Here is a 104,649-nt window from a genome sequence, read left to right as displayed (position 1 = left end):
GCACTTTACATTAGAGCAATTACATAGAGCACTAAAACAAATAAATTATGTAAAACTACGTAAAAAATTAATGTTAAAACCTAAACTTTCTTCAAAGTTAAACTCTCTATGATCAGCATAAAGGTTTGTGTACATAATTTAAATCTGTGGTTCACCGTGTTGCTTTATTTGACAACAAACTTGTTTACTTTGTCATCCCTTGAGATGCTGAGAAAGATTCCGCAACCAAATAAGATTATTATAAATTAGTTTTTCCTTTATCGACTTTGTTCCAAAATCTAGTTATAATGTAAGAAACACGCGACTAATAACTCACTTTTTATTTGTTCACAAAGTTGCTAAATTTACACGGACTTTGAGTGCTTAAAACATGCTTAAAATGCCGCTATTGATAATTTTGGCTGCACACAATTGTCAAAAAGCTGCTACACGTATTGTCTACCAAGTTAGGCCCACTGACGGCATAAAACCGTTGTGCAATCGAAGGCCATAATAGCGACTGATGCATTGTGATGAATATGGAAACACAAAACATGAGAAGATAAATCCTCATATACTAGAAAAAGACAACCTCAATTGTTTAGCCACCTACCTGCTCAACATTGCCTTGAATACCATTGGAATTGACATCGGAAGGGGAGGCGCAAGATGTTGGTGACTGGACACAATGATTCGGAGTGTCAGGACTTCGTGTTGGTGCAGGTATGTCACTAAATACTGTGTCAACCAAGCCAGTTTCAGTGAGGAATTCATCCAAATCCATATATTCCAGATCAAAATCATCTTGCCCATGATTTTGCCAGGGATTGTCCAGTAGTTGCAAACTGGCTGCTCCTGGGTTTATGATAGGTGCTACACTGCCTGAAAATTAACCACAGGCAGTTTTTCAATCACAGACTATTAGAGCTATGTTAACCAAAAATGAAGTTGTATCTTTGAACATTACACAAAAAGTTTGTAATAAAGCTGGACACATAAGCAGTTGCCAGAATACAAAACACGGTGAGCAATGTAACCATAAGAATTTTTTTTGCTCGCTAGTTATTGTCAAATAATGTACATTAAAAACAGAAAAAGCTAGCTAGCGCTTGTATTATATATTAAGATCAACTAAAACCGATTGGTAGATAGTAAAACAAGTTTTACCCTCGAACTATCAAAGACTAATTGCTAAAATTTCGAAAACAAAAAAGTGTTGCCAAATAGCATGAGTTAGCGCTATTATAATAGTAACTAGGATTTTATCCAATTGATATTACCAATGTGGACGTTTAAAAAGAAGCCCAAAAAGAAATTGAACGTTTTATATCATAAAACAGACTGCTGACAGAACAGGCTCAAAAACACTGAGTGGCAAGCGTAACTGTCCAAATACAAACGGAATCTTACCGTGTGAGTTTTTGGGTTGATCACCACATAAAGCTTTGCCGTCAATATCACAGTTATTATTTCCAGCAAAGTTTGCAAGTGTCGAATATAATTTTTCGTTTTCAAGTAAAGCACGAAGATTGTATCCAGAAGACATATTCCAACAGAGAGGCAGGCACTTGTCACGTTGTAACTACAAGCTATTCTAAACTAATATAAGGAACTTAAATTTTCAAGTCAGTAAACATGCTAATTTTCCGTAAGATATAGTACAACGGTCAATTATCTTCGTTTAGAGCTGCACTTTTGCTATAAGGTCGGATAGCGTGTCTACTTGCGAATAATGATTAAGTTGAACTTAAGAACGCTAAAAGTGAGAGAAAAAATACGCCAGCCGCTTCTTTGACTTTCACGACTATCATTCAGCATCCACAACGCGCTAGGCTGCAGCGAGTATTGCAAGTATTACCAGGGTGAGAATGGCAAAATGGAAACTTCCGGTCGCATGACTAACGCAGCTTTAACGCACGAATTGACTCGTCCAGTAACAAGTTAGGTCACGGTAAAAAAAGTGAAGACAACTTCGTTTCTTAACAAAAGCTCAGATTTTATTGCATACCGGTATACGGTATGGTACGTACATAGTAGATCTGCATGTAAAACATAAAAATAAGTGTATAACAAAACACTCTGTTAAAAATTGTAACTCATAATGTATAAAAAATTACTACATCATTCTTTATAAACAGATAGTCATTATCAAAGCGAAGTAATAATGAATAAATAGTATAAATTCAGTAAATGCATTATGTACAAGGATATGTGAATTTACCACAATATGATGCCTTGTCTGTGTTACTGCTTATGAAGACTGGTTCAAAGGAAAATAACTATGAAATTTATAGGATTGTGGAAAATAACAGTACTTATATTTTCTAACATGGGCCTAGCTATCTTATGTGTTTGGCAAACTTCTGCAAGCAGCAGTCAGAGAGTTCTCTCGGGCTTCCAACTAAGTTTGTTACATTAAACTTTGTTGCTAAACACACAGAATCACAGGCTAATTCAAACGGCTTAACTAGCAAAAAGAGCAAAACACATTCATGTCTACCACACTGTAACTCCAGCAATAACCAGTGATATTTTGATCACTTCTAATTTTTGACCAACTCAATGCTACAGGAGATACACAAAGAATGTGCGTAAGAACATTCTTTGTGTATCTCCTGTAGCTTGGATGGCATCTCGTGTCCAGCTTTACGGTTGTAACAAGCATTCTTTCACACTAATGACAGCTAATAAAGTGAGATTTTTAGAAGTTGTGAATAACCAGGGAAAACACGATTCCCATACAGCATTGTTCTAATTTAAAATCGTGAATCTGAAGAATGGTGTCATATGCTACTATGTGGAGTTGGTCGCTAGGCTGCAACAGCCATGTTCTATCAATTATTTTTTATTTTCCTAATTTGATCATTGCCAATTTTATAATAACTCAATTTGTCGTTAACCTCTGCTGTTTCGCCATACTTTCTCGCTGGCATTTTCTTCAAGACCCTTTTATAATCCCAATATCAAATTTATGGAGAAACAACTATGTTAACTGTAAACCTCAGGCTAAATAATCTTAGAGTACAAACAAAATCTGAGTCAAGTTTGAAAACCAGGCCTTAAATGTCGTCGTACAAAGAACTATAAGTCTGTTATGAACATGGAGCCTGTTTTACTAAAACAACCTTCAATATGGACGCTATGATTATACACTTGCCGAGTAACCTCAACATTCAGTTAGTTCTCCCTGGCACTTACAGTCCATTCCTATGACACGGTCCGTGTAACTAAAGTGTTTGTGTAACTAATGCATCTGTGCAACTAATGTGTCTATGTAACTAATATGACTGTGTAACTAATATGATTGTGTAACTAATATGACTATGTAACTAATATGACTGTGTAACTAATGCATCTGTGTAATTTTTGTGTTTGTGTAATTAACTCGTGAGTTTTCATAACTGATTACATTAAACTAGAAGTTTTACATGTTTGTCATCCTTGAACATTTAAAACAACTTGCTACAAATGAAGCATTATGTTACCTCTGCTGTTAACCTTAGTTACCTCTGCTGTTAACCTTAGTTACTTATGCTGGGAGATAGGGTGCATATCTTCTCATATTTTCTCATACATGTATAATGTAAGAAGAAGGCTTACAGGCTAATAGGTTACGTTGCGGATCCAAAATGCAAAACCGCTTTTAATCAGTTTTAATATGGTGAGCTCATTACGAATGTTTTAATAAAATGTTTAATAAACATACAGCATAAAATAAAACTATAGATTCCTCATTGATATAAACCATCAAAATTCGAGCTAAAGTAGGTCAATTGATATCTTTATAGAGCAGTTTATGTTTAAAATCAATGAATCAGAGTACAATCTATAAACGTGCCAGTTCAATATATACATTATTGATTAGCTACAGCTCTACAAAAACCCAGTGAACGCAGTATCAGCAGCAGGCGAAGTGGGACGCGCAGAAAAGCCAAGAGGAGGGCAGGAGCCGAGCCTGCTTCAAGCACAGGTTTCACTCGAGGCATTACCAAGCATCACTATCCTCGAGAAGAGTTTATGAAGGTCAATATGGCCATAAGCACTGCTGGCAAGTTTGGAGTCTATGAATTTTGTCAGATCACTGTACAAGTCTAGCATGCTTGAGGCCCAAGGTTGATCTACGAAGAAAAAGGAGATAGTAATTTTACCTCCATATAATACTTCATAACGAGCGTAAAAACACAGGTACTAATGCAAAGCTTATGAAAACCTTTATTTATTGTCTGCAATGTTTAAGATTTCGGTACATGTAGCACAGGAGCCCCTAATAAGGTACATGTAGCGCAGGAGCCCTTAACAAGGTACATACAGCGTAGGAGCCCCTAACAAGGTATATATAGCGTAGGAGCCCCCAACAAGGTATATATAGCACAGGAGCCCCTAACAAGGTATATATAGCACAGGAGCCCCTAACAAGGTATATATAGCACAGGAGCCCCTAATAAGGTATATATAGCACAGGAGCCCCTAACAAGGTATATATAGCACAGGAGCCCCTAACAAGGTATATATAGCGTAGGAGCCCCCAACAAGGTATATATAGCACAGGAGCCCCTAACAAGGTATATATAGCACAGGAGCCCCTAACAAGGTATATATAGCACAGGAGCCCCTAATAAGGTATATATAGCACAGGAGCCCCTAACAAGGTATATATAGCACAGGAGCCCCCAACAAGGTATATATAGCGTAGGAGCCCCTAACAAGGTATATATAGCACAGGAGCCCCTAATAAGGTATATATAGCACAGGAGCCACTAACAAGGTATATATAGCACAGGAGCCCCTAACAAGGTATATATAGCACAGGAGCCACTAACAAGGTATATATAGCACAGGAGCCCCTAACAAGGTATATATAGCACAGCAGCCACTAACAAGGTATATATAGCACAGGAGCCCCTAATAAGGTATATATAGCGTAGGAGCCCCTAACAAGGTATATATAGCACAGGAGCCACTAACAAGGTATATATAGCACAGGAGCCACTAACAAGGTATATATAGCGTAGGAGCCCCTAACAAGGTATATATAGCACAGGAGCCCCTAACAAGATATATATAGCACAGGAGCCCCTAATAAGGTATATATAGCACAGGAGCCCCTAATAAGGTATATATATATAGCACAGGAGCCCCTAACAAGGCATATATAGCGTAGGAGCCCCTAACAAGGCATATATAGCGCAGGAGCCCCTAACAAGGTACATGTAGCGCAGGAGCCCCTAACAAGGTATATATAGCGCAGGAGCCCCTAATAAGGTATATATAGCACAGGAGCCCCTAATAAGGTATATATAGCACAGGAGTCCCTAACAAGGTATATATAGCACAGGAGCCCCTAACAAGGTATATATAGCGTAGGAGCCCCTAACAAGGTATATATAGCGTAGGAGCCCCTAACAAGGCATATATAGCGTAGGAGCCCCTAACAAGGCATATATAGCGCAGGAGCCCCTAACAAGGTACATGTAGCGCAGGAGCCCCTAACAAGGTATATATGTAGCGTAGGAGCCCCTAATAAGGTACATGTAGCACAGGAGCCCCTAACAAGGTATATGTAGCGCAGGAGCCCCTAACAAGGTATATGTAGCATAGGAGCCCCTAACAAGGTATATATAGCGTAGGAGCCCCTAACAAGGCATATATAGCACAGGAGCCCCTAACAAGCAAAAACAACATTTAAAGATCTGAATAATACTAGAAATTCCCCTGTCATACAGCCCACGACCTGATAATGGAATAAGTCATAACGGAAAAAAGAAATGGCCGCGCTGGTTGTTGAAAAAGTAGTTGTCAGCAGGAATTGGCAGAGTATAGTGTAAATGAAAGTTGTTCGAGATGACATGAAATAAAATTTGAAGGAGCACGACTTCAAAAAGGTGCAAATAACAATTTCAACAAATATAGAAAAGTTAGATAAGTTCATTGTTCTGTTAAAGGTCACACAATCTAGTCTCCTCGCTTTTACGTTGTAGGATTTGGTCATTGATAGCTATTCAAGTGATGCGCTCCCTAGCGAAGTTGTTAACTTCTAGATTAAATTGTTAATTAAAGCTGTAGGCCTGACCTACTGTAATGTATGTAATTTAACAAGAACAATAAGGAAATATGTTTATTATAACTCTGAAATGCAAAGTTAGAAATAAAATGGCAAGCTACTGTGTACTATACACAGTTTGAAAGTTGGTTGTGTTGAATGTAGAATGGTTTTGATAGCGATTTTTAACAGAAAGCAAGTATGAGCGTTCACACGTCTGGAAGTTTTCTGCAAACTGTAGCAAAATAAAAAAATCTTCTCGTCATAAAGGGGCATTGTAGTTCGACCCTAGCTTGTACATAAGTTGTAAAGAATTTCGGCTAACGTTTTAAATAATTTAATGAAACCTTTGGTGATTGGACAAAAAACATAGGCTGATAAACTGTGTGCCACAATTTCGTACCTGTAAATCGGTCTACGCCTCAAACGGTCTACGTTTATTACAGAAACCTTCGAATAAATTTGATCACAAGTAAACAATGCCATAGACTGGTGAAATGAGCACGGTTTTCTCGTGAAATGCGCACTGCTAAATAGTTCTACTATCTGTCGCACGGCTTTATTGGCGTATCGTAGGCCGGTCTTAACTTTTATTAAACCAAGCTTTTCAAGCGTATAGTTCTGATAATAATTCTATTTCCCTATCACCCTCCCCTGCAAGGCTGCAGATGAAACTGCTGGAGATCACCAACAAAAGGAGAAGTCAACCAAGCATAGAGAAAGCTTTCATCTGTTTTAAAGTAATGATATATAACTAGATCTTATTGTGAAAAATGGAGATACAAGCAGAATTAATAAAATAAGTAAACAAATGTGAATATTACAAAATTGAAAATCACAAAAATATAGGAATTACTAATAGACTGGTATAGCCATGATAAAACTACACACACAATTAGCAATATAGCAATGGCTAATAGACTGGTATAGCTAGGATAAAACTATAATTAGCAAAAAAACACAATTAGCAAAGTGAAACTACACAATTAGCAAAGTGAAACTACACAATTAGCAAACTGAAACTACACAATTAGCAAAGTGAAACACTATCTAGAATCACATGTTTTCATGGTGAGGTAAATCTGCAAGTTTGCATCATCGGCAAGATAGAAATGACAAAAACACACTAGTCATGCGAGTTTTTCAAATTGGAAAATTTTTATCAAATATTTCATGTTTGCGAACGATGGGAACAGTATTTTTAGATGACGCACAAAAGAATACAGCGGTAGTTATTACATTTTAAACATTTTTCACACTTAAATCGTTCTTGTTTCGATTTGAGCCGTTCCGAATGTGCTGCTATGACTTCTGACTCTGGAGTCCTTTTTTTAACAAAAAGTCCACTTTAATCCGAATCATGCAAATGTCCTTTGAAACAAATCCCCATCATCTGCCCAATGAAAACATAGTGCAGCATTCTCTCATGTTTCATCTCTGTTTACTCCAACCAAACATTACACAAGCCCCGCTAAACCAGAGCGTAACATTTGTATAAATTGTAAATAAAATTAAACATTTAATGGTTAAAACTTACAAGAAAAATCTGTTACAATTATATTATTACTAGCTGTGCCTCCCGGTGTTGCCCGGGTGTTAAAAATCAGATTATAAACTAAATAAGCTTACTAATTCTAAGCTAGTAAGCTAGTAATTCCAGTAAGGTAGTTAATAGGCGCTAGGTTTCTAATGGTGGTAGGCCATGACGATGTCAGCATTGTTGTCCAGCTACAGCAATTATAATAATAGCTATAGCCGGAATGACAGACAGACAACAGACAGACTTTGAGAAATACATAGATACTAGCTGTGCTACCCGGCGTTGCCCGGGTAATAAAGTCTGGACAAAAAATTGATTTGTATTTAACATATAACAACATTTGCCATTTTAACTTTCAAACAACGTATCATGAGAAAAGTGTTTTGTCTTATAAACAATGAGAAATAGTGAGAGTTGCTCGCTATTAGCCAGTACGTCTAATAATGTGAGCGAACAGCTTTCGTAACGTTATGCTATGTAGTCTAGGAGCAGAGATAAGCCGTGGTCACACGGGCACCGAACCGAACTAAATGACGCAACACGACGTCGTTTTCAGCTCTAAAAAGTTCGGCTGAGGACATTTCTGGCCGAAGCGAACTATTTCGGTACTGCTCGAAATTTCGTGCCGAACCCTTGCTCTTATTGGCTGGTTAAGATTCTAGAATTCTAGCGAGCACGCGTCTCATTTTTTCTTACGTGCGTGTGAGTAAAGTTAAAAAGAAATGGGACGATACTTTTATTTCGTTAAATAAACAACATGAAGCAATTTACGACAAGGTTCACCCGGACTTGTGATTGGGTTGCATAAATGTAAGATGTTGCACTTAGGTTTTGCATAAATGTAGGGGAATGGTTGTGATTTTCCTTCGTGTAGAATATAAGTAATGTGTCATATTCATCCTGATGAACTATCGTTGACTGATTTATTTATGTAAAACCACAGTACTATGATAAAGACTGTTTTTGTTTGTTATGTACTCAGCATAGAAAAACATTCATATGTTAATAAAAAAAATATAATTATGTTGATGGGAAGGGTTAGCAAAATATTTGTATCGAGTGATTTATTTTGAGCAGCCGAACGATCTTCTGATAAATCTGCTGTGTAATTATAATTTATAATTGTTCCTCAAAGTTTTTTTGTTTACAATAGAAATATTTAACTCAAATACATAACAACTACTAATGAAACCGTGTCCTGTCTCTATACGTATGGTATCTAGGAATCGAAGTTACTTCGGTGGCCGTGTGACATGTGCCACGAACCGAACCAGCCTCCGAACCGAACCTACGTCGGTTCGGTGCTCGTGTGACCACGCCTTAACTCAATTGTGAGTTGTTATTATTTTTCTCAACTTATGCAATATGATGCGTGTAAAAGATTCCTCAATATTTATATGTTGCCTGCTTGAACGTTGCACTCTGTAACCTCGTTACTTAAATACTTTCATGTTTAAATTACATCTCATCAAATGGCGGAGGCGTAATAAACAAGCCTATCACTGTTGCCATTGTGACAAGGAATTTCACAAACTGTGAATGGATAATTGAAATAAAATGTCATAATCCGCCAGTTTGCTTAGTAATAGCGGCCAAAACTAGGACCGTGTCGCGTGCCCGAGCGACTAACCTCAAGTGATTTAGTAGTTTTATCACCTCAACAGATAAAAACGGTGACTGAACGTGTTGACCATTATAAGTTCAACCATCTGGAATTATTTACAACTATTGCTAGGAAAGCAGAACTAATTATTTTCATGATCAAACTGAAGACCTCGTTCGTTCACCACGATAGCCATTATTTCATTGTCGTTGAATATCAAGAACGATGTCCATATTAATATGATGATTCAATCACTATTGACTGATAATAAATTCTAAGTAACTAACAGATGTCATCACAGACCAGATTTTACATGTGATGTGGTTAAATATTCCATTGTATCTTGTTGTTTTGTTCGTGTGAATTTGATGATCCGGTCTCCTACTAATCATGCAGCTTGTCCCACAAATCTCGGCTGGAGTAAAGACGACGATGAGATTTCTGTGCAGTGGTTTCCTGATGGACACAGAGCTATTCCCAGGCAGTTTGCCCATTGGACTAGTTGCTCATGCAAAAATAGTAGATGTGAAAGCCGATGATGATGCAAAACTGCATCTTTAGCTTGCACGAGTGTCTGTGTAGACTGCAGCAATGAAATGAACGATGAGGTTGAAGATGGTAATCATATAGACAGTGATGATGAGCTTTAAGATTCTATTTAATAGTTTGATTAGATACTTTGCAATATGCTTTCTATAATCAATTGAGTGTTTTCGATATATCATGATAAACAGACTGTGTACATGGGTAAACATGCTATATAATAATCATACAATGTATCAAAATACACATACAAAGTCCTATAATATTAATTATTCTCCATAAAGTTAGTTGTCATCGAACATACTGCGCCAATATTGTTTTTGCACACTACCCGTACAATAAATCTAAAAGTAAGCAAGAAATTTCGCATATAATTGTCAGTTAAATAAAAAAGAAATGACATGTACCAACGGAAAGTACTGAGAGAAGCATAATAAATACTTTATGCTTGTCATGAGTCGCCCAATAATATAATAATTTAATTTAAAATATTAAACATTAAATTCGTTAGTTTGTCTGCGTCACAACCAGTGTACCCAATGAGGTATACAGCATAGCCGGTCAATCAGTAGTTGTACAGGTCCCATTGTGGTAATCAAATTAGATAAATTTTGAATTTTCACTGCTACCTACGCTGACGGCTGATTTAATCTTCAATGAATTAATGGCTATCGTGGTGAATGAACGAGGTCTTCGGTTTGATAAAAAAAAAATTAGTTTTCCTTACCTAGCAATAGTTGTAAATGATTTCAAATGTTTGGTCAGCGCGTTCAGTTACCGTTTTTATCTTTTGAGGTGATAGAACTGCTAAATCACTTGAGGTTAGTCGCTCGGGCACGCAACACACGGTCCTAGTTTGGACTGCTATTACTGAGCAATCTGGCGGGTTATGACGTTTTGTTCCAATTATCCGATCACAGTCTGTGAAATTCCTTGTCACAGTGGCAACAGTGATCGGCTTGTTTATTACGCCTCCGCCAATTGATGAGATGTAATTTAAACATGAAAGTATATAAGTAACGAGATTACAGAGTGCAACGTGCAAACAGGCAATATATAAATATTGAAGAATATTTTGCATGTATCATATTGCATAAGTTGAGAAAAGTAATAGAAATTATTTTTATGACAGATAGGGTTATCCTGCTCTCTGACTAATGACTAATGGGTATTTGCTCTCATATAATGACTTATATTGGCTAGCTAGCAATTCAATCTCTTTAGTCTAGTGGGTCGGGCGCCGAACTGGCGAATGGCAGGGTCCGAGATCAATTGTTCTTCGGTACAAAATCTTTATTCCAAGATTTTAAAATTTATAGCCGGAATGCAGACAAATATACAACATACTTTGAGAAATATATAGATTAATACATAATATACAGAAAAAGTACACCTGGAAAAATAACAAAGAAATAATAAATACAAACTAAAAATGGCATTTTTGCCATCTAGATAAGGCTGAGCGAAGATAGCGAAAAGTGAGAGGACGACGGTAAGGTGGTGGGTGTTGTAGTGCTGCCTTGGTTTTATTTTTCTCAGAATAAATGTTTTAAGAATAAAAATAGAAAAATTTGTTACATCCCCAAGAACTGAAAAATTGTCATCATACAGAAAACGCAGAACTTATATTGCTAAAAACTAAAGTTGCCCTACCACTTATGTGAAATCTGAAACCTCCAAATTACACAATGAATGAAAACAAAACTCTTGCTTACTGACTTTCGCCAGCTAATGAAACTGAATCAGGCGTGCGGTTGTACGTTGTATACACAGGAAGAAAACGGGCCAAAATACGAAACTAATGGGCCAGAATAGACAACAATGAGCCAAAATATGAAACAAACAAATGGGCAAGACAAAAAACTAACCATAATGGTACGGAAAGCCTTTCATATCTAAAACAATTTTTCGTAAATCGAAGCAAAATCTTTATCGAAAGACGTTTTGTAACTTGAAAATTTTGTAATAGAGGTTCCGCTGTACTATGAAAGAGTCTGTATACCTGCAAGGCTGAAAGGCAAAAAAGGCGTAAACTAACCTGATTTAGGCCTCTTTGACACATCAAACAGGTACTTGTAGAAACACAGCTGGTCATAAAGTTCTGACTCTGTGTACTGTAAAGATAAACTAGGAGCTGATTATCATTACAGTGAGAAGAGCTCAGAATGTGAAGTGCTGATATGGAATATTTATTATCCATTAACTCGTTCTATATCATGAACCGTTTGATGCAATTATAGGTTTTGTATAAAATATTTTTGATTAGTGAGTCTATGGTATCTGTATTTAAACGAAAGGAAAGTGTTATCCACATGTGCTGAGCAAATAGAAAATATGTTTCATGGTCACAGAAACCATGGTTAAGTCGGGATTATAAGATTTAGAGTTATCTAGACTAGCAGAAGGAGAAAATTCTCAATTAATTAGCAAAATTTTTTGATTCTAGCTTAATTACAGCAGATTTTATGATCGAAAACTGAATGCACGTTTACCATTAGTGCAAAAACATAGTTCCGAGAAAACTGGTATTAAAGTTTGAGAAACGAAAACCAATGCCCATTTTTGTTTACATTTCAAAACGTCATAGCAACCAATATCAAGAAGTTGTGATATCTATCTAGATTTCTGTATTTTCATCAAAAAATTATGCTGAATTTAAAAATCTAAACATATTTTAGCTAGTTGTCATAGAAATAGCTGTATATTTATTAGAAAATGTATTACTTAATTTTGCAGATTTTAAAAACGGCTTGGCAGTATCGCGATATTGGGCACAGCCAAATCATCAACAAAATCTTTAGAAAAATAACTGTAACATATTGCACACCATCGGTCACTATATACTTCGATCTTGTAAATTCGAAGAATTATTCTTATAATTAAATCTGATAATATTCTTATAAAATCAAATAATTATTCTTACAATTAAATATTGTAATAATCTTGTAAGAATCGTTAAGAAAATAGCATGGTAATTCCCTTTACTTTCACTGCTTTTGACATCAGTTGGAATACCAAAGTACTCATGTAAGTGTCCGAAATGTCAGAGTTATCTTTAACATCGGCAAAAAAAACGATTACATTTATCAGACGCCATTTTTCAGTACTTCCAGTTTAGCATGGCAACGGTTTAGGGTTTTTTTCCCGAGGATTAAAGACTTCTATTAGCTAAACTGACTTCAGACTCAGAAAGATCACTCTTTGATTGGTCCAGATACACGTGTTACAAAAATCGTTACCAATATTATAAATTCAGTTAGTGCAACTTTACAGTCGGATAACTCAACTTCGTGATTTGCGACTTAACCATGGTTTCTGTGACTGCGACCCATATGTTTACAGACCATCCTGAGTGTAGTTTCACTTTGTTAAAACTTAATTTATATCGCACTTTCTTCTTAGCCATGACCAGTCATGTCAACACATTACAACCACGATGGTTTCACTACCTGTACATCTATAGAATAACACTTTGATTGATTCTTAGTGAACAATAGTACTACTGAGAGTGAATATTTTATTTTAGCAATAATAATAATAATGTCATAAGCTGTAATAATATTCATGAATCATCTGACTCGGACATGCTTACAGCAGGAGGAAGAACAGCGGAAAATCTGTCTGGGCTCATCATGCGACACATGTGTGACATTTTTATGGGATCGGCTGGTCTAAAATTTTATGCTAATTAATTTGGCTTCAAAACCATTTTTATAGAAAGTGTGTTTAAAATGTTATGGCAATTTATATTGCTCTTGTCAAATTTTAGGCTTTACCAAATGCATAATTATGTCCCAGTAAAGAAACAAATTGATTAGCAAAAGAACTAAACCACAAACGTAATCACACCTCTTGCACCAAAGCAGCCTTGTTGCATCCAGGACACATGGGTCGCCCCCTATAAAGCCGTAGAGAAATGCGCCGAGTTCTATGACCACACGCAGAATCTTCACAATATAGCCAGCCCTAGAGAGGAACAAGGAGAGCATTAGATAAGTAGAAGCGAAACTTAACATAAAGTAGACACTCCTACAACGTAAATAATCTGTTCTAGGAACGTTTATGTTATAGGGAATTTATGTTATAAGAACAGTAAAATACATGCAAATTGCCTAATCCGTTCCGAGATTTTTCCAAACTCACTTCTTTGGCCATGCAAAAAGGAAAAACTTAATTCAAATCTTTTAATTTGTGGCAATAACTGCAGTATTATTGGTTTGCATCGACAACCTTTCTCCTTTTTATGATCCACTTCACTGGTTTGATAGACTGTGATTGCAGTAAGTTTACAATAAGTTGATGGAGATCGCATCTTTTCGCCGTTCATTCGCAACGATTTGCTTATTTTTACTAAACAGCAGTCTATTCTGCAAATTTAAACTAATAACAAATATTTTATGTTTACAATAAATCAAAACAACAAAATTTTTACTATAAAAAGAGCAGTAATACCTGTTCGTCGTCTATCTGTATCCAGACGTCAAGGTTAAGATAAAAGTAAATTTTCGACGATACTCCAACCCGTGACATTTAGATTGGTTGACCGACGCTGTAAGACCTGCACCAATCGATCGCCTTTTAGTATCTATGAACAATTGCGCAGCTATCTTATGTTGTTTTTTCGACATATCTGATGATCTATCACGATGAACTAGAATGTCACGAAAGTTGTATATATAATAGATAAAACGCTATGCGCACGCCGTTTTTTCTCTCTCGCAAGTGCGACGAGATAGGTGACCATTCAAATCAAATTTGAGAACTCACCCGACTGGACACTTTACGTTATACGAAATTTTTTACGTAGTACGAAGCATAAACTCTACATAAATTAGTTACGTTATCTGAAATTTATGTTATAGGAGCGTCTTCTGTATTTAACCTCGGTAAATTGTTTTGAAAGAATTGTTAATCACAAAACAAGCATTATCAAAACTCTTTTACAATATCCTATAGTTTTCCATCTTGAAGAATGTACTAAGAGGTCCTATTGGATCCGCTATTGAACAATCTGTTAACACCACATTACGCAAGGAAATCCTTTCCATACGATATTCAAGGTTTAGGCTTCAGTTTTCTAATTAATTCTGCAATATAACATCATGTTAACAGGTTGTTACAGATTGCATCACCTGAACACAATTCAAGAAAATCTTTTACGCGTAGAAATCCGAGGCAAACATAAAAAGCTCAGCTTAACATAACAAGAAACTCTAATCAGGAGCGAATGCTCAGCCATCATGTTGATTAGCGCCATGAGTCGAACCACTTAGTTATCTTAGGCTGAGCAGAACTGAGAAAAGTGCTTAGGTCAAACTTTTGTAATTGGAACCTCAGAAAATAGTATCACATCACTACAGTACCGCGTGATGGCATGACTGCAAGCAAATGCTAATCCTGCCTTTTTACATGAGCAGCGCCGAGTCAACTGTCAACCAAATGAGCACCTGGTAATAGTGTGCTACGTGGGATCGGATGGCCACAGAGAGCTTGTTCTTCAGAAGACTGACATTGTTGTAGATAAGATCTGTCTCTCCTTCCCTGTTCAGAGTGGAGAGATGAAGCTTGTGATTGGGGCTTCCATCCGGGTTCAATGATGCACAGTTTTCCCATGAGGCATCGTATCTCTTGCCCTTTATATCATAAAAAATATTCTAAAGCACTGCAAAACATTCATGCCCTAACTACATCCCTAACTGTTCCAAACAGCAACTTCAGCTACAACTCCTATTCATTTCCGATTTTGCTTTTTACTGTTAAACTTTGAGAAACTTGTGACAACTTGAGCAACAGAAGGTTGTGACAACTTGAGCAACAGAAGGTTGTGACAACTTGAGCAACAGAAGGTTGTGACAACTTGGGCAACAGAAGGTTGAGTCAACTTGAGCAACAGAAGGTTGTGACAACTTGAGCAACAGAAGGTTGTGACAACTTGAGCAACAGAAGGTTGTGACAACTTGAGCAACAGAAGGTTGTGACAACTTGAGCAACAGAAGGTTGTGACAACTTGAGCAACAGAAGGTTGTGACAACTTGAGCAACAGAAGGTTGTGACAACTTGAGCAACAGAAGGTTGTGACAACTTGAGCAACAGAAGGTTGTGACAACTTGGGCAACAGAAGGTTGAGTCAACTTGAGCAACAGAAGGTTGTGACAACTTGAGCAACAGAAGGTTGTGACAACTTGAGCAACAGAAGGTTGTGACAACTTGAGCAACAGAAGGTTGTGACAACTTGGGCAACAGAAGGTTGTGACAACTTGGGCAACAGAAGGTTGTGACAACTTGGGCAACAGAAGGTTGTGTCAGCCGAGTAAACTGAGCGCCGATACAGTAGCCGATCCTAAAACTTAAATAATCCATTCCAGGAACGTTTATGTAATATGGATTTCAAGTTAAACGAACAGTAAAATACATGTAAATTGCCTAATCCGATCTATGATCTTCCCAAAACTCATTCCTTTGCCTTCCAACAAAAAAAAATAGACTTAAGTTTAATTTAATGACTGTAAATGTAGTATTAGTGGTTTGTATCGCCAAATTTCACTCGTTTAAGTGGTTCATAATTACGGTAATTTTACAATAAGTTGAGGGGATTGCACATCTTCAGTACCAATTTATATCAGTTCTTTTAATTTCTTCTAGACAGCACTGATTATTCTGCAAAGGAAAAATATCGCAAAATACTTTGTCTAAAATAAAGAAAACAAAAATATAGTTTTACTATTATAGGAGGTATACATATAACGTATACCTCCTAAATTATAGGAAGTATACGTTATATGTATACAGAAACCAACATTATCGTATAAATTCTCTAATCTTATCCAAGCCTCCACAAAACTAGGATATAAAGTTTTTATGAATTATTAATGTCATGTACATGTAATGGTTAAAAGCTGTAAAAACTACATTAAAACTATATGACGACATAGTAAATAGAAAAAGTACGTAAGGAAGGAAGAAACAACAGAGAATTAATGAAAATAAACTACGATCTTGGCGTTGGCCATCTAGATGAAGTTAGGCAAAAACCGTGAGAAAACGATCAGAGGAGGTGGGTGTTGGCGTCTATCATTTGTTTTGCTCAGAATAAATATTTTTACGATGACTTATTTACGACGACACGAACTGAACAACTATGTCATCGTACAGAAAACACAGCGCTTGAATTGTTAGAAACGGAAAGGCATTCGGCCTTTTGTATCTACAAATATCCTTTGTACGTCAAAGCAAAATTTCGATCTAAGGACGCTTCATAACTTGAAAATGTATGTAGTCTTTGGTAAGTAGAGGTTACATTGTATACACAGATAGAGCAAGGAATTAAGTAGAGCCCATACTTGTCTCGCCTGCACTGGGCTATCTATGATATTCTTCCTGCCACAGCCTTTTGACTGGCAGATTATCTCCAGCCTCCTACAGTGTTTATATTTCTCATCATCAGAGAGTAACCTAGCCCGCGCCTCCTCCTCTCCATCATCCTCTGTGACTTTGTGATGATAGCGAGACGCATCGAGCCCTGCCAACAATACATCTAGTACCAGCGCTTTTTGTAATACTTTAGCGAGTCAAAAGAATAACTAAAAAGCGAATTCCAGAGAAAACATGTTGGTTTTAGTCTTTCTATAATGGAACAGTTTAAGCGGGCCTCAGAGCGTCCAACATATGGTGACACTCAAAGATCATGAACTACTTAGTAGCATTTACAGAGTGCATCTACGTACTTTATTCATATTATAGAGAACTTCTCCATCAATCACTTTTGATTACATGATGGTACTTCGAAAATATGCGGGGCAGACGAGACAAAATTTTTTTATAAACGATTGCAGGTCGACGAATGATAGAAACATTGCCTAGCATGTTTGTCAAACTGTATTTGAAGCATCGTTACCAACAACATAATAAAGTTATTGTTAAGAAAGTTTTATAAAGCTCAGCCTAATCTGGGAAAGGAAGTAGACCTTTGAACATTATATCAAAGAGTAAATCGTTTTCATAGTTTCAATCCAATTTTGATTTGCCAATCAGCGAGTTTATGATACGATTCTGTAGACAGAGTTCACAAGTAATACATTCAACCAAATTCTTCAACACAATTTAGCTTAATAACTGTCATACGTTGAGGGACAATTCTTTAATGTGCCTACTCATTCCCATACTTTGACTAGCTAAATCTTCAACTTTACATTTCTACATGGAAGCTTAGTAGAACACACTTGCTACTGACAAATTTGACTAAACAATCTTCGAGTGGGTATAATAATCATCACATATAAGAAGGTTGTAAACATTTTTTTGCAATATCTGTGATACCATAAGATAATTATTATTGAGAAGAAAACATTTTAAAGAGAATATCTGCCAATGCCATGATATAGTATAGCCAAGTTGCCTAATGAGGACAAGTCCAAAAACAAGAATAGTCGCTGTACCTAACATCTCAGCGAGTAGTACTGAGTCTGTGCCCTCCATTGGATCACAGAGTCTCGAAACAACAGGATGCACTTGATGTGCGAGATAATATTCAGTGTCTATCTTAAGGCTATCGTTGCGAGCCAGTTCATCAGGGTGGTACGCTCTCTGACTCGCTGCCAAACTAGTTCCATCCTGCAAACAGATTCTTGGATGTACACTCACCTGGATAATTCATGTTGCAGAGATGAAATCACCGAGAGTAAACTTATTTTCACACGAGAAAAATATTTAGATACAGGTATATGTAGAATAGAAGAGCAGGTTGGTAGTTTACCCTAGGACACTTATATTTTGCTAGTATTTAGTTTCGTGAGTAGCATACAGAGTAAAATTTCGCTGCAACTTAATTTCGCAGTTTTGATGAGTGCGAAAATATAGTGACGTGAAAATAAATGCAGTGGAACAAACATTAGATTCCTCAGGTCCAGTTCACTGGTACGAAATATTTTTCAATTTGGGACTACCGTACTTTTCGGACTATAAACCGCACCTCTATATAAGCTGCATCTGCTTTATTTTCCAAAAAAACGATAATAAAACAATACGTAAGCCGCACCTTAGTATACGCCGCAGAACTAAGGACTGCTTTTTAACGTGGCAGCAACATGGCCATTTAAAGCGGAACAGTGCAGAACGGCAAAGTTTCGTATTATCCGACGCTTTTTAACTTAGTGCCTAACGGGACAGTACCGTGAGGCATTGTTTCGTATTTTCTTTCACATATTTTCTTTTCTTTCTTTTCCCGTTAGTGCGCCCTAGCGGTGAAAGAAAAAGCCACAGATTAGCCGCACCCTTATATAAACCGCATGGCTCAAATCATCAGAAAAAAAGTAGCGGCTATTAGTCCGAAAAGTACGGTAGTTTGTATTTGTGAACCGCAGGTAGAAATGTGTAGGCGAGAGAAATAATGCAATTTGATCGCTTGCTGCCATTTGTCTCCTGGACTATCAATGGCATCAAGGTCCCTGCTGCAGTGACTGATGTGGTACCAATATTAGAATTCAAGTATTTATAGCACGCGGTGCCGCAGTGGCCATGGCTCCGGGTTGTTATTGCTTTTGGTTGATAATAAAATTCATCACCACAATAATTATTATTCAATTTTATGACTTTCCCTACCAGACTTTCATCCTCATCAGTTACAAATTCAATGACTAAACTAATATCATCATCTTCCTCATTTGTCTAGGCTTTTCTAAAAAAACTTATTATCTTAATTTGTTTTGCCATGCTGCTCAGTCGGTGTATTAGCTATAATGAGTTTAGCAAGAATTGCCCAATGAAAATGAAAACCACACACGAAAATTGCCTGCATTTCTAATATGACGATTTTATTGTGAATATCAATGAACAAAGCCATTTAATTTAACGTTTTCGCTCGTTCGTTATGATAGTTTAGTTTCGCTCATGAAATTTTAGCGAGAGGATGTTGCCGCGAAAATGCGAAAGTTAGATGCCGCGAATACATAAGTGTCCTAAAGTATACAGTCCCATAATATAGATATTTGTAATATTTAGATACATACATGTACACGTAGATTAGAAGAACGGGTCAGTAGATTATACAGTCCCACAATATAGATATTTGTAATATTTAGATACATACATGTACACGTAGATTAGAAGAACAGGTCAGTAGTTTATACAGTCCCACAATATAGATATTTGTAATATTTAGATACATACATGTACACGTAGATTAGAAGAACAGGTTTGTAGTTTATACAGACCCATAATATAGATATTCGTAATATTTAGATACATACATGTACACGTAGATTAGAAGAACAGGTCAGTAGTTTATACAGACCCATAATATAGATATTTGTAATATTTAGATACATACATGTACACGTAGATTAGAAGAACAGGTTTGTAGTTTATACAGTCCCACAATATAGATATTTGTAATATTTAGATACATACATGTACACGTAGATTAGAAGAACAGGTTTGTAGTTTATACAGACCCATAATATAGATATTTATAATATTTATAAAGTTTGAGTTCAACTACTGATGATTATGTAATAGCAAATCTTAAAGATAAACTTGCACCAAATTGTAGTAGATTATCGTGAGGTATCGATATTATCATATTATCAAATATCGCAATTGATATTTAATATCATTTGTGATTGTTTTTAATGTTTGAGGTGATCTGACTGCCAGGATGTTTCAAGATTATTGACAACACTTGATTGCAGTTAAAACACTCAGATTAAGTGAAAGTGCAATTATGTCTATAATTGTGAAGAGAATGACAGAAGAGAGACGCGGAAAGCTGCAACTTCCAAACAGCTGATATCAACTATAGCAACTAGTGATGTCATTTCGCACGTATTTTTCTTCTCAGCGTTTTAACAGCAATGAAGTTTCGTAGAAACAACCTGGCAGTCAGATCACCCAAACTTCAAACAATCACAAATGATAAAAAATATCAATAATATAAATATAATAATATAAATATCAATAATATAAATATGATAATATAAATATGATAATATAAATATGATAATATAAATATGATAATATAAATATGATAAAACTTACCAAAACTTTGTGTAAGTGCATTTTCAACAAGAGAAAGTCATTTTACCATTTGTCAGTTATGAATAGCTTTTCCTTTCTTTTAAAACTTATCAACATTCCAAAGCACTTTCAAGCAATAATCGCACTAACGGGGGGGGGGGGGGGGGGATCTAAGCTCACCTGACAGATGATGTAATAGACTGTATCCCCAGCTCGCAACTTCCTTGCTGCTGATGTGTTTAGCCTCAGAGCCACCTGAACATGTGGGAGACTTTTTTTGTCAGGATATGCGTCGGGAGGCTTAGTAAGTTGCTAAAAAATTGTAGAGACACAATCCTATAACCTTTTCTGAAAAACGAGCAATAGATCTGTAGATATTTTTATCGCGCACCAGCAGCCAATCACGTTCAATAAAAGGCCAAAAAAGGACCAATAAAATTAGACTTAATTTGAGCATTTTATCTAATTCCAGTTCTAACTTTTTTCCATATAGGTAAATCGTGACAAAACGCTAAAGAAAGTTTAGATAAATGATTTAGGTGTAAATAAAGTGTTTCGATCCAATTTCAGTTGGAACTTTTACGAGCTACATATTCACCTGCATTTCTGCTTATGTGATGACTGTGTAGGAGACTGACGTCCTGCCATAAACTGCCATACAACGACCTATTTCTGACTAGAGAGTACCTCTGAGGCTATATACCTTAGTGATATAGAATAGGTCAAGCGGGATCTCTCCTCCATTCACGGCCTCCTTCACCTCTCGCAGCTTACTATGAATATTCTCAACAACTGTCTCTTTTGACCCACCAGAAAGAATCTCATTGACCACATAAAGTCCAGTCTGCTTAGAGAGTTCACACCAGTCTCTGCAACATACAATAGAGTCCGCTGTATCTCCACATATACAACAACATGAGTATTAATGCATAACTAATGTATGGCTAATGTATAGCTAATGTATAGCTAATGTATAGCTAATGTATAGCTAATGTATAGATAATGTATAGCTAATGTATAGCTAATGTATAGATAATGTATAGCTAATGTATAGCCAATGTATAGCTAATGTATAGCTAATGTATAGCTAATGTATAGCTAATGTATAGATAATGTATAGCTAATGTATAGCCAATGTATAGCTAATGTATAGCTAATGTATAACTAATGTATAGCTAATGTACTAGTAGTACCAAAAGACCACAATTTTCATGGCACTGACTACCAGAGAACTATTTGATGACGGTCACCGGCTAAGTCTCGTTCATAGTGTTTTGCAGCTTACCTATTTGCAGATATTATAAATCAACGACCTTTAGTTGTGGCACCGGTGTCATTGCCACACGCTCCTTGGTCCACACCACTCCTGAGCCCGGACGGTAAGAGCCCGTCGTCACCCAGCAGGTGCTGGCGCCGAGTGTGAACAGTGTATCGGATGCAGCGGATAGTTCTCACCATCTGATCTAGCTGGATGAGCAGAGCGTGCCCACAACAATTGCGCATCTTCCCGACTCTGCTCGGCGGTAGGCTTCCGGTACACGACAGGCCCAGTCAGAGTGGACAGTTCCTACACCCGGCAGCAAACACTAATTGTGCAGCATATGAGTATTGTGACTCACCTTAGGTAATGCCTAACCCGAGCCGGGCACCACCACAGGAGCCCGGTTACTCCCAACACCGCTGCCCGCAGGCAAACCGGCCGAATAGCACCCGCCATAGTTTCGAAAAATGCGCGTATAGCCCAACCACCATCAATCTTAAAATCATGACAAGTGAAGCCAGGGGCGTGCAGAAAACCTGCACTGGCTGGGCTCACCGCCCCTCTCCAATTGAGGGTTGCACTGCCACTAGAGACGATGGCCTCCCCGCTTTCACTCCTTGCCTATCGGGTGACCTCCGGGCAATCATACTTCCTGACCTTCTTTTCATGAGCCTTATCCGGATCCCAGCCATCTCCTGTGATGGCTGTATCCAACATAATTACCTGTTCATCCCTTCAGGCTACCGGTCAGGTTTACGGAAAATGTAGGCATAGGGGATGACGGGCTCCTCCCTAAGGAGAAAACCCAAATGGCGTAGTTTCCAAGCGATGTACTCGGTTACGAGATTGTGTCTACACACTTGAAACCCATGTGTGACCATAACTCTGCATTGCATGACCTAGAGTGGCCTGATGACCGGGGCCACGGTGTGGGCATGCGTCAGAAGGGAGAAGCTCGAGAAAGCACAAAGCACAAGGTTCATCCTCAAGAGGATTCCCCTCACATACTGTAACAGGAATAGTGCAGTCCATAGAATAGGGCATAGTCGATAGAATAGTGCAGTCCATAGAATAATGCATAGTCCATAGAATAGTGCATAGTCTATAGAATAGTGCAGTCCATAGAATAATGCATAGTCCATAGAATAGTGCATAGTCCATAGAATAGTGCAGTCCATAAAATAGTGCATAGTGCCTTGGCGTATTAGATAACCCAACTAGATATTTAGTATTAGAAATCCAACACTAAATTCTGTGGTTTTGTCACATGGTTTGTGACTAACAGATATATTCTGAAAGTTTAGAAAAATGATGGTAAGCGAAGAATCTGGAGGTACCCACCGTCTGACGATATCCAAGCCCTTAAGTTCCTGAGAGGTTATAAGATGCCCATCTGGCCCCTTGCTAACATTCAAGGCAGCATACTTCTTTTTTTTAAGCAATAGCATAGACTTGTACACACCATCGATATCAATCTCTAGGAGTCGATATGTCTTGTTCACTTCAGACTTGACCTATTGACGTCAACTAAACATTTTAATCGGGCGACAACAGAAAATCATGGATCAACATTTCCTTCTAGTAGTAGAGCAGGAGGGCATCAAAAAGCTGTCAAAAAAAGTGATTTATTCCTTTTGAAGGTGGGCTATGTGATAAGAGTGGTACCTAGATCAGAATTTCGAGCTGATTTCAAATATCTGGTTTCTACACCTCTCAGATTGTCCATATTTGAGCAATATAATTAATATATTATTTTAATTAAACAAATGTCTGTAATGTTTTATGTGCTTCTGCCAACAATGTGATAATGAAAATGGCATATAAATACTAAATAATTAACAATAACCTAAGTTGAAATCAATTCTAATAACACTAAAATATTTATTATTCAAATATTAGAATAATATTACAAGTGTATTATATAATATTATGTATTCCCAGTTTGGTTGATATTGTAGCAGCGTTACAGTTTGTCCTTGTTATTCCACAATTCCTATATCATTACAGATCTACAAAACAAAATGAAAAGTATTTTTAAAGACTAAGACCATGTATATATAATATTTTAGTATACATATATTCATCATTAATGCTTATTATGTTGAACCGTGTACTTTATTATGCAAGTGAAATTGCAATTAGTCAGTCTTTTGTACGGTATGACAAATGTATTCTAATCAAACATAAAGCACACCTTTGGTTACAATACCTCTCGAATAATAACCTTCTAATTCGCAGTCATCTGAGTCTTCTGCATTACTACTTTTATCTCCATCTTTATTTCTATTGCTACAGCAGCTGCATCTGCACATGTCCGTACACTTGAGATCTGTCTTGTTGCACTGACAGCGACGAGACTGGCATCCAGTTTTGCATCGACAAAACGTGTCCATGAGCACATCAGGAGGTGCTTGTTGTTCTGTCATCCATATAGCTTTAAGCTTTCCACCTTCCATAAACCATCCATGTTGCTGGGGGGATGGAGCATTGATGATGATTTGCTTGGCTCTTCTCCATATCGTGGCCTGGTAGGCAGTCTTAGGTATATGGAGCTTTAACTCATCTAGTATGGGTGGTAGGTTTGATTGTGATGTGCGAGACGGTGAGCAGAAGATCTTATTCCGTGCTTCATTGATGTGATTTGTCTCAACATATAATCTGCATATGAATGTCTCAATAGGTTCTCATATTGCACCATCAACTTCAAAATCTGTTCCCAATGATTTCAGTGTGTTACAGAATTCAGGATGGTTCTTTAGCAGCTTGAAAAAAGTTATCTTCCCTTTGGAATAGAATGCGCTTACACTGTCGCATCCACTTAGAGCATGGAGCCCGAGCAATGCTTTGCATCGTTCAGTTGTGAAAATGGTAGACAGACAGCCTATGATTACATATCTCAACTGCTTCTTCTTACCACAGCAGTAAATGAGTTTCTGTGATAGCAGCTCATTCACTAGAGATAGACAGCTTAGGAAAACATCTGTGTCCTGGCACTTGATTAGAACTTTTGAGCTGGGTTTGTCTTCCATTATCTTTGCGATAAATGATAACATGCCCGTATCTGCCTCCTCGTGGTCTGATGTCAAATTATCTATTTGGCTTACAGCGATTGATCCATCAAGGTCATAGCTAATCATGTGGCATTCTTGAGAAAAAGCTGTTACAAGTTTCTGCTTCACAGTTGACTCGCTTCATGTATCCTTCAAAAATTTCACTAGGGCAGTCTTGTTTGAGCCATCTGCTAAAAATTCAGACCATTTTGGCAATGATTAGTTCGGACTAAACACAGCAGCCTTCTGCCTTCCTTTCACACTTCTATGACTTCTCTCACCTCCCTTAATGCTGATATCAGGGTATGTGTCACAAACAAAATCCACGCCACATGTGTGATACAAGCTTCCAATACTAACCATTCGTTGCAAACGCTGGAGGAGTGTCAGGGCCTGAATTTCGGCTATAGCATCAATCACAACCGCGTCAAAGACTGGTAGCTGATCCTGGTTAACATAAATTGATGGTTGATCAGCAACATCTTTCTCAACAGCAGCCATCAGAGCCAACTTAGCAGTCTTCAATATAGAGCCATCAGAGTTAGCCAGGGACCAGCTGATGTTGCCAAGAGAGAATGATAACACATTTCTCAAATCCAAGTTACGCTGTTGGCTGATCACTACCAAATTCTCAAACAATCTGTGCGAACACACTAGGACTTTTTATTTTGATTTCATAGCTGATGGTAATGTGGTGAAGGTTTTGAGCTTGTTTGACTTGATAGATGCATTGAAATCAATCTCTTCGGTGCTTAATCTCTTCTGAACAAATTCTGAAAGCTGTTTCTCTCCTATCACATTTGCCATTTCAAGATCCTAGGTACTTCACTTCAATAGAGGCTTTTGCGCCACTGGTAATATGTACTAGCTTGGTGGTTTGAAACGCAAACAAATTTATTCTTGCTATTATGAGTCTTTCATGACTTCCCTCATTTCCTCATCAGCCTTCCATGCCTTTTCACGCATCTCATAACTTGCTGCATCCGAATCACTAAGCACTGGCATCTTCTTCATATCTGTATGTACAGCTGTTCGTTCCAAGTGAGATGGAGTCCAGCGTTGAGAGGCCAATGACTTCCTGGTAAACTCTATGATTCCACCGTGAGACTTTGAGTCTCTTTTAACTGTTTGCTCAATAGATTGATCACAAGCGATAGAGCTGAATGGACAGTGATGTCGTGATTGATAAGTAAAATACCCCTTCTTCATAAGAGCCTCATACACCTTACTATGCGATACTTTCAGATTAGTCATCTCTGCATAGTACAGTGTGCCATATCTAGCATAGTTTGTGTGGTCATATGCAAAACCAAGGAAGGATCATACATGTAATTTATCTATAAATTTATGTCCAAATTGTAGCTATAACACGTCATGTAAACTGCAAAGAGTTAGTTTTGCTGCTCACAAAATGTGCAGACAAAAATGAAAATGTTTTCTTTTTCTCCCACCAAAGTACCATTATCATGGAGTAATCATCATGAAATTGTAAAGGAATATATATCTAGTTTCACCTCTTCTGCTGTATCACATTCTTCTGTCTCTTCTCAGCTTTTTCCATAACGAGTTTGTTACAATACTTTTTATAACAGGCATAATGACATAACGAGTCTGAACTCTCATCAAAGTTCTCAATGCTTGACACTTTTTGAGTAATTTCACATTGAATGCTCTCTTCTTCCAATATCAACCATCTGTTTGAATACTGTTTGGCTGTCTCATATTGAAGTTTAGTCACTCTGACTAGGGTTTCATTCACAGACTGATCAAGACAGTGAAACAAGCAGTCTTGCTGCATCCTTAACATGGGTTAAAAAGTGCTGAAAGTTGACTCACCTAATCTCAATTACATGTAAAAGCATTTACTAACTTTTGAGATTATAAAATAGTTTTCTTTGTCTGATATGTAAGGTTTTCCAAGCAAACTTGGAGTTGTCCCCTCCCATTTCGAAAGTGCTTTCTAGCTCAGAAATGTGCAAACGCATAGGTGTAGAAACATTATAATTGAATTCAGCATAAATTTCTGACTATGAAACATCTTTGTTTGAGTAGCCCACCCTCGGAAGGAATAAACTGAAAGATAAGTTTATGTTCCTGCTCTACTATAGCAAACAGTTATTGATTAGCACTTATGATCAATAACAACTATAATACACCTTTGACATCTAACTATAATAAGCCTTCTCCTCTAGCAGCCAATCATAGATTAGCGCTTATGATCAATACCAACTATAAAACACCTTTGACATCCAACTATAATAAGCCTTTTTCTCTAGCAGCCAATCATTGATTAGCGCTTATGATCAATACCAACTATAATACACCTTTGACATCCAACTATAATAAGCCTTCTCCTCTAGCAGCCAATCATTGATTAGCGCTTATAATCAATACTAACTATACTAAGCCTGATGACAGCAGATGACTTACCTTATTGATTAGGTGACTTACCTTATTGATTAGGTGACTTACCTTATTGATTAGATGACTTACCTTATTGATTAGGTGACTTACCTTATTGATTAGATGACTTACCTTATTGATTAAATGAATTAACTTATTGACTACAGATGACTACTGTAGATGACTTACCTTATTACCAAGCTTATAGACTTCTTCAAAGTCGTTAGAGTTACTATTGATCATGATAGAGTCAGTGTCACCATATATAACCTCGAGACCCATCTTTTCCACCAGCTCCTTTGTCTTTTGCAGAATCTGCGCATAATTATGGTTAGTTTCAAGCATCAGTACCTAGTCAGCCATATGCTAAATGAATTAGTTAGACTCGACAGAGATTTCTGATTGGATACAAGATGTATCAATTAGACAATTTTAAAAATGCTGTACATGCAGACAACTCCAAGTACAGTGCACCCTCAGGATACGATTTTGATCCGTTCCAGGGTTGGCATCGTATGGTAAAAAAGTCGTATGCAGGGGTAAAAAAACCAGAGTAATTATATAATGCAAACATCTCCCGGTAAAAATCGTCAAACTTCTATAAATGTGCTGCATATATTTAAAATTAGTAATAAATTAGTAAGTTAACTTTAGTAACTATAGTTACCCACAGTAACTTTACGGTATTCAGTGGTTATGATCTGCAATAAAATGTAACAATATAACGTACCGTGTGTCTTCTTACCTTCAAGGCAGACGTATGTATAACATAAACTTTGAATTCACCTCAAATAAGTTCAGCTTACTAAACACAAACGCTTAATTACTGAATTTCAACTTTTTATTAATACTATTTCATCATTTACCAGTCTCTGTTTTTACTATAACTTTTAGCCAACCTGTTTTAAACCTTTTTCAACCTAATTCGGCAAGCAAGCCCAAACGATACTGTTTTTGTAATGAAGTAGATTTTTGTCAGCAGGTTAAGGGAAGTTGTCGGACGACTGACCTTCTGTTTGAAAGGATTGCAACTCCAACTTTGCTACTGGTTTTTTAAAGATGTGGTTGCGTCAAAAAAGTCGATTTATTGAAATTAAGACCAATAAAAGGCTAAAACATCAGCTAAAGTTTGATATCATTTTTGTCTTTGTAAACCAATCCTGTCCAGAGATATAGGCGTTTGAATGAGGCCGTCTTTTAAAAAACTCAAATTCCAGCGGGTGCTTCTTTCGTGACGTCACTAGTGATACATCTGAAAAGAAACCACGATCGATAAATATAAGGTTGCTTCATTAGCCAATCATCAGCGCGAAATTTTTATATAGGTCGTAATAAATGTTATCACTCGTAAAAAGCATTGTCTGTGTTCTCAAATTTAGGGACTTTACTCTATTATTAAATCGCATGGACATAGATATTTACTAAATTAATTAACATCGTTGCTTTAATGAATTACTCGATCGACACGTTTTATTGGAGAAAAACATAATTGTAAAAATTGCTGTGAAAGTTACTGCGAAGGTGACTCCAAGTTTTCTTGGCATCAGTTTTCAGTGCTACGAAGGAAGATCGGAGAATGGAGGTAAATTTATCTTTTACTTTGAATCTTCTATAGATATACTATTGAGTTTACATTCAGATTATATTTCACTGTTTGAGGCTATACGCAATTTCCTGCGCGTGCGAGATACGTACGTACAGCGAGTTCTTTACGGCTTCTTTTTAATCCATAGCACCTAGCAATACAATGGCTTAGATTGATGAATATACTAAAGGTAATATTTTTAGTACTCATTAACCCGTACTAATTAATAAAATTATAACTTTTGCTATCACGAATCATCGTTTTATATTTTTTTATCGGTTTACCTAGCTACATTTGCTTCAAATTTTCTGTGGCAGTTTTATCTAGTAAATTGGATTTATGATTTGACATTAGATGTTCACTTCTCACTTGTAGAAAGTGAAGAAAATCGATTGATCAATGCAAATCTTCAACTTCCAGAACCAAAGCTTCGAATCGTTGGCTTGGCGTACTTATGCCTTTGTTAAACATTTATTCGTTTTTAAAATTAGACTCGCAATCTATCTAACTCCCAATTTGAAAGCTTTCAGTAGATACACGTCAGAATGACATATCTATGAATGACATATATTTATTGCATTTGTTTTACTGATTACAGTATGTTTATGTGGTCCCACCAGCCAAAGTAGCTTTGTCAGTGTGGAAACTGCCATAAGTGAGAAAGAGTGACTTGAATGTGTGTTGCATAAACCATGATGTTTTGTTTGAGTTTGCTGCAGTAGATGAATTTGTCTTATTATACCGGCTAAAACTATGTGAGTGGCCACGACTTGAAGAATATTGTTAATAAAAGCTTTATGCCGAAATGAAAATTTTTTTGCTTGTAAAAATTATATAATAAAATAATATCGTTGAAGATAATGCAAAACATGATTTGCAGAATATTGTAGTGAATTGGATACGGTATATGGATATCCGCAGAACTGGAGAATGTGAGTTCAAATCCAATTTGCAGCAGAATTCTCATCCTTAACTCAATCCCTATGTATATTCTTTGCAGAGACGTAGCTTGCTTATTTACTTACGGTAGTAAGAAACTAGTTTTCGGTGTTGGCAATGTTATACAACCCAACCCCCAGGATAGGCGACGGCATAATGTGGGCGGGGCTTTTGGGAGGCTGTATTTCGTTAGTGTGGGTAGCGACGAAACTGTGACGATACAAAGACCTTATTCTACATAGTTTGCTTGACAGAATTACCGTAAACCAGAAGAATTGGTAGTCGGTACTCAAATGTTTACACAGCATTTGGAGAAAGTGAGTAAGACAAATTTTCAATTTTCGTTATTTAAGGCCTTTGAAACATTCATAATAATGTATCTGTAGCTGCATTTAAAATTTTATTCTAGCCAACATGAGCAAATACAAAATAAAATATATATGCCAATAGAGCCGCGTAGGACTAGACTTTTATTGCAAATAGCCGATGTGAATACGAGATATATTGACAGATATATCACGCGTGACATCATTTTGGGCAAGTCTGGGCATGTTTTTTGGCCTGAGCGTTTTTAACGCGATCAGATTTTTTCGATTTTAATCTTCAAATATCTTGGCAATGAGATCGCCTAACACAACAAACAACATATCAACTGATAGAGAAAAAAAAGCTTTCTTTTAAGATCAACTCAAATTTGACGCAACCACATCTATAATGGAAAATACAGTCAAACATGGATATTCGAACTTCACGGGACCGAGCAAACGTGTTCGAGTTATCAGAACGTTCAAGTTATCAGAGCACTGTCACAAGTCCATGTATTTATTTATTTATTAGTAGATACATGTACATATACAAACTATAATATAAATCAAAAGCATAAATGGCTTGTTTCAAATTAAATGCTTCTAATGTAAAGTTTAAAACTTTTTATCAAAAAGTATAGAGATTTTTCTATCACTTGAGATTGGTTTGTTGTTTGAGGTGATGTTATTGCCAGGACGATTTTTAGATTAAAATTGGCAAAACTTGATCGTTGTTGAAATGCTCAGAAGAAAAGACATATTTTTCTTCCGAGCGGATGTTTGGTAAAAATCAAATTTCACGAAACCTTTAGAAAAGTCGTTGACAAAAATATTTTTGCCGATGGTGGTAATAACGACGCCTATGAGTTACGAAAAGTTGAGGTTTACCTCTATGGCTTGGAATAAAGTGATTTTCTAAAGCGATAAACAACCGTCTCGGTAGCCGTTGGGCAAAAACTGTTCGAGTTAACAGAGTTGAGGTCGAGTTATCTAAAGCAATTTATCATTACGTGGGAACGGACTAAAGAAACCGTTCGAGTTAACCATGTGTTCGAGCTATCCGAGGGCGAGTTATCCATGTTTGACAGTATTACTATTTTACACACGAGAATTGTTAAACTGAGGAAAATCGGTCAGCGTGTCTCTTTCGGGCGTTGTTAAAATATTTTCGGCGAACAAAATTTCGGCTTTTTTATTATTTTGACATAAGTAATAAGCACACCGACTGCCAAATTTGAACTCGGAGGAAATTTTGTTGAATTCGTATGGTGAAATAAGATTCGAATGTTGAGGTGAAAAAATTATCATGTTCTAATTCATAAAGTGAAAAAATCGTATATCAGGGTAATTGTATCCTGAGGGTGCACTATAATACAGGTAGTATGACCCCCATTAAGTCTGAGCACATAGGGAAAAACAACAAGACAGACTATGGAGCAATTTATTGATTGAACTGTCTATAACCCCAAGCATGATTATATTTCAATTGCAATAACCCAAAGTCAACTAAATTTAATAACACTGAAATGTTTTTTTTTGAAACTTTCCATTTTCATTAACTCCAGACATATAAAAACACGTGATATTTTTATTTTTTCATTGTACACACCTATTTGAATAATGCATAGGTAGTAGTAACAGTTTATTATTTATAGTCGACAGCATTTGATGAACAACAAAGCAAAAAACCAGTCTAAGGAAGTCAACTCAAAAATTGGCTTTAACATAAATTTAAATATAACAACTTTTTTTGTCTAGCTAGCAAATGCTGGAGTCACAACTGAGCTTCTCTTCACAACTGAACCCAGAATTGCCTCTGTAGAAGTTCTAACAAACTTTGGCAACTTGAAATCATTTCCTAAATTTCAAGCCAAGATTTAAGTTATTCGAAACTTGAAAATCAAAAAGATTTGTTTTTCATGCAATAGATCTGAATATGACTGCAGCTAAACCTTTACATTTGATATTGAATTGGACCGAGAAGCACTTTATATGCTAAAACATTGTTATGTTTAAGTAAATGGTGTCATAAGAGTAAACTATACGTCATTTAATTTGTTCAACAACCCAACAAGATGACAATCAACCTTTCATGTAATTAAACAAAGCATTAAAACAAATGCGTTACAAAAAATTATGTAAAAACTAAACATGTAAAAAAACTCAATTATGCTGACAAAACTAAATTTTTGGAAACTAAGAATCAACAGAGGTTTAACTTTAACAGACTAAGTAAAATTTAAACTAACTTAGTGTCAACTGTAACTTTTACATTTCCTTTTTAACTCTTTCCAGCCTATTTGCTTCCGTTATGTAACTGAAATGTATGTATTGAGAAACTTTGAATGTCGTTCATTAGAATTTAGTGTGAACGCATTATTTGCTCAAATGTCAATCCATGTTGGAGAATTTACATGTTGAGGAGTTGGTAAGTTGAGATTTGACAGAATCCATGTATAATCGGTATGTTAAAAGGTGTAATGCGATAACTGCACCAACCAACTCTACCTACTCCTAACATCGACCTGTAAACACTGCCCTGGTAAGTGTTATTTATCACTAACCTCTCTTCCCTTTGCTGTGATTAGAGCGGCCAATGGTTTAGCATAAAAACGAGAGAAGGTAAATCCAAGACAACCGTACATGCTGTTAGCTGTCAACTTGAGGGCCTTCTGTCTGATATCGTACTGCAAGATAGATGGATAGAGATACAACTAGTGCGGTTCCTTTCCAACCTCACCAGCCATCTGAGAGTACACTAACAAGTACTCGTATATCGAAGAATTGTAGACAACGGCATAACAAAGGGCAATTCCAACTCTCCATATGATCGCAATTTTGCGATTTTATCACAAGCTAGCATTGTTATTGCACTTTTTGAGCTCATTTTTCGGCGTTCAGCCTATTAAACATCCTGAAACAAGCTACAAGCGATGTTACATAGCTTATCTACTTTTCATAAAAGACTGAGATGATTTTGAAGGCTGAATTTAGACAATAATGGGTTTTACGACACCCATCTCTATAATTCTAGATTGGACTAAACATCCCCAACTTCTGTCCTTAAAAAGCTAGGCTATGTCACATATTTATGGGCATATATTATATTTCTTGTTGTGTCGATTGTGTCGTTTGTAACACTGATATTGAATCGCTGTAAAAAAGCCTTCAAAACAAAAATGACTCTGAAAGTTAGTGAACCAATATTTATTTAAAGTACAAAATCGGAATCAGCGTGTCTGATTTACATATGAAAAAGCAATGAAAGCTGTTCGTGGGAGTTACTCTGTAAGGTTCCCAAAATCGTGCTGACAGGATTGTCATACGCTTTACCTGCCGGTTATTTGATTTATCTGAGGAGAAAGCTGTCATTGGTAAAGATCTTTAGTTGTAAACAGAGGTTGTACCTGAATGTACTGTTCCTTTGAGAGACTATACACCGAGGTCTTACCTGCATGTACTGTTCATTTAAGAGACTCTAAACATAGGTCTTACCTGCATGTACTGTTCCTTTGATAGACTATAAACAGAGGTCTTACCTGCATGTATTGTTCCTTTGAGAGACTATAAACAGAGGTCTTACCTGCATGTACTGTTCCTTTGAGAGACTATAAACAGAGGTCTTACCTGCATGTATTGTTCCTTTGAGAGACTATAAACAGAGGTCGTTCCTAAATATACATGTACTGTTCCTTTAAGAGACTCTAAACATAGGTCTTACCTGCATGTACTGTTCCTTTGATAGACTATAAACAGAGGTCTTACCTGCATCCATCGTTCCTTTGAGAGACTATAAACAGAGGTCTTTCCTGCATGTACATGTACTGTTCCTTTAAGAGACTCTAAACATAGGTCTTACCTGCATGTACTGTTCCTTGGATCTACTATATAAATGGCAATCGTTGTCTGTGTGTCTATCCGCCTTATAGAGCGGTCTTTCCTTTTATCGTCGTACGAATTTCGGTCGTACGAAGCCAACTGAATTAACATGAGTAGTGACAGTAAATAAATTATAAGAGCGGTCTTTCTTTTTCCATTTGGTCGTACGAAGTAAATGTCGTAATTTCGGAGAGCAGCTGGTATTGAGTTACTGTCACCCTGCTTTAGCCATGACCAGCTGTATGTCGCCTGCTCAAAAGTAGGCACAAGCCGAAAACTGTTTGTTCATACACCCGACAGAAAAACAAAAAATGTTGTCTACCCGCAAGTGTTGCGTTGAACTAACATTGTGTTATTGTTATGTCATGCTATGTTCTTCATGTTCTGCTATACCACATGCAGCATTTTCTAACAAATCTTTCAGTATATATATATTTTCATGCATTTGTTTTCCTTATTGTATCTCATACAAAGGCTATCATGTTGGCGTTATGTTTTATTATTGTAAGGTGCTAATGCTGTATCCGCCTTGACATCATACTGTCTGTGCTGTTATACTTATAAATTTTATCGACACAACCTCATTACTGTTTGTATATACCATGTCAAAATACAGGCTATAGACGAAAAACTGGTGAGCTATGATTAGTGTTTTAAGCATGTAGAAGTCTCCATTCAATAAATGCTGGCAATAGCAAAATATTTTGTATAATTTTTTAAAAGATGCAAAACTTTTCAATACTGCCAGTTTGAAGAACTTCAGTTTGCCTAGCAATGTCAATTTCATTATCAGTTCTCTGTACACAAATAGGGCAACTCCGATTTGAGTGGTTTGAGACTGATGCCTTGTAGACTAGCTGTAAAAAGTATGGCAGATTTACATAGTTCTCCCCAACACTATTGACATATATGACAGCATATGTGTATGCATAGTGTGATCAAGGCAAAAAATTTCAGTAAACTGCATATTTGGAGTTGTTTTACAGTATGAAGGACAACTCTCAATAAACCTCTTGCTGTACATGAATCTGTTCCCATGGACGGGTAATGCAGCTAGCAGTTTGGGGCCGTGGCGTCACTTGGGGATGTGCGAGAGACCTTTTTCGCCCCGAGTGCAGCCAGAGTATCCAGGCGCGGCTTTCCGGATGAATGAGTTGGCGATTGCGAGGCGTTTGATCGCAAAGCGATTGAGTGCTAGGTGATTGATTGTGAGGTGATTGATTGCCAGGCGATTGATTGCGAGTGCAAGGCTGTTGATTGCGAGGCGATTGATTGCAAAGCGATTGAGTGCGAGGCGATTGATGGCGAGGCAATTAATTGCGAGGCGATTGATTGCGAGGCGAGTGCAAGAGTGCGATAGTCAACTGCGAGGCGAGTAAAGACTGGTCAGCCAAGGCCTCGATGGCAGAAGTGCGCGATCGTCAATTGCAAATATAGACGGGTATGAACGGATGCATGAATCTAGACACATGAATCTAGAATATTTACTAGATTTTACACGCATTTAGCTGTAGAACACATTGCAGATTTCCATTGTTCTCCCCAACATTATTGACATGTACATGTGTACCGTAAGTCCTCATGCTCAAGCCGCGCGGCTTGTGCTTAACAACAGATGACTCACGAACGAAAAAATAATCCTCCAACAAGCCGCATATGCCTACAGACCGCGGCTAATGACTGAGGTTTTGTCGTCCTTGACCCCCCTTTCGACGTGAGAGTGTTGAGACGGGTTTCGCTATACCCCGTCCTCTTGAATAAGAAAACAGGCTACATCAGAACACGTGAAAATAATTTTCTTTCACTTCCAAGTTCAAATTAAAATTACTAAACCCTTGCATACAGAACTTACTTGCCATGTCTCAGCTTCTCAGCTTCTCAGCTAGATTTTTATAGGGCTGTTAGAGGGCTTCACATTTATGAAAAGATGCCGGTCAAGAATGAAAAGGTGTTAATAACCTATGACTGCGGTGAGTTAAACTGGAGCGATAAATTTTTCTTTAGTCTACAGTATTCTATAAACATGACCTTGAAAATAAACGAGTAGGTCGCTAAAACCCCCGTACATAAAAGTGTATCATGACTGCGATTCTATGGTTATAGCGCGAAACTGAGCAGAGACCGCATTTATCGAGAAGCCGCCCTGAGCCTCACGCAACTTTTTTACATAATAATACATCAGGGCAACAATTTCAGTAGTCTGCATATTTGGAGTTGTTATACAGTATGAAAGACAACTCTCAATAAACCTTATGCTGCACGTGAATCTGTTCCTGTAGGCGGGTAATGCAGCTAGTAGACTATAAACAGAGGTCTTACCTGCACCCATCGCTGATTTGAGGGACTATAAACAGAGGCCATTCCTGCATGCACTGTTCCTTTGAGAGACTCTAAACAGAGGTCTTACCTGCATGTAGTGTTTCTTTGAGAGACTATAAACAGAGGTCTTACCTGCATGTACTGTTCCTTTGAGAGGTTTTTGTCTTTCATCAAAGCTTTCACCTGTCTCCTGCTTTGGACTAGCTTACGGATCTCAACAGGCAGAATTCCTGGAGCGAGGCTGGAGTCAGGAATGTCTGCAACCAATCAGTGGGCAGTTTAATTTCCGAGTATTTCAAAAACTTCCAATAGCTATTAGTTTTTCATTTGTTTGTTGATGAACAACTCCTTTAAAAGGACTATCTGTAGGCATAATAGCTGTGAAACACACTTTTATTAACAGACCGCAACTTTATATGCAACTTTTCCTTGTTCTATGATAATAGTATTATGCAAGCTTATATAAAATGGGATTAGACAAGTTGCCAAAGAGAATAACATGTTCGAGTTTAGTAACTAGAAAATATGAGAGTTTGTGCAAACATGACTGGCCACTATTATATCTATCGCAAATAATAGCAATAATAATTCGACTTTCATTCACTAAACAATTACTAGCAGCCTTTAATTACTGATGTGGCTTTCGAAAACGTTAAAACTGAGCCGTATTATGTTGATTTTCAAATTGATTGCTTAACAGAATGATGCGGCACACAAACTAACTTAACATCATTATACAAGCATCGAGCAAATGCATAAAAATGTGAAAATTCAGCTTTGTGTTGCAGAGCTCTGCCTTTTGTAGTGGCGAGAAGAGTGACCTAGTCATGGTGATAGCAGAGATGATAGGAGTGGTGATAGGAGTGATGATAATAGTGATGATAGGAGTGGTAAAAGGAGTGATGATAGGAGTGAAGATAGGAGTGGTGGTAGGAGTGATGATAGGAGTGGCGATAGGAGTGATGATAGGAGTGATGATATGAATGATGATATGAGTGATGGTAGGAGTGATGATAGAGTTAGTCTCAGCAATGTGTAGGAGTGAATAAATAGATGTGTTATGTGGAGAGTCAATATTGAGGGCAAGAAGGCAACTGATAAGAGGGCAACCGATAAGATGGCCTACCTGGTATGACCATATCATCCGTCTGATCGGTTAAGGTCTTGTTAACAGTTGTGAAGCAGACGTTGTACTCCTGTATGATGGACGGGTAGAGGCTGTTGAAGTCCAGCAACAGTATGAAAGTGTCGTAAAAACCTGTTTACAAGTAATGCATGTTACTGTCAATAAACTGCGCGTATACAATATAAAATTCGATGTGAACTACGGCTATAACTAGAAGTGGATACAGAAAGTGATGAAACAGGGCTGCGAATATACGTTGACACAGAAAAGAATGGATACAGGCTACAATCAGGAGTGGATACAGAAAGGAATGAATAAAAGCAACAATCAGGAGTGGATAAAGAAAGGAATGAATAAAGGCTAAATCAGGAGTGGATACAGAAAATAGTGGAAAAAGGCTAGAATCAGGAGTGGATACAGAAAGAAATGAATAAAGGCTACAATCAGGAGCGGATACAGAAAAGAATGGAAAAAGGCTAAAATCAGGAGTGAATACAGAAAGAAATGGGCAAAGGCTACAATCAAGAATAGACACAGAAATGATAGATGTGGACGACATACAATAGTGGATAGAGAAAGTAATGGACCAAAACTACAAACAAACGCGAATACAGGAGGTGGTTAGATATGGCTACAGATATGAGCGGATAAAAATATGACGGACTTGGGCCGCAAATAAAAGCATATACAAAAGCGGCCAGACGAGGGCCATAAATAGAATTGGAAAAACTAAGGGTATAGATAGGGGTGGATACACTGAGGTCGACTTAGCGAGGGATTAACATATAGACTTGGGTACCTTTTTTAGGCTCAAGTACGAGGCCACCAGCATAAGCAGGTTTATTCTTTCCTCTGGTTGGCAATGGAGTTGTATCCTCTCTGTTCATGTCTCCATCACCGCTACCTACGTTTCTCTATTATATGAAAAGAACAAGAAGGAACCTGAAGACGGCTAAAAGATAACAGGGAGCCTTGGAAAATTTATAAGCTCTTTGGTTGTGACCAAATGTGTCCAAAGAGATGGTAGGCCAGCCGCATTCCTCAAGATGAAAACTACATTTTTTGAAGATTTGTAGATAAGATTTCAAAACAATCTTTGCAATGTTTTTTGTTATGCCAATTGCCACAAAACGGAAGCTGCAAACGAGACTACTCTACTACTACTCTACAAATTTATTTACCTTTAGAGTGGTGAAGGCTACTAAAAGGTTGGATGTGGTTTCCTATATATGTACATATTGACACATGGGCTATGAAAAATGCAACGAGTTTAGAAAACCAAAGACACGTATAAGGCAAACAGAAGGTAAAAGAAAACATTGAATTGAATCATGTTAGTTCCAGTTGTTAAAACCTAACCATAGAAACACATTTTCTTTTATGAAAAATAAAAAATCAACAAATTATCAAAAGTTATTTACCAAAGTGAGCGGCATTCAATAGTCACTTGTTTAATTAGTAATAAATGAAATTGAAAGATTATATGTAGTTTAAAGCTCTTAGAATTACAATGCTGCGCAGTGTCTTATGACACTATTTGAACAAAATATACTACAACAATATATCACAATAAATAAAATACACTATATCCTGTTACAAAAGGGTGAATTAGGGGTCCTACGAAAAACCAGATATGGAATAGTACAGGAGCAAACAATTCCTGTGACCCCCAACTTCTGAGTTACCCTAGGACACTTATGTATTCGTCTCATCTAACTTTCGCGTTTTCGCGGAGTCATCCTCTCGCAAAAATTTCATGAGCGAAACTAAACTATCATAACGAACGAGCGAAAACGCGGAATTAAATAGCTTTGTTCATTGATACTGTAGAATGGAATTTTATAACGACATTTATTTTAACATTTTTAACGACCACCATCGTTAAAATATAAACCCACAAAATAATTTGATTGTCCAAATTTATTACGTTATTATTTTGCATTTAATTATGATTATTTTCCCATTAATAATGATTTATAATGATAGGAATTTGATGTCAATGCAGACGCATTAGTAGCGTTATTGTTTGTTGGGGACATCAATCAATGCAGTGAGCACCGCGTGTTGAAAGAAAATAAGACACACTGACACTCACAGTACTACACAAGCAGCATGGCTCTGGAAAGGTTTAGATTCACCACTGACACCTCTTCAATAACTTGTAATGGTTCAGAAGATAAGGCAATAGAGAAAGAGTTAGCTCTGATAAATAACACTAATAAAAAAGGAAGAGAAGAAGTTATAATAACTACACACTGCTAGTATCTGTAGCTGTAGTATTACTAGCAGCTGTATCATGTATGTATTTGTATACAACTTGTAATTACTGTAATAAAGATGTTCAGCAATTATTAGCAGCAGTTGAGTGTTTGGGAAAACGTTAAAATTAATACCTATACACAACACCGTTGATCGTTAAAATTAAAGTACGTCAATATAAAAACAAGCTAAAGTGTGACAAAAACGTTAAAATTTTCAGCGTAATTAAATTCCATTCTACAGTAGTACAAGAAAAAAATGGCAGCAAGCGATCAAATTGCATTATCGATCTCGGCCATACAATTCTACCTGCGGTTCACAATTACAAACTAGTCCAAAAATGAAATTTTTTTCTTACCGGCGAACCGAACCTGAGGAATATAATTATGTTTGTTCCACTGCATTGATTTTCACATCATTATATTTTCACACTCATCAGAGTTGCGAAATTAAGTTGCAGCGAAATTTTACTCTGTATGCTACTCACGAAACTAAATGCTAGCGAAATATAAGTGTCCTAGGGTATGAGCAATCTTTGAGTAGTCAACAAACTTGTTGTGCTTTGTTATACCCTACAGGATGAATTTATTCGCGGAGTTATATTTCGCGAAAATTGTCTTTTCATGCATATTCGCGGATGAATTTATTCGCGGCTGAAAACTGCCACTCTTTAGGAAAAGTTAACTCTATTACGTCTAGCAATAGAGTTGACTTTACGCATGCGCGGCTGCGCGCATTGCGCGTTTCGTTTCCCATTTAGCTTACAACTATGGGTCGATCGTGCTAAGCTATAAATTCTTTGCTGCGTTCAGAGGTTTTCACGAATATTCATAGATTTGGAGGCTTTTGATGAACCAACAATTTGTGGTAAGTAATGAGTTTTTCACATTTACTAAATGAGTTGAATTTTACTTTGGTTCTTCGGTAAAACACAATATTTATTTTTTCAAACCCTACCGCTTCATTATTTGTTTTAGTGTGAGAGAGCGATTTTTCATCATACACAGAAGAACAATGATTGCAAGGGTGGTAGATGTCATTCTTAGAAGATCACCAATCATTCAGGGAGGTCTTGAAATTGAGATAAAAGTGGCCGCAGCTGCTAACGAGGAGAATATACAGTATATGTTTTAAAAAAGGAACAAACACGCCTTTACGAGCACAAATCTTTGTCCAACCGGCAGAACTTTACAATAGTAAGCCACGAGGAGAGTTCTGATAATAACTTCCTTACCAGCCATGTAGTAGCAAGAGAATCGCCTTTAACATCTACCCAAGACAGTGACAGAGCTGCTATTACCAAAATAACCAGTCAGAGAGCACCATTACACGCTAGTATTCACTTATCAAGAGTACCAGTTTAATTTTATTGCTAGATAACCGCTATAATGACTAAACTGTTCCTATTTACTCCATTCATCGTTTGTAAAATTTTATTTGTATTTGAAGTATTTTATTTGTACACTCAAGTTTGTAATAAATTATAGTATATCTATACATGAAATAAAATATACAATTTAATCATGTTTGCTGCAGCGATATCAAGGAGTTGTTGTCGATGAAGGGGTCTAAGTTGACTGGTTGCTTCTCTGCCAATATTTCTGCTTTGATGAATATTACTACTTGTCTTTAGTTTTCGTAATCGGAGTAGGTTGTTTCATTCTCAATCTGCAGTAAACACAAAAAAGAAAAAAATATTAACAAGTGTCAAGGAAGTATAAAAACAATAGCTGAAGTATTTAATGAAAGCGATCAGTTTTTAAACAAAAGAATTAACTAATGCAGTTAATTATGGAAAAACGTATCTGCACTGCAAATCAAATACATACCATAATGTCCAGATCAGAATCATGATCGTCCTCAACTTCGGAATTAGAGATTGATGGAGTTGATTTCAATGTAAAAAGACTAGGAGAGCTTTTGCGATGTTGAAGCCATGCCGAACTACTTGTAAAAACCTTGAATAATTTTGTAAAGTTTGCTGCAATAGCAATAAAACTCGAAGCCCGGCGACGATTTTAAAGAAGTTTTGGAACTCGGCTACGTTTAGTACTTCTGCCTAGTGGCTATTTTCGCTATGACGCCGTTCTGCATATCTTGCGACAACCTTGAATAATTTTGTAAATAAATGTGATGCATTGGCAATGGTGTTAGCTCAAAGCCCAGGCAATGATTTTAAAAATATTTTGGAACTCAACTACGTTTAGTATTTATATTAAATACTAGCCTAGCGACTAGTTTTCAATTTGATGCAGTAGTTATTCTCCCTTGTGATTAAAAATAGACCTAACTATTCACGGAATTTAATAATTCGCGGAATTGACTTTTCGGGAAATCACGAATTTTTATGACCAACGAATATTTTCATCCTGTAGGGTATGACTTGCTACCGTATCCGAACATGCAAATTACTAGTGGTGGAATTACATAATCTTTGCTATAATTTGAGCAGTGGCCATTCAAAGCTATGGTTGGAGACTGAGAAAAGATATTGCATCATACAGGATTCGAACCCTCAACATTCGGATTAGCTTTGACTACTAATAAATGACAAAGCTAGGCTGATTGGCTATCTCATACATTCCTAATTTGTCAACCTGTAGTAGTAATGCTGCTATCCTCTAGCAGTTCTCAATACATACTACCTCTTTTATTTTTACTAACAGATGTACCATACTTGGAATGACAAAGCAAAGGCATAATTTAACTTGATGCAGCGGAATGTTGTGGAAATGATAGAACATAATTAAAACGGTAGAATGTAAAAAGAATATAATTATAGATGACAGACATCCATGTAAGAAAAAACAGTGGGTTACAGCAAACACCTTTACAGTTACACCATACATCACACACATTTACAATTAAGTTATTTAGTTGTATGACTACCTTGTTATTCTTGCTTTTGGAAGCGTACATCTTATCTGGCACAATAAATCCTCTCTCTGAAAAGGCATGCAGTAATAGATACTCATTTCTTTCTGACCTTCCACCTAAGAGAGTCCTCGACTGCAATCAATTGAAAACGTGAGGAGGAAAGTAGAAGAAACACTCAGAGAGAGAGAGAGAGAGAGAGCACTAACCTAAAATGCACAGAACCTTCCTCTCACTGATACAGCCAATAATCGCAGGTCACAAGAAGGTCGTGACAGCGAGAGAGAGAATGAAAGAGGCGATCACGACCAGAAGGCGATGAAATGTTCATGTAAAGCTCAGCCACATTTGCCACCAATAAACTTGTATTGGTCAATGAAAAACAAGCTTTTTATTACATGTATGTGTCATAATTCAACAAAATTAAGAATGTATTTGTATTTTATGTAACTATTTGAGCATGATATTTGTTCTAATGCACATGTATATGTGTAAAACTAGCGAGATAGACCAAAGAATCACCATAGACATATCTAGAGTGACATATGACGTCTGGAGTGCTAAACTTTTATAACATGAATTGATGAAGTACAATTCTCTAGAGGAGCTGAACAAATGCTATGAACTCTGGTTTGTAAAACCTGCAGTAAGACTTATAACAGTAGCAAAATAAAGCAAAGCAACGACAAGGAATTGCTCTCAGTAGAAACATACCAGAATATTGCCACATATGCTGGTTATCTGCCAGGCCAGGGGGAGGATGTTGAGTTCAAAGAGGAGCTTGTGAGCGTAGAAGGCGTCTTGTATCGTCAGGTTTGCAACTCTCATCAGTTCCTTGGAATCACTGTCACAAACAGCAAGGACGATTAAATCGGAGGAGGCAAGCCCCAGTGCAAGCCTGAGCGCACTCAGGAACCAAATCACTCAATTCTGGTGGCTTTAAAATCAGTAGCGCGCATTGATGCACAATCGACGGGTTAAAGGCCCAATTAAACCCAAAAGAAACTGTAAACAACAAAAAATGACAAGAAATCCAAGTATCTAAAGATCTCACTCACACACACCTCGCCCGCTCACACACACTGCGCATACGCACTGCGCATACGCACTGCGCATACGCACTGCGCATACACACACCCAACTACCGCGCACGCACACACACACACAACTATCGCACACACCACACACTGCAAGTAACTACAAACAACATACGCTGTAACTGTAAACAAAATACATTGTAAATAACCACAAAATACACTATGAATAACCACAAACAGCACACACTCTAAGTATCCACAAAAAACTACACACTGTAAGTAACCGTAAACACCAACACACGCTGTATATAGCCACAAACAACTACACACTGTAAGTAACCGTAAACACCAACACACACTGTATATAGCCACAAACAACATACACTGAAATACCTACACGCATCTGTAAAAACCGCTTTGGATACTGTCAGTACCTGTAGGATGCTTTCAATTCTTCCACATCAACCTCTTCTCGCTTTTGCTGCAGTAACTGAAGAACGAGCTCAGACAGGTCATAGCTTTTGGCTCTTATGAGCTCACGGGCAGATATCATTGTATCACAGATAATGCGACCGCACATAGCACTCCTGTCTACTTGCATCGACTTTCCCATCTGTATTGACAATCCGTATCTTTGAGCCAGTATCATAGACATATATCATAGACACTAGAAATTCCACTGTCATACAGCCCACGACTAAAGTGATAATGGAAAAAAGAAAGGGTACTGTTGAAAAAGTAGTTCTCAGCAGGAATTGACGGAGTATAGTGTAAATGAGACTTGTTTGAGATGATATAAAATAAATTTGAGGGAGCACGACTCTAAAAAGGTGCAACTAACAATTTATTTTGGAGGCAAAGTTGGGTTGAAACCAGGTATACGAGTAATTGGTTAATTGTTGATATTATAATATCTGTTAGAAGTATACAGTATCTGTTAAAGGTCGCGCAGTCTAGTCTCCTCTCTTTTGCGTTGTAAGATTTGGTCATTGATAGCTAATCGAGTGATGCGCCCCCTAGCAAAGTTGTTAACAAGTAAGTCATTGATGTTTCGAACTCGAGAGAGAAAGAGCAACAAACGATATTCCAGCGGTCATTTCGTAGTGGCCTATACCAATGACAGCTTTAGCCATGGTAAGACCTTGACTCTTGTGTATTGACAGACCCCATGCTAGATCGAGAGGAATGCCTGTACGTCTAAGAGTGGCATGGCCAGCAGTCCAAGTACGCTTGATAGGTATAACTGGAAAACTGTTGGGGTGTTGGGGAATAAATGTTGGACCAGTATAATCTACAAATATGCAGCCAACGAAAGCAGGTAATGCAGGTGGGCCTTGATTTGCACAGTATATGATACGCAAGACAGTACCAATTGAACCATTGATTAATCCCTTCTCAACCCAAAGATTTGCTTTAAGCATAACTAGCGAACCGACTGATAGAAATACAGTGCGTTGAAGACCGCATGCAAGATTAGAAGATGCCAAGTGAGCATTGCGGCCAGCGTGTTTTGAGGTAATCTGTGCAATGGGATTGCCAAGTAGTAGAAGTCTGTTTGAGTTGAAGTCGTGGACCTATTCACATGTTGGAAATAGACGAGTAGCAGTATTGAAGACGGGATCATGATCAGCAATGCCAGGAAATCGGCGCGACAGGAGTTCATAGTCTTGCTTGGTCGACTCTCCATCACAGAGGCTTAGTAATAGATCGCAGAAGATTAGATCGTTTGCTTGGCGCATACATTGGGCTAAGAAGAACGCAGTATCAAAGGTTTGGTAAGCTGAGTGGCCATGCAAACAAACAGCACTCCTGACGTTGGGCTGAAACATTCTGGCATCTAGAACAGGCGGTAGTTGACCAAAATCGCCAAACATGATTATGGAGCAGCCACCAAAAAACAGGTCAGATTACTCAGGGAAGGCTTGTCGCAAACGTTTATCAATTGCATTTATCAGGCGGAAGCCAATCATTAAAAGTTCGTCAATTATGATGTATTTAATTTGCAGACACTTAGCTTGAAGAATTTGCAAAGCAGGGCCATTTAGCTGCCGAGTGTCAGTAGGTTTAGCAAAGTGTAGGAAAGAATGAATGGTCGAACCAGAGATGTTCAATGCCCGACACCAGTAGGAGCCAAAAGTTTGCAACGTTGACCGAGCAGTTGATGCAATGCTTGAATTAGGAAGCTATTACCTGTTCCAGCAGAACCAAGAACAAGTGCTCTGAGGGGAGGAGGATTGGGAAGTTGGGAATGGTTCTCTATGCGGTCATAGACTTGCCTTTGCTCATTGTTTAGTTGGGCAATATCAACAAGGGGTATTTCAATGGGAGGTGGATTGTAATTGTTTTGAGCATCAATTAAAAAAGTAGGAGTGTGTGGGACAAGGTGTAGGAGATCTTGGCTATCGGCAACCCGGTCAAAATCCGGATTGGCTTGTAAAGCAGGTTGAGCAAAAGGCAAGTCGTCTTCTTAGTCAAGTAGGCCCATCCAGGGCTCACGTTCATGGGGAGGATTTTCAGGAATGTTTTCTGCATTTTGAGCAAGTTGGGCCGCCGCTTGTTCCACTGCATTTTCAAGTGGTTGATCTTGGTCAACGAGTAGGGGGTTTTCATGAATGAATTGTGTGTAAGCATCGACTGGGTTCTCAAAGCCTGCGAGCAATTGGTTCCACTGGGTGAAAGGTTTATGAAGAACTAAAAACTGCATGCAATACTTGGCAAATGTGTCACTTACTGGATCTGAGCTGTATTTGGGGAAGATTTGCATGATGGCACCACCACCGATACGGGCATGAGCTGTAAGGAAGTTTGCATTACGGTGTTGGATAAGTCTGAATGATTTTGTGAATGCAAAGAAAGACATGGCGTGGGAGGCAGGAGGACGGACCATGTATTTTCGCATATCAGAGTTTCCTTGACCAGGTAAGTTGTCCTGTATTGTTTGACCATCAACTTTAAGAGTGACAAAGCTGCGTGAGGAGTGATACAGAGGTAAGCTAGCAACGACATGAACTGCTTCTTGTGCGCAAACATCTCTAGCAACAGTGTCGAGGAGTAAAGCAGTTGCAGTGCGTTGTATGTTGGCTTTAGGAGGAAGCTGTTGTGTGGTAATTTGATAATAAGCCTGCGTGTAGTCAGTACTTGCGGTTTCAGCTTTTGAAGTATATTTGGCAATGTATTTGGCTGCATCGGTTATGTCAAAAGTCAATGAAATATCATGATTTGCAGTCCATGTAACCCTGCATCTGCGATGATAGTTGTTCAAGAGAGGGTCAAACCCTGCATCTGCGATTATAGTTGTTCAAGAGAGGGTCATTAGTAGCAGATTTTATAGCCATAAATGATCTATGACCTTGTTCATCTAGAACAAAATCAACAGATGTTTGTGCTTGGAGTTCTTTTGGAAAGCCAAATCGGCACTTTTGAGTGCCATTTGGCTGTGTTCGCAAGCAGTACCCTGGATTGCAACGTGTATGTTTTTGACAAATGTTGACGAGGTTTTTCAAGTAGTTTTCTAAGTTATCTACATCTTGACCCCCTTACTGAGCATGGGTGGTTTTGAACATCCCAATAGAAGTTAGCTGGATTTTGGTTATGTTCAATGGCAGGATTCCAAGTGAATACATATTTATCCCAATATGATGTTAGTTCAAGTTGTGTAGAAGTTTGTGTGTTTGGGGCAATTTGTAACCAAGCTAGGCCATGTACATGCAAGCTGCCTCGATGTTGTCATTCAAATCTGTACCAGTAGTCATCAATTAGAAAGTAAGGTGTAAGGAAATGTTTGAAGAACGTGTCAAATCAAACACCTAGGTATGAGTCAACAGTAAGAGGTGAGTGCGCAATTGCTTGAGCAATGGTTCTACTGTCAGTGTCAAGGAAACGTGCAAGATCGGGCCACTGCATGTCAGCAACTGAAAATGTGAAGAAAGCAGTAGCATTTCCGAGTTGTTTGTTCATTGCCAGAAGTTCATTGCGTCAGCTATACCAGTATTGAGCAGTACCCCTGATTTGGGAACCGAACCTAAGAATTTTGTTGCTCAAGTTTCGTTGATTTTTATTGACAAGTTGGCGAATATCAGCTACAGACATTTCACGTTCATTTGGGTTGTTCTGTACGAAGACTTGACCTACTTGAATAGATTGCCAGCGGAGTATACTATTATAAGCAAGGAAAAACAAATCTAGGAACAGCTTGAAATCGACCATCTTTGTGGTAAAGAGGATGTTTGAAGTAGTCACGCGCGAAAACAGGTTTAGCACGGGGTGTACGTAAATCTGCGTCACCTGTCGGGAAAAAAAACAGGAAATGTTCTTGCTATGTAGCCAACAGTGTTGAACTCGTCGATAGGTTCACCTTGTCTTGCAGGCCAGTCAGTTACATCATTGTTATCAATTGCAGCCTGAATAGCTTGATGTTCATTTGGTGCGGGCCTTTGTGCAGGTGCAAATGTATTTGGAATGACATGGTCATTTGGAATATTTGGTTGACGTTGCAAGTTAGGTTCATTGTTGTTGGCTTCATTTGGGTTGTTGGCGCCATTATCTGGAATAGGCGCTGGAGGTAGGTCAGCATCTAACTCTTGTACTATATGATGGTCAGGTAATTCCACAATGTCATCAAGTGGCAAAGCATCTATGTTTTCTTGGATAATGTTTATGTTACGATAAAATTCATTGTTAGCTTTAAGCCAAATGAGCGCAGCAAAAACACTTTGACGACGAACTGTAAAGAGATTGGCTGGCAAGGCAGTTTAGTCAAAGCGTCGACGAAGGACAATGTCAATTTGTTGTAGTTGGCGAGGTAAATTTATAACAAAGTCATTTACGTTCTGAGGGAAATTGATGACATGACCTCTGAACACAAATTGGCCACCATACCGAAGACGGAATATAGACATTGTAGGATTAACCTGAGCAATGAGTAACTATTCTATAAGTGTAAGAGAAGATAACAATTCAACAGATGGACCTGGGTCCATATTGTTGGCTGCACCGAATTTATTAACAGCGTCAGGTCTAACATGTTGGCACGTATGACATAGTTGTATTTGAGCATTGTATGTAATAAAATGTTTCTCATTACATCCAGTACATATGGGCTGTGATATGTTGTTGTCAAGTCTGCCTAGAAAGTTGTTACGTAGTTCTTGAAAAGCAGGACAATCTAAAGACTGAAAATGAGGAATGTGATGAAGGGGAGCAACATTGGGAGGAGCAATATTTTCATGGTCAATGATGTCCATAAAATCATGTTCATCATCTGGAAACGAAGGGATGTCATTTACATCGCCTACAACATCTACTAAAGAATTATCTGAATCAGATGAGTTGTTATTAATTTGAGTAGCGTGTTGTTGAACATTAGCATTTGATGTAGATGGTTGCTGTGAGGACCTATTTATTCTTCTATTGCGATGTAATAATTGAGAGACACGTGGACGGCCACTGCGTCGGCCGCGACGTGGTGTTCTGGGAAGTTGTATGTCCATGGTAGTTGTCAAGTTGTTTTGAAATTAAATTCCAAAAGTCAATTATGCAAAACAAAAGGTTGTAAAAAAATCACATCTAATCTACTACCATCTCAAAACTACGCTTTACAACCCGATTTTACCAAAAATCTCCACAAAACGCTTGAAAAGCTTGGTTTAATACAATAATAAATCACACCTAATCACACAAAAAATCACACCTAATCTACTACTATCTCAAACCTGTTTTACAACAATAAAAGAAAATTAAAGCTGTAGGCCTAACCTACTGTAATGTATGTATTTTAACAACAACAATAAGGAAATATGTTTATAACTCTGAAATGCAAAATTAGAAGTAAAATGGCAAGATACTGTGTACTATTATACAGTTTGAAAGTTGGTTGTGTTGAATGTAGAACGTTATTGATAGCGATCTTTAACAGAAAGCAAGTATGAGCGTTCATGCGTCTGAAAGTTTTCTGCAAACTGCAGCAAAATAAAAGCTGTTATAAAAGTGTTATAAAGCTGTAGTCCTAATCTACTGCAATGTATGTAATTTAACAACAACAATAAGGAAACATGTTTATTATAACTCTGAAATGCGAAATTAGAAGTAAAATGGCAAGCTACGGTGTACTATACACAGTTTGAAAGTTGGTTGTGTTGAATGTAGAATGGTTTTGATAGCGATCTTTAACAGAAAGCAAGTATGAGCGTTCACGCGTCTGAAAGTTTTTGGCAAACTGCAGCCAAATAAAAAAAATGTTCTCGTCATAAAGGGGCGTTGTAGTTCGGCCCTAGCTTGTACATGAGTTGTAAAAAATTTCAGCTAACGTTTTAAATAATGAAACCTTCGGTGATTGGACAAAAAACATAGGCTGATAAACTGTGTACCACAATTTCGTACCTGTAAATCGGTCTACGCCTCAAATGGTATACGTGTATTACAGAAACCTTCGAATAAATTCGATTACAAGTAAACAATGCCACAGGCTGGTAAAATGAGCACGGTTTTCTCGTGAAATGCGCACTGCTAAATAGTTCTACTATCTGTCGCACAGCTCTATTGGCGTATCGTTTACCGGTCTTAACTTTTATTAAACCAAATAACGTGTATTTCCTCGATGTACAGCTAAACTTGTTGTTCCAGCAGGGTATTTCCTCGATGTACAGCTAAACTTGCTGTTCCAGCAGGGTATTTCCTCGATGTACAGCTAAACTTGTTGTTCCATCAGGGTATTTCCTCGATGTACAGCTAAACTCGCTGTTCCAGCAGGGTATTTCCTCGATGTACAGCTAAACTTGCTGTTCCAGCAGGGTATTTCCTCGATGTACAGCTAAACTTGCTGTTCCAGCAGGGTATTTCCTCAATGTACAGCTAAACTTGTTGTCCCAACAGGGTATTTCCTCGATGTACAGCTAAACTTGCTGTTCCACCAGGGTATTTCCTCGATGTACAGCTAAACTCGTTGTTCCAGCAGGGTATTTCCTCGATGTACAGCTAAACTTGCTGTTCCAGCAGGGTATTTCCTCGATGTACAGCTAAACTTGTTCCAGCAGGGTATTTCCTCGATGCACAGCTAAACTTGCTGTTCCAGCAGGGTATTTCCTCGATGTACAGCCAAACCTGCTGTTCCAACAGGGTATTTCCTCGATGTACAGCTAAACTTGCTGTTTAGCTCTTCACATATGTTCTACACTTACCAAAGATTTGTATTTCAAGGACATATGTAGAGCATATGTAGAACATATGTAGAACATGCCGCTGTATATTTACCACTATTTGGAATTATTGTTGATAGGCTGAAAATCGATTCTTAACTCTTTCACTATCACATTAAATTCGCTATTTTGAACAAATTAATTCAAACGGATTTTCGAAAAATCGATATACCGCTAGTATTCAAGTAATATCTCGAGAATGAATGCAGATTTCATTTTACTGTAAAATTCCTTTTTATTCAGAACACAATTCTCTACAAAATAAGTATAAAATTGTTTAGTGAACCCCACTCTTGCAAAATCTCTGATGCTTGTAGAACGCGGTGAGTTTATTAATGCCATGACGATATTGATTTGGTTTTTCTGCTTTGAAAAATGATTACAAATGTAATGGCTTAGCAAAAAGATTTTCGACTGGTTGACCGTGATTTGCAATGGGATTGTTTCATTGGAGACTAAATTTGATTGGTCGACTAAAATTTGATTGGAGCTAAATTTGATTGGTCATTGTAGGCTTCGTAATGAAAAGTGAAACCCTATTGATAAGCCGATACGCCGGCTTACGGTCTGTACTTCTATTACCGCGAAAGCCGGCTTACGGTAGAGAAAGAGTTTGGCTCCTGGCAGCAAGTATTTCATGTTACTTACTTTACTAAGGCAATGCATCAAAAAACGCATTTAAGCTGTGAGTATGGTATATGGTAAATGATCAAGAGCAACAAACGTTCAGCAAAGGCATTGACTCAATGCTACACGAGCTAGCCATGCATGTGACAGCATTCTTACAAGCACTTATACACAATAGCTACTAACCTACTCTGGTGATATGTTGTTCACTCTATACAATAGCTACTAACCTACTCTGGTGATATATTGTTCACTCTATACACAATAGCTACTAACCTACTCTAGTGATATGTTGTTCACTCTATACACAATAGCTACTAACCTACTCTGGTGATATGTTGTTCACTTTATACACAATAGCTACTAACCTACTCTAGTGATATGTTGTTCACTCTATACACAATAGCTACTAACCTACTCTGGTGACATGTTGTTCACTTTATACTAGAGCTGCACAACAATTATAAAAATTGATCGCGATTAATAACTGGTCTGAACCAGTTAATCTCCGATTAATCTTAGAATTAATCTAGCAAAAACCTGCATATTCAAAAACAAATAATACAGCTACGTATAGATTAATTATATTTTAAACAATTGATAGCAGTAGTACATGTTATGTACAATGTACATACATGTAAGTTAAAATGTAATAATTATTATGAGTATGAAAACTATCTATGAAAGTCTATAATTAAGTCAGCCAAGAGTTAAGGCAGCACAGTTTATTCACATTATCTGAATAAAGAAATGCCCTCTTCCTACATACAATATTGCCAGCTTTAGAGAATAGCCACTCACAGGGGACAGTAGTAGTAGTTATTGTCTGCAACAGCTGGTGATGATTTCTGCGCGGTAGGATGAGAGTTAGTTAAAATATATCTTAATGATGATGTGTTGTGGTGGTAGGCAATTTCTTTCTGGCATATACTGCACTTCACTTTCTTGTTTATGCTTCCAACAATTTACAGAAATGCGCTACCTAGGGTGGAAGAGATTTTTCTGCTTTCATGTTCCAATAAAGTGTCAATCTTATAATACTAATATTCTGAAGCTGAAATATGATTGTGATTTTTTTCAAAAATGAAAATACATGTATAATTTGCTTACAAAAGTTTTTTTTAAATAAACAAAAAATAGACTGTAAGATACGTATTAAATAATACTGAAATCACTTTTTGTTGCTATTACCTAGAAACATGTTCTTACAGCTAACAACATGGCCGCTCACAGCTAGATTGGCACGGCGCTTGTGCATTGTATAAACAAGTTTAATGTTAGTGACTCAATGTGTTTTCATAGTCGAGTGCAAAATAATTGCGGTTTAATTTATTGGTAAGAAAGTGTTGCTTGTCATAATATTTGTTAGTAAATTAAATGGTAGTAACCTGCTACGTTAGTATAACGTATGGTACTAAACAGTACAAAGGAAAGGAACCACATCAAGATCATCACCTCGGTTGCATTTTAATTGAAGATTAATTGGCCCAACTCAGTTAATCGTTTATTTGCATTAGTCGCGTTAATCGTTTAATTAACGGCGTTAATCGTTCAATTAACGCGATCATTGTGCAGCTCTACTTTATACACAATAGCTACTAACCTACTCTAGTGATATGTTGTTCACTTTATACACAATAGCTACTAACCTACTCTAGTGATATGTTGTTCACTTTATACTCAATAGCTACTAACCTACTCTAGTGATATGTTGTTCACTTTATACACAATAGCTACTAACCTACTCTAGTGATATGTTGTTCACTTTATACACAATAGCTACTAACCTACTCTGGTGATATGTTGTTCACTTTATACTCAATAGCTACTAACCTACTCTAGTGATATGTTGTTCACTCTATACACAATAGCTACTAACCTACTCTGATGATATGTTGTTCACTTTATACACAATAGCTACTAACCTACTCTAGTGATATGTTGTTCACTTTATACACAATAGCTACTAACCTACTCTAGTGATATGTTGTTCACTTTATACACAATAGCTACTAGCTAAATCACATGAGAATCAACTCTTTATTTAGATTTAAAAATCTGAGTTGTTTAATGCGATGTTTGTCTCGAACTGGAATTCTACAAGTTCAACAAACTACAATAAACTGACAGACTGACCGCTTTCCTCGGAACATCTCCCGACCTTTTCAGCCTGCTTATTTTGTGCCAATGCGGCACTTTATTGCTAGACACACGATTTAGCAGCAAGTCCAACTCAAAGTTGCTGATGTCATGGCCTAAAACACATATTACAACAATATAGTCATATGAGTTGTATTTAAACCATAACTGCCACGAACAACTTTTATCATATTTACTAGGTAAATCAGACATGCTGATTCCGATTTTGTAATCAAAATAAAGATTAGGCCACTAACTTTCAGAGTAATGAAGAACTTTTTATAGCGTTTTAATATCGGTCTCGAAAACAACACAATCGGCATAACAAGCTCCGCCCATAAATACTTGACGTAACCTAGCTTTTTAGGAACAGAAGTTACGTAGGGATGTTTATACCGATTTAGAATAATAGAGATGGGTGTTTTAAAATCCATTAATATCTAAATTCAGCCTTAAAAATAATATCAGTCTTTTCTGAAAGGTAGATAAGCTATTTAGCATTGCATATTTAAAAAGCGCAATAACAACGCTAGCTCGTGATAAAACCGCGCTTTTTGAGCTCATTTTTCTCGGCGTCCAGCCCATTTAAACGTCATGTAACAAGCTGCGAGCAATTTTAAATAGTTTATATCCCTTTCATAAAAAACTGAAACTATTTTACAGGCTGGATTTAGATAATAATGGGTTTTAAGACACCCATCTCTATTATTCTAAATCGGACTAAACATTCCCAACTTCCGTTTCTGAAAAAGCTAGGTTTCGTCACATATTTATGGGCCGAGCTTGTAATGCCGATTGTGTTGTTTTTGAAACGGATATTGAAACGCTTTAAAAAAGCTTAAATGACTTTGAAGGTTAGTGGACTAATCTTTATTTTGAGTACAAAATCGGAATCAGCGTGTCTGATTTACCTAGAAAATACGATAAAAGTTGTTCGTGACAGTTATGGTTTAACTATAGTCATAAGAGCTGTATTTGACTATAGTCAAATGAGCTGTATTTGGCTATAGTCAAATGAGCTGTACTTAACTATAGTCATATGAGCTGTATTTGACTATAGTCAAATGAGCTGTATTTGGCTATAGTCAAATGAGCTGTACTTAACTATAGTCATAGGAGCTGTATTTGACTAGAGTCATAAGAGCTGTATTTGACTATAGTCATATGAGCTGTATTTGACTATAGTCATATGAGTTGTAATTAACTATAGTCATATGAGCTGTATTTAACTATAGTCATATGAGCTGTATTTGACTATAGTCATATGAGCGGTATTTGACTATAGTCATATGAGCTGTATTTAACTATAGTCATATGAGCTATATTTAACTATAGTCAAATGAGCTGTATTTAACTATAGTCATATGAGCTGTATTTGACTATAGTCATATGAGCTGCATTATACTGCCTGGTACAATTAACAGAACTAGGATGAAGATGAGTGATAGACTATGCCATTTACCTATAAGAATGTCGGGATCATACTTGTGAACTTTAGCCAATAAGAAGCCAAGCAGAGCCCTCTCAGAAGCTAGTATTTCCATTTTGAGGTGAGCTCCTTGAGCTGCCACTTGCTCAGCCAAGTTGAGAGGGTACACCAAGTCAGAAGTTTTGCTGACAGCTAAGAAATGGTGGTGAAAATATTTATCAGGAGATGGTCTGTCAACGTGATACTCAGTGTTAACCAGACAGGCCACCTGCACGACCTACAGAGGAAACAAGAAACATGTGCTTTTCATAACCAAATGGAGTAGAGCATACACCTGGTCATCACATGGACACCGCAGCATCAATGCTACAAGATGCAAAATGAGTAGTCTTCGCTCTTGTAATGGATTGTTTAGTCATAGCAGAGGTGAATTGTCAGCGGTGAAAATTACCAATGATCAGACCACTAGATAGGCATTAGTTACTTCATGAGTGTAGCTGGTGAATCAGAACAATTATAAACATGGTTTTCCATTGTAATATTTTGTTTTAGGTGTTTTTTGAGAGAATGGGAATGGATTAATCTGTATTAGGTTATACTACATAAAATAATTTGATTTGAGATACAAGTGAATTGACATACGAGCTCAGTCCCAGAGCGCATTAAGCTCGTATCTCAAGGTATATCTGTAACTGTAAACACAAAACATTTAAAACCATATAAATTCAGTGCACAGACCTTGCCATTCCTTCCAATAAGAAACAAAATTGTTATGAATAGAACTAGACATACTTCATTCTGGTTAGACTGTGAGTTGTGAGCACTCTTAACACTCATGGTGAGGGTAACGAGGGGTGGAGCTGGTAATGTTTCGGCCTCCGTCAATACAGACACAGTCTTTAAGTTTGTCACCAAAACATCATACTTGCACCAGCTCACTGAGTACGGACTCGCTTCTGTATAAACAAATGCTTCGTGAAAAGATATTACAGCGCATGCTACTATACAGACAATATAATCTACAATATGACAGATATTCAATTCAATTAAGGTTGCCAACGATTGGATGACTTACGAGCTCACATATTATGTCACTATGCTACAGCACTGGTAACCATTGGAGACCATTTCATAGCACAGATTGGCATGTAAAGGTATGGCCACACGAGCCGATTTTATCGTTGGTTCTGACCGAAATCACGAAATGAATGAAAAACACAGAATTATTCAGCTAAAATTCACAGAATTGTCTGAGCTGCCAATGCACACTGAAATCGTCGACGAAAAGTTTTTAATTGGCTAAATAAATTATTAGCGAGCACGATTCTAGCAGCTTTCACAATTTATATAGTCCAAGCGATAGTAAAGCGAACCAACCATTAAAACTGAAAGCAATTCCTTCACTCAAACTATGGCAACAGTATTCATGTTGGAGAAAAAAATTTCAATGTCATCGTATGAACAGATTACTGGGTACCCGACCTGCTGCCCACAGTTCACGCAGGATTTCTCAATAGCAGCAAATTTATCGCATTTAACACATACATGTAGAATAGTGAAAATAATATAGATATAGTAAAAAAATCCAATACAATTTTAACAAATAAACCGCCAAGCTACTAGCCAGCTACTAGCCAGACGAATGTCTTGGGTTAAATACTCAGATAAATAGCAGGATTGTTGTTCCTCCAGGGCTACATTGTTGTTTCTCTAGGGCTACATTGTTGTTTCTCCAGGGCTACATGCGAGAAGGACATTAACAAAGACTGTTTGGACCACAAATTATCCTTTCAGTACTTTCTTCAGCACCGATAAGATCAGAGGTAACCTGTGACCTTTTTACTGTGGGCTTGATGAATATTATTAGGCTAAATTAGGTTTACATTCCATATTATAGAAGAGTGAGGGTCGTGCAATGACCGAAAAACAAAAAGAACCAACATGTTTATTTACCAAAATTGCTATTAAAAACGATGATATTAGCAAAAAGATTTAGGAGTCATCGAAGCTTACTGAAAGGAAGGGATGAACTGGGAGAAACAAAACACGTAATCCTAGTTTTTAAAATGTCTCTCCTCGTCCTTCAAGAATGAGCTGCAGTTGAAGCTTCGAAAATACAACTTTTGTCCAAAAGAAAAAATGGCACATTTTTTAGAATTCTAATACAAAAGTTCAAAATTTTTCAATTAAAAGTACATAGCAATCAGGAGATATTCGAATGCAAGACTATAACCTTGTAGTCTGAACATAATATTCAAGCATAAACATGTAAATTATATAAACCTACATGTACAAGTTTCATGTTTCAAAAGTTTTGCGAAAAGAGTTCAAGGATCAAACTGATTTCAGAGGCTGTAGTTTGGTGATTACCGGTTGATTAACATAAGTAAGCCAGGTTTTGAGGGAATGCACTCGCGAGGAGCAAATATTCAAATTATAGACTGTATAATTTTGCACAAACTGAATTACAACTTGCAAACTCCTGCTGATTGAATGCGTGTAACGATGGGAAAGAGTGCAACCATTGCACACAGTTTATACTTTTGAAGGATAGTGCGCGTTCCCATTAATTACAATAAAGTATAGCGGAGGTTTGGTTTTGACATACCTAGTTGTATATGTTGGACTGCATATGTTGGACTGTGTATATCAGACTATATGTTGGCCCTTATATGTTGGACCGTATATGTTGGACCGTATATGTTGGACCGTATATGTTGGACCGTATATGTTGGACCGTATATGTTGGACCGTATATGTTGGACCGTATATGTTGGACTTTAAATGTTGGACTGCATATATTGGATCGTATAAGTTGGACTGTATATGTTGGACTGCATATGGTGGAATGTATGTGTTGGACCTTATATATTGGACTGTATATGTTGGACCGTATATGTTGGGCTGTATATGTTGGGCTGTATATGTTGGACCGTATATGTTGGACTGTATATGGTGGATCGTATATGGTGGACCGTATATGTTGGACCGTAAATGTGGGACTGTATATGTGGGACTGTATATGTTGGACCGTATATGTTGGATCGTAGATGTTGGACTTTATATGTTGGACCGTATATGTTGGCCTGTATATGTTGGATTGTATAAGTTGGACTGTAGATGTTGGACTATATATGTTGGAATGTATACGTCGGACCTTATATATTGGACTGTATATGTTGGACTGTATATGTTGGACTGTATATGTTGGATTGTATAAGTTGGACTGTAGATGTTGGACTATATATGTTGGAATGTATACGTCGGACCTTATATATTGGACTGTATATGTTGGACTGTATATGTTGGACTGTATAAGTTGGACTGTAGATGTTGGACTGTAGATGTTGGACTGTATATGTTTGACTGTATATGTTGGCCTGTATATGTTGGACCTTATATATTGGGCTGTATATGTTGGACTGTATATGGGGGACTGTATATGTTGGACTGTATATGTTGGACTGTATAAGTTGGACAGTAGATGTTGGACTGTAGATGTTGGACTATATATGTTTGACTGTATATGTTGGCCTGTATATGTTGGACCTTATATATTGGACTGTATATGTTGGACTGTATATGGGGGACTGTATATGTTGGACTGTATATGTTGGACTGTATATGTTGGACTGTATATATTAGACCATATATGTTAGGCTGTAGATGTTGGATTGTAAATGTTAGACTGCATATGTTGGACCGTATATGTTGGATCGTATATGTTGGACTGTATATATCAGACTGTATATGTTGGACCGTATATATCAGACTGTATATGTTGGACTGTAGATGCGACATGAGAAATATTGAATATACTAAAGGACTGCAGACTTTTAACTTGCAGGAAATAGCAAGTTAAAGGATCGTTTGCCTAAGCTATCTCTCAAAGTGTAGCTTAGAGAGACAAACCGATGTAATGAGACTCAATGAATCTCCATAACAGGCTTGTTCTTTTGACCTATGAATGATGATCATCAACAGGCATGGTGATAGCAAAACAACAGATTGTGCTACTGGGTGATAACTTGAGTCAAAGACCTCTATAAAGATGACCTTAGCTCATAGGTACCAACAAAATACTATAAATATAAAGCTAAGACATCAAGCTTCAATTTGATATAATTTTTTGTTTTTGTAGACACACCCAGTCCGGAGAAATAATAGTTGGAATGAGATCCTCAAAACACTTAGATTCAAGAGGAAGTGCTATTACGAGGACTATAGCCGCACTTCAGCGAGGACTATAGCCGCACTTCAACGAAGAGACCGACAGAATAGAGACGATGTAATGCTGCAACTTGAACAGAATAGTCAATCTGAGTAATGCGAGAGACAGGCAGCCGTGCAACTAGTGGCATGTATTTATTTTTCTGAGTGTTTTAACCGCGATCAAGTTTGATCGATTTTAATTTTGAAACATCCCAGCAGTCAAATAACCTCAAGTATCGAAAACAATCCCAAATGATAGAAAAATATCCATACCTTTTGATAAAATCTACAAAACAAAGTTTTGTGTAAGTTGATGTGGAAGAGTGAAATCAACTCACTTGGCTGCGTTATATCCAACCAGCATGGTCCTTTGATCTTCTGCTCCAGCAAAAATAATTCCAACGAAGACTTATTGGTGCCGAAGACGTGACTGAAGGTCTCTCCAAAGAGGTCTTTAGGGAGGGCTGGATATTCACACTTGAAAATAAATCCCAAGGCTAGTTGTGTTAGATAGAGGCTCTTGAACACTGTGCTTCCACGCTTTGAGTTTCAAAGTTGTTTCGCTTCCAAATTGTAAAAATGGTAAGATCTAAATGCATTTGACATCATTTCGTTTCACTAAATTTGTGTGAAGGCATTTGCTGTAGAGTACAGTGGACCCTTGCTCACTGATGATCGCTGTTAGAGTTTAACATCATAAAATGCTCACTACTGATAGATTTGAATTGATAATACTCGACTCAGCTCCCCAGTGAAAGCGAAAATTCTTTTCACTCCACTGGTGCCGATCTCTTTCTAGACGTACCTTTTCCAGCTTCAAAAAGGTTCCTTACTAAAGGCGACTATCGTTCATGCGACCTCTGAAGTAAGACCCTGTATACTAAGTAATAAATTTTGTTGATATCTTTGTAATAAAGAGCACAACACGTAAGAACACCACAGTAAAAATGTTAGTGCAACTGGTTGACTACGCATGAATTGAAAAGTGACTGTAACCCAAAAGCGAGTCCACTTTAACAAATTTGTTTTGAAGGATACCACATCACGAATCTTGGCCAGACTTATATAGTGCAACTCAGAGTCATTGAAATGATGGGTACGAATTCGTTGGTGGCGGGCCACTTCGAACCCATTAAATGCATGGAAACACAGTGAAAATGGCAAAACGAGACAAATTGTTTAGTTTGATTCGAGCAACAGCATGAAACTAGTAATTTGTTCTAAACATTATGAGAGGATATCTCAATCATGGCTGACATCAGAGCTCATTGTCAGACTGATACGCATGCCAGTTTTAGTCATTAAAAATAAACAGAATTAGTTATAGATGTCAATGAAATATGACACTGATGAGTTATTCACTATGTTTCCATGGTGCGCAGTACTGCGAAGCAGCCCTCTCCAAAGTCGAGGGGATTGTACGTTTCCATGCTACGCAGTGGTTTTCAGCAAATTAGCCAGAAAAGAGAAATTGTATAAATCGAGTCCCTGGGTGGATACATGGAATCGATCATGCGTACCGAACGTCAGAAAAGGTCTTTTCATGCTTTTGTCATCATTATACTTTTATTTACAATACACATTCACAATGTTTTACAAACCTTAACACAATTTTTACAAATAATATATTTTTAATAAATATTTATATAAGTAATAGATTATTGAAATGTTACTTTAGGGCTTGCCACCTATTTTTCGAAAAGTGTTGGTATCGATAACAAAGTCCAGGAAAGTAATCACTTCACCATCTTCGTAGGAGCAGACCAAAATTAAATTTAAGTGAAAAAATATCGGAAGAATAGCAAAAACAAAGATAACCAGGATAACTTTTGTACTAGTCTATGGCGCTCGAAGAATCTGTTTCCACGGCATGAGAGCTATGCGCAGCCACTGCGGAACTGCCGTTTCCTTGCTGCGAATTTGCACTGGCTTCGCACTGACCAGTGCGAAGACGCCGTTTCCATGATTCGGAGAGAGCGCAACTCCGAAGCACTGCGCATCATGGAAACATAGTGATAGTGTGATAGCTTTACCCGACCGACAAACTATATACAGTGGAACCTCTGCGTACGAAAGTAATTAGTTCCGGAAGCCGTTTCGTAAGTTGCAATTTTCGTTGTTAGAAACGAATATTACCACACAAATGGTGTAATCCATTCCAAACCCCCCTAAACTCGGATATACCATACATCCCCGCATATAAGCTGATTTTGAAATGCAAGAAAGTAACCAAATTAATGAGCCCAGCCTATGAGCGCAGCAAACAAAATGACATTATGCTAACTTAATTTCAAAAACTACAACTCGAGCCATTCTACGCCTACGGCTGGTAGCCTTTTACTAGCAGTTTGTTTTATACAGTAGCGATGGCTTGCACTTGAAGAAAGCTGCATGTGACGATTTATTGAAAAAAATGCAACGGAACCGGTGCCTTTAGCCTTTTTCTGTCTAGCTTTTTTCTCAAAAGGGGGGGAGCACACTCTTTTTGATAATAGGGCCCCTTGACGACAATAACAGTCTGTGGTTGGTCATAAACATGACTGCATGTGTCTTACGCGCGCCACATGCAATAGCATTAATAGTATTGCTGGTAGTTAGGAGATTTTGCCAAAGATTAGTGATATAGAGGATGAATTTCAAGGATTTTGAGACATTTCTTATCATTATTAATAAAAGTAAAACAACAATAATGGTTACCATAATCATTAATTATTTCACTACCAAATAAATTTTTATACCGAAACAATTAAATATTCGGTAAAACTGAATATTTGACATTGACGCATATGATGCCAAAACATTAGACCAAATTAGCCTAAAATTTTACTTCGCCTCATGCCATAAAAAAGCCACAAGTTGCAGAATGAATTTGGACGCCTTTGTTTCCTCTTCATTTCACTGTGGTTGACAAGTTGAATATGTTCCGTGTCAATAGATTTACCACTATTAGTATAGCTTATGGCAATATTATCACTGTTAAAAAATAATAGCCGCTGTCACTACTGCTATTACCCAATAGATAATCATCAGTGTCCATTGATCTACAATTTGTGAAAGCTCCATTGCTGTAACACGTCTGATCATTGAGATGGAAAAATTGCTACAAAAAACTGTTTTGCAAAGCGAAACTAAGGTCAGTTTGAGACGCAAACATATTTTCCATTTGCTCAACCGAAACAGATGATTGTTTTCTTCCAATTAAGCGGAGACACGAAACGTTAATTATACAACTCACCATCAGAAACGTTTTGTACTAAACCTACAAAAGCGCTCCACCTCCGCAATCTTTTACTTTGACAGGTACGTACGGCGTGTTACAATTTACAGGGTCGGCGGAAAAGCAAATTCTTATAAATTCCCCAATTTCAGGGCTGTTTGTCTAGGATCGCCTTATATGCGAGATAGGCTCACATGTAAGGACATGAGGTATTTGTATGAATTATAAATACACGTAATGGCTAAAACTCATAACAAATACATATTAGGTTTTATTATCATATTATTACATAATGCAAAGAATAAGTACACATGAAAAGAAAAACAGAAATAACGACGAAAAATGGTATGTTTATCTTTGCCATTGGCTGTCTAGATGAGGCTAAGCGAAAATCGCAAAGACTGAGAGGATTATGGTAAAAAAGGGTGTTTTTTTGTCTTAATCGCTAGGAACTAAAGTTGTCCTACCCTTTATGTGACATAGAATACCATGAAACCTCTAATTAAATGCCATGGCGCTCTATTTTTCAATCCTTCTCTCGTAATGGCTTTCAAATAGAGGTGGCATTCAATAAGAAGTTTTACGGTAACTCAAAATTATACAATATACGAAAACAAAACACTTATCATTTACTGACTTTCGCTAACCAATGAAACAGACTGAGACAGTGAGACGATTCGTACCCACCACGGGAAGCAAACGAATGAAAACATCAAACAAATAAGGGGGCCAAAGTACGGAAAGCCTTTTGTATTTAGAAAAACCTTATATAAATTGAAGCAAAATTTCTACTGAAAGACATTTCATAACTTAAACATTTTGTATATAGATTCTTTCATAAGCAGAGGTTCCACTGTATATCATTTGTTCATGGTTTATGTTAGCAGCAAGAGAACTGAAAAGCCTTAGCTGAGCAATCATTTGATTCAAGACAGATTAATCAGACGAGTGCCATAAGTGGTATCGTTTCTCTAACCACTCACCACATAACATGCACGGCTTAATTTAACCCTTTGAACCCTGGCCTTTGAACCCTGGCCTTTGAACCTTGGCTGTTCTTGTCAATGCGTGTGAGTAACCCTGGGCAATTTGTCCAACGATCCAAAGTTTTTAAGCTTTTACTAAATATATCTAAATGTACTAATAATGCAATGATATTTGGTAAAACACTAGTAAAAAAAAGTCGGGCAACCCACAGCAAATGTCGTCAAACAGAAAAAAACAGTACTTCACCATGATTCAGGCCAAAACTATAAAAGTTTATGCGATTTTAAAAACTCGTAAAAAACATTAATATCATATCCATCGAGCACATGTTCATCATTTCATGACTCAAAATATATCGGAAAATTATAGTTAGTATCATAAATTTTTTTATTTGCATCAAAATCATTTATGACCTACCAACGAGCGAGTCGTATTGGATTTTTCGCGATATCTTAATAAAATTTGTTATTATAACGAAGGAAGCAGATAAAGATATTTGAAAACTGTTACAAATGCAAGTGAAATTTCTGGTCTAACATCCTGTGCAAGAATTAATTTGATTGGTTTATGCTGTTATTTACAAAACGCTTTTGTAAACAAAACCATGTGAATGCTGGAATTCCGGCCGTTAGGGTTTTTGACACACCCTACGCAATGCTGGAATACCGGCTGTTAGGGTTCAAAGGGTTAAGAACTATCACTTTATGTTGAAGAACCATTCATAAATGCACTGACTTATTCCCACACTTTGACTAGCTACATAAATCTTCAACTTCACATGCCCTCATGGAGATGTAGTGGTGTGCAAGAACCGATAGCTAGTATAGCTAGCGAGCAAGTATAGCTAAGATTGCTAGTATAGCTAGTGAACAATGGTCTTTATATGCTTCATGAAACATGTAGAGCAGTAAGTGTACTTTTATCATGTATTAAGATTATTGCACTATGATGACGCAATCCTTATATGGCAGATGGAGCATGGGGAGAAGCAAGGAGAACAAATAGTCAACTCACCCCATAGCGAACCTCCAAATATTCAGCTTTTGTTGGGACATCGGAGAGGTCAAATGAGTATTGTCTCGTACTTGGCTGCAAAATTTGGGGATTTACAGAGTATATGCATGATTAAATATTTGGGGATTTACAGTATAGATGCATGATTAGAGGAAAAGCATGGAGCAAGAGTGTCATCTTCTAGAGTTGCAACAAAAGTAAATGGATGGAAGGTAAAGATTTAATGCAAGAGCAAAGAATACAAGAAATGATAATGACTCTGATGACAGCAGGAAACACTGAAATTTGAACCACGCATCTTGTTTTCAGTAATTTTGAGTGATTTTAGATTCCCTATGCTTGACACAAAATAATATGAAAAACAATTGTCAATGATGCCGTTTGGATCCTGCATCATTTGCAAAAATGAACAAATTTCTATTCATGAATATTGTAATAGCCTTGATTAGGGTATACAAGCGAATGTGGAGGTTTGAATATCAGCTGACAGGAAATACTAAATGGGTGTGGCTTTATTACCACTTCAGCAGCTACTAACAGTTCAGGTTGATACACAAAAGAAATATAATCAGATTTTCCCTCTTCTTGTGCCAGGTATGTGTTTATATTGTCTTTTCCCTCTTCTTGTGCCAGGTATGTGTTTATATTGTCTTTTCCTTCTTTTTGTGCCAGGTATGTGTTTATATTGTCTTTTCCCTCTTCTTGTGCCAGGTATGTGTTTATATTGTCTTTTCCTTCTTTTTGTGCCAGGTATGTGTTTATATTGTCTTTTCCTTCTTTTTGTGCCAAGTACGTGTTTAAATTGTCTTTTTTCTCTTTTTGTGTCAGGTACGTGTTTATATTGTCTTTTCCCTCTTTTTGTGCCAGGTATGTGTTTATATTGTCTTTTCCCTCCTTTTGTGCCAGGTATGTGTTTATATAGTCTTTTCCTTCTTTTTGTGCCAGGTATGTGTTTATATTGTCTTTTCCTTCTTTTTGTGCCAGGTATGTGTTTATATTGTCTTTTCCCTCTTTTTGTGCCAGGTATGTGTTTATATTGTCTTTTCCCTCTTTTTGTGCCAGGTATGTGTTTATATTGTCTTTTTCCTCTTTTTGTGCCAGGTATGTGTTTATATTATAAAATTTAATTGTATGCAGTTCAGTTTACCCAAAAAGTACAAACATTTCTTTAAATATTAAACTTTTCGCAAAATGAAAAAAAAATTGATACTGTTATCATGCCAACTCTTGGAAAGTTCACCAACTTCAAAATAATACCTATACAGAATATATATAAAGAATATATATATAGATATATATATATAGATATATATATAGATATATATATAGATATATATATATATAAAATGATGTAAACGATGTTCAACAATGTTTCCTTCGATGAAAAGACCTGGGGTATGCCTATGGAATCTGATTTAATTTAAGGGTGGCACTATATTTTTCAACCTTTCTCCTTTAGTGGCAGTCAAATAAATGAGGTGATCCAATTGGGGTTTTACGTTACACTTTTAAAAGCTTGAGTTTTAAGTAACTTATTTTTTGCGATGGGTTAAATTTTTACTTAATAGAAAAAACAGAAACATTGTTCCGTATGTAGTCAGTCACTTACCTTAGTTTTATAGTTTTGAATTTTGAACTTGGGAGCAATTTCCTGATTAAACTCATTGTATACATCTATGAAGGCCAATGGTTCATCTGTCAGCTCTTTCCGTGCTGAGTCATACCTCTATAACGAACAAGTTATACTAGACCCTTTTGCACATGTAGCTACATGTTACTCAAGAACAATTTGATCGAGTTCTTGCAGCCGGACAATGGCCTTTATCACTGACAATATTAATGATAGAAATTAGTCAGCTGGGTGGCCAGGCTATGTGAGTGAGATAGGAGTCGTGCCCCCATGTCTCAGTGGAAGAAAGATATGGTTAACGTAGTTAGTGTTACGGTACGATGTGTCACTTTGAGAGAGATAGGTAGAGTTATAAGTTCCATTGTGAGAGATGAGGGAGGGATGGGGGGAGAGATGGAGGGGGGGGGAGAGAAGGTGGGGGGGGGAGAGAGAAGAGGAGAGATGGGGGGAGGGTAGAGACTGGGGGGGGGGGACATGGGGACCTGTTTCTACAAGTTCAGAGAGGTGATGCATTAAGATGAAATTTTTTTGACCAAATTAGCTTGGGAACCAAAATAATTAATCACGGTCGATACTCTAAATATATCAACCTTTTAGCTTTTTAGCAGTGCAATATGTATCATAGACATAGATACTGTTAGTCAGCAGAATTGGCATAAAACCCACGTGTTCTCTGGGTAGGAGAAAAATCTGTCTGTATATCTGTTTGATAGTGACACAACAACTGACAAAATCTCCTGAAGTGCTCCTTGTCTTACCGAACAGATAGATTGTACCTAAAAATACATTCTTTTTGTATATGAAGGTGCGGAACAATGCTGAGCGAACAGATAATAGTATGCAATGGAAATCATCATATCCAGCCAAAATATTCTGAAACAAAAAATTCTATCCATTTAGGCATAAGTTCATTTCACATCTAAATAATTAAAGAAAAAAGCATAAATTATTAATGAAACGCCATATTCTTTACAAAAAACATATATCCAATAACTCTATGTAAGTATACTGCATATAATAACTTTATGTAAGTATACTACATGTAATAACTCTATGTAAGTATACTACATGTAATAACTCTATGTAAGTATACTACATGTAATAACTCTATGTAAGTATACTACATGTAATAACTCTATGTAAGTATACTACATGTAAGAACACTATGTAAGTATACTACTTGTAATAACACTATGTAAGTATACTACATGTAATAACTCTATGTAAGTATACTACATGTAATAACTCTATGTAAGTATACTACATGTAATAACGCTATGTAAGTATACTACATGTAATAACTCTATGTAAGTATACTGCGTGTAATAATGTCTGTTTTGGAAATATAAAATAGAACCTATACATTATGAACTCAATGCGCTTACCAGTGCAACTAGTTGGGCTAAAATATCAAGAAGACTTGCTTATTCTTGCAATTATAGAGTATATTCAATATGGGTTAAAACATATCTTTCCCACCTGTAAATTGTTAGCCATCTACTATTGCACCAACCTGGATGTTTAAAATAGTCCTCATGAGCGTCTAGCCAGTAAAACCTGAACACCTGTTCGCCGCTGTCAGACTTGTTAACAACGGGAAGGCCAGCAATGGAGGAAGGTGGTTCAGCTGGTGTGACACTCACATAAGGTTTCGTTTCTCCTTCACTACTCATCCAACTGCTAGACATATCCATTTCCGTCTTCACTCTGCGACAGGTAACGAATTCATTCCCATGACATAAATGCACTATTTTCAGTATTAAAAATATTGCAAGCCCTGTTGCAGTTATCTGCCAAAATAACTACACCATCTTGATAACAGGCTGTTTATATAACTTAACTTCATAACCCCTCTTCTTTGTCCTCAACTATCTCATACTAGAATAATAGATGTGCGAAATGTCATGAATATTGTAAAACTCTTCAACTAAAAAAAATATTAAAGTTGTTTTTATAAATGTCATGTCATATGTTGAAACAGGCATATGTTGAAGCAGCTGTATGATGAAACAGTCATATGTTGAAACAGTCATATGTTGAAACAGTCATATGTTGAAACAGTCATATGTTGAAGCAGTCATATGATGAAGCAGTCATATGTTGAAGCAGGCATATGTTGAAACAGTCATATGTTGAAAGAGTCATATGTCAGAAAAATTTCATGGTGGCAAAAATATTCTTATCAGGTTGAGTTGTGTTTTGTTTGATTCATTCCACTGTTCCCAAACTAAATGATAAATGTGACCCCGGCAGTCAGAATGTACAATCGTGTGGTAATTGGATTGTTCACAAGAGAGCGCAACGCGTGCTATATGCTATTATATGACTCACCGTCACTATTTTAGTAAACAGTGGTTTATAGTGCATTCAACTCTGCTCTTTCACGTGGTCTTGTTTATTTTTGTGTCTGACCAATCATAAAGCCAGAATTGCCATTTAAATCTACCCATATCGGTGGTTGCTATGGAATTTGTCATAACCCAAGATCTTTAGTATAGACTCTAATTGCGAGTGGGCGCGTGTATGTGGCCATTTTCTGTTTCAACGCCTCAGGCTAAAACAAAATAAACCGTCGCACAAATTTAGATAATAATTTAGATGTAATTCTAAGTATTTCTACTTAGAATCTAAGTCGGCTGCCTCAGATTATAGTGAAAGCGATGATCAGGATTGTGATAATAGGGAAACCTCAGAAATACAGCTGCTTACGCAATATGTGGCTGCTAACGATAAGGAGAGTAACAGCGATCATCCTAATTAATTAAATTACAGAGAATAACGATCAGCCTATCACTGCTGATAACTTTCCCATTATAGCTGTTGACATCTAACTAATAAGTACATGCAAATGTAAGGAAATCTGCACTAGTTTTATGTCATCTAAACAAATAAGCCTCATTAGAACTGCGTATCAAGGATTACCGAAGGACACATTTGATATGGTTGTGTTGGGACAAACTGCCACTAATATAACAAGCAAACCCGTTGAATGGGCTACAATAAATCTCTGCAGTGTACTCTGTGTTACAATGTGTGAGTGTTAAACTACATAAAAATAGCTCTAGATTGAATGGTCACTTGATGAGTTGGGTTGATATTTCGGCATATTGATGACCTCTGTGGTCACCTTTCGTTGACCTTACCATGACCTTCTGTATAGATGGGCAATTTTGAATACACTTCCAACATTTTGATAAGTCGTTGGATTGTCATTATATGCAGTCATAGCAATATAGCTTGATGAGAAGTGCCCAGTTTGAAGCATACCCTTTTAATGTAAATCTCCAGGAAGGTGAGCTTTTAGCCACATATATTGCTGACCTTACCTTGACCTTTGGAAGGTCAACCGTCAATCAAATTTAAATAAAAATGTGACCATCATCTTTTTCAGGGTTTTAATGTGTAGAATGCCAGAGTTCATCAATATAGGTTGAGATTAAGTGGTATGTTGCTATGGCTTTTTGATTTGTAAACAAATACCATGATTTACGATTCACGAATCGGCAACCTTATCCTGCCTAAACTCAAAACAACAGTTTTAGTTCATCGTGAAACCTTCTCTACTAAATCTTGCATGACCTGGGCATATATAATCCGATTTAAAAAATTTAAATTGCATTAAAATCCTCAGATAATGCTGATTTTGAATCTGTAAATAACTCAGAAATGTTGTTTTAGCACGATTGTACATTCTGACTGCCTGGGTCACAAATACTAGATAATTGCATTAAAACTGATACATTATATAAAGATTTGTATAAAAATAAATTATATGTAGGAAACTAAATAAATTAAATAATTGCTGTATTGCAGTATTCCACCCTTGCAGTATTGTGCTTGCGTGTATGATGAAAAATCTCTCACACACATTAAAACAAATAATGAAGCGGTAGGGATGGAAAAAATAAATACTGTGTTTTACCAAAGAACCAAAGTAAAATTCAACTAATTTAGTAAATGGATTTGAAAAAACTCATTACCACAAATTCTTGGCTCATCAAAGGCCTCCAAATCTATGAATATTCGTAAAAACCTCTGAACGCAGCAAAAAATTTATAGCTTAGCTGTCCCACCTTAGCACAATCCACCCGTAGTTGTAAGCTAAATAGAAAATAAAACACGCAATGCGCGCATGCGTAGGGTTTACTCTATTGGTAGAAGTAATAGGGTTAACTCTTCATAGAGAGTAGCAGTTTTCAGCAGCGAATAAATTAATCCGCGAATATTCATGAAATGGCAATTTTCGCGAAATATAACTCCGCGAATAAATTCATCCTGTAGGGTATATTTTTATCCTCGCATCACTTTCCTTTTCTTCTTCACTATAACCACTAGGAGACTTCAAGCCGTCATTACTTTATTATTTTAAAAGAAATACTAGCTCAACACTTATGTCGTACATCAAATAAATTCATGTCAAGATTACTTAAATCAAGATTTGACTGTGTTTCAATCAAGTATGACGCTTTTCCCCTATATCTTTCTTTTCAAAATATTTCAAATCATGATGAAATTGTGTCAAAACTGTTTTTACATGCTGAGAATGTATCAGAAAATAGTTATGCTTGACTTATTACAGGTAGCGAGCAGTTCGTCTTGGAAAAATTCTGCGACAGACAAACAGATCTTTTTAACTAGATCACTAGAACACCGTTTGATTTCCACTCCAGTCAATTGATTAATGTCACACTGCTGTCACCAGAGTGAATTGACTTGATTGTCACTCATGAATAGAGGAAGCTTAATCTCTGGCAGCAATAGAGGCAACTTATTCTTTGGCAGCAATAGAGGCAACTTATTCTCTGACAGCAATAAAGGCAATTTATTCTCTGGCAGCAATAGAGACAACTTATTCTCTGGCAGCAATAGAGACAGCTTATTCTCTGGCAGCAATAGAATCAGCTTATTCTCTGGCAGCAATAGAGGCAGCTTATTCTTTGGCAGCAATCGAGGCAGCTTATTCTCTGGCAACAATAGAGGCAACTTAATCTCTGGCAGCAATAGAGGCAGCTTATTTTCTGGCAGCAATAGAGACAACTATTCTCTGGCAGCAATAGAGGCAGCTTATTCTCTGGTAGCAATAGAGGCAACTTATTCTCTGGCAGCAATAGAAATAGCTTACTTTTTGGCAGCTATAGAAGCAGTTTATTCTTTGGCAGCAATAGAGGCAGCTTATTCTTTGACAACAATAGAGGCAACGTATTCTCTGGCAGCAATAGAGGCAGTTTATTCTCTGGCAGCAACAGAGACAACTTATTCTCTGGCAGCAATAGAGGCAACTTATTTTTTGGCAGCAATAGACGCAGCTTATTCTCTGGCAGCAATAAAGGCAACTTATTCTTTGGCAGCAATAGAGGCAGCTTATTCTCTAGCAGCAATAGAGGCAGTTTATTCTCTGGCAGCAATAGAGGCAGTTTATTCTCTGGCAGCAATAGAGGCAGCTTATTCTCTGGCAGCAATAGAGGCAATTTATTCTCTGGCAGCACTAGAAGCAGCTTATTCTCTGACAGCAATAGAGGCAGCTTATTCTCTGGCAGCAATAGAGGCAGCTTATTCTTTGGCAGCAATAGAGGCAGCTTATTCTCTGGCAGCAATAGAGGCAGTTTACTCTCTGGCAGCAATAGAGGCAACTTATTCTCTGGCAACAATAGAGGTAGTTTATCCTCTGGCAGCAATGAAGAAAACTTATTCTCTAGCAGCAATAGAGGCAGCTTATTCTCTGGCAGCAATAGAGGCAGCTTATTCTGCGGCAGCGATAAAGATTTCAATGAGGTTTGAAACAGCCTCTACTTATAGTCTAGGATAGACATTCGCAAGTGAAAGTTTGTGCCTACTGCGATAAAGCAAATTTGCCCCACGCAATCTACGATAGTTATCAAAATGTTGAAATAATAAGACAAACCGTTTCTCAGGTTTTGCTGTCGCCAGCTCCATGAGCGCATCCTCATCCAAGTCATCATCAAACTGCGCAGAGAGGCCAGAGTCAGCCGAATGATGCTCACAAGCCATGGGACTTGCCGATGCTTTTCTTTCCTCTAAACTATTGGGAAGATCTGAAAAAAACAAGACAAAAAAAATTATCTTACCATCTTATTAGACCATAAACTAACCCGTTACTGTTTAGGGAGTTATCTTATCACCTTTTATGAAAATTAGTCTAATCACAATAGGTTATCAGCTTTCCGTGCGCGACAAGCTGGCAAGTTAGTAACATGAATTAAGGCTTCTCAGGACAAAACTATTTATTTATACATTCTACTACAACCATTACATAAAAAAGTGTAAGCCGTGTAAAACGTGTACAGTTACCATGCATAGACATGGTATCCATACATAGACACGGTATCCATACATAGACACGGTATCCATACATAGACACGGTATCCATGCATAGATACGGTATCCATACATAGACACGGTATCCATACATAGACACGGTATCCATACATAGACACGGTATCCATACATAGACACGGTATCCATACATAAACACGGTATCCATACATAGACACGGTATCCATACATAGACACGGTATCCATACATAGACACGGTATCCATACATAGACACGGTATCCATACATAGACACGGTATCCATACATAGACACGGTATCCATACATAGACACGGTATCCATACATAGACACGGTATCCATACATGACACGATATCCATACATAGACACGGTATCCATACATAGACATGAGTATAATAACAATTGTTTAGTAAGGGTTATCCCTAACTGCTTAATCTTAGACAGAGAGTATTACATATTAGATCAAAGTATCGCACATTAGAAAAGGTATTGCATATTGGATCAAAGTATTGCATATTGGATCAAAGTATTGCATATTGAATCAAAGTATTGCATATCGGATCGAAGTATTGCATATCGGATCGAAGTATTGCATATTGGATCAAAGTATTGCATATTGAATCAAAGTATTGCATATCGGATCGAAGTATTGCATATTGGATCAAAGTATCGCACATTGCATCAAAGTATCGCACAATAGACCAAACTATTGCACATTAAATCAAAGTATTGCATATCAGATCAAAGTATCACACATTAGAACAACGTATTGCATATTGGATCAAAGTATTGCATATTGGATCAAAGTATCGCACATCAACTGTCAATATAGCCTGAACTGTTCTACAAACAAACAACAAATCATAGGCAAATCCATCATCAGCTATACTATATACCAATACTATTATCAGCTATACTATATACCAATACTATTATCAGCTATACTATATACCAATACTATCATCAGCTATACTATATACCAATACTATTATCAGCTATACTATATACCAATACTATTATCAGCTATACTATAAATACCAATACCATCATCAGCTATACTATATACCAATACTATCATCAGCTATACTATAAATACCAATACTATCATCAGCTATACTATATACCAATACTATTATCAGCTATACTATAAATACCAATACCCTCATCAGCTATACTATATACCAATACTATCATCAGCTATACTATAAATACCAATACTATCATCAGCTATACTATATACCAATACTATTATCAGCTATACTATATACCAATACTATTATCAGCTATACTATAAATACCAATACTATCATCAGCTATACTATAAATACCAATACTATTATCAGCTATACTATAAATACCAATGCTATTATCTAATATATAGCTTCAGCTGGACACTCAACCATACACCATATATCAGTCTCGGGTAATAGAGATTTTGAGCATTTCAATCTTGCGGGTTTTGGCTAGCGAGATCGAGTTTTGGTACACGAATCCGTCGAGTAGAGTGGACAAAAACCCGGTCTATTGCGCCCTACAATCTAAACACTGTTTAATAGTCCGCCTGCTAACCCTTTGAACCCTGGCCGTTTTTGTCAATGCGTGTCAGTAACCCTTTTTAAACCTTTATTATATATCTGAACGTGCTCATAATACAATGATATTTGGTAAAACACTAGTAAAAAGGTTGGGCAACCCACAGCAAATGTCATCAAACGGAAAAAAAACAGTACTCTACCATTATTCGGGCTAAAACTATAACATTTTGTGCGATTTTAAAAAATTTGCAAAAGCATTTACAGTAGCATCACAGTCATTCATGACCTACCAACAAATCAGTCGCGTCCATTTTTTCGCAATATCGTTCAAATAAAATTGTTCATCAAAATGAAGGAAGCAAGTAACGATCTTTGAAAACTGTTACAAATGGAAATGAAATTTCTGGTCTAATATCTTGTGCACAAATTAATTTGATTGGTTTACGCTGTTACTTAGAAACGCCTTTTGTAAACAAAGCCATGTGAATGCTGGAATTCCGGCTGATAGAAGTTCTGACACACCCTGCGCAATGCCTGAAAACTGACAGTTGGGTTTCAAACTTTAAAGGGTAGAGGTGGCAAGCACGAATATCGGTCATTAAAAACTAAAAAAAACAAATAGATTTAATAGAATTATAATTGCAATGTAAATTTTAAAATGTCTGATGTTTGGAAATTTTAGATATAAAACCCGTATCAACAAACCCAATACCTGGAAAACCTGTCGGCCAATAAGTACTCGTGCCCAGCACTACCATATATACAAAGTTACTGAGCAGCAAAAATTGATAAGAGGTCAACTGTCTTAAACAGCATATTAAACCATAACTGTCACGTACAACTTTTATCGTATTAACTAGGCAAGTCAGGCACGCTGATTCCGATTTTGTACTCAAAATAAATATTAGTCCACTAACTTTCAGAGTAATGAAGGCTTTTTACAGCGTTTTAATATCGGTCTCGAAAACAACACGATCGGCACAACAAGCTCCGCCCATAAATACGTGACGTAACCTAGCTTTTTAGGAACAGAAGTTACGTAGGGATGTTTAGACCGATTTAGAATAATAGAGATGGGTGTTTAAAATCCATTAATATCTAAATTCAGCCTTAAAAATAATCTCAGTTCTTTTTAAAGGTAGATAAGCTATTTAACATTGCATATTTAGAAAAGCGCGATAACAACGCTAGCTTGTGATAAAGCCGCGCTTTTTTAGCTCATTTTTCTCGGCGTTCGGCCTATTTTAACATCTTGTAACAAGCTACAAGCAATTTTAAATAGTTTATATACCTTCATAAAAGACAGGTTATTTTACAGGCTGGATTTAGATAATAATGGGTTTTAAGACACCCATCTCTATTATTCTAAATCGGACTAAACATTCCTAACTTCCATTCCTGAAAAAGCTAGGTTTCGTCACATATTTATGGGCGGAGCTTGTAATGCCAACTTTTCGAAACGGATATTGAGACGTTTTACAAAAGCCTAAATTACTTTGAAGGTTAGTGGACCAATCTTTATTTTGAGTACAAAATCGGAATCAGCGTGGCTGATTTACTTAGAAAATACGATAAAAGTTGTGTGACAGTTATGGTTTAAATCAAATTATCAATAAGCTGGTATTGCGATGTGTCTAAAGTCAGGTGATCTCAAGGAATCAAACAGTCTTCACGACTAAGCTGAGGTATTCATGTTGGCTTCACTATGTTTAAAGTCCACCTGGTGAAACACTGCGTCATACATACATACATACATACATACATACATACATACATACATACATACATACATGCATACATGCATGCATACATACATGCATGCATGCATACATACATACAGCAATCATATCGTCACAAAAGTCATTCCGCAGCTATCTTGATACAATCCTATGGGATAATTCTATAAAACTATGTTGATAAAATTCCCATATTGCAATCAAATCTGGCATGTAATAGCTCCTCACTGGAATGGCAAGGACTTGAGCTGCTTGCAGAAAACTGTCCAGACTCACTCGACGCCGTCAGTAATGGACGGGTGCTCGCAGGTTTCTTGGTAAACAGAGGCAGTGGTTGCTTCCTAGACCATAAAGAAACAGGAACTGTTTGTACATAAGGAATTGTCTTACAAAACAAGTGTGGCTCATAGAAAATCATGATATGCATTTACCTCTAAAGCAAATCAGCATATGATAAAAAGCTGCCACAAAATAGTGAAGTTGAGAGCGGTGGGCTCCAAAGAACAACGCGTTACGCAATTTTATGGCTATTGTTCGGTCAAATAAATAACCAGCTGAAAGTGTTTTGGATCCTTGACATTGCTAAAAGTCACTAGTGATAGACCCCTATAGTTACTTCAAAACAAACTGCCTCATCACCAGCGCATCTAGGAGCTAGGACTATCTAAGAGTGTGGGTAACCTGACCAAGCTAATTCACTCTGATATTTGCTTTTCATGTTAAAACCGCTGAATAAATATCGCTGAGCAAATATTCCTATAAAAATGCATAGTATTACAATTAATTTGTCAACAGCTGACAAAATGTTACGATAAGTACATACGATAATTACATGTAGCAACGGCGCAAATGAACCATATCGAAATATGTATAACACTAAATGTAAAAAATAAATCTACTTAAAAAACTAGTTCATTCCGGAAGCCGTTTCAGAAGCAGCAACACATTTTACCAGAATTATAAAAATGTGTATAGATCTTCTTATCAGCCTTATTTCTATTGATAATAAGAAGGCAGATTAGGCAGACTTCACCGCGCAACATCTTTTACGTTCTAATGATAAAATAACCTTAGCTTATGCTAAGAAGCAAAAAAGTATCATCGTCAAAATCCGTAACAACAGCATCCTTATCTTTATTATTTTCACTTTTTCACAAGGAATGCACTTAATGCTTTTTCTGCATTGTTCATTGGAATGAACTAATCATAGCACTCCAGTGCGAGGTGAAAGAATATAGATCTACCTTGTACACTCCGCAATTTTACCAGCCAGTAACGTAGTTCAACCCTCAATGCAATTACATGAGAGACTAGTAAACAAACCTTTTACTCGCAGTTTTGGCACTGCTGGCAATCTCCGGACCGCCATCAGCTCTGGCTAGCAGCTCTTCTAAGATATCATCATGCTCTTTCACCTCCTGTCGAAAGAGCAAATATTTTGAGGCCAGTATAGAAATCCTAAGAGCTACCCGTCTAGTACAAAAGTGAAAAACAGCTAACATCTCCAGACAGACAATCATTGATGTCTGCGCGTAACCATGAACTCATTGCTATCTACTACTATAAATTGGTTCCAACAGAGCGAAAAGCACAATAATGGTTCTGTCGAGTAAAAGCCCGTCAGCTCATCTCATATTTCTATATGAACTGAAATATATAAGCTGAATTAGTTGTAAATCTTACTGCAAGGATTTTAGACGCAATGCCCTTTATTCAAATGTCGATAATCGTGATTGAGCAATCAACTATGTTGCCCCTGCAACATCTAGTCTGCCAATATTTTTCTCGATTCTAAATTTCTCGATTCACTTCGGTCAGTCATTAGAATTCCAACTGACATTTACCGTAAAACCTCTCATTCAACGCCGCCTTTATTTGACCCCCACTACTATAGGGGATAGGTTGAAAAATAGAGCGCCATGGCATTCAAATAGCACGGTAGTTGGTTTTTGCAACAGCAAGGTGTTCATTTGAATTAGATTATCACTACTTCATAGCTATAAATGCATAAACCACGGATTGCTGCATTTCGTACTAAATAGTGTGCTTGACATGTACTATGTTCTTTAAAGGCTGACTTGCAACAAAATTCACATTACAGTTATTTGATATCAATAGAATCACCATGTCTTACTCTGCTGTGTTGTAGGTGCAAAATATGTGGAAACGTGATTACAAGCTCTTAAAAGCTCAAAAACGAACAGTTAATCGCAGCCATCACAAAACCGCCGTAGATTAGAATCTCTTTCCAAAACGGCTCAAATGAAATACAGTTGTACAATATGGCTTCTGTTTACACTTTCACGCAACCTCATTTGACGAAATATTTTCACAAATATACTTCACGCATTCAATAAAACCATGTCTATTGCTCTTAAGCGTCTATTTTATCGTCATTGTAATGCTGTCACTTTCAGCCCTGATATCTTATAACCTACCGTGAAAATTTGTTAAATTTTTTAACCTTAGCTCGAAGGAGTACATATCATTGTCTGATAATCATGACGAGCCTGTGGGTCACCAGCGATAATCGAAAGTAGGCAGGAAGTATGGGTCACATGATGAGATTACCACTAGACGATTAGACCAAGCCGAAACAAAACTGTAAAGTAGCGAGCATCTATATTTGATATGGGGTCTTCGGTAAAACCCGAAGTGTTTGTCATGAACTAGTGCTACGAGAAGTTTTATATTAAGCCTTTTATTGGCCTTTCAATTTACGTGCGAACATTACACGACAAAACAATAACCAAATGTGATGACTACGTCAGAAAAATAAACTGATTTCAATCTACGGCGGTTTAATGATGGCTGCGATTAACTGTTCGATATTGAGCTTTTAAGAGCTTGTAATCACATTTCCACGTATTTTACACCTATAACGCAACAGAGTAAGGCATGGTGAATCTTTTGATAATCAAATAACTGTCATGTGAATTTTGTTGCAAGTCAACATGTAATTAAGCAAAGAAGGGCAACACCCCACATACATTTAACAGTTTTTCAGGCGTTTTTCACATGATCTGTTTAAATTTTAATTTGAAAAACCATTTTATCTGGCATATTGTGTCTACTGCTCATGACTGTCTACTACTGTGACCTGCAATAAAGGCATTTTGTCTCACATTTTTAAGACATTTTAGCAATTTTTATGTGCTTATGAAAATGCAAATTTAGCGATTATAGCTAACCTAAGCACAATTATCAAATTATCTGCCACTATGCATGGGTTTAAGCCAATGGAGCTCCATAGGAGATAAAGAGAGCCTTATCACCGCTTAATGAGCAATAAGCATCCTACTGCGATGCTGTTAAATAATATTTAAACATGAACAATGGGTAATCAAAGCTTTGATACGATGGTCCCATCTTTAGTACATGCACTCTGACAGAGATGATGCATCAACAACGACACCATCACATCCCAGAAGATGTACATCTGATTGCTGATAGTACATTTGAGCTTTCCAGTTGTTATTGTGATCTAGCTGACAGCCTCCCACAACGCAAAAAGTTTGACACTCGACACGCTCATAAACTAGAATGAGCATAAAAGATGCTCTGCACAGCTTGTGTGACCCGTTGGTTTGCCTAAGATGTTGGGCAAAAGCATTTCAAATCAGATAATTTTAACATGTTGTAGTTTGCAAATCTGTATTTATCGTGGGAATACTACTTCAACAAAATGACTGCAAGCGCAAAGAATCATGCTTTCAATACAACAGTGCAGTAAGAACCATGAGCTAAATGACTAGATTTAGTTTGAGCACATCAGTAAATAATGCATGTAACTCAACAATTATAAAATTTTGCTACTATGGAACATGTAAAAGGTTGCAAAAGATGTTGCACAGCATTGTCATAACATTATTGAACAGCACAGTTAAAAACTAAAAATTATGACAGCTCAATTTTAAAAATATAAAATATGATGCTCAACAATTATAAAGGCTACAAAGCAATAACATCGGAGAAAAAATAAGAACTCAAGTATTTAAAAACTCATTAAAATTTACAATTTATCCGCTTCAGTGTTTCTAAAAGCTCCAAGCGAAAGTCTTTACTTTTCATTTCTTGCTTTTTCAATCTCTTTTTGGTATCGAGAGTCAATCGAGGCACTTTGGATAAAGGTGCAGAAACTACTAGTGAAAATATTTCCTCAGCAGAGTCAATCAAGCCCACAGGCTTAATATCTGGGTCTTCGCTAAATGATACATGACATTCTCCAAAGAATTGAAATGATGCCTGCTCAAATAGAACCAAATATATTTTAGCCTCACAGAGAAAACAGGGCAAAGAAATGGGTAGTATGACCCACCACTGATGGATGAGATATAACAAAAGCTATAACTCTCACAGGTTATTATATTTGAGAAAGAATTGGTCAGATAAATGTGAGAGACTGAAAGTAGGTTAGCTTAGCATTTCAGACAGGTCAACAAGAATTGAGATGAAACTCACAGACGCTTCACCAGATTTTGTATTGTTTGCCAATACCTTTTTGCACCTTTTCTTTGAGTAGTGAAATCTGGTTTTCACTTCTGAAGGACTGTACCTAAAACATAATGTACATGTTGTAAAAAAAACTATTAACATAGTGTATAAACCAATGAATGACTAAACAATCCTATGTTATTACAACTGCTTACATTTATGCGATCACAAACCGCGAACCCAAGTTGATCATCCTAATAACAGGACATATACAATATACACAAATATAGTTTTGAGTTGTACACACCTATTACCCAAATACTCTGCCAAGTCAAGGAACGTAGCAGATTTTCCATGTTGTTCCTAGCAGCTGCCATTTGATGCTTGCCTTCTGTACGCCACCAAACAAGCAGCGCTCGGGTATCTTCTGGGGTAAACTGAAAATTGTAAGATATTTGCTACATGTCGTATGACTAACTTGTCAAGCCACTTGTACCTGTAAGTGTGGCATATTCATTAGAGGCAATGCCTAAAAGTTGTACTAACTTGTCAAGCCACTTGCACCTGTAAGTGTGGCATATTCATTAGAGGCAATGCCTAAAAGTTGTACTAACTTGTCAAGCCACTTGCACCTGTAAGTGTGGCATATTCATTAGAGGCAATGCCTAAAAGTTGTACTAACTTGTCAAGCCACTTGCACCTGTAAGTGTGGCATATTCATTAGAGGCAATGCCTAAAAGTTGTACTAACTTGTCAAGCCACTTGCACCTGTAAGTGTGGCATATTCATTAGAGGCAATGCCTAAAAGTTGTACTAACTTGTCAAGCCACTTGCACCTGTAAGTGTGGCATATTCATTAGAGGCAATGCCTAAAAGTTGTACTAACTTGTCAAGCCACTTGCACCTGTAAGTGTGGCATATTCATTAGAGGCAATGCCTAAAGGTTGTATTATTAGTTCAACTTGCATAAAGCTTTTTGAGCATATGCAACTATAAAAAGGAAGCCATGTTTTAATTATATTTTAGGGAAATGAATCAAATACACCTTAGACTTTAGAGTATTCATGAATTTAACTTGACAATAGTCACTTTCTTCCCTTTCCTGTGTACAACGGAAGATTATGATTTTCAAAAAGTGGTGAAAAGAGGAAATTGATGTGAAGTCTACCATTAGAAAGTGATGGTGTAAATAAGTTATTGACATGGTAGAGATGATAGCGTATATGAACAGAATACTTTTCACTGTACTATATGTGATGGGTTGTTTGATAGATGGTGCCATCAATGAAAGCAAAACGCAGCTAATATTTTTATACATATCTGAAAAGGACAACTTTGCGCAAAAGAACATGACTCCAAAAGATTATGCATGCATCGCAATTATATTTTAACTTGTACTCTATTTTATGTAACCAACCTTTGTTGTGTAAGAACAGACAACAACAGCGAAGCACAATGTTCACATAAGCGTATACATAGCTGGTAGTAGAGTAGGAACATAAACTTATCTTTCAGCCTTTTCCTTCGGAGGGTGGGCTACTCAAACAAAAATGTTTTATAGTCACAAATTTATGCTGAATTCATTTATAACGTTTCTACACCTATGTGTTTGCACATTTCTGAGCTAGAGAACACTTTTGAAATGGGAGGGGACAACTCCAAGTTTGCTTGGAAAACCTTACATATCAGACAAAGAAAACTATTTTATAATCTCGAAAATTAATAAATGCTTTTATTTGAGAGTAGGTAAGTCAACTGTCAGCATTTCTTAACCCATGCCAAGGATGCAGCAAGACTGCTTGTTTCACTGTCTTGATCAGTCTGTGAATGAAACCCTAGTCAGAGTGACTAAACTTCAATATGAGACGGCCAAAAAGTATTCAAACAGATGGTTGATATTGGAAGAAGAGAGCATTCAATATGAAATTGCTCAAAAAGTGCTAAGCATTGAGAACTTTGATGAAAGTTCAGACTTGTTATGTCATTATGCTTGTTATAAAAAGTACTGTAACAAACTCGTTACGGAAAGAGCTGAGAAAAGACATGAGAAGAGACAGAAAGAATGTGATACAACAGAAGAGGTGAGATTAGATATTTATAACTTTACAAATTCATGATGATTACTCCATGATAATGGTATTTTGGTGGGAGAAAAAGAAAACATTTTCACTTTTGTCTGCACATTTTGTGAGCAACAAACTAACTTTTTGCAGTTTACATGACGTGTTATAGCCTACAATTTGGACCTAAATTTATAGATAAATTACATGTATGATCCTTTCTTGGTTTTTTGCATATGACCACACAAACTACGCTAGATATGGCACGCTGTACTATGCAGAGATGACTAATCTGAAAGTATCGCAGAGCAAGGTGTATGAGGCTCTTATGAAGGAGTATTTTATTTATCAATCACGACATCACTGCCCATTCAGCTCTATCGCTTGTGATCAATCTATTGAGCAAACAGTTAAAAGAGACTCAAAGTCTCACGGTGGAATCATAGGGTTTACCAGGAATCATCGGCCTCTCAACGCTGGACTCTTATCTCACCCGGAACGAACAGCTGTACATACAGACATGAAGAAGATGCTAGTGCCTGGTGATTTGGATGCAGCAAGTTATGAGATGCGTGAAAAGGCATGGAAGGCTGATGAGAAAATGAGGGAAGTCATGAAAGACTCATAACAGTAAGAAGAAATCCGTTTTCGTTTCAAACCACCAAGCTAGTACATATTACCAGTGGTGCAAAAGCCTCCATAGGAGAAAAGCAGGATCTTGAAATGCCAAATGTGATAGGAGAGAAACAGCTTTCAGAGTTGGTCCAGAAGAGATTAAGCAACCAAGCGATTGATTTCAATGCATCCATCAAGTCAAATAAGCTCAAAACCTTCCCCACATTACAATCAGCTAAGAAAAAATCAAAAGAAAAAGTCCTAGAGTCTTCGCACAGACTGTTTGAGAATTTGTTAGTGATCAGCCAACAGCGTAACTTGGATTTGAGAAAAGTGTTATCATTTTTTCTTGGCAACATCAGCTGGTCCCTGGCTAACTCTGATGGCTCTATAGTCTATATTGAAGACTGCCAAGTCGGCTCTGATGGCTGCTGTTGAGGAAGATGTTGATGATCAACCATCAATCTATGTTAACCATGATCAGCTACCAGTCTTTGACGCTGTTGTGGTTGATGCTATAGCTGAAATTCAGACCCTGAAAGCTCCTCCAACTTTTGGCATGGTTGCAAGTCAGCTTTTGCAACGGATAGTTAGTATTGCAAACGTATATCACACATGTCGTGTGAATTTTGTTTGTGACACATATCCTGATATCAGTATTAAAGGAGGTGAGAGAAGTCGTAGAAGTGTGAAAGGAAGGCAGAAGGTTGCTGTGTTTAGTCCGAACTAATCAGTGCCAAAAAAGTCTGAATTTTTAGCAGATGGCTCAAACAAGACTGCCCTAGTGAAATTTTTAAAGGATACATGGAGGAAGTAAACTGTGAAGCAGAAACTAGATCCTGTAACAGCTTTTTCTCAAGAATGCCACATGATCAGCTATGACCTTGATAGATCAATCGCTGTAAGCCAAATAGATAGTTTGACACCAGACCACGAGGAAGCAGATACACGCATGTTATCACATATCGCAAAGATAATGGAAGACAAACTTAGCTTAAAAGTTCTAGTCAAGTGCCAGGACACAGATGTTTCCATAAGCTGTCTATTTCTAGTGGATGAGCTGTCATCACAAAAACTCATTTACAGCTGTGGTAAGAAGCAGTTGAGATATGTACACAGGCTGTCTGTCTACTGTCCTCACACTCGAACTATGCAAAGCACTGCTCGGGCTCCATGCTCTAAGTGGATGCGACAATGTAAGCGCATTCTATTCCAACGGGAAGATAACTTTTTTCAAGCTGCTAAAGAGCAATCTTGAATTCTATAACACACTGAAATCATTGAGAATAGATTTTGAAATTGATAGTGCAATAAAATAATCTATTGAGACATTCATATGCAGATTATATGGTGAATAGACAAATTCCATCAATGAAGCACGGTATAAGATCTTCTGCTCACCGTCTCGCACATCACAACCAAACCTACCACCCACACTAGATGAGTTAAATCTCCATATATGTAAGGCTGCCTATCAGGCCGCGATATGGAGAAGAGCCAAGCAAATCATCATCAATGCCCCATCCCCCAGCAACATGGATGGTTTATGGAAGATGGAGAGCTTAAAGCTAGATGGATGACACAACCAGCACCTCCTGATGTGCTCGTGGACATGTTTTGTCGATGTAAAACCCAGTTCCAGTCTCGTCGCTGTCAGTGAACAATACAGATCTCAAATGTACGGACATGTGCAGATGCAGCTGCTGTAGCAATAGAAATAAAGAGGATGGAGATGAAAGTAGTGATGCAGAAGACTCAGATGACTATGAAGTAGAAGGTTAGTATTTGAGTGGTATTGTAACCAAAGGTGCGCTTCATGTTTGAATAGAATACAAATGTGCCACACCGTATGAAAGACTGACTAATTGCGATTTCACTTGCATACTCAAGTAAACGGTTCAACAGAATAAGCATTAATGATTAATATATGTGTACTAAAATGTTATATATACATGGTCTGAGTCTTTAAAAATACTTTTAATTTTGTTGTGCAGATCTGTAATGATATAGGAGTTGCGGTATAACAAGGCAAAACTGTAAAGCTGCCCAATATCAACAAAAATGGGAATACATAATATTATATAATACAATTCTAATATTATGATATTTGAAGAATAAATATTTTAGTGTTACCAGAATTGATTCCAACTTAGGTTATTGCTAATCATTTAGTATTTATATGTCATTTTCATTATCACATTGTTGGTAGAGGCACATAAAACATTACAGACATTTAATTAAAATAATATATTAATTATATTGCTTGAAAATGAACAATCTGAGAGGTGTAGAAACCAGATATTTTAAATCAGCTCAAAATTCTGATCTAGATGCCACTTTTATCACATAGCCCACCTTCAAAAGGAATAAATCACTTTTTTGACAGCTTTTTGATGCCCTCCTGCTCTACTATGGTGAACGTTGCTTTCTCGTGTTCGTGTGGAGATTTAATTAGTCTAAATAAATTGCAAACTGCATAATTGTCAAAGCTGTACGTCCAGGATTGCTTACTGGAAATCGAATAGCAAAATATTATCATAAATGATTGAAAGGTAGCGCAGAGAGAATGTTGAATCTACTCAACTTACCCATTGAAAAGTTTGATGTGGAGACGATGGTTGAAATAAAGTTCTTGCTCACCGTGCTGGTGGAACAGAAAATGGCATTCGATGATTGGAGCAGTTAGCAAAGCACAAAAACATTAAATGAGGGTGTAAATTTCTTGCCACACTATTACTCGATGCCTCGTAAAGACATACCAAATGCTAATGGGTCATGACAATCCTTAGACTATCGAATCAGAAATACGTCGAAAACTATAACTCTTTTCGAATTGTAAGGATATGTATGATGTTGAAAGTCTAAACTCATAACCAATATGCATATATGGAATCTGAAAGCAACCGAGACAGCCTATCATCTCATTGCATCTATCTATACAGTGCGCCCTCAAGTTACGATGACCCTGTTATACAATTTGTTCGCCTTACGATGTGGAACACGATATTTTTTCACCCTGACCATATGACAGCTTTTTGCCATACGATATCAACAAAGGTTTCTCTCGAATTTCAAAATAGGCAGTCAGTGTGCTAAATACGTCGGAATAACGAAGATGCTGATATACTATTGGCCGAAATCCCTCCCAAAACGCTAGTTATTAGTTATAGCGAAAATGAAACCGGAAACAGGTGATAAAATATTAACCGATGACAAAGTTGAAGTTTAGTGAGATGCAGTCATACCCTCTCTATATGAGTGCCCCAACATGCGAGAAACTCGAGATACGAGCTGATGTTCGAGCGAGTTTTTTCTTGAGATACGAGTAATCTCTGAGATACGGGCCGGTCGTTGAGGGCCACTATATGACCAAGTATGTGAGAGGCGGCTTTTGAAAACAGCATCACTTAGTCTTTCTCCTCAAATCAGTTTCAAGAAACTTTTTAAAAGGTTTGCTGAAAGCTACATAATGAACGCGAGGTAAAATGCGGCTAACCTGAAACCGATATTTAAAAAAGACGACAAAATTAAAATAAGTTTAGTGAAAGATTAAAACTTAGTTTTAAGTGTGTGTTTAGTAAGCTAAATTAATTCAAGGTAAATTAAAAGTTTCTATTCCGTAAAGCTACAAACATTTAGTGTATTGAATGCGTTGCTATAAAGTCTCCCTCAGACGGTCGATATCCATGTCCCTCAGACAGTCGATATCCATGTCCCTCAGACGGTCGATATCCATGTCCGCCTCGAAGGTAAAAACTCCATAAAGTAGTGTACATAATGTTACATTTTATTGCAGAACATAACAACTAAATAGGTATTTGTTACTTTTTTTAGCGCATGTACTGAATTACAACAATTAAAACACGTTTTTCTACTGTAATATTAACAACATGTTTAGTCATTTTTTTCAGAGCGTGATAACACATTAATTTGTACTTAAATTCACAAAATTTTAATTCACATAGGAAATACATGTAGATGCTAGTAGATGCTAAATTCTGTGTAGGTTCATTTTTAAAAGGTCTTTGCAGGAGTAAAGTCTTAATTCCTCATTTTTGTTTCAAATGTGTTCATAAATCAGCATACAAACTGAGATATAGCCAAAAATACAAGCTTTAGTCACAAATTTGCGATCGTCTCGAATCGCCTGAGAAGTTGATATAAATAAATAATTAATTTCTTGATGGTTTGGTGGGATGAATTAGATGAGGAACAATGAGATGAAGATGAATGGTGTTTATCTTTTATAAATAAAGGAAACGTAGTGTGTGTAAAGGTACGGCCACACGTAACGATTTTTTCGTTGATCCTGACTGAAATCCCGACATGAATGAAAAACAGAATTATTCGGCTGAAATTCACAGAATTGTCAGAGCTGTGCATGCACACCGAAATCATTGACGAAACGCTTATAATTGGCAAAACTCATTATTAGTGAGCCCGCTTCTAGCAGCTTTTGCAATTTATATAGTCCAAGACCCGTATTATGACACACAATAAAAGTACCAGCGCAATTCGACATACTGTAGTACATACGATGCAACTGCCTAAATTGAGCTACTATTGATTCTTTATCGTTCGAACACCATGGCTACAAATCATTTCTTTTTTAATAATAACAATTTCTTTTTTAAGCAGCAAAAATTCCGTTGTAGACAAAGTTGCCATCTTTAGCGCAATCAAGTCAATTGCATCGTATTTACTATGTCAAATCGCACAAGCAACTTTCTTGCGTGTCGTGTTATGTGCGTCGGACTACATAAATTGCAAAAGCTGCTAGAATTGTGCTCACTAATAATTTGTTTAGCCAATTAAAAGCGTTTCGTCAACAATTTCGGTGCGCATGCACAGCTCTGACAATTCTATGAATTTCAGCTGAATAATTCTGTGTTTTTGTTCATTTCGGTCAGAATCAAGGAAAAAATTGTGATGTGTGGCCTTTTTTTAATCGATTAGTGAAAAATGAATCATTGATAGCAGGTAAGTTGTTCCAACGTTAATAATCGACGCACTAACAGAGATGACGGACTTTGTACATCTAAATGTGCGTTAGAAATGTGTTTACTGAAACTTGGTGGAAGTGAACCCCTTTAATGATTCAATGTTCAGGTCGTAAACAGTCAAATGGGGAATTATTATTCATCACAATTTGTTTTCACTTTAAATTACTATATTGTTACAATGAATGTGTAACATTACAATAAGTTTGAATCTTTTACACTGCAATTACAGTCATGCGTTGACGTACGAACTTATTGCGTTCTGGGACTGGGACTGAGCCTGTATGTCAATTTTCTCACATCTCAAAGCACTATTTCCTATGTAAAATAACTAAATACAAATTAATCCGTTCTCATACTATGAGAGAACCACCTAAAAACAGAATATTATGATAAGAAAATGTGTTTTTAATTGTCCACTAACTACGCTCATAACGTAACAAATAGCTATATATAGTGGTTATGATCTGATATAAAAGTAACATTATCTGATTGTATAAATTGTAACATAATCACAAGCTGGCGTTGTTATCACGCTTTTTGAGCTTATTTTTAAATATGCAATGTTAAATAGCTTATCTACCTTTCAGATAAAAGTGAGATTATTTTGAAGGCTGAATTTAGATAATAATGGGTTTTAAGACACCCATCTCTATCATTCTAAATCGGAATAAACATTCCCAATTTCCGTTCCTAAAAAGCTAGCGTACGTCACATATTTATGGGCGGAGCTTGTTGTGCCGATCGTGTTGTTTTCGAGACCGATATTAAAAGACTCTAAAAAGCCTTCATTACTCTGAAAGTTAGTGGACCAATCTTTATTTCGAGTACAAAATCGGAAACAGTGTGTCTGATTTACCTAGAAAAAACGATTAAAGTTGTACGTGGCAGTTATGGTTTAAGGTTACACTGTTTTGTTGATGATCACATCGATGAGTGAATTCATAACTAAAGTCCTTCACTTGATTACAATCGTAATCACAGGCTAACAAATTCACCCACTCCGGCCAAGGTCAATGGTAAAAATAGTTTGAGGTCATTCTTGTATAAAAGCAGCTTGTATAAAATATAGCAACGGCATGCACTATGTATAATTTTTCTCATTATTTTCTAGAGATTGGAAAGCTGGAAATGTGACATAGAGCGTTGAGAGTTGCAAGTAATAACAGTTTCTAGTAGGAATGATTATCCTTTCAAACCTTTTTAGGCTTGAGTTTACCCTTGGCAGCACTCGAGGCAAACATTGAGGTAATACTTGGCGTAGAGCCAGGCTTTTGAATATTTGGATTCTTTTTCTTTTCCCCTAAAACATGAGAGTATAAGGTAGAATATATCATCATTAGCGACACCAATGACCTTCTTGCATTCAGAATCCTTCACCAGTGCTTGAAGGCCAAAAGCTACTATTGTTATCAGGCTAACTCATCGTCATGTGCAAAAATAAATCACCATGACTGTCCAGCTTCTGATTATAACCATGATGCATTGGCAGTTCATAACAATCTTAAGTTCATTTTTGAACGCTTGCAACCCGCTAGGGCCTGGCCACAAACACCTATGAAATACATCGCAGACGCGCGGCGTAAATATTTGCGGTGATTACACACGCCGTCGCTACTAAATGGTGAGTCATACTGACAAATGGAATCCTCCTAGAATTGGTCCGAACCACATGAAGACCATAACATCGCTCCTAGATTTACCATTACCTAGGAATTGTCAGCATAATATGACTCATCAACTCGTGGTAGAAATAATTGTACAGCTACTTGCATTGCTATTGTCTGCTGAAAAAATTGCTAATTATTACGGGTAAAAACAGCCAAGTACAAAAACACATTAGGTTTATGACAAATCAAACTTCAAAAAAGGAATTCAATTACTAAATAACTATCTGAAAGGTTTATGAAGAGTTCCAGTTTATGCTAGTAGCTTTTATATATCTGTCACAGGTGAGAATATCTTTGTCAATTTATACATAGCTGCTTGCGTGATGCCTTGTTGTCATCAATGTTTAAAAACGAATTGAAGATTTAACTGCCATGCATTCAAAATGTTTAAAATTTAACTGAGAACGTTAGTATAAACGAGTTCAGCCAATAACAGGTGCATCGGTTCTATCTGTACCAACATGCTCTTTTCCAACCATAAATCACGCCAATAACAGGTGCATCGGTTCTATCTGTACCAACATGCTCTTTTCCAACCATAAATCACGCCAATAACAGGTGCATCGGTTCTATCTGTACCAACATGCTCTTTTCCAACCATAAATCACGCCAATAACAGGTGCATCGGTTCTATCTGTACCAACATGCTCTTTTCCAACCATAAATCACGCCAATAACAGGTGCATCGGTTCTATCTGTACCAACATGCTCTTTTCCAACCATAAATCACGCCAATAACAGGTGCATCGGTTCTATCTGTACCAACATGCTCTTTTCCAACCATAAATCACGCCAATAACAGGTGCATCGGTTCTATCTGTACCAACATGCTCTTTTCCAACCATAAATCACGCCAATAACAGGTGCATCGGTTCTATCTGTACCAACATGCTCTTTTCCAACCATAAATCATGCCAATAACAGGTGCATCGGTTCTATCTGTACCAACATGCTCTTTTCCAACCATAAATCACGCCAATAACAGGTGCATCGGTTCTATCTGTACCAACATGCTCTTTTCCAACCATAAATCACCAATGCATTGGCTAATCAAAAAATATATTTTGTCGGTCTGTAGTCACACCTTTCGCATGCCCACCTTTTGTATGCCCACCTTGAAAATGCCCACTTTTCGTATGCCCACTTTTGGTATGCCCACTTTTCGTATGCCCACCTCTAAAATGCCCACCTCTAAAATGCCCACTTTTCGTATGCCCACCTTTAATATGCCCACCTTCAATATGCCCACTTTTCGCATGCCAACCTTTAAAATGCCCACTTTTTGTATGCCCAACTTTAATATGCCCAATTTTTGTATGCCCACCTTTAATATGGCGTTAACAATATTAGGTCATATAAAAATAAACAACTTGTTTTGAGAGTCTTTACTACATGCGGTTAACATCAAACTTAAAAAGGACATTCTCTTTGGAACAATCAGAACACCATATTGAATGATTTTTATAAAGTTTGAGGTGTATCTCTTACACCCTATACAATAGCCATATTAGGCTGAATACCTTTTCACAAGTCTTTAGAGGCCAGAAAAAATGAAAATTTAATTATTATGACAAAATGTTACGACTAAAATGACTTCCATAAAACCATGAAACAGTTTGAATTTTATATCTACAGTCATACTTCGACTTACGAGCTTAATGCGTTCCGAGACTGAGTTCGTATGTCAATTTACTCGCATGTTGGTGCAATTTATTTATATATAGAACAATTAAATATATATTGATTGGTTTCCATACTCTAAAAAAATGCAAATAAAACACTCAAAACAAGATATTGTAACAGAAAGAACATGTTGGTTATTGTCCTAACATACCACATGCTTTCAAAAAACAACAAATAAAAAATAATGCAAAGAAATGTGATTAATTAAAATGTGATTAATTAAAATGTAAAATTAAATACATACAATAGCAGTTACCGCTAGCATTTGCCAGGGAGGGAGATATAAGTTATCCTTCATTACAACAGTTGATTTTGATAAATTTGAATTTTATCAGTGTTAAAAGACAAACTTAGAAGCAAACCTAAAAGCAAACTTTCATTTTTAACTTAACGTAAGTAAAATTTCTTCGGCAATCATAGTTTTCAGTTTCTCGCTGGTTAGCTAATTTTTCCTCTGCTTCGCTTTCACGACTAGCCGGCCGTTTTAAGATAAACCTATCTAAGGATGTTTGCCTTTGTCGCCCTTTCAACATGTTGCAATTAGGACGAACACAGGTGTAGTCATAAAGGGTTAATGCACGACCACTAGCCAACTTGTCCGAATGTCACTCTTACAGTTTTGATAGATAGCACCGGCCTTTTCACATAGCATCGTTTCAGTTACGCTGTCACCGGCCAATTGTTTGTCCAATGCCATCAGCGGTCGTGAAGATCGCTGCACCGTTTAGAAACTATGGTTAGTCCTTTTCCGAACTAAATGCCCTGAATATAATCCTTCTGTTTGATAATTGTGGATGTATTTCTGTCATATTGCTGAGCTAGCTCAAACACGCATACACATTTTGCATATTTTTCAATAATTTTCCATTTAATATAAATTGTTATCATTTGCTTTTTCTTCGAATTATCATTCATTTTACTGGCAAACTTTCAGTCTACGCACAGTACTTTTAATTCCCATAATTCTGCACTGAAAATCGTGCACAAAAAACACGGTACAACAGTATAACCTGAGCATTTGAAAAATACAGAGTGATGCTGTTCTCATAAAACACCTCTGGCATACTCGGCAACTGAATCAAGTGCTCGTATCTCAAACATGGCTCGTATGTTAGTGCTAAAACTTGCTTGAAAGCTGGCTCGTATCTCAAGTTTCTCGTACGTTGGAGCACTCGTAAGTTGAAGTATTACTGTACATGTATGTATTGAGTGAATACCTACAAAAATTTTGAAGACAAGACAAACTATTTAAATACTGTAAGAGCTCTTTTCTTGAACATCAACTATGGCCATAACAGCAATAAGAATGCCGATGAATTTAAATAATTGATAAATTGTTTAGAATTACAGTACACCCTCAAGATATGATTTTAATCCATTCCAGGTTTGGCTACATATGGTGAAAAAATAGTAGGAAGGGGTATAGTAGGGGTATATAGTAATTATACAATGCAAACATCCCCTGGTAAAAATAATCAAAATTTTATACAAGTACTTTGTACATGTGTATATTAACAATTAGTAACAAAATAGTATGTTAACCTTAGTAATTATATTTACCTACAGTAACTTTAGTGTATTTATTGGCTATGATCTGGATTATAATGTAACATTACAATGTGCTATGTGCAGCATGCACCGTAGAGAGTTCTTACCTACCTTCAAGACAGATGTACGTATAACATAAACTTTGAACTCACCTTAAATAAGCTTAGCTTACTACACAGAGCTAAATTCTAGTATGTATTTTCAACTATTTTACTGAATTTAAACTTTTTATAACTAATGTTCTATCACCTATTAGTTTCTGGCTTCGTTCTCGCTATAATTTTAGCCTTCAATAAAACCTTTGCTGACCTAATTCGGCATAAAAGCCTGAACGATTCTGTTTTTGTAATACCCTAGGACACTTTTATTTCGCTAGTATTTAGTTTTGTGAGTAGCACACAGAGTCAAATTTCACTGCAACTTAATTTCGCGGCTCTGATGAGTGCGAAAATATAGAGATGTGAAAATAAATGCAGTGGAAAACACAGATTACATTCCTCAGGTCCAGTTCGCTAATAAGGAAAAAATTTCAATTTGGGACTAGTTCGTATTTGTAAACCGTAGGTTGAAATGTGTGGGTGAGATCGATAATTCAATTTGATCACTTGCTGACATTTGTTTCTTGGACTATCAATGACGTCTAGGTCCCTCCCGCCATGACTTTCACACTCAAATCCCAAGAAGAAAATAGATAACAACCAACATCACAACCAAAACTTTATAACGCGGTTGGACCTGGTGAGGGTTGATATTGTTTTTGGTTGGTAATAAAATTCATCACTACAATAATTATTATTCAAATTTATGACTTCACCTACCAGACTTTCATCCTCATCAATCACAAACTCGGTGACTAAACTGATATCATCATCTTAATTTGCTTTGCCATGCCGCTCAGTGGGTGTATTAGCTATAATGAGTTTACCAGAAATTTCCCATTGAGCCCAACCGCACACGACAATTATCTGCATTTCTATTGACGATTTTATTGTGGATATCAATGAATAAAGCTATTTAATTGCGCGTTTTCGCTCGTTCGTTGTGATAGTTTAGTTTCGCTCATAAATTTTTCGCAAGAAGATGTCTCCGCGAAAAGGCGAAAGTAAGATGACGCTAATACATAAGTGTCCTAGGGTAAAGTAGATTTTTGTTAGCAGACTATGAGAAGTTGTCTGATCCCTGACCCTTTGTTCAAAGGAATCATAACTCCAACTTTGCAAATAGTCGTCAAGGGAAATATCATGTACTAATTGTCACACGAGGAATGCCGAACTGATAGGAATTGGTCATTATATCACTTTCAGGTATTTTGAGAAAATTTTTAGCAAACAGAATATTAGCATCTTTGTTATTTCAATCTATGTAAGAAGCACAACGACTGCCAAATTTGAACTCGGCGGAAATTTTGTTGAATTCGTATGGTAAAATAAGATTGACAAGACGAGCTGGAAAAATCATCATATTCTACTTCGTAAGGTGGAAAAATTGTGTAACAGAGTAATTGTAACCCGAAGATGCACTGTAATTATAATTGCAATCTATCTGAATATTGAGATGAGAAGTACATGTATTACAATCATGTTTATTGATCACCCTGCAAGGCGAAATACAGCTTTCAAGCAGATTGTTGATGGGCTAGCAAAGTTTCGGAAAATTAAAGGATTTATAATAAATACATCAAAAAGTTCTAAGATAGATTTTAAGAAGTTTGAGGCAGTAAACTCATTGATATCGAAAACGCTAATGGTCTAGTGCGCTCTGCGTTCTAAGCGCTGTTTAGCAACCCGCCTGTTAACGCTGCGAGCACAAATATCGGCCGATCGAAAACAGTAAAAAATAAATTGAATAGAATTATAATTGCATTGTAAATTTTAAGATATGTCTGATGTTTATAAATTTTAGACATAAAACTCGTATCAACAAACCCGATACCCGAAAAACTCGTTGGTCAAGAAGTACTCGTGCCCAGCACATGTACAAAGTGAATTTTAATTAATAAACTGATGACCCCTGAAGTTTTAACTCATTCGCACCCGACTAATTTCCAGGCAATTAGCCCCAAATATCGCTCGTTTTTCAGAAAGTTGCCCTTAATTAAAATTACTACTACAAGAGACAGACTTGAGGTAATTTACTCATTCAAGTTTCACAAGAACCAGCCACGTCTCCTCTTTCAAATAATATTATATTCATATAGATAACTCATGTCCCTTTCATGTAGATCTGTGTCTCAAAGAAGGTAGTTTCAGGAAATTTCCGACTTTGAAAAAATTGTTATTTGCTGAAAGAAAGATAGACTTGCACTATAAAAACTGCCAAATATACAAAATTTGACTAAAATTACTCATTGATTACATACTTTAATTTCGAACTTTTCCTCGCAAGTATCATCCTTCAAACCAAAACATAGCTAATCTACATGCCAATATAACTCAGATAAACTGTCATAAACATGTTTCAAATAATAAAAATATGTTCAATAACTTTGTTCTTGACTTTTCAGACTTCATAGAGTGCTCTAAGAATCCATATAATCCTATCGAAAGTGAATGATGATAAATTCAGGCTGACTCCGGCTGACTGCTTACAAAGTGCTTTTTTATTCGAGCATAACGACTCAAATTGGCAAAACTAAGAATGAAAGACAACTTTAAAACAATAAAAACAATGTTTTAATTTGATTTATGCAGTTTTTAGTGTCTTACCACTTCTGAATCTGCATACTTACTTCTGGGATTGAAAAAAATTGATCGCGAGAGATAAAATTTCCAGTTGCAACAATGATTTCCGGTTTAGGCAGACCTCGATATGGGTCTAGTATTTTAGTTAACTTTTGCCAGAGATATCCGTGAGGCACATTTGCAGATTTGCCAGAAAATTTTCTTCTCAACTAATCAAAACTCGGCTTTTGTAATTTAAAAATAGCGATAAAATGAGTAGGTAAAGTTGAGAGGCGAGTTAATTCGGTTTGGGTGCGAATGAGTTAAGAATCAAACTTGTTATGGCAAAAAGTGTAAGAGACCATCTGACAGCCAGACCATCCGGCAGCAAGACCATCTGGCAGCAAGACCATCCAGCAGCAAGACCATCCAGCAGCAAGACCATCTAGCAGCAAGACCATCTGGCAGCAAGACCATCCGGCAGCAAGACCATCCAGCAGCAAGACCATCTGGCAGCAAAACCATCTGGCAGCAAGACCATCTGGCAGCAACAAGGTTAATTGACTTGCATAACTTGAGTCTTCAAAGCAATAATAGATTTTACACCAAACCTTTTTTTCGGGGCAAGTCGTCACCAAATTCACGATGCTCTTCATCAAATATCTCCCTCCCATCCTCCTCATAACCATCTCCTGCGCAGAGAGACAAACATAATTTACATCTTACAAGCTTACTGTACAACTTACGCCATTGATCATAATATACAGATGTACTGAATAATTTAACGATATACACTTACTAATTAAAGTAACTATTCATCAGTAATACTAAGAGACAAACAGAGCAGTTATAAATCGCACACAGCTTACAAACATGAACTAATGTTTGGGAAAACACAACAAAGGAATAGCTTCATGAGCTTTACGCTCAAACCAATGGAAGATGTCATTGAAACCCAATGAAAGGTGCTATTGGCATAAAACAATCTGTTAGTTATCTACTATATAAACGGCAATCGTTGTCTGTCTGTGTAATTGTGTGTCCGCCTTATAGAGCGGTCTTTCCTTTTTTCGTCGTACGAAGCGAACTAAATTAATACATATGAGTAGTAACAGTAAATAAATTATAGAGCCGTCTTTCTTTTTCCATTCGGTCGCACGAAGCCAACTGAATTATTATGAGTAGTAAATACATTTCAGACTATTAGCCGCTGCTTTGTTCGGACGATTTGAGCCAAGCGGCTTATATTGAGGTGCAGCGAATCTGTGGTTTTGCTTTCACCGCTAAGGCGCATTTACCGCAATCTCCAGTTAGCGCGCCTCTTTGCAGTGCACAACGGTACTGTTCCGATTTAAACAGCAAAGTTGCTGCCGTGTTAAAAACACCGTCCTGAGTTCTGTGGCCTACACAAAGGTGCCTATACAGCTATACAAATGTATTACTCATTAAAGTAAATAAATTAATGAGTAGTACTTTACATGTAATTAATATTTACTGCCAACGTGTACCAAGAAGGTCATGTGAACGTTTGTTTCTTAGGGCCTCTGGAAAAAACGCTTTTCTCCCCGACTAAATTTATACATCAAAAAGGTGAGTCCTTCTCATTCCATGTTGCATTGTCTATGAATTGCCACACCTCCACTACATAACCATTTCACTTGCGTCCATGTACAAATTTAGCTATCGGCCTGCTGTCAACCATTTTGCCGATATTGCTTCATGATATGTATACAATATTTTTTTAATTTCATACTCCATCTAGAACGTTTATTTTAGTTATACACATCATTTTGCCAACATGTTAACAAACACTGCTATGCAAAAAATTCATTGTATTTACACTTTGTGCATTGATAAAGCGATGTGAAGCTACAAAGCTAAAACGATCCTCTACAAAGTTCCTTATTCTTACAAAACTATTACTTTGACCACCATCAGAGTCAGTGCTGCTATTGCTATTTTAATTATCTGTGTGATCCCAAAATCTGAATCGGCTATAATGCCATCAACATAAGTAGTTATTTGTTTTCTAACTCGGACGCATTTAATGAACTTGCACAAAAAATCTTCGTTTTTATGTTGGAAAATCTCAAACAAAAATTTAAAATTAAACTTTAGACTAATTTTATAGAGAAATTTTAGGACAACACTGTCACTACCATAAAAGTCTCAAAGATAGTTGGTTATGTTATCAGCGAATAATAAAATTCAGTTACTAGCAATTGCTGGTAAAGTCGCAAAAATGTGTCTACGGCGATCGACCATAGAAAACGCATAAATGAGTCTACTTCAGTGAAAGGGTTGAAATCGTTGGATTTGCCAGTGTTTGTGATAGTAAACATGTTCATTTCCTTCCGCAGCTGAGTTACTCTTACTCATAGATATATATACCTAAATTGGCCAATAATAGCTAGCCCCATTGGTGGCCTTGTCAGACTTAAATGCCATGACGCAACGTAATCATATTGTACCTTACGCTTGACTGACCGCAAGATTCATCATTAGTTTACAATGGCTGAAGCTGAGAAGGGTGTGTCAGCTGCTGCTAAGGTGAGTTTTTTACTACTTTTAATATCAAAGATAGGCTTGGAACTCCTAAATATCAGCTGTAAGGCTTTATAGTAAAAACTAGAACAGTTTTCATACCAATAGTGGACATATTTTCCCCATATTTGACACTTTGAAAAAATTATTGAAGACAATCAAATCAGCAGACATCATTGTTTGTCAAGTTACTATCAACTTCAACTTGTTTGATTCATTAACTGATTGACTCTCTCTTGGAAGGTTTCCTTAACTTTGCCCAAGGAGCTGCTTGTGTAATACTGCTACTTTGTGATGCTTGAGTCATTAATTTGGATACCATCTTGCTATAAATCACTAAGTCAGAATGGAATTCATATTCATTGCTATTTTGGCAGCGATCTCACCATTATTCATCAAGCTCACAGTCATCTGAGAGGACTAGTAAGAATTGCTGCGTTGCTTTTGGATGTTCCAATTATCCAAGAAAATGCCCAGAGAAAAGCTTCCACAGGTAGGACAATATAACAAACATTCACCCTGCTAATCGTTGGGAGAATTCATGAACATACTACATGAGCATGGCTTGGAGCATGGTTATCTTTGGCTATAATCAGGCTTAAAAGTTTCCATTATTTGACAAGGTTAATGCTACACTTCTCAAAGGCAAAAAGTCAATAATCCAATGAGCAAAAAACACCACTAATTGTATGTATCTTTTATTACTTGTTAAGTTTTGCTACTGCTGCTGATCGCAAGGATGCCTGGATTAAAGCAGTGAGACGAGAACAGTGGACCCCAAGTAAATCTTCTGTACTTTGTTCAGACCACTTCACTAGTGAAAGCTACCAAGTATCACCTGGTATTGGGAAAAAAGCTAGATCGAAGGCCAATACCATACCAACATTAGAGTTTGTCTTTAAAGACATTGATAAAATTCAAATTTATCAAAGACAACTGTTGTAATGAAGGATAACTTATATCTCCCTCTCTCGCAAATGCTAGCATTAGCTGCTATTGTATGTATTTAATTTTACATTTTAAATAATCACATTTCCTTGTATTATTTTTTGATTGTTGCTTTTTGAAAGCATGTGGTAAATTATGACAATAACCAACATCTTCTTTCTGTTACAATATCTTGTTTTGAGTGTTTTATTTGCATTTTTAGAGTATGGAAACCAAGCAATATATATTTAATTGTTTGATATATAAATAAATTGCACCAACATGCGAGTATATTAACATACAAGCTCAGTCTCGGAACGCATTAAGCTCGTAAGTTGAAGTATGACTGTATAAGTTTTTAGCTTTTAAGAGCTTGTAATCACCTTCTCATATATTTCACACCTACAACACAACAGAGTAAGGCATGGTGAATTTTATGATACCAAATAACTGTAATGTGAATTTTGTTGCAAGTCAACCTTTAACTTGCTTATGCATATTGTACAAATAGCTTGGTATTGTCCTTTCGTGACTGGCTTCTTAGTGGTGGCAATTAGTGCTAGCCTGGCAAAGTTTTTCATCAATCCAGCGCTACCAAGCAACTTTCTCGCTGTGGTTGCAAACCTCAATCACCACAGGCGAAGACAAAGTCAAACCACCCTGATTCTTAACTGTAATTAGGGAATTCGTTGCTTGGTTTACATCAACGTTGGTAACATCCACGATGCTAGTGATACAATCATTACACTTCAGCTTTGGTGACCTAGCCAGCTGTAAAATCATCATTCTGTCTCATTTTTGACTTCAGACATACTTGCATACTCATCATATTTAGTCATGTTTAGTTCAGCATATTAGTCTATTTACCTAGCCAAGGTCTGGCTCTTTGAGTGGGTGGGCTATTTCCCCTCCCCTCTCCATTCCCCTTCTCTCTTTCCCCCTTCTAACTTATTCTTTGGAGAAGGGGAAAAGAGAGAATGGGGATAAGAGAGGGTTGCAAATAAAGCCATGATGGCTCATGATTTGTGTGCAACAATTCATAGCTTTTATAGTTTTAATCTATGGTGGTTATCAGATATTATCACAGAATTGCTTTAGTTTACTGGATTATGTATACAAGAAGGTTTTTATGTGAAAATAAATGTAATTTTGTTACCTTCTTCCCATTAGATTCATTGTAAACAGCAGTGCAGTCAAGCGTGAAGTACAATACAGTGACGTTGCGTCGTGCTATTTTGGTCTGACAGGCTTTTTCCCTATTGGCCAATCTAGGTATATATATTTATGCTCTTACTTTTTTTCTAGCTACGAGTACTACAGCTACTACAGAACTTGCACGAGTACTGCTACTGCATTTTACCTACTAAATTTCTACATCGAAAAGGTTAGTATTTCTTATTCAATGTTGCATTGTCTATGAATTGACACACCTCCACTACTTAAAAACGTTGGATTGGCAACTTTTCGTGATAGTAATTTCATTTCATGTTCATTTTCTTCCGCAGCTGACTTACTTTTACTTTTCTTCCAGCTACGAGTACTACAGAACTACAGCTACTACAAAATTTGCGACGGTAAGAAGAAAGCGAGCAGCGTATATTACAAAAAAGCATACCATTTCATTCACTTTTAGAAACGCCTAAAGCAGTACAATGCCTCCCAAAAAGCCTACTGCCCAAACGCAAGAACAGATTGATTCCCGTAAAGAAAGAGAGCGAATTCGCAAAGTAGCAGCTAAACGAGCAGAAACTGCAGAGCAAACACAGCTACGCCCACAGCGAAACAGAACTGCTACTGCAGCTGCTAGAAGTGCAGAAACTGCAGAGCAAACACAGCTACGCCTACAACGAAACAAAATAGCAGCTGCTAGAAGAGCAGAAACCGCTGAGCAAACACAGGTACACTGAGAGCAGGCCAGAATAGATGCTGCAGCTGCTACAAGTGCAGAGACTGCTGAGCCGACCCAGCACAACTCAAACGGCTCAGAGCAGCCGCTACAGCGACCAGACGTGCAGAAACCTCCGAGCAGATGCAGCGGCAACAAGAACATGATGCACTAGCTACAACAGATGCTAGGCGAGCTGAAATTTCAGAGCAGATGAAACGGTGACAACAGCAAGATGCACTAACTACAGCAGCTGCTACCAGGCGCCGTGTATGGGCAGAAAACTTTGCACTTGACTACAGTTCTGCAACACAGTATAGAGCCGAATTTTTTTATGTGACGAATGTCTAAAAATGCTCCAGATGTAATGCCTTACGTTGAAAAGACGAGAGGCCATATATGTAGTTTATATAGTAGATTTTATTGATAATAAATTTTATCAACATAACCACCTTACTGCTGCACAGTTTGTATATACCATGTCAAAACACAGGCTATAGACGAAGAACTGGTGAGTCATGATTAGTGTTTTACACATGTAGAAGTCTCAATTCAATAAATGCTGGCAATAGCTTAGCAGTGCAATAGCAAAATATTTTCTAGAACTTCTCAAAATAAATATGTAAAACTTTTCAATATTGTCAGTTTGAAGAACTTGAGTTTGCCTAGCAATGTCAATTTCATTACCAGTTCTATGTACAAAATTAGGACAACCCCGATTTGAGTGATTCGAGACTGATGCATTGTAGACTAGCTGTAAAACACATTGCATATTTCCATTGTTCTCACCAACATTATTGCCATGTACGACTGCATATGTGTATGCAGTCTGATCAGCACAAAAATTTCAGTAGATTGCATATTTGGAGTTGTTTTACAATATGAAAGACAACTATCAATAAAACTATTGCTTTACGTAAATCTGTTCCCGAACACGGGTAATGCAGCTAGTTAATATTAAATTTCACGGCATTTGAGCCTTAATCGTCTTGCAACTTAATGAACATTGAGACACAAATCGCTTAAAAATGTTTTTTAAATATTTTTTAAAAACATTTTCAAGCTGTTTATGTTAAAAACGCTTTTTATTAACTATTTTTAAATAAACATGAACAGCTAAAAAACATTTGCAAATATGCACTCCTATGTGCAATACTGACTTGGCCATACTCCCACGTGGCACCCATAATCCTAAAGAGTTTTACAATCATTTTAAAATTTGAGTTTGAGTGTTAATGGACACAAATGTTAAATAGGCAACAGAGAAAATAGTATCATTAGTTATTAACAATAATTTAATATGCATAGCGTCCTACAAAACAGTTTACCTCCCACAATCCAATTGTCTTCCTTCCTTTTTCTCACAATCTCAGCGTATTGTTCCTCATCCACCATTTCATAAAGATCATCATCTGTATCCTGCAGCAAATCATTGCAATTTGTCATACTGGTTGAGGTAACAGCGATTAGACATATATTACACACACACCAAATGCTAATAATTCATCCAAGCTAGTTTGCTATCAACTACTAGAAGTGATCTATTGAAGCATCGTAGAAAATAAACAACTGATATCAGATCGGAAGTATTACAGAAAATAGATATCTGGAAAGCATACCTGCTGGACGTATTTCGTTCCACAGACCTTAGCATTTTTTATTTTTGCCAACAGATCTGCTCTTGCTTTAGCTTTAGACCCTGACTTATCTCGCCTTGAGCGTTCCTTTGCTAGTGAATATTTATCTGTAACCATGGAACAATCACAGATTACAATGACTAAGCATGCATTGTTCAAGGCTGTACGCGGATGCTGTCAGGAGAATATATTAGGATTGCAAATTTTGTAAATGGTTTGTAACAAAAACACAATAGCTCTAGAGACAGTTGCATAAACACAGACTCTCGTAATATGACTATTTCAGGCATTATAACTATCAACGGTGGCTGGACAATTCAAGTTATAAGGCATTAGTACTGTGATTGCAATGTTAATCCGCGCAATTCTATCGCACAAAAAAAATTTTTGTTAAACGCTCGCTAAAAATAAACAAACATGAACATTTCAGCGGATGATATTAAAGAAAATAGCATCAAAACATACCTAAGGGACTAATTTCTTCGTCTTCGCTTGTTGGCGCCATTTTTACGTAATACAGTAACTTCAGAGAGAGAGTTTGTAACCTTTTGTTTTGTATCGAGCCTCGCCCTTATCATAGTTCTTAAAGTCAATCTCGGTCTACGTATTAGCGAAGCCAGTTATATTTTTATTCGTTAGACTGAAGGGGCGTTTGCTAAAAGCTAGAACAATAAATGCAGAGCTCAAAATAATGTAAACATAATATTATTGTGTTTTCAAGTTGTTTGTTTGTTGATAGAAAGTATATTTAATAGTTATTAAAATTACTTACACATATAGCAAAGATGTTTCTGGTGAAATCATAAGTACTCCTGATAAAAAGTCTCATAATATCGAACATTATCAAAGTTGAGCAGAGCAATTGAGACCAATTTTGTTGATAAATAACAAAACTCTGACTAGAACTGTCTGTGTTATGTTAATTGTGTAATAGTTAAGATACTGGATTTTAGTTTGTGTGCATATAAATTTTTAATAATGGTAATAGTAAAGCCTCATTAGTTGGACATCTAAGCAGCATAATCTCAAGATACGTGGAACATTGACTAAACGAGAGTAGAATAATATCAGTTCGGAACAACACAAACAAAAATGTATAAAAAGTAATGTATAGACATTTCCTTTGCAAGGCCAATGAAAGAAAAGACATATGGCCAAGAGTTGAAAAATGCTAAAACAAATGATCCGCAAGTATGCAACGGAGTCACCATAATTAAGGAACAGTAGTGACAAAATAATAAAACGGTGGCGTAACTGTAGTTGCAAAAAAAACTAACTGCACAGAACACAATGATTGTCTTTGTATATTGAGTATATCAGACACTGTGTTTCTATTGCCACAGTATATTACTGGGTAACATTAACTTTGTTAGCATGCCATATCGTAATCTTTGCACTTAGCTAGAAGCTTTTGCTGGCTTGATCATAGTTTTATTTACAGTAGGATTTTAGACACTCTTAAACCAAAGTTATTTGAGGAATATCTGGTGGTATCAGGGCTAACTTCTATATTATTCATTGGTTCTAGTGGATCTTTATTTTTGCTCTGCTCTATAGCAAACATATGGCTGAAGTAACAGTGCTTCTTTTTCTGTATTATGTTATTGTTTAACTAGAACTTCTAGAAGCAGTACTTTTACATCAACACGGTTTTTTTAAACTACATTGTCAGTCTGTTCATTCAACGCTCCATACAAATGATCGGAATGCTTCGTTCTGTCATCTGTCCACTTATCTTTACATGTGGTTAAATCTTGTAGAAGTACTGTTGAACCTGTGCTAAGTAGATCTAGGTTTTTTTATCTAGATTTAAATTTGGATCTAGATCGACAGGGTAACAACTCTGCAAAAACAACAGTTTGTCAAGACAGGCTAGGTCAACCAAACATTCTCCCTGCTGAGCTAAGTGAAACATCTACTGTGGGAGTATTTCTGTACTCAATCAGAGCTAAATATAGATCAGTTGCTCTCTTCATTATTTTTTATAATCTTCACACAAACTTCTGCCTTGACATTTGATTGTTGATTTCCAGGCAAACTTCTGCCTTGACATTTGATTGTTGATTTCCAGGCAAACTTCTGCCTTGACATTTGATTGTTGATTTCCAGGCAAACTTCTGCCTTGACATTTGATTGTTGATTTCCAGGCAAACTTCTGCCTTGACATTTGATTGTTGATTTCCAGGCAAACTTCTGCCTTGA

General features: G+C 36.9%; 2 protein-coding genes across 2 annotated transcripts in view; both read right to left on the bottom strand.

Moving 5' to 3' along the window:
• Positions 1-1,807, bottom strand: part of LOC137405784 (thyrotroph embryonic factor-like) — a 20,040-nt gene extending 18,233 nt beyond the window's left edge. Inside the window, exons 1-2 of the mRNA XM_068092182.1 lie at positions 1,390-1,807; positions 593-861 (exon numbers count right to left, since the gene is read on the bottom strand). Coding sequence (XP_067948283.1) covers positions 593-861; positions 1,390-1,525 — 405 coding nt within the window. The 5' untranslated portion in view covers positions 1,526-1,807. The remainder of the gene's footprint in view (positions 1-592; positions 862-1,389) is intronic.
• Positions 1,808-3,625: 1,818 nt separating this feature from the next.
• Positions 3,626-102,952, bottom strand: LOC137405606 (DNA polymerase alpha catalytic subunit-like). The gene is made up of 34 exons (XM_068091925.1): positions 102,922-102,952; positions 102,430-102,554; positions 102,139-102,229; positions 98,318-98,320; positions 96,066-96,146; positions 89,093-89,196; positions 77,108-77,202; positions 76,013-76,125; positions 72,103-72,253; positions 67,714-67,907; positions 66,867-66,976; positions 66,180-66,296; positions 64,571-64,645; positions 59,691-59,829; positions 55,933-56,096; positions 55,174-55,417; positions 53,709-53,827; positions 44,187-44,365; positions 43,430-43,559; positions 42,731-42,850; positions 38,382-38,496; positions 37,583-37,714; positions 36,589-36,713; positions 32,823-32,945; positions 27,619-27,744; positions 23,318-23,490; positions 21,419-21,584; positions 20,896-21,027; positions 18,141-18,315; positions 17,046-17,224; positions 15,153-15,338; positions 13,555-13,671; positions 11,744-11,819; positions 3,626-4,097 (listed from the first exon to the last, which is right to left on the bottom strand). The coding sequence occupies exons 1-34, from the start codon at positions 102,950-102,952 to the stop codon at positions 3,940-3,942; spliced, it is 4,368 nt and encodes a 1,455-aa protein (XP_067948026.1). The 3' UTR covers positions 3,626-3,939.
• Positions 102,953-104,649: the final 1,697 nt, after the last annotated feature.

The sequence above is a fragment of the Watersipora subatra genome, chromosome 10 (assembly GCF_963576615.1).
Source record: "Watersipora subatra chromosome 10, tzWatSuba1.1, whole genome shotgun sequence".
NCBI classification, from domain to species: Eukaryota; Metazoa; Bryozoa; class Gymnolaemata; order Cheilostomatida; family Watersiporidae; genus Watersipora; species Watersipora subatra.
Note: the sequence above shows the minus strand (reverse complement) of the source record. Positions and strands in the feature narration are given on the sequence as shown.

Excerpts from the sequence above, each read along its gene's own strand:
- LOC137405606 (XM_068091925.1), bottom strand. The coding sequence starts at position 102,952 with ATGGCGCCAACAAGCGAAGACGAAGAAATTA. Across the intron at positions 64,646-66,179 it reads TTCAAAACTATAAAACTAAG|CCAAGTACGAGACAATACTC; the intron begins GTAAGTGACTGA and ends CAAATTTTGCAG. Across the intron at positions 11,820-13,554 it reads AGGCTGCTTTGGTGCAAGAG|TACACAGAGTCAGAACTTTA; the intron begins GTGTGATTACGT and ends TTATCTTTACAG.